At 38.3% G+C, this 144,179-nt stretch overlaps 3 protein-coding genes and 1 long non-coding RNA gene across 10 annotated transcripts; all 4 read right to left on the bottom strand.

Annotated features, from left to right (window-relative positions):
* Positions 1–2,487: 2,487 nt before the first annotated feature.
* On the bottom strand, positions 2,488–45,854 carry vps13d (vacuolar protein sorting 13 homolog D). 5 transcript variants are annotated; one of them, XM_082144332.1, is made up of 71 exons: positions 45,773–45,854; positions 45,371–45,481; positions 43,983–44,175; positions 43,818–43,895; positions 40,302–40,492; positions 39,934–40,014; positions 39,709–39,825; positions 39,518–39,622; positions 39,259–39,429; positions 38,839–38,939; positions 38,503–38,671; positions 38,252–38,353; positions 37,855–38,041; positions 37,542–37,724; positions 37,317–37,447; positions 37,132–37,198; positions 36,832–37,011; positions 36,611–36,741; positions 36,392–36,524; positions 34,063–36,288; positions 33,796–33,947; positions 32,616–33,698; positions 32,326–32,416; positions 32,105–32,231; positions 31,799–31,979; positions 30,623–30,805; positions 30,168–30,215; positions 28,879–29,029; positions 28,544–28,757; positions 28,257–28,428; positions 27,714–27,829; positions 27,417–27,629; positions 26,675–26,946; positions 25,651–25,784; positions 25,399–25,554; positions 25,131–25,320; positions 24,340–24,414; positions 24,045–24,242; positions 23,868–23,957; positions 23,228–23,368; positions 22,978–23,103; positions 21,394–21,499; positions 21,162–21,314; positions 20,838–20,973; positions 20,498–20,545; positions 20,274–20,424; positions 19,964–20,180; positions 19,623–19,870; positions 19,323–19,514; positions 19,089–19,215; positions 18,733–18,875; positions 18,311–18,441; positions 18,034–18,209; positions 17,792–17,915; positions 16,282–16,517; positions 15,998–16,100; positions 15,749–15,906; positions 15,503–15,611; positions 15,226–15,396; positions 14,981–15,085; positions 14,683–14,832; positions 14,373–14,522; positions 14,163–14,259; positions 13,936–14,084; positions 13,673–13,807; positions 13,389–13,556; positions 10,237–10,369; positions 9,907–10,099; positions 5,281–5,412; positions 4,382–4,622; positions 2,488–4,108 (listed from the first exon to the last, which is right to left on the bottom strand). In XM_082144332.1, exons 3-71 carry the CDS (start codon positions 44,077–44,079, stop codon positions 3,977–3,979), a joined length of 13,077 nt encoding a protein of 4,358 aa, XP_082000458.1. In that variant the 5' UTR covers positions 44,080–44,175; positions 45,371–45,481; positions 45,773–45,854; the 3' UTR covers positions 2,488–3,976. The 5 variants fall into 5 exon arrangements, with proteins under 5 accessions (XP_082000458.1, XP_082000459.1, XP_082000457.1 ...); XM_082144333.1 differs by having other exon boundaries at positions 45,371–45,477; positions 45,773–45,834; XM_082144331.1 differs by having other exon boundaries at positions 45,371–45,849.
* Positions 45,855–52,756: 6,902 nt separating this feature from the next.
* Positions 52,757–60,794, bottom strand: lrrc38a (leucine rich repeat containing 38a). 2 transcript variants are annotated; one of them, XM_082144384.1, is made up of 3 exons: positions 60,618–60,794; positions 58,950–60,380; positions 52,758–53,930 (listed from the first exon to the last, which is right to left on the bottom strand). In XM_082144384.1, the coding sequence occupies exons 2-3, from the start codon at positions 59,575–59,577 to the stop codon at positions 53,686–53,688; spliced, it is 873 nt and encodes a 290-aa protein (XP_082000510.1). In that variant the 5' UTR covers positions 59,578–60,380; positions 60,618–60,794; the 3' UTR covers positions 52,758–53,685. The 2 variants fall into 2 exon arrangements, with proteins under 2 accessions (XP_082000511.1, XP_082000510.1); XM_082144385.1 differs by lacking the exon at positions 60,618–60,794 and having other exon boundaries at positions 52,757–53,930; positions 58,950–59,605.
* Positions 60,795–63,424: 2,630 nt separating this feature from the next.
* ephb2a (eph receptor B2a) lies at positions 63,425–139,543 on the bottom strand. Of its 2 annotated transcripts, none has more exons than XM_082146405.1 (16): positions 139,387–139,543; positions 122,102–122,166; positions 121,066–121,750; positions 88,101–88,256; positions 85,967–86,302; positions 80,921–81,045; positions 80,495–80,657; positions 78,927–79,035; positions 78,467–78,531; positions 77,556–77,678; positions 76,986–77,233; positions 69,729–69,944; positions 69,479–69,628; positions 69,076–69,269; positions 67,686–67,841; positions 63,425–67,494 (listed from the first exon to the last, which is right to left on the bottom strand). In XM_082146405.1, exons 1-16 carry the CDS (start codon positions 139,484–139,486, stop codon positions 67,386–67,388), a joined length of 3,000 nt encoding a protein of 999 aa, XP_082002531.1. In that variant the 5' UTR covers positions 139,487–139,543; the 3' UTR covers positions 63,425–67,385. The 2 variants fall into 2 exon arrangements, with proteins under 2 accessions (XP_082002531.1, XP_082002532.1); XM_082146406.1 differs by having other exon boundaries at positions 77,556–77,669.
* LOC309481493 lies at positions 133,276–136,099 on the bottom strand. The gene is made up of 3 exons (XR_014200033.1): positions 135,420–136,099; positions 134,893–134,954; positions 133,276–134,205 (listed from the first exon to the last, which is right to left on the bottom strand). It is a non-coding gene; the product is annotated as an uncharacterized lncRNA (long non-coding RNA).
* Positions 139,544–144,179: the final 4,636 nt, after the last annotated feature.

The raw sequence follows: 144,179 nt of genomic DNA, 5'->3' as shown, positions 1-144,179 counted from the left end.
CAACAAGTCAGCAGCCTAAGCTTTCGGATGCAGCTGGCATGTCCCAAAGATTTTGGCATTTTACTGTGCGATGGAGGAGTTCTGCACCACTTATTTGGAGAGCAAGATGATGCACCACCATTTTTCCTGCATAGCCATGTGGGTACGCCTACGTTGTTACCAAAGCAACCCATGCAGATCAATTGGTAATGTCTGGATACACAAATCTTATTTGATCACTTGCCATTAATAGTTTGGACAGTCTTCCTGAAAATACCTAATTTAAGAAGAAAATCTGATTTCCCTGCAGTCTGAACATAGCCTCTGTGTTTAGAAATGTAGCTCTATTTAACTAAAAGTTGAAACTTCAAACATCAAAATTAAAAATTAAATGTTAAAGAAACAACCATGTATGAAAATTAACCGTGGCTTTATTATAGGAAAAATGAAGTAACCACGTTTTTAGGCGGATTGAATACCATTTGTATAACCACAGTTTTACTTAAAATACCATGGTTAAACTATGGTTAGTGCAGCAAAACCATGGTTAATTTCTGGTTAAACTATATTAATCGTGTTTTTGGTTTTATTTGTTGCAAAACCATGGTTAATTTTTGAAAGCCACAGATTTTAATGCCAGCTAGAGATTCTCATATTACATTCACCTTTTAAATCGATTTCGTTGACAAAATATAATTTCCCATTACAAGCAAATAATCGTCTTGCATCTCGGATAACGCGGTGCGTCAAGTTCCCGGCGGTTATATTTGGCGCGAATTAACAGATAATCAGTTGACAGCAGCATACGTCATGAACGGCAGTCTCACAAACGGAGATCTGAACAAGGGTTGAGCAAACATCGCTAAAGACTGAATGCTAAAAATTATTTAAAATTATACTTTCTCCATTACCCCCCGTTTTGATGTAGCCCACAGACATCCATCTTACTAACAGAAGGTCAGTAGAAAAACGTTGCTCTTATTAATATGAAATGTTGAAATATTTTCTGATACACAAAGACGATAGGGTGAATTGCCCTAATGTGGGACATTTTTTGCACTTTAGACTTTTGTGACATATTGCGATGTGTAACCAAAACATTAAATCCACACCCAATACCATTTTAAAACCCCCAGGATGTGTCCTAATCAAATCAAAAGAGAAAATTCAGAACCCATTCATAAGAGAAATTATAGACATATTAGTGCTCTTATTGCAAGTCGTCTGACACAATCTGCAGCTTCCTAATGTGGGACACTGAAAAATCTATGATAAAATACCACAAATCACATTGATACATGTAGAATAGTAAAGTCTTATTTTGTTTTAGATTCACTGGAGAGTAGATTTAGGGACATTCCATGCCCTGGCCAACAGTCTCAGCTGAGGGACCCCACCATCCTCAACAATCTGCCTATACTCCTCTATGGCTCCTTTCATCCTGTCCTGCCTCCACTGATTAAGTTTCTTTCTCTTATCCTTTCCCTGTTTCTAATGTTAAATCTGCATTAACAGTATTCTAATATTGCATTACAAGACTAAAACCATGTTAATAACCATGTTTGTCCCACAAACCATGCCCCACCACACATTTTTGACTCATTGAAGTACTGTCCCACATTAGGCCGATCATGCTGTCCCGGATTTGGAAACCACATTTCCTAATGTGGGACACTAGGAAATTTGATAAAAATATTAAATATATAGTTTATACACACAAAGTAACACTATTTTTTGATGGCAAACATTTCATAAGCATAATTAGGCTAAAAAGTAGCAGGATTGCTTTGTTTAAAGTCCAACTGAAATCAAAATTGACCCTATTTACTTTGTTAGCGCATATTACTAGTCTTGTGGTGAACAATTAATCCGTGCAAGTTAAAACACAGAATTTTTTTTTTGCCGTCGTAATCTTTAATCAAAGTCTGAAAAGTTACTTCCGGTCTGGAATGGCGTCCCTTCTCTGATGACGTTGGTTTGAGGACTTGGGTTGGGAAACGCTTAACCACTCCCTTCAAATCGTTAGTCTGTAATGAGCGAGAGATGGAGAGGAGGAGCGCTAGAGTAAAACCCTGCCCTCTGTTCAATATTCCGTTTTACTGGGAAATACGTCACAGCACTGAAGAAAAGTCGTTTGCAACTTCCGGTTCACGCGGACTTTAAAATGTATTTAACTCCTTAATATCAAATTTGTTAAAACTCAATGTCACTGGCCTTCGGATGGTCTTCACACAAGGTGCCTCCTGTTTGATGATTGCTCCACCCTCAAATATGATTGGACATTTGATAGGTCATGTGATTTTGATCACATGATACCACAGCTTTGTATAACCCATAGTTTCACTGTCATTCATGTATTTATGGGGGACCTACAAACACTAGACCTTAGGTGACCCACATTAGGCAGTGTCCCACATTAGGGCAATTCACCCTACTCTGGAAAGTTTTTTTCAAACCAAACAAAAAAACAGATTAAATCACAATCGTAAAACACAATAAATACAAATATTGTGTTAAACCATAACTTTTATTATTATTATGCCTTTATACATTTGCATATTACAACAAAATAAATTTACACACTATATTTACTTTGCATATTGTGCAGTTATAGAGGAAACCAGCTTTGTAGGGTTGTATACAACATGTCAGTTTTTAAATAATAGACGACTTAGAAAACACATTATAGGTGTATTGTTCATATTATCCTTAATTATACTGACCAGTGTTCTCAGAGGCACAGTCACAGATGTTAAAAATCTAAGTTTTGTTCTGATAGACCAGTATACTATTTACATAGTTAAGATAAGCGAGGAAGGTGACTCTTTAAAGAGAAAACATTTGTAGTGTCTGATCTTTGGTAACAACTTGTAACAAATTAAAATGAATCGTTTCATTCAGTGAAACAATTAATTCCAAGATAATGTTCAATTTAAAACGGTCAGTAAAATAAGAAATGTTTGAGATTGGGAAAAATTAAATAGAAGAGATTATTGTCTTTATGATGTAAAAACATTAGATGACAAAACTTTATGTTGACTGTATGACACATAAAGAGCACTAAAGGCAAGAGAATTATAATCGAATGCACTACAGAGTAGGCCTACCATCATTTTATTTGTTGAAATATGTTAAATGTGTTTCAAATGTTAAGCTTGAACTTTTAAAAGATCTTAGAAACAGAATAAAGGAGAAACTAGAAAACTGAAGAAACATCAAATTTTTCATTCAGAATTTCAATTTCATTATTTTCATTCAATTGTATATAGAAAAGACAAGTAACTGAGAAACGGAGAGGAGAAAAATATCAGACAGATGTTATTGAGGGTGGACTGCATATGGAGAGGTGGAAAAATGCAATGTCAGTAATTCCAACACTTGCACTCTCTCTCTCTATGTGTGTGTGTGTGTGTGTGTGTTAATCTTGAGTCACCGGTGAATGGTGAGAGCAGCTTAACTTCCCTATTTGTATCAGTGCAGTTCAATCATAACTTCCAACCACACATATTCAGAGCAAAATGAACTTTCCTTTAAAGGCAGTTTTGTACAGCAATCCAAGATTAATTTCATACCATATAATTAATTTAAACATTTTATATACATGGCAGATAGTCCTATTGGTGTGCCTATATATGTACATAGAGGATCTATACACAAACATATAATGTACAGTGTCAGACTAGCTGTGCACATCTAGCGACAAACACCAGTTATTTTACCAATTGTAAAACAAACAAAATTAATTCTACTTTGAAGGATTGCAAGGAACCTAAAATACTTGCATATTCAAGTGAAAATCTGTGCTTGCCAGAGCTTACAACAGCCCCTCTAGACTAGTTTGAATCACTGAACAAACCACATGCTGTGAGCATGTCCCGTACACTGGCCTAAGTGGATGATTACGCTCGGCTGATTTATTACTGTCCTTTCACAGAAACAGAAAAAAAAGGAAGTAGCTGTTGAAAAACGAGCGAGAAACACCTGCGGGTCAGTGTAGTTAAGAGTCTAATAATAAGCTATCCTCATTCTCACTGGGAGGCAGCATGAGCTGCTGTTCATAGTAAAGGCTCTTGGCATAATTGATTTCTTGTGAAATCTTGATGGCAAGGTTCTCGCTTTTCACATGGACCTATGAGAAACGACAAATGACATTTGGAATGGAATTAGAAAAATGTTCCTCGAAATGTTAATGAGATATTTACTGGTGGTCGTAATGGTCAAAATCATGTATTACCTATATTCATTATCCAGTATTGGTAAATCTCATCATATACTGTAGGCATTATTTGCTGAAAATTCACCATCAAAAGTTTCATATTCCACCATGTAGTAATATCTAGTGACTAAATACACCACCCTTATGTGAATTGTGCATGTGAACACAGAGGGATAGGTCACTTACCATAGGTTTCTGGTGTGATGGACCTGGAATGGCCACTCCGCTACTAGTGCTTTCTGCTTTCTTAGTAAGCTGTACATATACTTTCCCATGGTCCTTGGATACCAGACAATGATAGAGATCATCATATTTGACCTCTAAAAAGATTGCTTCACGATCCGCAAATTCTCCAGGCTTGAGGAAATACACCACTTTGGAGGAGATCAGCACACAGTACGTGTCTATGGGCTCCACGGCAATGAAACTACAGAAGAAAAGAGGCACACGATCAGTACACCAATGCTTTACAAAGGGCAGAAAGTATTATGTCCTGGCAATATCTGGGTTAATTCAATTTATTTTGCATAATTGTACAGCAGATGTATTATGATTCAATTCGGACCAAATTCGCTCAAGGATTCTGATGCAAATTTGTAATCTGCAATAAATTTTCCTCTGAAAAAGGATTAAGTCAAGCTTGCTTTTTAATGCATCAGAGAAGAAAAGATTAGAACATCAAATTAAACAGACAACATTAAGGCAAGTTCCAGTGTGTAAGAGAGCGCAGGACAGATCGTGCAGGACAGAGCTGCACTGAGGAGACTAATGGCCTGTGTGGCACCTCTGAGGAGAAAGGTCAGGTGGGCCAACAGGGGTCTGCTGATCTGGATGGATTAGCCTCTTTGGTGATAAATGTCTTTTCTGTCTCACTTTTTGAACAGAGAAACAAGCCCTGATGCTTCCAACCAAAGACGATCTAAAAAATGATGTTTCCCAAAGAAAACCTTCAATGTGATTCTTGAACTAGAAGAACCATTTGGAAAATGAGCTTTGTTTGTTTTTAATCCTACATTGAATAACAAAGAAAAGAAGAATTTCACAAAGCAACCTAACCTGACTTTACCGTCTGAAAGGATACTCACGATTCAGAGTGGATATTATCCGTTAAGTGAAAGAGCTGTTCTTGTCCATCTGCTTGTAGGGAGGAGAATCGAGGCAGCAGCCCCTGAGGGCCCTTACAGCAGCGCGGCTTCCTTACTCGCTGAACGCTCAGCCTGAAACACACACAAAACACACAAGGATCATTACTTACAAAACCAACAGCCTTAAGAGGGTTAACATTGGGGAATCCAAGTTGGAATAAAGCACCTTTTTACTGGAAAGACTGGACCTTTTTCCTCCCCCCCCCCCCCTCCCTCCCTCCCATTTCCCGTTAAAGAGAACAACTGAGTCTCTTGAAATAACACCTGTTGTGGCACAATCCAAAAAACTTACATACTCAGACTCCGGCCATATAATATCATTCAATTCTGTTTCACATTCAAACACACCATGTTGGTTTTAGGTGTGCAGTTCAATCGATGGTCAGGGGAATGATAGCTCCAGAGTTCTGGTGGTCCTGGCCAAAGCTGATGGGACTAGCCAGCAGCCTGCAGTGCCAATGCAAAGCTTGGGTCTCGCTTCTCCTGCAAACAACCCCTCTCTTCTCTTTGGCTGCCACTGGTGGGCCAAGTGGAATTCCTACATCTGGCTTGAATCTGGGCCAGCAGGCATTTGATTAGAGCTGATGGTTTCCAGTTGATTCACAAAGACGGCAGTGTACTGCAGCATTTCTCTGTTCTGTTTAAAGTGAAGCCCGGATGAATGCAGCTGCCTCTGTTCATCAAGAGCTCAGAATGCAAGGCGCTGGGGAAGAAAGGATAACCAAGGATGGACAAACCTGAAATCTTAAAGTGGGTCGTATTTGCAACCCGTTTTGCATTTCACATCAAGCATATAATATTGAAAACAAAAACTAAGTGACTCAATGAACTTGCTATCAACTCTACTGATGTCATGGAAAGAAGACAGCAGCACCCTGGCAAATTTTAGCATTAGCAACTAAATCAAATATTCTGAAGCGACTGGTAACTTCATTATGATATATTAAGGAGACTGCGGTGTTGTTTTTTCCTTAGAAAAGCCAGAACTTCCACATGGACTTCGCTCTCGTTTTGACAGCAAGCCACGGTTCATAATCATAACCGTAAGTCATGAGATCTGGCCCTGTGCATGACAAGACTGTAACAGACCCAGGGAGACTCTTAACCTCTCTTTCGCTCTCTCTCTCTGCAGCCTCTCCCACTGCTCTGGAGGCGATCAAGCACAATGCCCCGCACCCGATTGTGGGATTGGAACAATAGGGTTCAACTCTAGGTCAGGCACAGGGCTTGGAGCCTGGCCAGTCAGCCATCAATGGGTGCAAACAAACAGCTCTTACTTCTTGCTCCTTTCCGAGAAAGATCATGAGCAAAATGGGTTGAGGGCGGGCTGCTGTACGTAGGTGTTTAACTTGGTTCTTCACTGACATAGTGAAGCATACACCGCAAAAAGCATGCCTGCTGGAGTATAAGAAAATTAGGGCACCATCTCTGTTGTCCCAATGAAGTATTTGTCACATGTGCAGTTATAATCGAGTTGCAGCAGGTTTTTGAGTATATTTACCTCAGAAAAGCCAATCAAAACTCATTAGGCAGCTTGAAAAATGAACTCTAGAGGAGAATTTTGCTAAATATATGCACCATACTACATATTCGTTGTATTTTTACTTTACCTGTTCTTCAATATTTAATGTTTGAATAAATCTGTCGTGTTTTTATGAGATCCACCATTTAAATGTCTATATTAAAAAACAAGTAGAAACATAATTGTCATTAAAAATGTATTATTATAACATTATTTTTATAAAAACTTCCTTATGTGTAATTTAAATGCAAGTAGCCTACAAATCAGTTTTAGTTGAGTATTAGTTTTTTTCCGTGAGGAAATTTACCATGTAGTCTACCTGATAGGCTCCAAATTAATCTATATCAAATCAAATCGAAAGCTTTAATTGTGAAATTTGTGTCATGGATGAAAAGTATCTGTACACATTAGAGGTAAAAAAAATTTAAAAATTAAAATCACATGAAAAGCTTGACGTGTACAGGCAACTATATATTATCTAAGGTTATTCTATTTGTTAGGATATTGAAATAAAATCTGTTATTAAGTATGTTTAATTCATAATGTTTCCACTTTAAACCAGTATAAAATTTCATACTGGTATTGTCCATAATAACCGGTACTATAACAAGACTATAAGCAGGCTTAATTATTCTATGCCAGACTGACATAGCCTGCACAAAAAGTCAAAATACTACTTCACCTTGCTTGTCTTCCGAGGGGACTTTTTTAAAGTAATCTATTATTTTTAAAATGTAACATTAACATGACAGCAAGCCTTTAAACATTAAACGCAGCCTTTGTAAAAATGTGCTAAAAAAGGAAAACAAATAGTATTTCCAGTATCCACTAGTAGCAGCAGTATCATTTAGTCGACTAGTCTCTCACATCCCTAATATAAACACATTTGACTTGTGGTGAGACATAAAGTTTGCTCATCTGGGATGTTTAATCCTTGGCTGACTAATATTTGTTTATCTTTATGATCTTTATCTTTGGTTTACTGGGTCAATTGTGGGTCAACTGTGTAATGTATTTGTATTTAGTATGCTGATTCACAAAATGTTGAATTAGCAGGTACAGTTAAACAATAAAAAAATGCACATGCTCCTTGATTACAACAGCAAGGAAATGAACCACAGTTGTATTAATGCAGTTGTCTCGATTAAATGCCATAGAACAAGCAACTAATCTTTTACTATGAAGGAATTTGAGGTTTACCAAAACTTAGTGAAGGCAGACTGTCAAAAGGCCAACTAGATGAGGGACTTTCTTTTAATAAAGCTTGAGGTAAAAGAAAATGCATACTTTTCCCAAACTGAACTGACAGCTAAAGGTGGGGAACAGGATGCTTATTCAGTCAAGTCTGAGCCCCTACTGCTGCCCCCACCAACCCTCAGCACTTATTTGCCTTTGTTTTGAGATTGTAATTGAGCTGCCTCTGGAAGCCTGCCTGGATTGCATAGTGCAGTTGGGAATGGTGTATGTTATGTGTGTGTGCATGTGTATGTGTGTGTGTGGGGGGGTCTGGGGTCTGGGGAACTGATGTGGGAGGCTGAGTTCACTAGCAGGGCAGGAGAGCAAAACCGATTGGGTGGACACCTCCACTATTCCTGACCTCGCAATAGTCTGCTCCTCATTTACTTGTTTATTTCCTGTTTGCGGTCTGAGAGAATACATATGACACATACTCCTGACCAGCAAGAGGCAAACATATCCTGATAAATCTACAGTGACTACTGACATGGTTTGCAAGAGAATGTGCAAAATGGGGGTAACATCATGAACATATCAGACTGAAAGGGAAGAAAGCTCAACTGGGAATCGCCACATCCAGTTGTTGATGGATAGAGATTGATCCCTCAAGACAGAGAGGATGTGAAGATTTGCTGCTGAAGTACTACCTGCAAAATGTGTTATTGAGAACATGTAATAGTTGGGTCAGACTGCATCCGCTGTGACCCATGAATCCTGCACATTTTCGGTGTGAACTCTGGCTGAACTCTTGGCCGCACTGTGGCAGGCACGCTCCGAATGCCTCTCCCTTAAACTCCCCCAGCTCTACACAGCACAGTTCACCAGCAGGTCTCTTCTACGCGCGCACACACACACACACACACAGCCTCTCTCCATTCAAGGGGAATGGTGAGAGGGCCTGAAACTCATTCCTCCTTTAGTTGAAGCAGTAAAACCACAAACACTCCCGACTGCACATATACATAGGCAAATGAAGAACAAATGGCTTTACATACCAGACAGCCTGTGTAATATGACCTGGTTTTGGGCCCCCTCATAAAACCTCAGGTAGAGCTGCTGACTTTAGAGGATGAAGTGAAGGTGAGACCCTGAAGGCTGCTCTTAAAACAGTAGGCAAGTTCTTCGACCAGTTCTGGATTGTGCTTTGGATCATTAGCAGGTGTTCATTAGTGTAGAGTTTGACTAGCCACAAGCTAAACTCATCAAAAGGCAGGTGGGATTTATGGGCACATCAACAGAGAGGTCACGAAGGCTTTGCAAAGTTGTAAGAGCTATAAACATTGAACCACAGATACCCCTTTTCTACTGAAATGGTGATGGTTCCCGTGCCGAAGCCAGTGCTCAACAAGGGGATATATTCCACTGACTTCCAGCTGAACAATGATGTAACTGACTGCGTGACTACAAACAATATGCATTATGGTCTTTATGACTATTAATGTCAGTAGTTTTAAGAATTTAAAAGTAATCTGATGCAATGTTTAGTAGATGTAACATAAAATTTATAGTAAATTGATAGTAATAATATATCTAAAATATTTTTTATTTTAGACAGACTTTAAAAATTAGGTGACTGGAGGCGCTGAGCAATGTGATATTCACTGCATTGTTTCTGAAGTTTTTTTAATAACCTCTTCAGACTGATTTGTTTCTGTTTTGTTTTCCACCTTGGACACCAGCTCTGGCACCCTGCACTGGAAAAGGGCCATGAACAAGGCCATGGATATGCCATTCATCTAAAAATGTCTGTCATCCTTTTCCATAATAGAAAAAAAAAAAACCTGAATACATAATTGAGTGGAAAATACCTGTTGCTTAGGCTGGCCATTTCTCTGACAGTTTGTGCTGTTTCGGAGGCAAAATCCAAAGCTCCTGCCACAGGTTTTGTCACTGTGCCGACCAATCCCTTCCCCAGACCAGAGAAAAATCCACTGACACCCCCCTCAGTCTTCACTCCCTCCACCGTTGATGTTATCACACTGGTCAGACCGCCAATGATGCCTACACAGCAATGAATCGGCAAGTTAGGTTCAGTGGACAAATCATGGTACAGTACAATAACAATCTTATAATACTGCACAATGGTACAATAAGTGCCTTAATATTGAGCATATGAAATGCCAAATGTTTTGATGTACCATGAGCAAGACCATGAATCCCTGCCACAAGGTGCTCTCCACTGGTGGCTCCATGATAGCGAATGCACTCTCGTTCAGTCTGATGCCGATTGTCCATTGTCTTGCCCAATCCATCTGATAAGGTACCTGCAAACTGCACAGGCAGATAAACATTTAACAACAACAAAAGAAAAGTAGATTATATGTACTACAAATGAACAATTCTCATACCAGAAAGAAGCATTGCCACTTAAATGAATAAAGAAAATATTTAACTATAAAATGAAGACATTTCTATAATTATGCAGTATTAATAAGTTAATTGTACCAATAAGAAAACAAACCAAACTACATGTGGCATGAAATACATTTATACAAGAATCTTTGAATTTGTTATTCGAACATTTGTCAATACATCAGGAATTCGAACAGTTGCTGACACTGGTCTTTTCAGTTAGTGAAAACCCCCCACAGTGACCCGAAGGAGTGGACTGCCTGCATTGACCTTAAGGAGTGGACTGTCAACTTTAGGACACATCAATGACTTACTGTGGTTCCTGTCTCATTTTCAGCAAAAGTTCATGTAGCTCTTCAGCTGTTTATACTGTGGACTGCAGTCAAACAAAATCATGCAAATCAACTATTCTATTTTCCTATAAGTTCATGAGACAAATTTATTTCTAATGTCTTACGGTCACAGTCACTCAAGCTTTATTTGCAAGGGAGCCACATTCTGGGCAACCACCATGGTTCTCAAACCCTTCCACTGCTGAACTGAGGATACACGATTTTACAGATAACTGATTTTACACACCATCTCATCCAGCTGTCAGATATATCAGGCTGTAATTTGTCTAATGGGGTGGCGCTCCCCCCTCTTGGCACAGTTGACCTGACTTTGCCCAGAGTGGCCCCCCTCAGGTCCCCTGCAGGTGCCTCCTGGAAGGGAGTTTGTGTTACAGGCCCAGTGAGCTCCCTACTGCAGCCAGAGCACTTTATAAACACAGGCACATTCTGCAGAATTCAAGCAAGAGCCAGGCATGAACTTGGGATGACCCCTCCAAGCAAAGTCCCTGGTGAGTTCATCTGAAGGCCAGCTCAGATTCTCTACTCCTCCTCCTCTTCCACCTCCCTCTCTCTCACTCTCTTCCCTTTTTTTAGGCTTGGCTGTGAAATTATACCAATACATTTACCAGATATGAGTTTGCGGGAGGGAGAGGAGGATCAGAAAACTTTCAAGTTTATGGCCCCCCCACACCACCCCTTCTTGAGCCATTAGACCATCCCATCTCAAAGCAGGGCCCCTAGAGGTGAGCGGGAATGTATTCCAGTGTGTGTGAGAAAGAAGATGTAGAGGAATGAAAACCATGATGTGATTGCCAAGAAGTGGTTGAGTCTGACAGAGATGTGAAAAACTGTACAAACTGATGAAGGTAAATCCTGATCCACAGCAAGAGAGTTTAAGGCTATTCGAGACATGGAAACAGTGATGGAAAAAACAGCTTTATGCAGCAGGGGGTAACTTTGCTGGAAAATATGTCTAATGCATTGCTCAATATGAATTCAAATGTGTGTTTAAAGTATAGGTGCTATTGAAAGAAAATCTGTGGAGAAGGTTGGAGGCACAGACACACTGCAGTCAATGGAGGGTGCATTAGCTGAAATACCTATTAAAAAAGGCCCAGGCCCCCATAAAGGTAAAACTAACAACGGAGAATTCCTGATGTCTGCACATGTTCCAAAATAAATTCTGGGTGGCCACTGACATAAGTTACAAAAACTAATAGTAATCTTTGCAAATACAATAAACCTCAAGCTTTCTAGGCACTTGATCAAACCAAAGCTCTCAAATGCCTTTTATATCTTTCATTAAAGTTTTTCCACCCCAAGCGGTATGACATGGAGCCTTATACAGTTGGTGGATGATTTTGGCAAAACATTTTTATTCATGCTGCTGGAAGTTCTCCAGGGGGAGTAATAATTTGTTTATACTCATGAAATTGAATTAGTGGCAAAAAAGCAGCCAAAAGAGAAAGTTTTTATTTCCTCAAGCAAACCTAAGCATTTGTTCAGCAGTTCGGTGGGTAATGATCAAAGACCTAAACAGTTACTACAGCCAAAAGTATAGCTGAAGTCAAAGAAATGGACTTCAAATACCAACTATAATTATTCAGTATGATGAGCATATTTAAACAAACTCACCTTGGCTAAAAAGCAGCGAAGTGCGAATGTGAAAGTGCTGATTTAGACATAGTGTTGTCCCATGCTATGAGTACTTAAGACATTAGCTTGGCGAGTGTGGCTGGAAGGAAAGTAAATGAGAGCACAGAGGGAGCGGACAGAGGGAAAAGCATACAAAGCGCTGTCTGACAGTGAGCTGGCTGCCAATGAAGGACGTGGTGCGATGGCCTGTTAGACAGACATGCTGAGAGCTGGCTACAGGACATGAAGTGGAGGCTCAGGTCTGACCACACACAACTGCAACCACATACGAGTACACACATTCCCACACTGGTGCCATGAGCCAATTCCATCTGCTCAAACAAACTTCTTATAATGTTCATGAGAAAGTTACAGGGCTGATATTCAACTTTTATGCTGACAAAACTATTAAATGCCGGTGTTCCAATGATTCTGTAAACATGCAGAATCCTGCCTGTTTACACAGGGAGACCAAAACTAATAAACCTCAGTGAACCTTCACCACTTTATTGCATATTATGAGGAAAATCAGGTCAGATTGCTCTGCTGGTGAACATCATGTGCATTTGACCTTCCAATGCTGTTCCTATTCTTCTCCTGGAAATCATCAAATTACAACATGTGGCTAGTTTTAGTGTTCTGCTCAGGCAGACTGCTTGGACACTTCTTCAAAAACATTCAATAAGAAGTCTGTGAAATAAACAACTTCAGCTTCTAATTTACATTTGAACAGACCAGATCACTGAGGAAAATTCGTTCTCTTGCTTTATTTTTCGTTATGACTTGGCCTTGCACTCAGTGAATTCATGTCTTGCAGTTACAGCTCTGGTACTTTGCAGCTAAACAGATGGACTTTATCATATATTTGGGAATAGTTCAAATAACCCTGTGAAATACTTAAATGATCATGCATATCATGCAGTGTGAGATGGACTGGTGAAGTCGACAGTAAGATTGTGAAATTTTCTTACCTTGGCAGCTGAGTTGGAAACACCATGTGTAACACTGCGGATGAGCCCTCCAACGTTGCCATACTTGATGAGTTCATTCATACCCTCAGTGACGTCGTTCAGTAAGCCCATGGGGTTGCCCAGGAAGTCCACTGAGCCCAGGATCTGAGCCGCCTGACTGATAAGCTCCTACAAAAAGTCCAAGAGCTGATGAAATCACACTGCGGTGATGCAAACGCTTATACCACAATGTACAGTATGAAAATATAATGTAAACATAATTCAGAACGAAGAATGTTTATGACCTCTTTAAAGTGCTTGAGGATGTCACTGATGATCATCTCCTGTGTCTCATAGGGATGGACTCGAGTGTAGGGGTACATATTAATGATCGCATCTTCAAACCGAATGAGTGGGAACCCAAGGGTTCCCTTCAAGGCCTGTGCAGAACAATGCTTGATTATAATGCAGACAACCACATCACAGCATAACGCAAACTTTCAACAACAAAACTGCAACCAGTGAGGCACTTATAGTACTACAGTTGATTCTACTGTGGCTCTTGTACCTTGAGGTCAGGGGGCAACTTGTGAGAGGTGAAGACGCTCAGCTTGACCTGAGGGACACTGATCTTCAAGTTTTCAAAATAATAGCGCTTTGGAGTTCCTGCATCTTCGCTGGCTTTCTCATAGAGGTTCTCATCCAGCTTCTCTACCTCTGAAACACAAAATCATGTACTTAGCAGAGCATAATTAATTCCCCATTCTATACACCAGAGGGATACCCACTACGCACCTCCCTCTGTCTGACCGTAGCCAAAGAATATGAGCAGTTTCATCAAGAGCTTTTCCTCAATGATGACAGTATAGCGGCGTGCTGTGACCATCAAATGCTGCAAGGCAGAGAGTAAAATCTATAATCAAACTCCTGAAGTCAAAGGAAGATGTACAGATAAGCCTGAAGCATTTTGGTGAGAAAGTGAATCCATAAGTTCACTGCTTTCACCTTAAAAAGGTCTGTGAGCATAAGACTGCTGGGCACTTTAACAGCGTTGACCTGCAGAGCAGGACCTGAGTCCACTGTAGTACTTTCAATGGAGCCTGGAGTCACAGACAGCAAAACAGGGTGAGTGGAGCCCAGGAGCTGATTGTCCACCTGCAATAGATGAGAGAGTAAAGACATATGGTGAATGATCAGAAAAAATCTAGATAAACTAATTAGTCTCATTAATCGTCAACCATATTGTGCCATTCCTAAACCAAAGTGAGTAATTCCCAAACATTGGATGAATGCATTTAGGTCTGTGGATGCTTACCTGAATGTCTCTCACTGTAAGTTCCAGTACCTGGCTGGCAGCGGTGCGGGTGAAGTGCACATCAATGCCAGACAGGGTGGCAAACACTAGCTCTTCAGGGAGCTTATTCACCAGTGATAGACCCACTCCTTCGTCTAGATTCACCAACACCTACACACAAGGGCATAAATAGGGAGGTTTGAACTTCCAAATTCAATATTTGATAACACTATGCTAATTTGTTTTTTACTGGAAACACAATGATGGTAAAATTCCACAATCAATCAATCTGCTGGACAAACAAAAACATGTTTTTTACCTCAAGCTCCTCCTCAGGAACTTTCATCTGAGCACTCTCTTTATTCTGGTCTTCCTCAGTGCTGGGAGAGGGTCTATTCACGCGCCGTTGGTTGAAGTCACTGATCTGAAATGAGGTATGCAGCTTTTCATTATATTAGAAAGTGTGAAAGAAAGATAAGAACTGATTCCATTTCATTTGGTTTCAGATGGCATGCTATCCCAACCATGCAATTCAATAACAACGAGACAGGAGGGGTGTCTTGCCTGTAGTACTCGCGTGGGCCCATCAGGCAGGACCTGTACGGACAGTACACCTGAGCCAGGTCTCATTTTCTGGTTGATAAACTGTTGCTCTGGTGTCGGTTCCAAAACACCAGAGTCTGGTCCCAGTACCACCTCGGCACCATCATACAGGCCAGATAATCCTCCTCTTACCTAAAACAGCACATACAATATTTGAAAGAGCCACAGATTCTGTCATACTGGAAAAAAAGCAATTGAGAAGCAAAAAAATAAATTGGATGAAAGAAGAAGGACAGACCTGGACGACTAGTCTGGGCAAACCACAGGTCAACATGCCAGAGCTGAAGTGCCATGTCTGGGTGGTGCTGCGGCGGTTGTCTGGCCGTCTCAACATCAGAGGCTCATAGCTAAAAAAGAAAATGCAAGATACGTGAGAAATGACACCCACACACCATGATAATGTTTACTCTCCAGAGGGACAAGAACAAGCTTAAGATAGACAGCACAAGTTGTCCTTTGTTGTGCTGTGAAGAGTTTAAGTAACCTGTTGTCTGTCACTGCAGCCAGTCCAGCAATGTCAAGCACTAAAGATGAAGTGAGGGGTCGAGGCTGAGAAGGTTTGCTCTGTGGAGGTGATGAACCCTCATGACAGAGCATTCCTGTTCCGGTCATCCGCCAAAGTTGGGAACGCTTTCCAGGCTCCTAAACAGACAAAGAAATATGAGAACCTTTGAGAATAAACTAGAAATGGGGAAACTGGCAGATATAAGGCTGAGAAAGAATATAAGCAGACCTTTTTCTTTAGGATTACTCTCTGTGTTTTTGTCTCCACATCCAGCACCAGTTCAGCACAGCTGACCGCCCGCTTCTTCCCCACTGGCCTTTTTCCTCCATCTCTGTTATCAAATCAAAATGTCAACCTCAAGTGAATATTTACTTATATTTACAAACACCAATTTGAAGAGGTCATATTTGAGTGAGTCAGCCACTGGAAAGTTTTCTGCTTGAAATTGGTCAAATAACCAATTCCAAGGATGAGTAAACTATTTGGAAAAGAATTAAAGGTGGAGAACTCACTCTGAGAATGTAAAGGACGCAGCAATGTAGATGAAGTTCTCATAGTAGAGCTTGTTGTATTCTCTAAAGAAGTTCATGTCAGCGGTAACCTCTGAAGATCCGGCTCCCTTCACAGTGAGGGTGAGGTAGGGTTGAAGAATAGGTTCATCGCAAGCGTAGTCCAGAACTGCCCCGGCTTTTACCTCTGTGTGTAGCCGGATATCAGCCACTCCGTGTTGCCAGAACTGGATAGGCACCTGAGGTAAAGAGGACATGTGTAACCAAAGAGTTTGTGGAGATTGTGGTTCTGCAATAAGCTTTAAGACCATTTTAGAGGCCATTTACACTGCCATCATAAGATCCCAGAAGTAAATCAAAGCTATCCATCAGCTTGAATAAAACTAAATAACATGGCACAGAATTGGCAGCTGACAGTAGACCTGGGAAAACATTGAATTTGTCTCTCAATATGTTGGCAAGATCAGACCTGAAGTTTTGGTGTCAGAGATAAAAAAGAAGATGGTTGAATAAAAGCACCAGCTCACAGCGCCTTAGGGAAAGCTTTTAGAGAAGGCCTATGAGTCGAGAGGGACATATTGCCAGTGACAGTAAAGCAAAGTGCAAGCAGGAAGATCTAGGATACTTCTATCCTGGACAAGAGTGTTTGATGATGAAACGCCAAGATAAATCATTGAGAATGTTTCTAATCCCAGCACCAACAGACTTTTTATTGTTTAATATCAAGACCCACACAAAAAGAGCAGCAAAATGTCTGGCCAAAATAATTATTAGCAGATAATTTTTTTTTTTACAAAAAATCTGTTTTGATGTAGGGGCAGCACTGAGACAGAGAAGCCATCGGACATAGAGCTGCCAGGTGTGAATTCAATGCTTGACGGATGAATCGATTGCTTAAGTCAAGCCAGGGGGAGTAAAAGAGCTATTTCATGTGACAAAAGCTTTATATCCACCTATTGTAATGGCTAGAATGGTGTCTCGCTCAGTAAATTTAAAACCACCAACAGATCATATGACGGGAAAACTGGCTTTGGGGTTGGAGGAAGGTGACGGAAAACGTGCACACCTGCAAATCCCCCATTAAACCCCAGATAACAGGATGATATTAATAACAGGTAAAAAATTAAGTAAAATGTGCTTTATCTTGCTATGCCTCTTTCATGAATGTTATTGTGTCCAGAATTGAACACTGAAACGAAATAATATTGTCTTGATAAATGTCATTATTTTAGGAAGTCAGAAACAGTAAACAGAAAACAGAACCAAATGTCTCCCTATGACATTTCAGAAATTCAAGAGTAGCACCAACATTTCTTAAACAATTTAGGTTTGGGCTTGCGGTTAGTACGGCATTCTTATTCATGTGCTCCGACAAATTCTCATGGGTGACCCGGGTTCAAGTAAAGGCCAGGGCATATTCCCAACCATCTTAGTGCTACTCTTTAGTCTCAAATCTTCTGAACCATTCTACTGCCTTACAATACTTGATAATGTGTCCCCTCTGAGGACTTACCTCAGAGATGTTATCTATACGGAAGGGTGGGGGCAGCTGGTCAGTGTCACTGAATGAGATTTGATGCGTCGCTCCTTTCAAAGCAATCTCAGCACGCAGGAAGAAGCAGTTCCCTAAAGTGTCCCTATGGAACATATAATGAGAGGTATATATGTCTATGAAATCAAGAACTTTTTCCTCAGTCATTTTCTGTTCTGTTCAGCCATCTCTAGAGAGTGAGTGTATTTGGTGGCATGAGGTACCTCATGTTGATGTGGAAAGATTTAGGTTTGTTGACCTCAAAACCTCCAGACCAGGTGCAGTTGGGTACATCCATAAGACGGACACAGAGAAGCTGATCATAGTCATTTCTAGGCCAGTGGAACACCACACTGGATCCTGGCAGGGTGGAGATATATCCATCTGGATTTGCTGTACCCTACAGCAGGTCATCATAACAAACAAAACATTATCATGTATTTTTTATGATACATTAAAACATAGCACAAAGACAAACACAATGAAAACATGGACTCCCACCTTTCCTCTGACAAATTCCCTCTGCGAGAAGGCTAACTTGTGAGATGATCGATTGTCAAGTAGGTATCGTGGAGCAAAGGTCACAATGTGTGTGTCACGATAACGCCCTTTCCCCTTTCTCACATTTATTCCTATAATAAGACATTATATTCCATTATTAAATCACCTTAGCACAGGGGTGTCCAATCCTGCTTCTGGAGGGCCACTGTCCTGCCGAGTTTAATTCTAATCAAACACACCTGAACCTGCTAATCAATGTCTTTAGGATTACTAGAAACTTCCGGTCAGGAGCGTTGCGGGAAGTTGAAGCTAAACTCTTCAGGATGTTGGCCCTCCAGGAGCAGTATTAGACATCCCTGACTTAGCAGATACCACAATGCAAGAGAAACATTTCTTAAAATAGTATAAGCATTCCTTATTACCTATATTATAGATGAGTCCGGGTCTGTTGCTATGCTGGATGACTTTGAGTGCTCTCACTCCACTGCCCCCATCCAGAGAGAAACCCTGGCACCATCCTGGAACACCATCTGGGTGGATCCCTTTACCGATCCGCATGGTGCACCTGTTCAAAGAGGACAAGACTTTAGAGAGCTTTAATAAGGGGTAGTTATGCAGTTAAATTACATTTCTGCTATGTTGGATAATAAATAAATAACTCTGGCTGTGGAATTATTGCAGGTTAATTAAATTAGATAATTTATTCAAAAGCATTTGATGGGTGGGCATGGTGTGAACACACAATGTTCTTTGGTTTTTCCCCTTCTCTTGCACTCACATATTGGGTTGCTCTTTGTCAGTGTAGCAAAAGAGCAGTGGGCTCAAACTCCTGGCTAACTCATGCTCCTCAAACTGCCCAGCGGCATCCGTTTTCCCATTGTCCTGGCGGAAGATCAGAGGCAGCCCTGCGTACACAATAATCAATGAAAATATTACAGACATGGTGCAGTACAATTTAAGTCTTGAATTCAGATCATCAATCTGTAGTCAATGTTTAGATATGAAAGCATACCAGTTTTGTTGACCAGCCAGTAAGAAGCAGAGATGAGGATTTTTAATGCTCCTTGGGCTCTGAGAATAATCCGAATGGTGAGACAGAGCAGCCGTTTGTTGACATCGTATAGCCGCATACGCACCACATAATTTTGTGTACCGGGAGGGATGAGCAGCTCCTTACAAACAGGAAAGTTCTCTAGGAGCACACCTAAGAACAAACAGCATACTTGTGAATGCTTTATGTGGATTAAAAAAGCAAATGGGTAAATTTTCATGTCAAATATGTAAAAGAAATGTAGCATGTAGTCCAATTCACCTAATTCTATATTTTGTGATGTGTCTACAGCATGCAGCACTGCCTCTTTGCCCGGTTTCATGGTTCCCTTGATTGAGGTCCCTTTGATGTAGTAGTTGAGGTCACAGGGAAGGAGGTTGGCCAGCACTAGGGTGGGCAGCAGATAGATGGTGTGACCTGGTTGGCGGTAGATCTGCTTTGTACCTCCCGCCACAGTTTTGGCAGGCTGCTGTTCAGGGTAGTTCTCTTTCTTAATGACGACACAAAACCTTAAAAAAAAAAAAAAAAAAAGAACAAAACTGTTTACAACTCAAGTTTCATTCGCCTTTGATATTTTCTTTCTCCTCCCAGCCTGTTTTTACCTGAAGTTGCGTTTGAGTTGTTCATCAAAGTCTGCTGACTGGCACTCCCTCTTGCTGCTGCTGACGTCACCAGACCGCTCCACAGTAGTCCAATGGATGGGCACCTTACAGAAGAACAACCCTAAGCCTTTAGGTCTTGCCTGAAGCCTCCAAGAGGTCAGATGGAGAGGGATGGCCAAGGCCTCTCCGGGCAGGATGGGTGGCAGGACAACAGGTTCTATAGAAGGTAAACAGTTAAAATAAGATCCATAATAAATAAACACAGGTAAACCATAGCAAACAGTGTGTGTGTGGGTTTGTAGACACTTACTGTCTGGAGCCGAAGGGCTGTCTAGTCGCACTTCCATGGGAACCTCAAGACGATTCTTAACTGTGAGCGCTGACTGCACCGTAATGACCTTACGTGCACTGCCCTCCATAGTGATAGAGAAAACCACTCGAACAGGCGGCAAGGCTGAGAACTAAACAGAGATTATAGACTGTGTACAAACTCTAGGATAATTTGGTGTAATGGTATGAGGTACAAACACTTACATATACATGAGGGTGTATGATGTTGGTTCTGCTAATTGGGCTGCCAACCTAGAAAAGCCAGGTCATTAAATTTTTATGAAGCATTATTTCCATTTTTCATGAACTACTAAAAGATTTTATATCTCAAAATGATCAAATAACGAAAGAGGGAAAAAAAACTAAAACATTCACATCAAAGACCCATGAGAGAAATCCAAGACTTCAATGTAGAGAATCGCTAATATAATGCATTTATGAATTACTAATGATTTTATAGTTCGAATGAAGGTCAAAACTTCCTTCTCCACATAACGAACTACTAAATTTGCACAATTATAAAATGTTTGACCCATTAACTCACAGTGCTCGAGGGGTTGTTTCGATCAGGGGCGGCGTAGCGGAAGAACACTCCAACCTTGTCCACTGACACTGGCTTCACCTGCTCCCAGCCCACAACACGCACCAGCAGCTGGTGGAGTTTCAGCTCATGGGTGTGTCTGAGGTCAGATCACATTATCAGCAAAGAGATGAAAAGTAAAATCAATGAGGTATTGAGAAGCAAACAGTACAGCAAAAACAAGTAAGCTTTAAAGTCAAAAACATTTCAACATAGACTATCCTGTCCAACATTAGCACATTCAAAGCCTATTGGATTTGCCTTTACATAAGAGACACCCTCCGCTACCTGTGTCTCAGTTTCTCCCGGGCCTCAAACTCAAAAGGGAGCTCCTCCCCAGGCAGCACCTCTCTCCACTGGCTGATGTTGTGCGTATCATCTGTTCCAGGCCCATTCACTTCAGATATGGAGTCGGCACTACTGCTGTGAGATAGTGCCACTCTGTGGACACAGCAGAACCACCATGTATTTTCCCGAAATATAAAATATAGTTAAATACTGTAGTGTGAGCTCTTCTGACCTGGTTGGTGTGGTAGTAAGAGTAGCAAACCACATAGTGCAGCCAGTATGGTTGCGCAAGGCATAGGGCACAAACGGCTGCCTCCTCTTGGAGAGCTTCATATCCGCTGAAACATGGCATGAATATAAAATCAGCCACTCAAGATTGTGAATAATGCCAGCTATATCAGGTATTGTGCACCAAAAACATATTTTGGAGGAAAATTAGCTAGAAATGTTCCTCCTTAAGGTATGGCCCAAATCATACATTAATGGAGATGCCACAGACTATAAATGAAAATTCAGTAACAATTTCACAACACATTCATAAACTCTGTACCAAGACAGCATGATTTAAAGAAAAATATGGTATCAAACCATTTCACACAAAACATATTTAATATGCATACATGATAATGGGTTAGGGTCATGGGGTAAATCAGGGGTAAATCATGGGTTAAGGTTAGAAAAAAAAGCCCAGAGAACGATGGTATCCTAAGCTCTACGATACCAAACACAACGGCCTTCTGACTTCTCTAAAGTTGGCTACGCGTCTATGAACTGTACCTCGGGCATGAATCTGCTGCTCGAGACAAGTCAAGCTGGTAGAGCTTCTAGTTCTAAGGTAGGCAAGAGGAAGACCTGACAGCAGAGAGAAAAGGAGAAGAGAGAGACATGCTAGGAGGCTGTAGGAAGAGGAGCGGAGACGCATACGGTCAAAGAGAAGGGTAGAATGAGTAGCACACATCATGGTAGTATATGTTGCGATCTTCTCTAAAAATACAGATAGAACTAATTGTTAGTCACTCATTCAGCATGATGAGATTTACATTTAAATTTGTTGTTGATATTCTGGGTTTAAACTCTGTGAATTGTGTATTTTACAATACATTTATTTGAAGGATTAATTTTCAAACCATTCAACATTCACTTGTCTAAAGCTGAAGTGTGTGATTGTAAAGATGTTAAAAGACTATCCTGCCATCCTAGCTTTGTTCTATCCTAGCTTAAAATGCAGAAACAACTATAAGCAAATGATTTGTAGGGATGATTTCTTCCGTTTGTCAGACCAGTGACAGACATGGAGAGAGTTTGGAAATCCTGATTAAAAAAATCTGTATTTTTCAATTTAGCCTTCGAAAGTTTGAGGTCAGTAGGATATTTTTAAAAGAAATTAAACCTTTTTTTCTACAAGGATACAGTACATTCAATTAATCAGAAGTGACAGTAATTAATGACAGTAAAAGATTTCTATTACAAATAAATGCTGTTCTTTTGAACTTTCTATTCATCAAAGAATCCTCAAAAAAGTATTACGGGTTGATAATAAAAAAATAAATAAAAAAACCTTTAAAATATATTACACTTTAAAATAGAAAACAGTTATTTTAAAATAGTAATAATATTTCACATTATTACTATTTTTACTGTATTAGTTATCAAATGCATTTCTGGTGAGTATAAGAGACTTCTCTCAAAGACACTTTTGAACAGTAATCTATATTTGGTGCCTAAATTACACACTTCAGCTTTAAAAAATGCAGTATAAGATTTATTAGACAGGTATGTCACTCCAGTGCAGGTTAAGCAGAAGGCTAATACTCACTCTGGGCAAAGGAGGGGGGGTCCACTGATGACCCCATCCAAGACAGAGTGGTGGAGGGCTGTGGCGACTGCTCGTCTTCCTTGCAGTAATCTGCCAACCACGAAGTCTTGGTGGTGCTGTACTGCTCTGTGAGTCAGGACGACAGGCCCGCAGAAGGGTGTCAATATTAACATACCACTTATAAATATGGAAGCAAACAGTTAGAGAAAAGCATGGAGGCCTATGAGTGTGTTTGACCCAGACTATGTACCCAGTAAGACAGAGGTGATGTTGACATCCAGCCTCTGCTTGGCTCGTACTCCGATCTTCAGGCGAGGAGGATGGAGCCGGCCTGCCGCCTGTCGCTGCCAATCCAGGAAACACGGCCAAGGCTCGATGAATGGCTCCCAGCCTGTAGACCAGCAGAGACAAGTGTGTGTGCTTATGAATGTACACAGAAATACATAGTGTAGGGTTTACACTCCGTTCACAATTACTTCTCAACTCACTGCCTGAAAATGACCTATATGGTTTTGTTTTTTTACGTTCAACAAACGTACAATGGTCAACATCGAAAAATTCCTTAATTTAATAATGGCCTAGAATCCTCATATTTATTATGAAAACAGTTTAATATTAATATTTAATATATTTATTGGGCCAGTGTTATTTTAGTACTGTTTGTATACTATTATAGTATTTATTATTTTTATATTTTCTATTTTAATTTTAGTTTAAGTTTTAGTAATTTTGTTATGTGCTTTTGTCATTTTTAGGGCTGAGCACCGATTTTAGCACCGATGGTGCGAGGACCCTATAGGAATTGCTCTGTTTATTATTAGGTTTTGTTGTATTAAACGATTGCTACTTTAATTTATTTTTACATATAGACACGCGTGCCGAGATCTCACCTGAGAGTTCTCTGTTGTAATAATCTCCAGACAGAGTGAAACTAGCCTTGCCTTCCTGCATAGACCCAATCCTCTGGAGAACATAAAGACCTGCGATGGAAGAGAAAAGCAGCTACAGAATTGCCTGCCTACAGTATATGTGACATATGGAGTATCACAGTATGCGGTCATCCTCACGTGAGAAGGTGAGCTCTGCCAGAGGGACGTCACAGTCCAGACAGTCATCGATGAAGCAGATACACACGCTCTCGGCCTTCACTTCCACTCCAGATAGGGGATGAGCCGAGTGGCTGCTGGAGTCGGAGTCAGCTCGGCTTCGGCTCGACATGATCTCTGCATTCTCCCACAGCCATGTGGCAGCTTGGTCCAACTGACCTATAATTCAACGTACACCAATATAGACAATGCAACACACCATTCTTGGATTCACATGTGTCTTTTGCAATGTTGGTAGACTAGTGCACTGCTGTACCTCTACAGTTAATGAGTGCACGTCTGCAGTCTTCCTTCCTGAACCCAAGGTCCTGTAACCGCTTAAGCTGACCTTCTACAATGAAATATTAGTAGAAACTTCAGCAAAGCTCTTTTCTAAAAACGTCACATATTTACTTGAAGGTGTGTTCATTTTTAGGTGAACTATTCCTTTATGTCATTTCAAACCAATGGAAATCATGCACAATCTAAAATATATGGAATACAGGAGCCTAACCAAATAGTTTTTTTTTAATGATACAAAAAGTCAGCACACTGTTGCTTCCACAAAAAGATTATTGAGCTCTCCAGAACACTATAATGTGATCTTTCATGTGGCGTCTTCCTGATCAGATGAAGAGATCTACTGCTCGAAATGTCACAGTGTAGTGCTCTGATGAGCTCAATACATGGGGAGAAACAGTGCGCTGACTTTGTTTTGTATTGTTTTAAACCAATGACATGAGCAAACCAGTCTGAACGATTTGTTCATGACTCGGAAAATTGTGGATGTCAGTGTTTTCAGTGCATGATCACAACAAGGCTATTATATGCCTTCAGACTTGGAATACAGCACATGAGTCAAATTAACCACTTTTATAATACTTGTATAGAACTGTTGTTTCCATTTTGAATCCTAAAGACTCACAATCACTGCAATTGAATGGAAAAGGTAACTAGAAAAAAAAAAGGAATATAGGTTTGGAATGACATGAACGTGAGTTAATGACAATATTTTAATATTTTAAAGTATTTAAATAATAGAAATATTTTTTTAATTAGTGAACAAACCCAGTAAAGCCTCAGTCTTGAGCCTGAAGCTGTGCTTTGGGTCTGTACTGGCAGTGGATGCTGAACTCTCAGCTTCTGTGGCAGTGTCTGATGGGCCGGTGGATCCTGTGGTGGGAATGGACTTAGCTATTGCAAGGAAAAGCTGCACATCATTGTAGGAAAGACGGATATCTAGAGCAGGAAACTGGATCTGTGGGGGAAACAAAATCTTGAATTGTGCACTTCTGGCTCAATCCTGACCTGTGGTTCAATTCAACTCAGTACTGACCTCCAAGAGAGGTGGAAAGTCCGCTATGTTGAAGGCATCGAGGAGCCCTGAACTGCTCTGGTACGTTGGGCAGCCACAAAGCTCCATTTGCACATTGACAGGATCAATGATGGACAAAGCCGTTTCCTGCTCACTGCCCAGCCGACATGAGAAAACCTAAATAGGTATTAAAAATTTAAAATCAATCAATCAAAACAACGCTTTCTTTTATGTCATGGATATTGTAAAGTCACAGATGTCCAGGGCAATTACCTCAATGCCTGCTAAGCTGCCAGAGAAAGGCCTGTCCAAAAGTCGAGGCTTGTATGTCAGCACAGTAGTGCCTTTCAGAATGATAGCGTTGGTGTCCAAACATGAAGAATCTTCAACGACCACAAACTCTGTCCCTGGAGGGAAAAAAGAGACTTATTTAAGATTCCATTCTATGTAATATTTCTAATCTATCTATCTATCTATCTTTTTTAAAAACTACTAAACTAAAACTTAACCTATACACTTAAAACCTTCAAACTTAAAGCTGTTAAAACTACTTCAAATATTCTGGCTAGGCTTTCTCAAGCCAACATCAAAGTTTGTCTACAAACTGTTTAATGTAGTTTAATACTTTTATTCAGCAATGATGCATTAAATTGACATAAAAGACATTTATAATGTTACAAAAGATTTATATTTCAAATAATTGCTGTTCTTAATCTTTCTATTTATCAAAGGATTCCCAAAAAAATTCAAACATTAATCAAGGTTTCTACAAAAATATTAAGCAGCACAACTGGTTTCAATATTGATAATAATTCAAATGTTTTTTTGAGCAGGAAATCTGCATATTAGAATGATTTCTGAAGGATCATGTGACACAGAAGACTGGAGTAAGGATGTTGAAAATTCAGGATTATTGAATTTATTATTTATTAAATTTAATTATTGAATTACGGGATTATTTTAATATTGTAATAATATTATATTATATTTTTAAAGGCAAATAAATTCAGCTGAGCGTAAGAGACTTATTTAAAAAACATTAAAATAATCTTACCAAACCCAAACTTTTAAACAGTACTGTATATACTTTATTATTATAAATATTATTATTACATTTTTCTTTATAATTTGTGCTTTTATACATAATATATAGCTGCTTTTATGTTTTAGGAAGGAGGTCCTTCACAAGCAAATCAGGAGGATTCCAATTTTTCCTTGCCATCAAAAAGTCTGAAATGTCCCAATGTAATTCCTAAATCTGCCTTTAGAAAGTAACACAATATTGTTAAGATGTTACCTGTCACATTGAGTTTGACCTCCAGGTATTTATCTTGAATGACCGGCACAGTGGATCGCTTAGTGACCACGCCACTCTTAACAGTTTTGGGCATGACAGCCGCTGTGCTGCCTTGGTCACTGCTGCCACTTGGCCAGCGCTGGTGGGTAGGCGCTGCTTCTTTTTCCACAGGCATCTGCAAAAAATCCCTCACCATCTGCAGCCAATCAAAAATGAGGAAAACTCGCAGATTGTTTAAAACCACAGTGAAGCATGAGGAGTCCCGCGTAGATCTGTGAGAAAGAGAGATTTATATATCAGAGATACATTTATATATCAGTTTTCTGGGTACTCAAAGCGCTTTACATAATGGAAGGGAGGAATCTCCTCAACCACTACCAATGTGCAGCATCCACCTGGATGATGCGACGACAGCCATTGTGCCAGAACGCCCACCACACACCAGCTTACTGGTGGAGAGGAGACAGAGTGATGAAGCCAATCATATATATATATATAAGGGCCGTGCTTTTTGACAGTACAGTGTCCCCATCACTATACTGGGGCGTTAGGACCAACACAGACTAACGCCTTCACTAACGCCTCTTCCAGCAGCAACCTAGTTTTCCCAGGATGTCTCCCATCCAAGCACTGATAAGGCTCAATCCTGCTTAGCTTCAGTGGGTAACCAGTCTTGGGCTACACGGTGATAGCCGCTGACCAATGGAATGCATTTAAATGTATTTTAGTAGTGGGCCCAGACCTGTAATGTAGCTCCAGCTGCAGAGAGGCTCGGTTGGTGCCTGTCCTGGATGGCTGCAGAACGCAGTCAAACACATTGTGTTTTCCTTCTGTTGGTCCACTGCACCCAGTGAATCGAGTGTCATGGGCCAGGAGTGAATGGGACACTAGGTTCACCGATTTGGAGCTATTAGAGAAACTCTCAAACAGGAGCTTAGATTTCATAAAGTCAAACCTAGTGGGAGAGAAAGAGTAATTAAACTTTTTATCTATAAAAAAAAAGTGCAAAGAAATAAAACATTTTGAACAAATGATGTACCTGGCCAAGGAGCGGTTATGACCCGTGGATTTAGGGTTGTCTAGTAACTCCAGACTGACGTCCTTCATGTCCACCAGAAGAGACAGGGATGTGTACACATCACCACTTAACACGGTCTGCATGAATACACCTCCATTAATACACTGTCCAGGCCTACAAAGCCTGCAAATTAATTCCTTTTTTCCCCCTAATTCTTATCTTTATTTTAATAATTGCATTTTGGGGCTTTTGCCTTTATTATAGAAGACGGGACAGTCTATTGACAATTTAATTTATAAACAAATTAGCCATTCTTCAAATTGCAATTTATAACAGGGATCAGCAATATTTTTGACAGTATGGGCCATTTAAATTTTTTCTTGTTAAATCACTGTTCCACTGTTTTGAAACCCTTATTGATAGTGGTAATTTTGTATTTATATCAAGCATTGATCTAAAAGCCATAAAGTCACATGATAAACAATTGCATGTAATAAATTTGAACCATAAAACTGTTCATAATTTAAAAAAAACTAAACAGGAAAGCTGCTGTAATAAGCTTACATAGGTGCTGGGGTCTTGGAGATTGTAAGGTCTGAGGAACTCCTCCACAGGCTCTCCCAGATTGTGATCCAAGAGTCCACGGATCAGCTGATACCTCTCCAGGTCCAGGGAGCAGTGTACAGAAGACAGACTACCATGGATGGACATGTCTGGGACGGCATGACTTAGTTCCCTGAGACAATGAGAAAATGAAATGCATGTTAATAACAAAGACAAAGGAAACCTAAACTGGGAGTATTTTCGATTAAGGCAGGAAAGCTTAGGCTACATTAGGACAATTGACTGACTTGTCAAGGTTGCGCTCAACTTTCAGCTTTAGACGGCAGCGCTCCTTTAGCAGGCTCTCTCCACTTCTACGTACTGAGTAGGATGGGAAGACCAAGTCTGTTTCCAGATGCTTTCCAACACTGTCCCATGGCTCACAGGGCATCCGCTCTGCTGCAAATATGTCCATCTCCTGAAGGTCTAGAGCTATACAGTCCAGCAGACACACATGATCTTCTGTAATAAAAGGACAAGTCAATTATCACAAAAGTCTGCTTTGAGATCAGGTTCACCCTATTTATACATATTGAAAAATTTGTTTCCCACAATAAGTGCATTCCAGATTCTGGGTGCTGACCTAGACTTGAAGGCACATCTGCTTCTGGAATGCATCCAAGGCTGGGCTGGGGTTTGCCTAGGATAAATCCAGAAGCTGTGCTGGAACTTGAAGACTTTTTTTCCCTAGCCTTCTCAGTATCAGAGGCAGACTGGGCATCTTTCACTCGATCCTTCAGAAACGATTACAGTGTTAAAAAACATATATATATACAGTATAACATACCTATAAAAAAACTTATATTTCCAAAAAATGCATCCAAAACATTAATTGTTCTTTAAAAAAGCAGTATAGAAATTAGAACTGCACAATATATCGAAATTATCGAAATATCGCAAATGTATATATCACGATATGCATATCGCAACAGCTTGCAATAACTGGGGTCATGAACAAAAGACAAAGAGAAAATCACTCACTGCTCTTGGCTGAATAACTTTTGTAGCTTTAATAAGAATCAGTAGCCTATATATTTAATTCATACAGTGAAAACTAAGCAGTGTTTATTTTTACATTTGATTATTCAGTTTCTGCTGTTAAATAAACCTAATGTAGGCCTACCTGAAACCCTAAACCCTGTGGTTTACACTGATGTTAAAATAACACTTCTTATGCTACAGTAAAACACTGCTGTTCACTTTCAGAAGTTGTAGGGATGTTTTCTTGTCACAAAAAGAATGTGAAACACTTATGTAGATTATATAATTTTAAATATATTTTAAAGATAACTTAAGTTTATTTTACACACTTTAAGCATTATCGTATCGCATATTGAATATCGCATTATTTAATGAGTTATCGCATATCGCATTTTTCCTCGATATCGTGCAGCCCTAATATAAATTTTAATTGGAAAGAAGACAGAGGAAAAACAACATTATGGTCTTAAAATATAGAAATTGAAAAGATAATAGCAAAACTTTGAGCCTAGTTCAGTGTGCACTGCCGCCAAAATACTGAGTTCACCCAGAAATGATTCAAATTCATTCACAAGAAAAATAATTTATTATTAACTTTTTCTTGTCATTCCAATATAATAAAATGAGTTTATGTTCACATGGATCTTTGCCATTCAAATCACAAAAATATCAGTATATAGGTTCAGAAATGTCATAAGAATGAATAAATAATTACATCATTTTTGGGTGACAACTGTATTAAAATTTCATTGCATTTCCTACAGACTAAGCTAAAATGGAATTTACTCAATGTGAAACTGTTCTTATCGGTCATGAAAACAAGTAAAGAGAGAAGGAACACCATCTTATTACCCAATAAGAAACACACATCAGATTAGCATGCCCTGATACCTTATAATGTGAGGGATCCTTGTATGAATTAGCATGCAAAATCAAATTCTTGATTGAGAAAAAAAAAAAAAGATGAGATGAGATGATTGTTAATGTTCATAAACTGTTAATTTAGGTCTGATATTCCCACAAACTGTACACAACCACACAGGAGTTAAATTAAACCTAAATAAATGAAATTTTACTGGAAAACTGTGACCTTAACCATGCACAATAAAGAATGGGACTACATCCATGAAGCACTTTCCTCAATTCATTTTTGAAAGATACAATTTGCTATCCTCCCACCCCCTTGCTTTTCCCTTAATGAAATCATTATCATATTGCAGCAAACAGTAAAATGCTCCTTAAATGCATCCCACAGCTGCAGAGTGGCGATGTAGTGTACACTATATGGGGATGGTAGGACTCACCAGAGAGGGGAAAAAGGTATGTGCCATTGTAAGTTTCTCTACCTTATCTCTAAGAGAGAAGGTGCCATGAGAGCCAGCAGGCAGGAAACAGTTACGAACTCGGAGTTGGCCTAGGTTGGCCACTATGAGGCGTTTAGAGTGGGAGCTCTCTGGGATCAAGAGGACAGGAGCACCTGCCTCAATGTCCAGCAGCACACGAGCAGCTCGCTGTGGGCGTTCACGCACCTGTAGGGTAGAAAGTGAATTTTAAACAATCCCCTTAGGTCACTACAATGTCATGACTACCATTATATGAAAGTATACAGCATTACTTTTGTGTTCATCAAGTTCATTTCACTTTGGTTTTATATAAGAGATAGCAGTTCACTTCTAGATTCGCTTTAGCCACAAAACAGAATCGAGTGTAGTTAATTACTTAATATGATAATTAACGTCTTTATATTACCTTTATATTACCAACACACTAATGCTTATCAAGGTGACAGCTATGTTATTTTAAATTGCATATAACATTTTATTGTAAAAGCTAAAATGGTCAAATGAAGCATGTTTTTAATTTGCAAGCTAACATCTTAGCCAACTATCTTAGCACAGCACTAACTTAATAATAATAATAATAAATAAAATAAAAATCCAGATTTTGTTCAGCTTGAACAAGATTACATGATAACATGCTATGTTATCTAACAAACCCAGATTTGCCCCAAAACCTGTGAAACCTCATTGAACCTAGAGATCTGGGTATTACAACATGTTATATATAGATGCAAATATTGGAGCTTTTGTTAATGCAAAGTGTAAAAGAAAAAAGAATGCGAGCAAGACAGGATAGTGTCCTAATGGGTAACTGCTGATCAGGAGCCAGTGGTATGTAAGAAGGGATTAAGAAAGGACAGACAGCTCAGTGTCCAGCCTCATCACCAGTGTCTCCAGTTTGAAAGAAATGAGTGTTGACAACTCCTTGTTTAACTCTATCTTGTCTCTGCAGGGAAGGATTGAGGGCAGCCACAGCCAGCTGATCACTCAAATGGCAAGCGGTTATGTGAGCAGCACTGGCTGGTCTGTTTTCCCTGGCATGTATGCATCATTTACACTAGGTTGTACAGAAGCACACATGAGGAAGGGAAAAGTAAATAATTAAGGGTGCTATCTCAACATTTCAACTTATTCTGTCTAAAGGTTACCACTAAACAAACAGAATTAAAGTAGTCCACTTACTGCCTGACCCTCAACGGCAGCTCTCTGCCTGCCCAGGACATCCTGTAGCTGTGTGAAGTGTTGGATAAAGGCCACCACCTCGGCCTGGAAGCGCTGAGTATGGACATACTGTACTGAGGCCATCTGAAGAGATACCTTCATATCATATTCTCGCAGCAAGCAGGGGTCAGGTTCTCCATACCTGGAGATAGAGGCAGTGTCAAAACTAAATCAGACACACAAAATGTGAAAATGTGTAACATTAGGTTACTTGTGTAACCCTGGTTCAATATGCATTAATTAAATTAAATAAACGTGAGAAAATACTTGTGTATGTTGTAGACAAGGGCCTCTCCACCACGCGTTGTGAAACGCTCTCTGTATAGGTCCCCGTGGGGTGTCAAATCACTCAGTGACAAAGTACCCAGACTTCCTTGCAATGCTAGATCTCCATCTGAAAGTGACATATAAATTTAGCAAATGTAAATTTTCTGAAAAATTTTAACAATTTTAACGATTTTAACAAATTTCATCATACTTATACACACCAATCATTTCCATGTGTGTAAACAGTTTAGAGACACTAGCTTTAGCAAGCTCATTGGTCTTCTTCCTCAGGACCAGTGATAACGAGTGAACCTGTGAAGGAAGTACACAAGTCATTTTTAAAGATTATACAGTAGTGCAATATTCAGAAAAACTGGGCAGGCACTAATTCACCCTACACTGGCCATCATTTTTTTAATGTAGGAAAATAGATTTTGTTTTATAAATGTATTATCTAAAACATTTATTCATTTATATAATTATTATAATGTCTTGCATTATTCTACTGTACCTTTAAATCTAGCTTTGTATTGACCCTTTCCTCAATCTCTGGATACAATTCTACAAGATCGCTGAGGTCACTATTTTCCACTGAGAGTTCAGGTATAGGCTGAGGTGTGGTGGTAGGCACTTTCAACGCATGGTTATTAGCAGTAGAGCCAATGCCAAAGAAGTCTAGAATCATGACCCAGGTTTGCAGCGTGATGAGAATATCAAGGCAGTTGAAGTCCACGTCCACACTGCGGCCAATGCTGCCATACCGCGTTTTAAACTCAGGGTGCCGCCTATCAACCATTAGCACGTTTATATGTACCAAAGAGTCATCAAAGTCTGACCGTGGGTGTGGAGACGGAGTTTGGCGGGATGGGGATGGAGGAGGGGTGCTGGGGCACTCTGCAGCCTTTTTGCTCTTTCGACTGGATGCAGATGGTGTACTGGGGTGCCTCTGATAGAACTGGAAAACATTCTGTGCCTCTTCAAATTGTGCTGGAAGAGAGCGTGACATTTCTGGGTACGGAACATTGGACGTTATTGGGCACGACTGTGACAGGTATTCCTTTGGACTGAAGGTGGAGGGCTTTGGAGCCCCTCTGGATACCATGAGGTGTTTGTACTTTGATTCAGGGTTTGGCTCTAGTAGGTCTTCCATTAACAATGAGTGAAGGGCTAGTTGGATGGAGACTGAATGGGGATGATCTTTGGTGAAGTCTCCCTCCAGGTCTTGAAAGCGGAGACTGACCAACCCTTGAGATCCTTGGCTAAGGTCTCCGCTCAACTGCACTTCCAGCTCAGAGACCCGAAAGATGGCCTTCACTTCGGTAAAAGAAGGAGGCTGGAGAGGGGGGCTCTCGTTTTGCAGTGGAAGTGTTGCTGAAAAGGATGGTGACAATGAGGAGTAAGGAAAGCCGACATGAGGAGGGTCACGCGCAAAGAGTCCACCTTGCAGATCAGGGAAGCGATGCGGTTTAGTGGAAGAGGGCGTAGGAGGTGGTGGTGTAGGGGGATGACTGGGTGTTACTCGTTGATCTTCAATGAATGAGAGATTATCGAGAGTTTGAAGGACCTGCTCATACACAGACTTGCAGAGACACACCTGAGAAAAAATATGACAACTTAAAATTCTGGAATTTATATATGATAAATAAAGATAAATAAATAAAATTATGCTATGCATTTTAATAGTGCTTTACCTGGACAGCATTAACAAATCTGCCTTCCACTCTCATTAGCCCAGTGCTCTGGTAAGGTTCTTCACATGACAAAAAGGTAAAGTGTGAGTTTTCATCAGCAGGGACTTTCTCGACAGTGAGCTTGATGGTGGCATCTTTTAAAATATGAAATGCTAAAAGGAGGAAAAGACATAAAGATATTGAAATGTGCCATGAATTAACTTAACCAAATATAAATATAAAAAAAGCTTCAAAAATTCCCTACATTTTGAGAACTTAAAAACTGACCTTTTCCTCTGCTCAAATGCTCAAAGAAGTCATGCCGCGTAAATTGAGGCTCATTCAGATTAATGTTGTCACCATGAGAGGGTGAGGGTCCAGAAGTGGAGCTGCTGTTAAGTCGTGCTCCTTTCCTTAAAACCAAGTTTGTGTTGACAGAATAGAGTCTTATATTCTTCACTTCAACCTGCAGTTTCTCCCCTTCTGAGTCTTGCCCTGTAATAAAATTTTGAATTCGTATGCTCCCTAAATGTCCAACAAGCAGCTCAGGGTGACCAGGCTTTCTAGGAATAGACACAACTGGGGATTCTATACTGACATCTAGAGTCAGCTTGACCAGAAAAGAATCCAAGCCTGGGTCCTTTTCAGGAACACAGAAATCATCTTCCTCAAAAGTGTCAAATGCCCAATTACACTGACTCTGCCTCCTAGATCTTCTGTATGGGTTCTCAAAGAGAGATACCATACCACTGTACTCTGCGGTTTTCGTTGCCAACACAGTGGAGACCTTTGTAGCTGCAGTCTTCAGCATAGACCGGAAGTTGTCCTCCACTTCATTTGCTGATAAACTGAGCTCTTTCAGGAACTTTGCTGAGTGGTTATAGTGTAAAGATGCCATCTGAAGTTGAAGGGAACATTCTCCCCGAGACTTTTCCATAAAGCGGAAACTCAAAGCTTCAGAGGGAACCATGCCAGCAATGGGAAAGAATGCCACACCATCTGTGGAGGAGCTGTCTTCTACACTTCCAATACTGACCACAAACTGACTTTTGCCACCTTCCTGAGTCAAGTCTACAAGCTGAATGCATCCTAGAGAGCCATTGACATCCAATCGACTTCCCATTGAAACATTGACTTTTGTCCCATTTATACTGGCCGTTGCAATTTTCATGCCTTTCTTCTCACCTCCCAGAACAGTCCCGGTGGTAACAGTTCGCAAAAGCAGCAAGTTTAACCTGTGAATTTCAACAGTTAACTCTTTATTCTGGACATAAGTGGACTGATAGGTATCCTCGTTGTCTTCTCCATTAGGCAGTGGTGCTAGCTGTTGTGTTGGGGAGTTTTCTTCTTTGGGGAAAGACTGTTGAAGGAATTTCAGAAGCTCTACTATGGTTTCAGGGTTAAGGATGATATCCAGGTTGTTGACCTGCATGGAGGTTACCTGCAGAGAGCTGTCCAAGTTCATGGAGGGGCAGTCTGAGCTGACAAACTGGTATTCCAATTTAATGAGAGCCTCCTGGTCTCTCAGAGGAGAGCCCCGTGGAGATCCCCTGTCAAAAGCAAGATCTGGCAGTTCTGGTGATTTACTGTCTGGTGAGACAGGTGACGTGGGCTGGCTTTCGCGAAGACTTCCAGTAGGTACATCAAAACTTAGGTGTTTATGAGATGCAACAAGAAGATCAAAGTCTGAGCCATACGTCTGCAATGTGTCCACAAGGTAGAGCCCATGAACTGTGAGGGAAACCATTGCATCATAAGGCCGCTTTACGAAATGTGCATTTGTTCCAAACACTTTCAGGACAGAAATATACCGGCCCCCACTTTCAATGCCAAGTTGCATGTAATTGATATTAAACTCTACAAGGAGAAGTTTAGATTCCACAAGCATCTCTCGAGTATGTTGCTCAAGTGTCATCACACTTTTGGTAAGACATTTATCAGAACCTTGAAGCTTCCAATCACTATCTTCCCTTTGGAAGATCTTCTCATGACGAAGTGTAAGAGGGTCAGGGGATCTGAGATTCTCCCCCTTCTTGTCACCTCCATCTGCCCCTGAATTTCCCAGTCTAGCCAAGCAGCTTTTCAGGGCAGTCATCTTCTCCAGGTTGATGTGCACTTTCAGGTCTGGTAGTGTTCCTGAGAGAACAGCCCCTGGGAACTGAGGGTCGGATGTGTACCGCAGTCTTTGCTCTAGCTGCAGTAGGACATTGAATTTCTCCACCACATGAGTGGGGCCCACTTCACTCTCCTGTAGATGCTTCCAGTTGTCTTTATAGTGGCCAACCATTATCTGTAGGTCATTGAAAGACAAGGAGTACTTCTCATACAGGTTCCTGCTGATAATTTGGGCACCTTCTGGAGACTTAAGGCTGGTGATATCATGGGGCCTCTCCTGACCTTTGACGTCCACCTCTTGCTCTGGAGGTGGGGTCCCAGGAGGTGTTGCTAATGGTGTCTGAAATTCTTCATCACTCTCTCCTTCTGTCTGAGAAGTCTTGTGGTTTGTTTCATGATCTTTTGTTGGAGCAGAAATAAAACTGTCACAAGTGGCCATCAACTGCAATAAATTCAGAATGTGTGAAAAGGCTACAGAAGAAAATTTTATTTGACCAGTTACCTTGGGAATTAGTAAGAAGAATACGGCCGAGGTCTACCACAACTAGCATGGGGTCTTCAGACTGAAAATCATCCGGGAAGATGACTTGAGGGGCAGATATATCCAATTTCATAGTCCAGTGCTTACTGTTTTCCTGTGAAAGAAAACCCACAACATAATTAAAACTAAATATCTAACTGAAACTGTAACTGAATGTTATTAAATAAAGTCCTCTCTTACAATGAACTCTCCGACTAGCAGCTGATCAATGGTTTGTCTGATTTCTGCCTTGGTTTGCATCTTCAGCTTGTTGTATTGCCTCCTGGCTGTTTCAGCCACTCTCAGCTCTAACTCAGACTGATATCCAAACCCTGGAAAATGTAATGTAAACCAGAATAAACTGATATTTCACAAAAGCAATTTAAACCAATTTAAGAGGGATGCTTATCCTCAATACACACCCGAGGTGTGGACCCTTCCTTTGTAGAAAAACTCAGCCACTTTCTTGATAGCCTGAGGGTTATAAATGATATTGAGAGGACTGGTATTGACCTCCAGTCTCCTCTCAAATTTGCTCCTTATTGGATTACGTTCATAAATCATCTCAAAGACAGGAGGTGCTGATGATTCTACAACAGAGCCTGAAAAAAAAAGGTAAAATAATAATAATAATAATATATGATATATAATAATAATATTCAGCCTTCATTGACATTTATTTGTACATAGTTGTTTTCATACAGTAAATGTAGATTACTCACCTAGATTGCCTATTTTTGTGATGTTAGTCTGGCCAAAAGGTTGACTGATAGCAACAACAACCTTATCCTTAAATGAAAAAAAGTTCTATGAAATCTATAATTACACTTATATTTTGTCATAGATATTTATAGTACATGCAGGTAACAGTTCTAGGGCACCAAGTAACTTGTGGGCAAAATCATACCGGTTTTGGTGAAACAAGGAAAGGAAAGATGGTGCCCTGGGTTGTGAGATCCCGGAGAAACAGCCCGCCAAGTTTCACTGTGAGTAAAGAGGACTCAGAGCGAGGAAGAGACTCAACCCCGATCTTCACACCTGTAAAGCAAAATAAAAAACATATTCACATTAAAAATGTATCCAAGCCATTGAGACTTTATTTCAATAAAAAGTGAATATATTTATAAAAAACCTGAAAACTCCAGTTGAATGACCCCGTTTTCACTCAAATGAGGTTTAATTTTATCTTGATGGTACAGGGTGACAGCTGCTTTCTCGAGGATAAAGTCCAGTCGTGCAAAGAGATGATCCCTTCTTGTAAAGGTATTCAGTGTTTGTGAATCCTCCAAAGGATCAAAGAGATCATCTGTCTCAGCTGTTTGGAAGAGAGGAGTGTCTTGATACATGGTGCATAATAGTATAGAAATGTTCTATATAAAATTTAAAATTATATGAAATCATTATAATAAACCTCTTTTTCCAGTAAGCATAACTGGAAAACTCACCAAGAATTTCCCACTGGGCAGTGCCTGGTAAAAGGTCTTCTGGCCCTCTTTCAGAACCCCCATACCAGCCACCCCAGCCTGGGAACCAAGACTGCAGATACTGGATCATGCCCGAACTCCCACTTTTAGGTATGGAGTCTGAGGGAGAGGTGGCTGGGGTCTCGTTTATTATGGGCTCTCGTAGACTCTAAATGGATATGAGGGATGATTAAAATACAAGATGACTTAGAGTGGGATTAGATTTAACAAATGTTTAGACCATGATTACGATGATAAAATATGTTTTTTTTATATCGTTTTTTCAGTATTAGGCAACACAGTATCGCCCATGACTTTTCACTTTAACATGTTCATTTTGCCCACAAGTAGGGCACTGAAGTAAGTCATCTCAGCTTGCCTCTGCAATTTCCTCATGTTTGCGGAAGGAGACATAAACAGTTTCCCGGAGAATCTGCAGCTCCTCCAGTGTCTGTTCATCTTCAATCCTTTCCAACTCACTCTATTGATATGAGAGACACAGATTATAAAAGAATACGGGTTTTTTTCCAAACTCAAGAGCACACATACTAAGGTAGTGAGCTTTGAGACATTGAGACAATCTTAACTTTGTAATGAATGCCCTCCAACCCTCTAAGTCCATAATCTTACCTCCTCCTGTGGACTCAAAGTTTCTCCCTTAAGCCTCTGGACATACAAGCTAGTGTAGAGTTTGGCATCACGCGCCCTGTGCAGAGCAAAGTTCCAGCTTCCCTGCCTGCGCTGCTCTCTGATCTCATTCAGGTTGGCATTAATGGCAAACATCCACCACTGCCGACAGCTTCAACAATAAAGAAGAGTTATTATTCTAGAAAAATAATACCATTGTTAAACAAAAGATTTATCACATTTTAATCAACATGACCTATTTAGAGGATTCAAATCTTATATCAAAACATATTTTTACTTGTTTCTTTTTATAGGCATAGAAAAAAGAAATCTCATTACTTTCCAGAAATGTGAAGTTTAGGTCTCCACTTTCGAAAAAGAACCTCCCTTTCTCGCCGCTCCAGTTCTTTGAGGAATGCCATGATCTGTTGATACTGAACCTGTAATCAAATGTCAATCATATTGTTAGTTTACATGAAAAAAAAAAAAACTGTAAAAGTCAACAAAGGGTGGTTACACATATGGTACATTTTAAATTCACCAAACCCAGTTCAATTAAAGTCATTCAGAAAGGGCAAGCGCTTTTGGTGTTCAAACTTTAAGTGGACATTGCACTAATAAATCAAACCACAAAACGTTTTCAAGTATACACATTATACCGCCCAGGATTGCTAAGAGTGCTCAAAAAAGCTGAGAAAAAACACCCTAGAGGAAAGGTCCAAGAGATTTGGAAGATTTAAAAATATTGAAAAATGTTACCTGTGACAGACGAAGTGAGAGGGGTTCCAACTGCACTTGGCCCTCAATGCGAGGTGTATTACGAGATCGTAGTGGTTCTTTAGAGGCATTTCTCCTCAACAGCACAGAGGCACATACTGGCTCAAATATATACTGATGCTCATGGTTCTGCATACATTTACTCATCAGCTCCTGTAACAGACAATAATTGTTAAAAAAGAGTTTACAAAAAGCACTAGCCATTCTGCTATTGAACATCCTGACATTATCACAAATCTACCTGTACTTCTGTTGAGGGAAGATCTCCAAGAATGGTGCACTCTGTGTCCCAGTACACACTGAATTCACTGATTTCCAGCTTCTTCTGCCGAATAAGCTTCTGTGCCTGTATGTGAAGAGTTTACCTTTCATGTTCCAATATGTAAAGATAAAGCCACTTCATGAAAATATCAAATAATGTGGACAACTCACTGGTTCTTTGGAGCAGTTTTGTGCGGATACATTCTTGATACAAACACCAAAGGCATATGGTTTCTCAGGGTTGGAGAAATCATCTTCGAAACGTAAGTGGACACCTTGAATTTTCAACTAATAACATACAGAAAATAAAGCACATTAAAATTGAATTTCTGACATAAAATTATAACATCAACAGAGTGCAAGTAAAGAAGTAAACAAAATAATAGTGAAAATTACCTCAATATTCTCAACGATTCGAGTCACAACAGATGCTGTGGCAGAGTACCAATAAGATTCTCCCCTCTGCTCACATTCACTCTGGTGAAACATGTAAAATTTTTTTTTGTAAAGTTACATTTTTTTATAAAAAAGAACATATATTATAAACAATAATAGCATAAAACTAATTAATAGAAGGAAAAGAGACACATGCTAAATTAAACATAAATAAAAATAAAATGGGAATGCTAGGAGCCTGTCATTTCTATTAGTAAAAGGTTCAACATTTTTGGAGCAAAAATGCTTAAAAGTGATTTTATAAAAGTAGATTTATAAATAAATAAAGCCACAGGTGATTCTGCTGATATTATTTAAACGTCTTGTACCTTCCACTTGTCCTCTAGCGCCTTGAGCAGCTGTTTCTTCTGCTCTTTCTCAGCTTCTCTTTCTCGCACCTCATCATATTCCTGTGGGGGGGCAGGGCCGACAATCAGGTTCAGCTGGGACATGGAGATGACCCATGGGTCACTGTGTGGTCGATAAAAGGGGATCTGGAGAGTGATCTTCCCAATGACGCCTGAAAAACATAATATTTATAAATTACATATAAAATGTACATATACAGTGCCCTCCACAATTATTGAACCCCCTGGTAAATATGATCAAAATTGGCTGCAAAAAATAAATCTGCATCGATTATCCTTGTGATCTTTCATTCAAAAAATGTGCAAAATTCTAACCTTTCATTGAAGTAAAAGAATTGAAAGTGGGGGGAAATCACATTATGAAATAAATGTTTTTCTCCAAAACACGTTGGCCACAATTATTGAAACCCTTTTATTAAATACTTTTTGCAATTTCCTTTTGCCAAGATGAGCTCTGAGTCTTCTCCTATAATGCCTGATGAGTTTGGAGAACACCTGACAAGAGATCAGAGATCATTCCTCCACACAGAATCTCTCCAGATCCTTCAGATTCCCAGATCCATGTTGGTGCTTCTCCTCTTCAGTTCACTCCACTCATCAGGTCAGGGAACTGGGACGGTCATGGCAGAAGCTTCATTTTGTGCTCCACAACAAATTTTTGTGTTGATTTTGATGTTTGTTTTGGATCGTTGTCCTGAAGGAAGATCCAACCACGGCCCATTATAAGATTTCTAGCAGAAAGCATCAGGTTTTGATTTTTTATCTGTTGATATTTGATAGAATCCACAATGCCATGTATCTGAACAAGAAGTCCAGGACCTCCAGCAGAAAAATATGCCCACAACATTAAAGATCCAATGGTATATTAAATTGTACACATGGGGTACTTTTTATCCTTGTGTTCACCAAACCCATCTAGTGTGTTTGCTGCCAAAAAGCTCTGTTTTAGTCTCATCTGACCACAGAACCCTGTGTTGTTTGAAGATCCAGTCGTGTCTGACAATTAAATTTGCTGGAATTTGTTTTTGGATGAGCGAGGAGTTTTTTTTTTAAAGCCTCCCAAACAACATGTGGGGATGTAGGGGTTGTTTGATAATTTTTTTTTTAGGCTTTCTGACCCCCAAGACTCAACTAATCTCTGCAATTCTCCATCTGTGATCCTTGAAGAGTCTTTGGCCACTCAAACTTTCATACTCGCCATGCATTAAGACAGTATAGACACACGTCCTTTTCCTGGCAGATTCATAACATCTTTAGTTGGTTATAACTTCTTAATTATTGCCCTGATGGTCAAAATGGGGATTTTCAATTCTTTAGCTATTGTCTTACAGCCACTTTCTAGTTTGTGATGCTCAACAATCTTTTGCTACGCATCAGAACTATATTCTGTGGTTTTACTCATTGTGATGGATGATTAAGGGGATTTGGCCTTTGTGTTTCCTCATATTTAAACTCCTGTGAAACACGAAGTCATAGCTGGACAGTTTCATGTTCCTAGTCACCCTGGTGTACTAAAAAAGGTAAATATTAATGGGAATATACTTCAGAGATATTTTACTCGTAAAAAATTCTAGGGGTTTCAATAATTGTGGCCAACGTGTTTTGGAGAAAAACATTTATTTCATAATGTGATTTCCCCCCACTTTCAATTCTTTTACTTCAATGAAAAGTTAGAATTTTGCACATTTTTTGAATGAAAGATCACAAGGATAATCGATGCAGATTTATTTTTTACAGCCAATTTTGATCATATTTACCAGGGGGTTCAATAATTGTGGAGGGCACTGTACACCACCATTCAAAATGTTTTTGAAAGAAGTCTCTGATGCTCACCAAGGCTAAAAACAGTAAAATTGTGAAATATTATTTCGATTTATTATAACCATTTTCTATTTGTATTTACTTTAAAATTAAGGCTGGGTAAAATAAAATCAATTCTCATTTCTATGAACAGATTGAACAGGGTTCTTCAACATTTTTCAGAGTCATACATTTTAATTGTTTAAGTCAGATAGACAATTAAACATTTACCTGTACTTTTACCTGTACTAGTTTACTAAAAATTCACATTTTAATTTTACTGTCAGATGGACAATTAAGAATCAAATCACTGAGCATCTAAAATCTAGTGCAGATGTAATGTGTAACCAACAGCTCAACCATAACATGAATAGCAATGTACAGTGAGACCATTAAGATTCATTACTCATTAATTAAAATTTCATTACTCTTTGCACTCATTACATATTTCATTATAAGTCATTACTTATACTAATACTTGGAATATCAAAAATATTTTGATACAAATATTTTTCTATTGATCTATTAGTCTGCATTTGTACTATGCTAGTTATCACTATGTCAATTGCAAATTTTTGAGTGAATCCTGCATTTATATGTCGAAATTTTATTATCGGTCCTCTTAGCATCATAAAAAAAAACTTTTATCCAATGGATTATATATATCTTTGATGGCATGCAAAGAGCGCTCCCTTTCCAATCATTAAAAAGATGCCTCTCAGATATCAAATTCTGCCCATTTTATTATGAAACTCAAACAATAAATACTGTTTTGTTGCTATTTAATGTATTTAAGCGATTGTATACAAATCAGTTAATTTTAAAGTAATGTAGTAACAACTGACTCCCTGTAGGCTATAGTGTACAGCATTAGCTGAGAGATATGTTGAGAACATTTGCCATTTACTGTATATTTACTGCCAATGTTGAAAACGGCTGTGCTGCTTAATATTTTTTTTAGAAACCATGTTAGTTTTTTTAGGATTCTTTGATGAAAACAGCATTTATTTAAAATAGAAATCATTTGTGACATAAAAAAATGTCTCTGCTGTCACTTCTAAGCAATATAATGCATCCTTGCTGAATACAAATATTAAAATCTTACTGACACAAAACTTTTGTAACTCACTGCACAAGCTAGCCAGATAATCCCGTTTTGACAGACTGCTGTAAAAGGGTTTTCTTAATTCCCACAATTAAGATCACAAGACGCAAATAGCTAACCCTCAGATGGAATAAATGACATTAGGCTTGATGTTTGTGCAGACAGCCAATGAGTTTCATTTAGGTTTAAAGGTGCATTTACAAGTATTACACTGAAACACCTTACTTTTGACAACTACTATAAATGACAATAACACAACATTTCAGTTAGACCATCTCACAGCGGCCGCTATGCCGAGAATAAATGACCAGCAGAATACTACTATTTAGGACTTTATCTTGAAAGACATCCCTAATATCATATTATTTCGTTTATTTTTGAATAACTGATTATTTTTGTCGCTATTATTTTGTTGATAAATTAATCAAAAGGGTAGCCTATTTCCATAAGAGCACACCAAGAGGTGTAGTATAAAGTCCAGGGCTGTTATCATATCAGCCAGCAAAACCAACAAATTAGTTATTGAACCTTGACTGTTTACATTAAAGTCCAAATGCTGGAATAACACTAACCTGCTTTGACCTCAAAGGGCAGATCGAATTCTCGGAGAGCATCTTTTCTTAGTGGGAGGTTCTCCAGCTCCACTGCCCCTGGATCATTACAAAATGCATACTTCACAAAATGATACACACCACAGACAGTCAACTCTGATTAAAAATCAAAACAAATTCAAATACCTTTGAGAAGAGCAATGGAGAGCTGGTCAGTGTTAAGGTTGGTCACATATTTGCCCAGATATGTGTTGAGCACCCAGGCAACAAGTCCCTCCAACATTATAGGAGGGGAAGAGTGCCCTGGGATTAGTCAGTTAAAGTAAATCCTAGCAGGCAATGAACTTCACAGTTAGCATTCACTCCAGTCATCTGAAGTCTGAGGAGTCAAAGAAACACAAACTTGACATCTGATCTCACAACAAATGTGTAGCAGTTTTTCCTAAACCCTTTTTGAATCAAAGGCCTCACATTTTTACACAACAATACTCTAAGGCCCCATTCTTGTGGCATTTGCTATATGAAAACACACACACACACACACACACACACACACACACACACACAAAACAGTGGACATGATTAGAAAAGGATAAATGGTTTTTAAAAATAGTCACACTTGTGATCTTCACGGTCATAATAGGAAATAATGGGTGATACAAAAAATATGAAAATAAAGAGCAATTTCATGGGGATCTATCTACAAATCAGCCACAATGAAGACGTTTTTGATAAGTTCTAAACATATATACAAAACCAAATAAAAGTGAGTAATTATGTCTGGAAATAATCGTATAAGCAACTAGGGAATCCACAGCTTAATGTAATTATTATTTATCTATAGGTCTATATAGGCATCTAGTGGTTACACTATGATGTTACATACATTTTCTTTATTTCTCCCACCCATTGGCACCAATCTGCCTTGCGTGCATTTAACTACCTTTTCTATTTTATTAACTTAAACCGTATAAATTAAAAAAATAATATAAAATATGTTATCTAATATTTGTATTATTTTATGCAGACATAAAAGCAGCATACCGGTAATTTACAGGTGAATATTGTCTAGAATCAATATTACAAAAGTAAAAATATACAATTAAACTTGCATTGAAAACAAAAAATAGTGTTTTATTTCATTACAAAAAAAGCAGTGCTTATTTTGTTCAGTTACTTTTGACCCACCGAGAATCACAATTATGACCTCAAAAGATTTAATGCTTTTTTTGTCTGATTTGAAATCATCTTGTAAGTTTGCTGAGGCCCCCTAGTGGGCCCCGGACCCCTGGTTGAGAACCACTGCCCTGAACACATATCTGCAACACCAACATAAACAGACAGAAACCAATACGAGTGATTTTTCAGACTATAAGCTAGACAACTTCTACAGTTTGTACAGGATTCTGAATAAGAACCATAGGGGCTGATATAGTCGCAGTTATAATTGTTACGTTCACTGCATCATTTTCCATTCAATGAAAGTGAAAGTGAGGCTGTCATTTTGCTTAAAAACTCATGAGGGGAAGTAAACAATTACAGAATAAATTTTTTTAGGTGAACTAATAACTTACCATTGTTATGAAACATCCTGTTCCTCGGTCAACCGCTGTCTATGATCATTTCAGTCCAAATTAATTTAAGACCTCCACTATCCAAGTCAAGCAGAGTTCTTCCCTTGCTGGCTAAAGAGAAAGTAAATGATCTCCTTTATTTTTTAAAGATCCTTACATCGTAAGCCCCAGCTGACAACCACAAACACAAACAAATTACAGCATGTGACGAACAAAACAGCACAGCTCTCTGTGACTCAACGTCAGTGACACGGGCAGCGTTAGCATGAGCGCTCGTCCTTTAGCACTGCTCGACAACTTTAAAACATGACCAACAACTGGTCAGAGTGACCGGTCACAGCCCGTAGTTTAGTTCTGCATTAGTCCGAGTATCTTGCGGAATTCACCCTGATCTATAATCACCATTTGTTGTGGGTCCTCTGCGCTCATCTCTCAACTTCCAACATGTCAAACTGAATTCATGAAACGCTTCCTGAAACCCGCGACACTTCCGGTCATGTGCCAAAACAAAGCGATTTTTACGTCATTGAGAATAAATTACCGTCATGTGACATCTAGCGTTTGGAAGTCGAAATTATAATACATTATTACCGCTGGCCTATTTATCTGCAAAGGCACAAATATGGGCTCTTGAGAAATTGTATATAATAGTAAATCGCCAGGCGATATCAGATAACGTTATTCGAATCGAATATTAAGTGTGTAGTAACATGAGTTTCTATCGGTGCAGTTCCTGTTTTCCACATATGAGGGCGGCAGAGTTGCACGTGAAGATGTTTTTTGCAGGACTATTCAACTTCAACGAATTTTACAATGTAGTATATTATTTGTATTTATGCTTGTTTATTTTTAAAAGGTACCTTACATGGTTATTATATTTAATAATAATATTAAATCATCATTTATATATATCATCATTATTTTATTGGCCCATTTTTTTTTGGGGGGGGGGGGGGGGGGGGGGGTGTAATCTGCCTCATTTATCTCTGCTGATAAGCAGCGTGTTCATGCATCTCTAATTACTGAACTTCAGTACAGCTATCCCATGAATTCATTAGATCTGACAAAATGCACTAAGCGGTGTAATCCGTGCAGACCCTATATCCAGTGTAATCTCCGGCCGCACCAGGCCTTCCAGAGGTTGTAGTCCCACCTCCCCCCATACATTTCAGTGGCAAGTAGACTAAGGACTGTTTGCCATATATCTTGAGATGAAGATCATGAAATACACTACTTTTCTGCCGAGCACATAAAATAACAATAATCCCAGCACATGTGTAGCTCTGCATCCCCCTGGCTGGTCGTGTGCAACCACATAATCCCAGCCTGCCTACAATAGAATAGAGGGCCATCTGTTCAGCTCATAGCCCTTTAAAACTCCACATCTGGACAGTGGAGTGGGGGCAGTGCTCTCCCTCCTCCCCTTCCAAGGTATGTACACTTTAGGTACTAATATGTAGCCTACCTTAAGTACAAAAGGTACAAAAGTGTACCTTTTGAAATGGTACCGCCCATAAGTGACAGCTTTTGTACCCTTTTTTCTGAGTGTGTCTAAAATATAAATGTCTCTTTTGAAGGTAATGTTCTACTGAATAGACTGTATAACCTAATCTGACTTTAACGTTTATCAAAATCTAAACCAGTTGTTCTCAGTGGCTTTGATTCAGAATCAAGATTTTGCATTGGACATCAGATGGTAGTTTATGCAAAACAAATATGGCACTTTTTTTATTTGTCCAAAGTATATTTAAAAAATATGCTAAATATATGTTGTAAACTGCATGGATTAAGGAATATGTTTGTTAGACTGAAAATATATTTTCTTTAAACTTTCAATTACTAAAAAACACAAAATGTTCATGAAGAGGCAAGAAAGTACATTTCTAATTTTATAATACATTTTGAGTAAATGCAACATTTATTTTCCCCAAATATTAATATTTATGATGCAGAGAGATCGAGTCAGATGAAGAATTGAGGATGAAGTTCATTTTTATTTTCAAAAATGAATACATTAATTACAAATGAAGAGTGAATTGTTTTAATAATTTTAATAATTTAATAATTAAGTACAATGTTGAATGAAATAAATGAGAGAAAAAAGTTAAAAAACTCAGTCTAAAGGCTCGTTTACACCAATAACTATAACTAAAGATAACTATAACAATAACTATTTTAGCATCCACACCATCTTTTATATTTAGAACGATTAACAATGTTTAGAAATATTACTTTATCGTTATTATTATAGTTATCGTACTTGGTGTGAACAGGCCTTAAAGGAATAGTTCACTTCAAAATGAAAATTCTGTCATCATTTACTCACCCTCAAGTTGTTCCAAACCTGTATGAGTTTCTTTCTTCTGCTGAACACAAAGGAAGATATTTTGAAGAATGCTGGTAACCAGACAGTTGATGGATCCCATTTACTTCCATAGTAGGAAAAAATACTTGAGGATACTTGAAAAAAAGGATTTGAGAATGATCTGAGTATGATCATCTTTGCCAAAAAAGAGAAGAGAACAAGCTAAGGGAACAATAGGCCTACAAGAGAACTTACATCATCCTATACTTGTGTTTAAATCAGATAAGAAAAGGTCAAGTGGTCTATCCATTATGTCAGCCGTTGGTGTAGCAGCTTGGTCGGTGTTGACCCATTCAAATGTTACAGCTGCAAAAATAGACAAAATAGATATATACCTGTTGTGGTTTTGACACCTTCAGAACAAAGACAGCAAAGCAAGCATTTTTCAAATACCATTCCAATACCAAATACCTGGAAAAGTACCTCTCGTACATTGAACTGTCAGTTCTAAGAAACATCATTCAGTCATTGGAATGCATCCAATATCTAACAGAAAGCATAAGTAACAAAGATCTATTTCTTAAAGTATATAAACGTGAGTATACGAATAACATAATATTAGAAATGCATGTGAATTAAAAGTGGATAAACTGGAATAGAATCAAATTGGCTAAACATAGATGAACTAAATACTTGAATACATGCTGAGGTTAATACATGAGTAACTGAATTCAAAGATAGAGTTAATACAGAGAAAAATTATAAATGAATAATATGGATAATAATAGATAGATAGATAGATAGATAGATAGATAGATAGATAGATAGATAGATAGATAGATAGATAGATATTTATATAAAATCTGTTTACAGTAGTAATTTTTTGGGAATATCTCAAAAATATATATCTAAAAATATATCTACTTTATGAGATGCAAACATACTATTAACTGCATTCAAGCAACAGTGGGGATTCGGGATGCAACCTGTGCTGGTTAGCTGGTTAACTGGGCTATTGTGACAATATGTACCAAATACAGTACATTAATTAGTCAGGGTGACATATACATTGAACATTGGATTATGATAAAGATATGCAAAGAGTTTTCTCATTCCATATGTAAATTAGTATATAAAAATTATAAACTACGTGTACAATTATATCATTAGTTGTATTTTACTATCTGCATTTTGCATTGTCGTTTTTTCATGATCAGAAAAGCTAGTTGAAAACCACTGCTCCAAACCATCATAATGTAGCAAATATATATTTTACTCTTGGCAATGGATTTAGAAACCTCGAAAAATTAACAAGATGTATTCTCCCCCTTTTACCTGGTATTGACTGCTTTACTGTAATCACACTCATCATTGTAAACTAACCAGCATCGGTGTCAGCAATAGTAAAGAGGCTCAGGATGCAGGGTCATGTTGCTCTTGTTTTCATGGATCTGTAAAGGATTTCATTCTCAGGTCATAGTCCACCATTGGTTGAGTGGACAGTTGGAGGATCAGTTTCATTTGCCCTGAATGTAAAACAATCTTGGCCCCTGTTCAAGAAAACAGGCCTTGACACATACCTTCATACATGGCACATGCCTTCATGTTCATTAGACATGCTGTTCTAACCTTTGATAGGAAATAATTTATGAGTTTTAGGCCTAGTTTCACAGACAGGGTGTGCACTGGTGTGCATCTTGAGACAAACTAATGGCACTGATATATTTAAAAATATGTCAGTGCAAGTTGCATTCAGTTAAACAGCTCAAACATGCATTTTGGTATAGTCTTAAAGGGTTAACCCCTTAACTGTCACCGTCCCTCTAGCGGGACACTTGGCGCTCTTTTTTTTAATCGACTTTTTTCACATCACATATTTTAGTAGTCATCATAAATTAGGTATCATTCAAAAGCTTACGAACTCTACCCTGGAAATCCAGAGTTCTCGCGAGAGCACAAGTTGAATTTGCTCAGAGGAACAGAAGTCGGCGCTCGAATCGTTCCTTTGCAAGAAGGGCGTTTTTGCTGTTTTGCCGACCGGATACGGCAAGAGTCTAATCTACCAGTTAGCTCCGCTGGTAGCTAAGCGATAACTTGTTGTGATTGGTCGTAGTGTTATCCAATTGCGTGCAGTGAGATTTTCAAATGCATGGTGCCACCCCTCGAGCTGGCCGATTTTCATTAGTCGATGCCACACCATTAAAGGTTGTATCAGTGATTTCAGGCCCGAATTTTTTTTAGCACATTCATCTAATCTTTCCTAACGATCCGCTAGCTGCCCGCCCCATAAGCATGCCGTCAAAAAACGCGTCTCTGTAGGCAGCCTAGGCTCTGAGATCTGCACACAAAAACAATTGGTTTCTAGCCTAGAAATCTAGACGCACCCTAGCGGCAGCAAAATGTATTTTGCAGCCAGGGCAGTCTAGCAACTCTCCATTGACTTTCGAGCTGCAAAAACCTAAATTGGGTCAGGCCAATCACGTCATGTATAGAGTAGGCGGGGCGGGCTTAACATAATGACGACAGAGTTGCGACGGTTACCTGCCACTTGAAAACAAAGAATGACGGCTGCTGCTGGCGAACATCTTTCGAATCAGCTTTGTCCACGACTCTGGAGGAATTTTCTTTGAGAAAAGAGCATAGAACAGCACTTAAGTCATTCTTAAAAAAAAGGAAGATGTGTTTGTAGTTTTGCCGGCCAGATATGGCAAAAGTTGAATCTATCAACTAGCTCCGCTATTGTGAAAACGCTCTAGTTGGTTGAAGCGCTGTCCTATTGCGTGCAGAGGGAATTTGAAAGACAGCCGTTTATCCCGTCCCTCGGATTGAGCGTGTCTATGGTGAGTTGCCAGACCCAACATCTTGATGTAGGTCTGGCTTGCCAGGCTAATTGGTTTCACCAACCACTCAAAACCAAAACAAATAGTGTTCCAACCAATCACCGACAGGGGGTGGGTGTTGTGAGGTTTTGTGCTCGTGCACGGCTGCACGCGAAGTCGGAGCTGAAGAAGAAGCTGGCTCAAAACCTCACAACACCCACCCCCTGTCGGTGATTGGTTGGAACACTATTTGTTTTGGTTTTGAGTGGTTGGTGAAACCATTTGTTTTTGTGTGCAGATCAGAGCCTAGGCTGCCTACAGAGATGCATTATTTTGACGGCATTCTTATGGGGCGGGCAGCTAGCGGATCGTTAGGAAAGATTAGATGAATGTGCTAAAAAAAAATGTAAGCCTGAAATCACTGATTCAACCTTTAATCTTTCAGATTTAGGTATGGATTTCCAGGCTATACGAACTCAAAATTCATCTTGTGAAAATCGTTTTGAATTTGGACGTTGCGTTACCATGAAAATAGTACTCTAAATTAATTTAAAGGGCTCCTCCCCTGGTGGGCGGTGTCAGGTTTCATATTACAACATTTATTTATAACTACTTTATAGTCAAAACCTTGACAAAACACATATCGTTGGAAAGGTCTGAGTCTCTAGGCTCCATATTTGGTGACTGTTTTGTGAAAGAAGTAAAATTTTGACCGAAATTTAATAATTTGTTACAGGAGAATGCATAAAAAAAATCAATGGAATGTGGGTGACACCCGGTGGCTAAACAAAATATCATAGGAACTTACATTTTAGTGATATCAACTTCCAATTTGGAACACAACTTGATTTTATAGTAAAAATTATTTTGTAGAAAAAAAATGGAAGACAATGGGTGCCGTCAACTGTCTGGTTACCAACATTCTTCAAAATATCTTCTTTTGTGTTCAACCGAAGAAAGAAATTCATATAGGTTTGGAACAAATTGATTGATTTTTGGTTTAACTATAATGCTGCGCATTCATATTTATTTTTAATAATAATAATTATTCATATTTATTTTTGTTATTTCTCTTCTAAAGAATGGCCATCCAAATCATACTAAGGAAAGGAGTAAACAGTAGGGATTAACACAGGAATATTATTTCATAATGTTAGTACAACCACGGAAGATGGGCATGCTATAAATCAAGGCAATTTTGAGGAGAGGAACTGAGAAATGGCAAGGGACAGGAGGAGACATGATTAGTCAAATATTCAAAACCCATCCTCAGTAGCGGTGTCTGAATTCAACTCAACTGGCCCACAGACACGTAACCATAGCAACAAGAAGATCTGGATGTTGGAGAATCATAGCCTTATTTTGACAAATTCTTCCCTCTGTCTCATTCAACTTTTCGCCTAGAAAATGAGTTGGGAGAAATGAGCACATAGTATGTTTTCCATTCTCTCTCATCTCCATCTCGAGGGGTGATCGTGGAGTCTATAGCTCTCTGTCGTCGGTTTCATTTATGACGCTGCAGTAAAACTCAAACGTCACTGTTGCTCAGTCATGGATAGCTGACATCAACAGCAAATATATTAAGCTTGATTTTAGAAGCTTTCATCAAGAGAAAAAAAGCATCCCCCAGCAACCTAAAAAACGAAATTGTATGTGCAGTAGAAGCCAAATGAGATTACATAAAGGAACTGCATTTGCTCCATTGTTTGCTTTGCACTTTGAAAGCTTCCAGGGCTTTCTGGGTCAAAGGAAAAGGAGGAATGATATATCATGTCATTGGTTGCACCTGCAGGAACTTGCTGTTATTTTGGTGGCAGAAAGCAGGACTGCTTCGGCTTCAGACAATATGAAGAGAAGATTTTATAGAAAATAATTATTTGAGCTAAAAAAAAAAAGTGTATAATGAAATGTAATATTATAGTCTCTGTTTTGGTCTGTGTGCTGGGACTCTTAGTTTGAAGTTCTTTCTGTTATGTTTTGCCTAGTTTCCCTTTTCCTGTTTAGTTTGTTTGCTTGGTTGTCATGGTGATTCATTGTTTCATTGATTCGTCTCTCACCTGTTCCTCATCATCTGTGTATTTAAACCCTAGTTATCTTCTGTCCATGGTCTTGTGTTGAAGTTTTGTGCTGGTGCGTATCTCTGTATGGTTCCTGGTGTTTATTAAATGTAAGTTAATCGTCCTACCGTGTCAAGCCAGCGTGTGACTACATATGAAAATAATTTACCTCAAGATTTACTCACCAGATACATAATTTCTTCATACCATTAGAATTAAGTTATCAGAATTGGGGTCAGGTATATATGCAAAAAAAAAAAAAAAAAAAGATTAAGACATGATATTAATCATTTCAAACACTTTGGCGTCAATGTTTATTTAGTCATAACATAGAGTAAAAAAGGAAAGAATTGACTAGACAGAATTGACATAAAATGAAAGACAAAAAGTTCCCTTTTAATTTAGCCTTTAAAATACCTTGATTACTTGATATATCATTTTGACCCATTGTAACTACTATATTAAGAGTATGCATGACATTTATGAAGTTGTTGTAGGTTACAGACAACAGCCAAACATGTCTTACAATATTTATAATGGTGTTTTGAACCCTTCTCTTGAAAAACATTTACATTACAATATGCTCATTTTATGTTAATTCTTTGGTGATAAGTGCCATTATGGTTTATGAAAAAGGGCTTACAGTATGGCTCACTGGGATTGTGTGCAATGCCTTCTGTACTTTAAAGTGCAAGTAGCTAAACCTCACTACAACAGAGCAAGATACATGTACATAATACCAAAAATAACTCATGTAGAAAATACTAACTCGCACATCTCATAAAAAGACCATTGTTGCTGTCTAATGTCAAAATATAATGCTGATTACTTTTGAATACAGGGGCATGAGACAGTGGTTTTCATAAACTGCATGTTCAGGAACAGTTTTAGTCTTAAGGCTCAATTCAATCATTGGTGTTCAAGTATAAAAATATGATGCTTCTTGCAAGCAACACGGATGAAGGTTGTGAATCACGAGATGCGAGACAGCAGCCTCACCTTAGTTGCACGAGGCCTAATTCAGGGTTCTTTTGTCATGGAAATAAGGTGAGTCACCCCTTTATCCAATCCCTTGGCTTCCTATCTGTTGAATTATGGGTAATTTGTAACTTCCATTCTGTCCAGTAAGTCCCCTCATTCCTCTGTCTCCTCTTCATCTGTCCTTTTGGATTTGAGTCGCTGGAAACAGTGGATAGTGGAAGCCAAAAAGAAACTGGCAATAATGGCTACCACTGAAATACAAATTCCAGAAAAAATCACTATAAGATAATCAGTGAGAGTCAGCAATCCCCGACACTCCCGGAAACTGTCCTCAGAAAGCTCAATGAGTGACACCTGCCGCCCGTCCACTGGAAGAGAGCACTCCATACCCTCTAACCCTGTAAAAGAGACAGATGAAGAGGGGAAAAAATTATTGTGGAAAATACATAGTTTCTGAAAATAAAAAATGTGGTGTTTTTATATTTTTATTCCACTTCACTTTAGATAAATAGATACATACACAGATACATACATGAACATTATTAATGCTCCCCGCCCCAGCCCAGACCTGAATGTCTTCTAACATTGTATACAGTTTAGTAACGAACATGATGCAGGACAACAACTGACTTCAGATGCTGCTTAAAAAAAAGCACACTCCAGATAAAAAATACACAATGTAGCCTTAAAAGTTTGTAATAAATTCTACGTTGAACCAAAATACTTCTTTCTAAAGTTACTTTTTGTAATGTCTTTCAATGCTTTTCTCACCTAACATGTATGACTTAATTTCACAGCCAAAATTGATGTGCGATTAATTAGATTACAATTTTTAATTGCTTGACAGCCCTAATACACACACACACACACACACACACACACACACAAACACACACGTCTTTCCATAGACGTAATGATTTTTAAACTATACAAACTGTAAATTATATCCCCTTACACTAACCCTACCCTTAAATACCCACCACACACAACTTTCTGCATTTTTACATTTTCAAAAAACATCACTTTGTATGATTTATAAGCTGTTTTCCTCATGGGGACAAAAAAAATTGTGGATTAAATTATGGATATTGACATCTTTGTGGGGACATTTTGTCCCCATAATGTAGGGTTTACCAGGCCCCCTACACACGTAAGCTTAGTTTTTTGTTTTTTTGTTATTGTGTTATTTTTGTGTTATTGGACTAGGGAGGAAGTTTAGAATTATAAAATATACAGTATATTTTCATAGTACACATTACTTAAAATGAATGTAATTTCTCATTATATGACAGCTTCAAAAGAAATGCCTTGGAAAAAAAAGGTACATTGAATCTTTAGGTGAAGAGTCAATGGAACATCTAGTTTGGTCTCGCATGACGAGTGTTCAGTTTCCGGACTTGTGTGAGTTTCCGAACCAGCTCACATGTCAGGTCACGAATGTCACAAGCATCCTTAGCTGCACAATATCATGCACAAACATTATGGAAGTTTGAACAAAGCACCATGTTTTGTCATTTTTTAAAATCTCAACCATCCATTACATATTATGATCGAATGAAAGCCAATTTGCACGAAAATGTACAAACATTTCAGGTATACTGTGAAAATTCAGCTTTGCATCACAGGAATAAATTATTGTTAAAAATATATTAAATTGAGATTTTAATATTAAATATTAATATATATATATTATAAAATATGAATATCAAATTTTTATATTTCAAAATATAACTGTTTTACAGTATTTTGATCAAATAAACGCAGTCTTAGTGAGCATTTATTCTTAAAAAAATATTTAATGAACTTTTGAATGTTGTGTATCGAAAGAAAGTTCAGCTGTTTTTAAACTTATTCTTTAATTTTACTGCCCGTTTCAATTTATATTTCCCATATAAAACCCCATTTCATTTCTCTTTGTTCAGCTCTTTAGTGCCATTTGATGGTCACATATTCAGACAGTGTATGCTTCAAAGGATAATAAATGAGCAAGTGGACTTCATTAACACACACACACACACACACACACACACACACACACACACACACACACACACACACACACACACACACACACACACACACACACACACACACACACACAAACTCAAGGCTATATATCCAGCTGAACGTGTAATAACACATAACAGTATTTCATTTAAGTGCTTTTATGATGGGTAAGCTACACGATTGAGGTTGTTTTCCAAATTCATGCTTGGTTTGCACTGGAACACAAAGTGTTCAAATCTGTTGCTCTAAGGCCTCTGCAAATGATCTAAATAAAAATATAAAAATCTTAATATCATTACTAATGCCAAATCTTTGTTCCCACTCAAATATAGTATAGCCTACACATGATCTATAGGAAATAAGACTACATAAATATAATGTTACAGAAAAAAACATATTATGATATAATCAGTACATACAGAAATATTCCCTATACTGTAGCATGGTGGTATTATTATTTGGAAAGGTTTGTATCTAGCAGAAACACGGTTGCAAATATGACTCAGAAAACTCCCATTACATAACGGCATGATAAGAAGTGAGATGGGATGCTTTCCAATCCCCCCCTCCCCTCCCCTCCCCTTATGGGAAACATTTGTGAAATTTTCCTTGTTGGTTTGTATTTGGATTTTCACAGAGGGAGTTTTAATCTCCTTTCAGCCGTGTGATCAGCGGACACCAGATGACAGATTTAAAGCGGAACATCGCCTACGTAATACAGCCACGCTGACAGACAGACACAACAGAGCGGCAGAGCTCCACAGCTCCATCTCTCCTTTAATTGCGTTCATGCTCAAAGCCCCTTGTGATTCTGTGTAGCTCTTTAGGAGCATATTATTCTTTAGGAGAGAGAGAGAGAGAGAAAAAATGATTTTTTTTTATTAAAATAAAAGAAACACCATTCTCAGTAATAACCGTCCATGTCATAATACAATGCCACCATGTTTGTGCATGTCATTGGCCAAAGTCAGTCGACATCATCATCAAACGTGTGAGGCAGTAAGTGTGGATGAGTCACTCCATCCAGAAGGGGTTTTCCACATGCAGAGGATTCAGTGACCTCAGCCTCCTTTGTTGAGTCTGTCACGTGGCTGTTTGCCCATCTCTAAGAGCTCATCTGACGTTTCATCATGCTAGAGCTTCAGTGTTTTACACTGGAGATCCCCAAAGCGAAAATCACAAATGACTAACACGCACATGCTTTTACCCATTTAGAAAATCCTCACATCAGCCACAAGCTCAGTCAGCCGACTAGTGTCGTATTGCCTGCTGTCACCACATATGTGTAACGAGAGCCATGTTCTTGTGTTCGCAACAATGAAATGAATCAAAGCTTCACCTCTGGTGTGTTATAAAGCTGAATATATGAATCTCATTATCATTAGGTTTCTCCGTTCAGATTACACTGAATTAATTCAATACATTTGATTAGTGTGCTCAAAATCCTAGGCTACATGAGCCTGACAAATTCCATGCTTTTTTGCTATAACGGTGCATGTGTTATCTTGTGGTAAATACATGACTTGTTCACTTCATTGTGGTGATATATGATGTGGTAACCTCTCAGGCTCTGTCTGTTGACCTTTGAGGGTTGTTTAAAGAGTTGTGTGTGTGCCTGTCACATATGTGGATGTCACTACACACACTTTGCTTACATTTTAGTGGAAATCTTAGTTCTTGCTCTTGATTATCCACCTGAATATCAAATTACCAGGCAACTGAAAGTGTGCCCGAGGTGTGCTATCATCAGTATCAGATTCAATGTTGGGTTGAATAATGGATGTGACGTGTTCATCCATACCCAAGTGCAAGAATTACAACACTGTAAGGGAGTTTAAACTAGACTATCTAAATTAAAGACTACATTATGGTGGATTCTGATGTATTTAAAGGACTGTCATTTTTGTTAGAATTACAATAAAAAATGATATAATTTTTTCCTGCAGTCGAACCCCCCAGCATTTATAGCATTATGTAGCTACTTAACACCACGGTTATGGGTTTAATTGTCAAGAAATGCATGAACTGATAAAATGTATACCTTGAATGCAATGTCAATTTCAGTAAAAGTGTCTGCCAAATGTATGCATATAAATATATAATATCTGGACTGTTTAAAACAGCTCGGCACATTTTAATCAATATAGACTCCTCTGGTTTTTCTCTGCACTTGTTCATCAATACAAAATGTAATTACACAATTTAAATGAACATAAATGGTAAGACAAGATTACTTAAGGATATTGTAAATACTGTACATTCTTTGAAGAAAAGAACCCTCAAGAAATATTCATTAAATATTTAGTTTTTTTAAACCAAAATAAAATATTTTTAATTTAAAGTAGCATGCATAAGGATTTAAAGCAATAGTAAACTCAAAGTTAATACCCAAGACAGTTAACATTGTTAATGACTTGTTAAGAATCTGCAAATGTGTCGTTCATAAAAGAGTGTGCAAGGTCAATAGACTGCAAACATTTGTGAATGGGTGAAAAGTTATTGTTTACAAATAGAACTGAGTTAATATCATTACTTTGAAAATGAACTGCTTTATTAGTTACAACCATAAAAATGTAAAAACAATATAGTCATATATGATCTCAGACTCTTGCTTCAAATCATAAGCTACAGAATTATTCAAATAAATAGTCTGAATATTAAGCAAATCTTTCCCTAAATATGGAGGTTAATCCTATCAGGAAGATTCACATCTATGAGGATAACTATGATTTAAGAAAGTAACATTTCTCAAATGTTTATAATATTTGGTTAAGTTTCCAACAGTATACAATATATAATGTATGTGTGACCAAAACCCAAACAATTTTTTTTTATATTGACAAGTTTGTAACATGCAACTTAATGTTAGTGTCTCTTAAACAGACACAGGGGGAGAAAAGTGACCTGTGCTTCTAAGGGACAGTGAGGACCATGCATTCATATTTGATGTAGCTGTCTTGACCTTAAACTTAGACTAGTGGTAAGTGACCTAATGACCAATGGATAGTGTATACAAGAGGGTACAGTTCCCTAATTTTTTTCCTTTAGTTACTCAAATTAACGTCAACCAAGAGAACAAGACATGAGATCAAAATTAGGGAACATGTTGTGTGGCATATGTTTCATGAATTATGCACAAGAATATTTTGCATATTCTAGTGATCACCTAAAGTGTGTCTCTATCCCAAACAAAATCAGTTCATCCACATGTATGACCTAGTCAGAAAATAGATATTCTCACTTCTCACCCTTAGTGTTATTGACCATTTGAATCTTCCACAGGTGAACCACCACACACTGTGAAGGGTTCAAGTGATTGAAAAGGTTTCTAGTGTTTATAGGAAAAAATAGTATGACATTATTTCATGCAGATGGATGCAGATCACGAAAGCAAGATTTAAGAAGCTTACCAGTTGGAAGCTTGTGACGATTTTCTAACAGCCACAGGAAGAGTTTGGCAAAGTTGCAATTGCATACCCAGGGGTTCCCTTCCAGGCGTATCATCCGCAAGGAAGGCAACTGGCTCAACACCCCGACGTCCAGGCCAGAGAGGGCATTCCTCTCCAGTTCGAGCTCTCGTAAGGAGGTGAGGCCGAAGAAGGCGTCCTGGCTGATCATATTCAAATACGGATTGTTCCCCAGCCGTAGCTTTATCAGACTACGGGACTCCCCAAAAGTTCCAGAGGGTATCTCAGTCAAGTTGTTGCTCCCCAGGTCTAGATAGACCAGTCTGGAGGATGTACTCAGAGTCCCAGGCTCCAGGCTCGTTAGGGAGTTATTTCTCAGATCCAGGTAGACCAAATCACTGTAGAGAACCAGGAAATCAGAAGGGATCCAGGAAATCCAGTTGTCAGACAGAAGGAGTCTCCGTATGTCCAAAGGGATAGAGTCTGGAAGACGGGTGAGTCCTTGACCTGTGCAGTCCACGGTGTGATGGTCCGGACACAAGCAGCTAGATGGGCAGTTATACCCCCAAGTTAACAAGGTAGAGGATAGCAAGGCAAGGAAAGGCTGAAGCCAATGAACACATGAGAACATTGTCAAGAGGGTGCGAGGTGAGGGGGAGATCGGGGGGGATTAAGTGAGGGAGGTCTGGAGAGGGGTAGAGGAGAGGGGATGGGGTAAAGGGTCAGGGGGCAAGATACTAGGAAAGGGGACAGGGGCGCATCTGAAGATGACAGGAGTCAGGGTTGTCGCGAAGGCATCTTTCCTTGTCTCCTAGATTGCAATCTACCAAGGCTTGAGCAGCAGCAAGTGGCTACAAAGACACGGAGCTCTGTTTTCCAGGAGATCATGTAGCAGGCAGTGTGGGTCGTGTGGCAGCCCGCTGGCTCTGAGCTTGAAAGGGGAGGAGAGACAGCGATCGAGAGAATGTGTGGAAGAGAGAGAGAGCGCGCGATGTGAGGGATTAGCAAAGAGGTAAATAGAGACGAGTGAACTAGAGACTGCGAAGCGCTGGGGGCATGGAGAGGGGAGGGGAATGTGACGACGGAAGGGGAGGTGTAGACCACTCAGTTTACCCACAGTCAGAAGGGAATTCTGGTTCTTTAATTCAAATGTACACTATGTGCTGATTTGTATCTTGGTCCATTCGCTTCTGCTCTTGATTGAGAGACATTTGAACTGTGGTGCCCATAACACATTTGACCCAAGGCTGTGGTCTTCTTCCATCCTGGATAAACAGCTAATGACTTGTTGGCAACAGTTTAATCACGTTCGGTTTCTTTTTGTTATTGTCCTTTGATTCAGTCTGCGTAGTGTCTTATTTCATATTCTGTCTCCATTGCCATGGTGATGCATGTGACGATTAACATGGAGCTGTGCGCATACAGATTACTGCCCTGAAAGTGAGAGATGGTGTGAATAACTGTGTGAACCTCAATGGAGAACATCATTGCCTTCTATTGCATGCTACAAATCAGAAATCGCATGCAAACCTTCTGACTTCGTCACAGCTGCAGACTTCAATCACATTTGTTTATATCCGGAATGTAATGGCTGTCCTAAAAATCTCAAAGCTTTCAAAACACCCACATTTTACATGAATCAAGGTGAAAACAAAAAGATTTGGACAGTACCTCTTCTCCAGTGCGTTCATGAAAGCGGTCATTACTCATCGCTTTTCCAGCTGCTGTTGTTTATTTTTGTCGCTCAGTGTTCTTAATTCATGTTTACTCCTGTGCTGCTGTAAATCTCCAGGCAAACAGAACACATGCTGTGACCACAGACAGCTTTCCTCTTACATCACATGCACTGGAGAATGGCATGGCACAGCCCAATGGAATTACACAATACTCCCATAGGTCATATTGTAACCTTAACCTTTCTGGCAGGCATCAACGGAAAAAAAATGACTTGCCTTTGACCTTTTTTATGTGACACATCTTTGAAAAATATCAACTAGTCTGAAATGTTACTTCCTCCGGTGTCCCTGTAAAAGAAACAAATGTCAGGTTCATTAGTGAAAAGGAAGGTACAGTAGGTTCAGGATATCTTCTCAGTAGGGATTTTGGAAGTGTCAGAAAAGCCGTGCAGATATTCCTTTCACAATTAACGTCTAGCATATGAATAAATTATAAATACCATGAGCAACATACTGTGTGACACAGTTGGCTTTTGGATGGGACACAACGGGAAAGGACACAATGCTACTGTGATCAAAAAAATTTACTCTCATGCAAGACAATAAAATGACTATAAATCTGTTTGCCTTGCTTTGGCAGAGCTGATTCAGTCTCATTTTACAGAACCCAACTATCAATCGTCAAGGAGGGTGCATGACCGGGCTTAGTGGAGAAGATCATCCAGCTTGGATTCTCTCACCAGGGTCTTTAAAGAGAAAGATGAGATAATCCAATATACACATTCACACACGCAAAGAAGACTGCATGCCAGCGGCCCCAAAAAGAGCACCTGTCAGCCTCGGCTGAGGACATGGCGACACACTTTTCTTCCAGGTGCATTCTGGGCTCTCACTCCACATGATCCTTACCAACATACCCAAGAGCAAGATACTATCACCCCCGCTGAACCTTGCAATGTTGAGACAACTGGCCACAAAATAAATAATAGTCTGAGTCAGAAAAAAGCACCAATAGTCACAAAATATGAATGTCTCGGAAAATAGGACACCCACTTGAATGCACAGCATCGACGTCCTAACTACAAGGGATCAACGAATCTGGGCCATATCATTAAAGCACTTTCAATCACAACAGCACTGACAAATTCAATTTATGTTGATATAAGTGCACCGTGGTATATGTAAAATAACATGACCACGTATTTAGTACAGATTACAGGATTACTGGATTAATATTTCATTGTACTTTTGGTGTGGTTTGTGGTGGCTAATTCCATGGGATTAAATAAACACTGTTTTCACTGCAGCCAACAAGGTGATACTACACTTATCAGATGGGCCTGGCACAGTTTGATCATGTTTCAAAGATTGGCCATTGATGCGTCTTGACCCCTATTTGTCATGACTGCGAGTGCAAGTGTCCAGTAAGCCACTTAAAACATTTAGAATCACTAGCATCACCAAATGGAGTTAAAAAATAAAGGTTTCCAGGACACTCCCAATGTCTACCATCTGTTGGATACTAGTCACAAATCACCTGCAAAAAAGAATGAACAATAGCCAAAAATGGCCAACTATGGTCTGAATTCAGGCTCCACAAGCGTATTCCCTATCTCTCTTTCACTCATACACACTCACACATACAGAGAGAGAGAGAGAGAGAGAGAGAGAGAGAGAGAGAGAGAGAGAGAGAGAGAGAGAGAGAGAGAGAGAGAGAGAGAGAGTATTGATAGCTCAAACATTTGTTCAGCATCTGGTCATTAAAACAAGATTGGGAAGCACAAGTCTTCAGTTTCACTGGCAGAGCAGGTCAAATGCCATTGGCTTTTGAGGGATGAGTTTAAATGCCAGCAGAAAACACTTTCCAAATGAACTGCACGGAAATTAAAAGATATAGGGGAAAAAACATGACAAGTTAGTTGCATTTCAAGACATAATAAGATATCTGAGCAACATGCCATATCAGAAGCACATTATTCCAAGAGAAATATGCAGATGGTACTTTGGACAAAAAGCCATCTAACAAAGTTAAGAAATAAATTCAAAAACATTAATCCTGGACAGCATGACATTAAACATTCAGATGATATGATCTGATGAAATATTAAACATTTTGTTATCTCCAGTATTTGTACTGCTAAATATGCCTACAAAATACTTCTCAAAAGCACGTCAACATACCTTGATCTTATTTTGCAGCCTATAGCTCCCTCTGGTGGGCAGGAGAAGAACAAAATCCACAACACAATCACGAATAAATCATTTAGACACATTTTTTTTAAGAGCACAATTACCACATGACTCATTTCACTGACCCTTGCTCCATTTTATTGAAGAAAAACATAACGGGTCACAAATGTTCTTTCATAGAAAATAAACCAATAGCAATACTACAAATTTTTCAACTGTAACATCATTCACATGTACAATTTATACAAAATCCAGAGCCTCCTGCTTCACTCACAGTGGTCATGGTGGACAGTACAATGTGTGTGTGAGTGTGTGTGTGTGAGCACGTGTATGACACATTAATACCAATGAAAGTGTGTGCATACTATTGTATTGTATGCGTGTACATGGCATAATCCACAGTCATATATTCACAAAGAAATGTATCTTTTATCGAATAGAGGATAAAAAAAAAAAAAGATATACATGAAGGTATTTTCTAATATATTAACATATGTACATTCTTTTCATACAACCTTTCCAATTCTGTTCTCAAGTTATGGTAATGACATATTTAAAGAAAAGAAAAAAAAACACAATGACAGTCCACTGAGCCTGAAAAAAAAAAAAAAATTTAATTCCCTTTATGAAGTTGATGCCTGGAGCTTCAATGAATGGATAAAATTCATTCATACACCCAAAAGGAGAATAATAAATGGTTTCGCAATAAGAATTAATGCACTTTACAAAACATTGCACCTTCAGTTTTAGATTTTACATATAGAAGGTTGCCCAACAAAAATACATGAGATTCAGATAATGAACAAGAGTATCTCTATATATGTGAAAAGTGTTTAGACGTGGAAGACCAGTGAACAAGTTGATAGGAAGCACATTCAATTTAAAAGAGAGGGTGTCAAAGTGTCAACTCAACAACTATTTTGGGATACAAAGGTGCCGAGCTCCGGGAAGAGCAACAGATTAGAAACGTTAACTGCTTATTAACCAACACTGTATATACTGAAAACAACAAACAAGCAAGCATGTATTTTGCAAAGTATTTTACAATAATGATGATTATGTTGTGATGTTTAATGTGTAAAGCATGTCAGATGAAAAACAAATCTGTCCAAGCATGGTCAGTGAAGCCTTTTCACTTACGCCAAGCTCATACTGTCAAAATGACCTTTGACACAAACATTTTTTGACAGTATGAGAAGAACTTAATACTGTTTCATGTGGACAGCAAAACTTCTACGAATACGGTACAAAACAAGGCCTGGAAATGAACGGGACAGGACAAATCACAATTTTAAGAGGAGACAGGGACATTTAAAGTGTTGGAAACCAGCTACTGTCTGTCGTTCATGCAAATTTTATGTTAGATAATAGTTTTTCAAACATCTAACAGTTCTTACAACAAAAAAGAATTAGAGCTTCTAATGCTTTAAGGTAACTGGACACCAAACTGTACCCTATTTGTGAAGTGTCAGTATGTATAGAGTTGTGGTCATTATTGCCACCCATGGTAAATATGATTAAAGGAGGCTGTGAAAATAAATCTGCATTGTTTATCCTTTTGATCTGTCATTAAAAAACAAAACAAAATCTAACCTTTCATTGACATAAAACTGAATGGTGGGGGTGGTGCCAGTAGAATAAATGGCCACAATTATTGGTATACCTAGAAAATCTTATGAGTATAATATATCTGAAGTATATTCTCCTTCATATTTACAATAATATATTATTGTATATTATATTTAGTATAAATATACGGAAACTTAAAGGCCAAATTCCATCATCCATCACAATAAGTAAAACCAAAGAATATAGTTCTGATGTGCAGCTAAATATTGTTGAGCTTCACAAAATAGAAAATGGCTGTAAGAAAATGGCTAAAGCATTGAAAATTCCCATTTCCACCATCAGAGCAATAATTAAGAAGTTCCAATCAGTATCTATACCATCTATACCATATATACCAAGGATCACAGCTGGAGAATTGCAGAAAATACTTGAGTCTTGAGGTCAAACAGCACCTAAAATCACCACATGTTGTTTGGGAGGGTTTCAAGAAAAATCCTCTGCTCTCATCCAAATGCAAACTCCATCACACTCAGTTGTCAGACACGACTGGAACTTCAAACAGAACCGGGGTCTATGTTCAGGTGAAACAAAAGAAAAAAAAAAAAGTTTTTTGGCAGCAAACCCACCAGATGGGTTTGGTGCAAACAGGGATAAAAAATTACCCCATGTCCGAGGTTAAATATACCACTGGATCTTTAATGTTGTGGGCCTATTTTTTTGCTGGAGGTCCTGGACATCTTGTTCAGATACATGGCATCATGATTCTATCAAATACTGGACCAACAGATACAAAAATTAAAACCTGACGGCCTCTGCTAGAAATCTTATAATGGGCCGTGGTTGGATCTTCCATCAGGACAATGATTCAAAACAAACATCAAAATCAACTCAAAAATGGGTCAATGAGCACAAAATTAAGGTTCTGCCATGGCCATCGCAGTCCCCTAACCTGAATCCTACAATAAACTGAAGAGAACAGTGTAATGTATCAAAATAGACTCGGGAATTTGGAGGATCTGGAGCAGAGATGGGCAACATTTTGTCCTGGAGTGTCGCTGTCATGCAGAGTTTAGCTCCAACCCTAATCAAACACACCTGAGCAAGCTAATCAATGTCTTCAGGATTACTAAGGCTAAAGGCAGGCGAGTTTATATCAGGGTTTGAGCTAAACTCTGCAGGACAGCGGCTCTCCAGGATTGACGTTGCCTATCCTGACCTGGCTCTCCAGGACCTGGACTGGGCCTGGAGGAATAGTCTCTGATCTCTTGTCAGGTGTTCTCCAAACTCATCAGGTATTATAGGTGAAAACTCAGAGCTGTTATATTGGCAAAAGGAGGTTGCTAAAAGTATTGAATAAAATGGTGCCATTAATTGTGTGCCAAAAAGCATTTATTTCATAATGAGAATTTCCCCCATTTTAAAAAGTTTTTCTTCGATGAAAGATTTGATTTTTGTGATAAAAAAAAAAAAAAAAAGGTCAAAAGGATTACCAATGTAGATTTGTTTTCAACATATTTATCAAGGGTGCCAATAATTCTGACCACGACTGAATAGATATGCTATTTATACACAAATAATTATGTGTGTATGTATGCATATACATAAATATAAGAAATAATCTAAATATCAACAGGAAAATGTAGCGGTAGAAACTTTTTTCAAAACATGAAATCTGAAAGAAATAAAAAACACCAAGTGACAGATATAATTGGGACAGAAAATAAACATTTCAATTCAGCCTGCACTTCTATTCAATTCTGTTGGCAGGCTCTGTGAGGAAATCAGCAATTGAAGTGCCTCCGATATGTTACAAAAACATCTGCAGTACAACAAACACTGGTGCATGATTATATGGTTAAGTGGAAAGTAATGGTGTTATAAAGTATAAAACAAATAAATAAAACTCATGAAGAAAATAAAAAAATATTCATCACATGACTTTAAAAAAAAACAATATCACACTGAACCAGTATTGGTTGCTTTGTCTACTATTAACATAGTTGAATTTCTATAATAGTCCTCATATTGGCAAGTGCTGCCAGCTCAAGATCCATCTCATGGATAATTCCTCATCATACATGAGTATCACACATGTATAATTGTTTCTCCTTTTTTCTTGCTATTAGTCCAAAGTCTATTTTAGATTGACAACCAGACAACATATCATAGCTGGTGAATATGGATGAGAACCAAACCATATCAAAGAGTAAAGGGTAACATACTGTATATATGATCAAAATCTAATTTTAGCTCATCTAATTAGATTGCAGATTTACCCACAGAACTAACAGCCAAAATAAACTTCAGAAAATAAGATGTGATAGTGGCTACATTTACATGCATAAACAACCTTTTCTTCCCTTTTATTCTGCATATGGAAACATTCTGATTAAAGTTATACCCAATATGACAGTATCATGATAAAGATGACTGCATGAGATTCTTATAAAGAACTGTCTATTCTTCTAATTCTATTTGAATTTTAATAGTATAATGGGTGCACTTTATAAAATATATAAAAGTTGAGCTGCTTAGGTTAAGGTGACTATGCCAGAACTTTACATACACAAGTATTTTTTAGTTTTTTGGATATACGTCACAACAGGGAAGAAAAGACTATCGCAACTTCCATTTCATGCTGACTTTAAACGCCTATGAAATAACAGATATACTAACATTTGAAAAGACATGAGGCTTTCATGTGGCTTATTTGAAATACTGCAAAGTCACAGATAACACAGGAACATAAACTTGCACGTAAATGCAGCCAGAATTACATTTATGGATAGTTTTGGCCATTGGAAAGACTTCAGCTTGCCTTCAGTGTGCTGGTGCTGTATTGAGACCATAGAGGTCTTGTGGTGATTTGTTCTTGATCATCCCCGGAGAAAGTGACTACTGCTGGGCTCTGGACACAGGGCTTGCTGAAGTGGGGCGTCTTTCTGCGAGGAGGTCCGCAGGGGTCTGGTGTGCACAGGCTGGTCCCGTCCTCCACTCCTAAGAATCAAACCTCCACTGACTGTATCTGGTTCATTTGGGCGCGCATCATCTGCACACTGTTGAGAATCTTCTTCTGGTGGCCGGCTAGTATGACTCCGACCTTCAGAATATCTCTGCGAAGACAGAGAGAAAATGTCTGTAAGAGACATAAACTGCATAATATCATCATAAGCAGATAAGGCTATCAATCAAATTTTCAGAAATACTGTAGGTTTCCGGTGGCTACAACATCTGGTCCTGTAACTTAGTAAAGAAAATGATCCATATGAATCCAGTAAGCTTTATGGAAGATAGTAAAACATACTCCATAGTCATTTGAGACACCGCTTCAAAGGTAGTGAGGTCTTCATTTGCAAAGTTCTCCTTGTACTGGCCCATTTTAATGGCGTCCAGCCATTCATCTACTGTGCTGAAGCTGGAGAAGTCTGGTGTGCTGCGGTCCAGCAGAGGTAGATGTACGCTGTAAAACACAAACAGATTCAACATCACTAGGATAGGAACATGTATAACGTGTATTTAAAAAAAAAGAGTATTCTGCTAAATTAGAAATGAAATATCTCAGACCATTTGACCTAGTTGAAGGAATTAAAAATGACACACTACAAATCAGAATTCATAATAACATGTACTACCGTTAAAAATCTGTAAGAAGTCTAAGATTTTGTAATGTTTTTGAAAGAAATCTCCTCTGTTCACCAAGGCTGTATTTATTTGATTAAAAAATAAAATGTAATTTATTCCTGTGATGGCAAAGCTGAATTTTCAGCATCATTACTCCAGTCTTCAGTGTCACATGATCCTTCAGAAATCATCATAATATGCTTATCCTGTGCTCAAGAAACATTTATTATTATGTTAAAAACAGTTGTGCTGCTTAATATTTTTTGTGGATTCGTGTATTGTAGTAAATATATGCAGTCATTTTGTTTTGTTTTTTTTGTCCATGTGGTCCAGTACAGTATTGCAACTTGACATGTCTAAAACATACACTCTAAAGCTCCAAAAAGCTCTAAACAAGCTCTGTTGAACTGTACACATACTATACACTGAATTCTGAAAAGTCTTGCTCTGTAATGTTTTTTTTTTTTTCATGGGTGCTTTGGTGTGCATACATTTGTTAATCATATGTACCCCTTATATCATTGGGTTATTAGGTGTCCTTTCGGAGTCTCCAAGTGTCTTTTTTTTAAAGACACCTACATTTACCTTAAAAAAAGCTTGCAGAAAATACAGTTTTGTAAGAATCATCCTTCAATCCTTCAATCATCCTTCAATACTTTGCTGGATATAGCAAATGATGACAAAATAAACACGTTAAACATGATACCCTTTTGATGACAAATTAAACATTTTAATCTATTGACAGCCCTAGTCTAAACTTAACTTAAAATGAATTTAATAAATAGAAAATAAACTTATATAAATATAAGTTTATAAACTTATATATAAAATATAAAAAAGCATCTCTTTAAGATGCAAATGAGGCAAAATTCACTTCAAAATCCAGGAATTTAAAACTAGATGGCGATTTTTCTGAATTCTAATTATAAAGTTCAGACTAATGCCAGTGCTAAGAATACTGAATTGTTATCATTGTTTTCTTTTTCTTTTTACACAGACTAATGAATTGAATTCAATGCTCAGTGCTTGCTGACCCCTTCAAGCCTGGGTTGACCCAAAATAAAATCTCATACCCTGAAGAGAGAGGGGTGGTAGCCTTCAGGCTGCCAGGATTACGAATCATCTTATCCAGAGTGTTTACGATCTGACTGAATTTCGGACGGTTGTTTCTATCCTTTTGCCAGCAGTCCAACATTAGTTGGTGCAGTGCATTTGGACAGTCCATCGGAGGAGGTAACCTATAATCCTGCTCGATTGCATTTATAACCTGAGGGGATGGGAGCAAAAATGACTGATTAAAGAACACATCAGAAACCTCATAAAATCATACTAAACTAAACATGTTCTTGAATGCACTTGCAGATATTGTTTCATGACATTCTTTGTCCACTAGGTGACATCCTTATCCAGCTCTTTATGAATGTACAGTAGATTGATGAACAATGACCATGTAATCATATAGAATTGATTCCATACATCTTGATTGCTCATGTCCCAGTACGGTCGCTCTCCATAGGACATGACCTCCCACATTACGATCCCATAGCTCCACACATCACTTGAGGATGTGAACTTCCTGTATTGAATGGCCTCGGGAGCAGTCCATCGTATTGGAATTTTCCCTCCCTGTGTGGACACTGAATTTAGTTAGGTACTGAACACATAATGCATTAGCATGAAATATTAAGTCATATCAGGCCATATGACCCACTGAACACACACTCACCAGGGCACTTGTGTATGTAGGATCTGACGTGTCGTCTTCCAGAAAGCGAGAAAGCCCAAAATCAGATACTTTGCAGACTAGATTGCTGTTAACCAGTATGTTGCGGGCAGCCAGATCGCGATGTACGTAGTTCATGTCACAGAGGTATTTCATGCCAGCTGCAATGCCACGCAACATGCCGACCAACTGAATCACAGTGAACTGGCCATCATTTTGCTAAGAGGACATACAGAGAATACAAAAGTATATCAAATATATTAAAATACTATTAAAAGGAAGTGTATAAGGATACACATATATTTCTTCTGTACATTAAGAAAGGAAGGCATTTCTAGCATTATAAAATCAGTCTTTCTAGCAAAACATCTTTGTTCTGTGAGCTTGTGTCACAATCTTGTGGAAAAACATCTAAAACTTAGTCCAGCTGTGCCTCTATGCAAACACATCTGGGTCCTGCCCAATGGGATCCTGGGTCAGCTAAAATCAGCAAAAGGACAAATGCCGTCACACACTGTGAGATAAAAAGAGCTGAACTGAATAGATTTTTGGAAAATGTGGCCAAAAATATTAGTAAAAAATAAATAATTTGATTCCATAAATCTAAATGTACAGAATTAAAAAACAAATGTGGCTTGTAAATAATTAAGATAAGGAGAAAAAAATGTTGTGTGATTATATTGCAGGTATTTTTTTATTATTATTTTTAATTAAATGACACATGCTGCTCAAAAGTTGCACTCACATTTATAAAAAAAATTTCATAGAAAAAAAAGAAAAGAAAACAAATACAACACTGTTGAAAAGTTTGGGGTCAGTAAGGTTTTTCACTTTTTAATAATACGTTTAATTTAGCTGAAAAACATCAAATTGATCAAAAGTGACAGTGAAGCCATTTATAATGTTACAAAAGATTTCTATTCCAAATTGCACTTGAGCACCAAATCAGCATATTACCGGTTTCCTACACATTTTCCATTTCAAAATTCCATACTTTTCCAGACTCAAATTTCCAAACCTCTCTTTAGATTTTCAGAGCATATTCAAAGTGCCCCTATTATGCTTTTTCGAATATTCCCTTTCATGCAATGTGTAATGCAGCTATCTGAAAAGTTCTGAAGACGAAAGAGCACGCGATAAATAAAGTTATTGTTTCTCAAAAGAAAGAATCGACACTGAACAGCCTAAACGAGTCATCAGGAATTTGAATCCCACTTCCGTGACGGCTTCATGTCACTGGGTAACACATTTGCCTAATGCCCACCTATGTTCTACGTTGTCCACCCGTGAACAACTTGCCCCACCCTCAAACACTGAAGCTGGTTCGTGTTGTGTATGTCGAGAAGACGCTGTTTTCTACTCTGCAAAAGCAAATTCTCTTAGTAAACACTTCTAAAGGATGAGGATGTGAAGAGTCTGGTTAAACTTACCACAGCGATACAACAGCAATACAACCTTTTGACGAATGCTTCTCAAATCTCCATGAAGTCTAAATGAGGTTTACAAAACGCTCCATGTCCATTAAAGATGGGACAGTACCCACTTTATCAGTAAGTATGATTATTTATTAATGTATATATTTTCTACTGCGTGTTCTTCTAGCGTATCATTGAGAAACGTCCTGCTCAAGTAGTGCTTGCGATGGAGATTCGGGTTGAATAACTAGTTCTTCCAATGTTTCATTATCGGATTCGAGCTCGGACTGATACAGTAACATTTTCTTTACAGTGTGTACAATCGCTAAAGGGCGTAATATGGGCATTTAGCTTCTGACAAGCACTGTAAGGTGTAGACCAATCACAGCAGACTGGTCTGTCTGGCCAATCAGAGCAAATTGGCACAAAAAACAAACAGATTTTGTGTGATACTGCATCCACACCACTAGGTGTCAAAATTTTACATACAAAATTTAAGTGCACTTTTAGGGTACGTTTACACGACAACGAAATGCTTAAAACGGAGAAGTTTTTCATTTGAGTTTTCCGCGTACAGACGACACCATAGTCAAAACGATCCCCATTCACACGGATCCGCAAAAAATACTAAAAATGCTGTATTCTGCTGCCAGGCCGTTAGATGGCGATGAAACACTATAGACTGAACATGTAATATGCATGTGCATGACGTCATCATCTTCAGAGATTCGCATTTTTTTGCTGTTTACACAGAGACCGTTTCACTTTGAAACGCCTCGGTTACGACTGTAACCTCGGTTCCCTGAAGAGGGAACGAGCGTTGCGTCGAAAACTGACGCTATGGGAACGCTTTGCGTGATGACGTCTTGAAGCACATGTAAAATCAGTCCAATGGTGTGGCGGAACGTCAGAGGCGGGTGACGTCACGTACCAGGAAACTATAAAAGCCGGCCCAAAACAGAAAACGAAAGCTTCGTAAAAGTCTGAAGTCGAGCTGACAGGCATGAAGGAGATATGGCAGGGCGACGCAACGCTCGTTCCCTCTTCAGGGAACCGAGGTTACAGTCGTAACCGAGGCGTTCCCTTTCAAGGGAACTCCCGTTGCGTCGAAAACTGACGCTATGGGAACGTCTATACCAACGCCTCCATAGCTACAAATGTCTGTCCTGTGTGTAATCATGTGAGCAGCACTAAGAAGACAAAACATGAGACCCTGGAGTAGAGTCTAAATCCAGAGAGTAGAACCTGACGAAGGTGTGCGGTGAGGACCAGCCTGCCGCATCACAGACGTCCTGTAACGATACTCCTGATATAAGGGCCTTAGAGGCCGCCATACTCCTAGTAGAGAGCGACCGGACAGCCAAAGGAGAAGGCTGTCCAGCCGCCTCATAAGCCAGTGAGATAGTCTCAACCACCCACTTGCTCATCCTTTGCTTAGACACTGGACCTCCCTTGTTAGGGGAGCAAAAGTCACTTTTACGCCACAGGGCAGCTCTGTGGACATACGCGTCTAACGCCCGAACAGGGCAAAGCAAATTATTCGCCTCCTGGTCCGATTTCGAAAGGGAGGAGGACCTCCAAGTGCCACGAGGGAAACGAGATACCAAAGGGTCTTTCCCCACAGACATTCCACCCAAAGGACTGTGGTAAGCACCTACGGCCGCCACATAAACCTTTAAAGTGGACGGGGTCAGACCTGCAGTGAACCGGTCCTGCAGGAACTCCAGAACTGTACCAATTGGGCAGTTGACTGGATCCAACCGACGGTCACTACACAAAGAGGTGAATACTCTTCAGTTCAGGGCATAAAGTTTCCTCGTGGAGGGAGCTTGGACTGTAGAATGGTCTCAACAACCTCAGTTGAGAGACCTGACTCTATGAGCTGGGCCCCCTCAGAGGCCAAGCCCACAGGTTCCACAGTTCTGGGCGGGGGTGAAATATTGAGCCCCCTGCTTGGGACAGAAGGTCCCTCCTGACGGGTAGCTCCAGAGGATGCCCGTCGAGGAGGGACACAAGATCGGGAAACCATACTCTGCCCGGCCAGCGCGGGGCTATAAAAAGCAGGCAAACCCGGTCCCTGCGAACTCTTTCCAGAACTCCCGGGAGCAGAGCAACTGGGGGAAAGGCGTACAGACGTAGCCTCGGCCACGTCTGTACCATAGCATCCAGTCCCAGAGGAGCTGGATGCGTGAAGGAGAACCAAAGTGGACAGTGAGACGCTCTCGAGACGCAAACAGATCCACTTATAATTTCCATATCAGCTCCACCACCTCGGGGGTGGAGCCACCATTCCCCGGGCCTCGGCCCCTGTCTCGACAGAGTGTCTGCTCCTATATTCTGGACCCCGGGGATGTAGGCTGCCTTGAGTGACAGCAACTTCCCCTGGGACCACAAGAGGATATGGCATGCCAGCGCAAACCCCCTTGATATAGGCGACTACCGACGTGTTGTCCGTATGTACTACACATGGTGTCCCCTGAGACCTGTGATAAAGCTCCTCAGAGCCCGGAAGACAGCTAACATCTCTAGGCTATAGAATGCCAGGAACGATGATGGTCTTCCCACAGACCTTGAGATGAGCGACCCACAGGATCGCTCCCCAACCCGTGAGGGAAGCATCCGTCGTTAGCAGTTTGCGACGACAAGGAGCTCCCAGCACTGGGCCCTGGGACAGGAACCAAGGTTTCTTCCACATAACCAAGGCACGTAGGCATCACCGCGTGACCTTGATTGTGCGAAATGGGTTGCCCCTCGGGGAAAAACCCTCTGGTCCTGAGCCACCACTGCAGGGGCCTCATGTGCAGCAGTCCAAAAGGTATCCCGTTGGAAGCTGCTGCCATGAAACCCAACAGTCTCTGGAACTGTTTGACAGTGAGTAGCTGGCCTAGCTTTACACTTCTCACAGCTGCCAGGATGGAATCGAAGCGTGGCGATGAAAGGCGCGCCTGCATCGACACTGAATCCCAAACCACGCCTAAAAAAGTGGTCCTCTAAAATGGAGAAAGCACACTCTTCTTGGCGTTCAGCCGTAACCCCAACTCTTTCATATGGGCGAGAACAACATCTCGATGTTGAACCGCCATCTAATGCGACTGAGCTAAAATCAACCAATCGTCGATGTAGTTCGTGATGCGAATACCCCGGAGGCGCAGAGGCGCCAGAGCTGCATCCACGCATTTGGTGAAAGTGCGGGGTGATAAAGCCAGGCCGAATGGAAGAACTCGATATTGGTATGCTTTGCCCCCGAAAGCAAACCTCAGGAACTTCCAATGACACGGACGGATGGAATATGCGTCCTTGAGGTCTATCGTGACAAACCAGTCCTCGGACCTGATCTGTGGCACGATTTGTCTCAAGGTTAACATTTTGAACTTGAGCTGCATGGCTGACTCGTACAGAACTCGAAGATCTAAAATGGGACGCAATCCCCCGTCCTTTTTTGGAACTATGAAGTACCGGCTGTAAAACCCGGTTTCCCTGTTGGAGGGGGGTACATATTCTATGGCCCCTTTCTCTAACAGAGTGTTTACTTCATGTTCCACAACCAGAACCTGCTCGGGGCCCACCACTGTGGGCAGGACCCCCATAAACCGCGGTGGGCGTTAATAGAATTGTATCTAATACCCTTTTTCCACGGTCTGCAGGACCCAACGAGAAACATTTGACAGTAGCTTCCACGCTGTCAAATATTCTACTAGAGGTACCAGTCTCTCGAGACTGGTTTCTGGATTTTGTTGCTGTTGAGTAGTCGGTTCGTCGCCCTGTAACGGCGCACCGGCAGGGAACGACCAAACAGACTGCTCCAGCACCCTCCTCAGAGGGGGCGGGCATCCCGAGGCCACTACGTTTCCGGGTGGACCTTGAGATATGTGCTCGCCGGAGACCGCTGCGCCCTGTAACACCAGAGGTGGCAGGGTTGGCAGAACGGTCCCCTGAGGGCACCGAAGAGAGACGGGCACCGTGAAAAGAGGTGTTAACCGCTCTGCTTCGTGGGGACTACCCTCATTTGTCCTGAGCCCTCAGACATCAGGACTTTTCCCCAGCAGCCTTCTTGGCGGTAATAACGGTCCGCAGATCCGTTTTACCCCTCGAAGACTGCTGGGTTTGAGAGCGCCCTCCGTGTCCCCGAGATTTTTGTGGGGGAGCACGGGAGGAAACGCTCTGTTTCTGAGTGGCGCGGTGCTCAGCGCTCTTTTTAGACTGCTCCCGCTCAGCAGCCTCATAGAAAGAACGGCGGGGGAGAAGATTCTGAAGTGCAGCTGCCTGTTTTGAAGCTTCTTGTGACTTCGCTACAGCACTATTAACTGCGTCTCCAAATAACCCTTGCGTGGATACTGGTGCATCTAAAAGAACATGTTTCTCTTTGTCCTTTATGTCACTTAAGTTGAGCCACAGATGCCTCTCAGTGGCCACCAGGGCTGCCATAGAGCGGCCGATGGATTTAGCCGTCTCCTTGGTGGCCCTGAGAGACAAATCTGTGGCTCTACGCAGTTCAGACACCGTATCAGCACTAATACCCCCGCCATCCTCAGAATCACCCAATAACTCAGCCTGGTAAGCCTGCACTATGGACATTGTATGTAAACACGCTGCAGCTTGACCGGCGGCGGCATAAGCTTTATGAACCAGGGAAGATGTAACTTTTACTGGCTTGGATGGAAGTGCAGGAGCCTTCAGAGAAGATGCCGTTGCTGGAGAGAGATAGCTCGCGAGCGTCTCTTCCACCCTCGGCATCTCCCCATAACCATGCTCTTTATAATTGTGAATGGATGAATAGTGTGATGTTTGTGCAGTATACACTCGATATGACACTGGTTTCCCCCACGATCTCGACACCTCAGTGTGGAGATCGGGGAAAAACGGAAGGCTTCTGCACTGAGGCTGTGCACGAGATGGCAGGAAACGTTCGTCGAGCTTGCTTTTCGAACGAGCGCCCTGCCTATCTTCTGGCCACTCAATAGATAATCGCTCGACAGCTCTAGTGATAACATCAAGCAATTTTTCAAACGCATGATACTGAGGTGGCGAATCCTCAGACTCAGCGTCAATACTAACAACGTCCAACTCCTCAGAGCTGGACAATTGCAGTATTGGTGCCTCCATCGGGGGGGAAGAAACCGCAACGCGTGCTTCCACACCCTGATGAGGGGCACTGGATCTATCAGAAGGAGGCTGAGATAAAGCAGAGCCCGTCTCAACATCCACTGATAGATCCATTTGCGAACCCCAGGTCTGTGATTGCCGCCGTGCCTCGGCAGCGGCGGGACCAGAGCCCTGGGGAACGCGATCGGGATCGGATCACGATCGCGGGATCGCGATCGTGAACCGAGCCAAGCGGGATCGGAGCGAACGCAATGGAAGCGCGTCGCAATGCACACAGTCACCACCCTCGAGTGCTGACTGGGCATGCTCCTCACCCAAACAAACAACACAAAGAGTGTGAGTATCACCTCCCGTTAAATAACGCGGGCAGGGATGGACACACACTCTAAACTGCTGCTTGCTCGCCATACTGAATATATATATGTGATATAGACAGACAACACCAAATATACAGACAGATTTCACACAGAGCGCAACTGAAGACTCAGAAAGCTTTCGTTTTCTGTTTTGGGCCGGCTTTTATAGTTTCCTGGTACGTGACGTCACCCGCCTCTGACGTTCCGCCACACCATTGGACTGATTTTACATGTGCTTCAAGACGTCATCACGCAAAGCGTTCCCATAGCGTCAGTTTTCGACGCAACGGGAGTTCCCTTGAAAGGGAACCCGTTTTCAAAAGTTTGCGTTTTCAGGCATCCAAAATGTTTTTTTTTTGGTTGAAAACAGTGTCGTGAAGACTTACCCGAAGGAAGGAGTCCAGTGATCCGTTCTCCATGAATTCAGTGATGATCATTACTGGAGTGCTTTTGGTCACCACTCCCTCCAGGTGGATGATGTTGGGATGGTCAAACTGCCCCATGATGCTGGCTTCGCTCAGGAAGTCCCGCCGCTGCTTCTCAGTGTAGCCTGATTTCAGAGTCTTGATGGCCACCAAAATCTCCCTCTTCCCAGGAAGCCTGAGATTACCGCTACACACCTCTCCAAACTCACCTAGACAGTTAACCCATATATAGACCAGTTGATTACACCTCAGGAAATTTAACATAAAATTCAATTAGATGAATATAATTAAATTAGTATCCTGGTTTACTAAAACTTTGTTGCTCCTTTAACAATAATTAAAGGTGTGAACACATCAAGAGCTCCAGGCTTTTTGCCAGATTGTAGCTGCTTTCTAATTAATGGTTGATTTGCTTATATGCATTCGACTAACTAGATGAGATGCAAAGATGTTGGTTAGACTGCAAATCAGCACTCTATGCAATTCAGGCATATTAAAATATTCCTAATTGATGTGAACAGTGACATTCACCTGCACCAATGACTTGCTCGATTTTCACACAGGTCACGTCTATTTCTTTGGCAAACTCGCGCACTGCCTCATTGGGATCCTCATATGTGAAAGGATCAATGTAGATCTTCATTCCTGGAGACACTTAGAAAGAGAAACAGGAGCTGCAGCAGCAGATGCAGATGCAACAGAAATATATGGCCTATATTGTAATAATTATATTTCAATGATTCTTGATAGATGGGGTGGGACAAACATAATTTGGCTTAACATTTCTACTTTAAAATCAGATCACCAAAATGTCAACAGAAATGCATAATTTATTTGTATCTTCTTATTTTAGCGTAATTACAACACAACATGTATATATTATATTATTATTATATTATGTGCATGTTTTCACACTGTCACAAAATTGTATATACATTTTAGAATCTATATATACATATATTTTTTTCCCACTGCTGTAGCCTGTTTTGTTCCATATCTCAAGAATCATTGATGTATAGTTAAATTATTTAAATAATTAAATTAAATGTGATAATATTATAATAAACATCAATGCAACATAACACTGGTTTAAAGCTAAACAATAAAGTGGGAGCATGCAAGCACTTCTAAGAGAGGACATAAAGCACAAATTAATTATGGTTTCTGTATGTATATGCTGAGTCAACTAGCTTAAGTGCACATTTTACCATCACCATATGGACCCATTCCAATACACTGCAGTTCATAAAGTGGCATTGTGTGGTAAAGATCTTCAAATTGTAAGTAAAGTTGTGCTGTGGTTTCAATGTTTATGTGTGCTGTGCAGTTGAAGTTCTGCTGTTTTCATTTAATGATCTGAGTCTTGTTTAAAAAAAAAAAAATCAAGTAAATATTATGAGCATAAATGAAATATTCCATATATGTCTGAATGGTTTACTCACTGTGGCCGCTGGTGTAATGCTGAATCTTGTCAGTGATTTCAGACTCTGTCCTGTCACTGCCTCTCCTGATGAGACCCACACAGGAAGAGGAAGTCAGAAGAAAAACTTTCAAGCACTTTGAAGCTCTTTCTCAGTTTATAAGAGAAAGAGGAAATAAAACATCTGTTCAGTTTTAATTGATTCCAGATCGTGAGTTTTATTTAACGCCATGTCAGCATCTAAGGCTATTTTCATGGCAAAAAATCAATTACAAAAATACAAATATCATATAAATACAATAAAACCAAGCAAACACAACAAGTCATATTATAATGTGTTTTTTTATTTTTTATTAACATATGATAAAAAATCCAAAACCTTTTCAGGCATAATCTTACTAAATAAGTCCTTAAGTGAAATAACTTCATAAAAGAGCATTCTACTTGTATTATATCCAGATCATGATTACCAACAGACTCACCGATTACAGACGATAATGAGCACAACCACAGCGATGAGAAACACAACACCAGCAGCAGCAGAGCCGATAATGAGGGGCAGTTTCTCCCGCAGGCTGGAGTTATACTCGTCTTCAGATGTACACACAAAATCAGATCAGTTAGGCAGAGTTTTCAATCACAAAAGCCTATAACATTTTAATTTTTTTTTATAAAACAGACCTGCAGGAAACATTATAATTTCTCATTCTTTAACCAAGTACAAATGTGGTTTTCCCATATTTTAAATATGAACATTAACATTTGAAATGTAGGGGTACTAATCTAAATGTTGGCAAAGAATCAAGATACACATACAAAATATTTGGGCTCTGTAAGATAAAAAAATTAAATTAAAATTAAAACAAGTCTCTTATGCTCACCAAAGCTGCATTTATTTGATCAAAAATTCAGCAAAAACTGTGATATTTTGAAATAATATAACAAAATAGAAACTTTTCTATTTTAAAATGTAATTTTCAGCAGCCACATGGTCCTTCAGAAAACCTACTAATATGCTGATTTGCTGCTCATGAAACTTTTCTTATTATTCATGTTGAAAACAGATGTGCTGCTTAATATAGTTGAGGAAAATCTGAGAAATTTTTTTCTGGATTCTTTGATTATTAGAATTTTTTTTTTTTGTAACAATGTAAATGTCATGCAAAATTTGATCAGTTTAATGCATCCTTGCTTATAAAAAAATAAAAAATAAAATATTTTACTGAGCCCAACCTTGCAATGGTAGTGTATATTTTTGCTGCCACGTTTTATATCACAGTGTTGTTGAATTCTTGATTCTGATTAGCTGTCAAACATTCTTAAAGGTGCAGCATGCAATCTCCCAGAATTGTTGTTGAACACTGTTGATATTTGAAATCAACCCAAACAAACCCAGCCTCTCTCTTCATTGCTCCGCCTCCAAAATTCATGAACACTTTACAGCCTGCATCATAACCCTTCATTTTCCAGTGATATTCCACTGAGATTTTCTCTTTTGTATGGTCTCTCATCTCTCTTTCAACAGTCTTTCTTCAAATCTCCCTCTTGCTCACTCTCTCTCCTCATACTCCCATTAATACTGATTGGCAACAAGGTCCGACAACTTTACAACAGCATTTTTGAAAAATAGCTTACTGCACCTTTAAGCTGTTAAATCATCTTCAACGATCGTCCTGGCGCCAGCTCTGGACATGCCACAGAATCTTCTAATGCCCACGAAACAAATAAATGTGTTCCCAAGTAGAAAAGTGCTCCCTGCTGTCAAATGTTTCCATTTTCGTCAGATTAGTATTGGAAATAAACAGCATGCTGCGACGGCTTGGCCACTGGCTCATGATTCTGGCTTTGCCATAGGGACATGGATCTAAAATTGTCTTCCAACTGACTACGGTTAATGTCATTTCAGAGACAGGAAAGCAGTATTTGCCAGACTGTGGCACCTTATTAACTATTGACAATTTAATTGACTTGAATATACATAATCAGACTACTATTTAGGAAGGTAAAACAGCAAAATGTTTAGTTTCAAAAACCTGTTAAAGTCAAATACCTTCAGTCATTGTTTGGAAGAACATCTTCCCACTGAAACGTCCAAAGCCCGCCACTGTTCGGGCCCGTACCTGGAACACGTAGATGGTCCCCTGCTTCAGGCCACGGATAACTGCTGTATTAGTCTGACTCCGCAGCAGAGAGGAGTTCGACTCAGCCGTATACTAGATTTAGACCAAAGATCAGAGATCATCATAAAATAAAAGCCATACAGAAACCTACATTAACATTTAGAATTATAAAATGGTGCATATTTTTGCAAGTCAATAGATCTAACAATATAAATGAACTAAATTAATTTAAGCTTGTACAAGAACAGAACAAATACATCCCCAAGTAATTGTTTATTGCTTTAAAGTTCACCTCAGTTTAGTTTATTGAATGTTTTATTTTTTGAGAGAAGAGGATCATGTTCAGTACTTATTACCTTCTCGTAATATTGCAGCTCATAGTCCAGAATGACCCCATTGGGCTGGTCTGGCTGGGACCAGGACAATGTGATACTGTCCACAGCTCGGCTGACCTGATGCATAATTGACACAGCAGATGGAGCTGTAGAGAGGATGATGAAACAAAGGAAACAAATGAGAAATATATATAGCTGGATACATAAAGTGTAGGAGTTCATCTGAAAATCTTTTCATGAAAAATTAGCTCATAATAAAGAGTGGTTCTCAATCCTGACAGTGTTTCGATCACCACAGAGGATCGCAGCCAAACCAAGGACACTCTATAACTTTAATGACTTTCATTAAGAACATTAAAATTGATACACTCTATGATTTTGAATAGATCATTAAGAAAGTTTCTTAGATTTTTCATGATTACTTTTAATGAACGATTATGTTCGATATGTTTTATACAATGTTTGGGGTCAGCAAGATTTTTTCTAAAATAAATACCAAATAAATACTATAGCAAGGACGCATTGAAACGATCAAAATTGACAGTAAATATTTTTCTAATGTTACAAAAAAATTCAACTTTAGATAAATGCTGCTATTTTTAACTTTCTATTCAAAACGCTTAAAAAATAAAAACAGTTTCCTCAGATACATTAAGCAGCATCTGTTTTCAACATTGATAATAAGAAGAAATGTTCCTTGAGCAGCAAATCAGCATATTAGAATGATTTCTGAAGGATCATGTGACACTGAAGACTGTAATGATGCTGAAAATTCAGAATAAATTACATTTAAAAATTATGTACATTAAAATGGAAAAGTTAAATTGTACTTCAAAATTGTAAATATTTTAAATTGTAATAATATTTCACAATTGTACTGTTTTTACTGTATTTTTTAATCAAATAAAAATGCAGCCTTGCTGAGACTCCTTTAAAAAAAAAAATTAAGAGATCAATTCAACCCTACATCTTTGAATGGTTGTGTATATCTTCTCAACAGAACCCCTGGAGTTCACTATTTTTGACATCTGGAATGCGCTGCAACAGCATTTCTCCCTAAGCACAACACCATATCCAACAAAGATCAGCTATACTGTCTATAGTTCTGGAGCTGGAGCTCACATGCTAACTGGCCTCTGCGTAGCATTCACAGTTCCCTGGCACCCGTGCCGTTTTGGATATAGAGGAGCCATTATATCAACTGCAGCTTCAGACTGACTACTAACTGGAAAGAAAGACTCTGGAAGCCCATGTAACACTTCATTATCATTTACAAGCCTTAAGAAGCAAAAAGACAAGCGTGAAAGCTGGCAAACACTATGGCTGTTGATAAAACTGCACTCATGGTTTAAAGATCAAACAAATCACAGTGCCTTAAAGCCAAGCGATGCCTTGTACATGAAGTTTGCTCCTGGCATGCTTGCTTGGGTGTGTAGGGAGGAAAATTATTTTGTTTATATGCCAAATACTTATTCCCCAGACTTGCGTGATAAAATATAATAGGTAAGACAATATCTCAGCGTTTTAAGACCATTGATTTTAATCATTTTCAAAATAAATTGGTCAAATAAATCACACTGATACTCTTTCACATGTGCCATCTCTGTATAATGATAGCTGTTGAGCCCAAAGAAAGATGTTTTATACATTTTATTTACAGTTGGTATAAAGTTGATGGTTGATTACTCTGAGAGTTCGAGGCCTCAGGTTGTTATGCGTTCTCTGTTGCCGATCAGAGCTAAGGAATATTAAGCTCACAATGTTGTGTAAAAAATATGTCTTGTGCTATTTAGTTTCTCTGTAAACTTCGATCCTGAGCTTTGATTAAGTGTTTTTCCATGCGCTGGTTTCGATGGGCAGAACAGGCTCTGTGTCTTGATTTACTGCGCTGAATGGTGGGATGGTGTGTGAGGAGGATGGGATTGTTGAGAAGTTGAGCGTGCCGTTGTGTATTTTGGAGAGATTCATCTAAACAACACTAGGAAAGAAAGATGTGATTAGACTAGAACTCTAAATAGGAAGACGAACCATTTCAAACAATCACAAAATTCAATTCCTCAGACGCATGTAACTTTTTCACCCCCATAATTTGTAAATAAGCTGATGACAGGACTGCAATTTGGGTCATTATTAAAGACAAGCCAGTCAAATTGTCATCATTTACTCACCCTCACATATTTTGAAACCAGCATGACTTTCTTCAGTGAAATACAATTTTTTATTTATTTTTTTATGGATTGTTCAAGCTGCTCATTTTCATACAAAGAAAGTGAATGGTGAACACATGATCCTTCAGAAATCATTCTAATATGTTGATTTGCTGCTCAAGAAACATTTGGTAACACTTCATAATAAGATTTTATCAGTTCAAAGGTTGTTCATGTTTTCTTATTATTATGAATGTTGAAAACAGTCATGCTGCTTAATATTTTTATTTGTAAACTTGAATTTTTTTATGGGAATCTTTGATTAATAGAAAGTTAAAAATAACAGAATTTACTTGAAATACAATCATTTGTAACAATGTAAAAGTCTTTCCTCACTTTTGATCAATTTGATGCGTCCTTGCTGAATAACAGTATTAATTTCTTTAAAAACATTTTTCTTTACTGACCCTAACCTTTAGAAGAGTAATAAATATAAACTCCTTGGACCACAATGACAACAACAACAACAAAAATGCTATTATCCTTTAAATCTTGTTTATTCTCAGCACCCATGGTTTATTTAACTCTACAATATTTCAAAGGAAATGCCGTTTCTAAAGTTGAAGAAACCCAGAGCGTCTGGAGAGAATCCCCCACAGGTATGTGGCAATAAAATAGAGCAAGTCATAATATATGAAAATAAGTTCTCTCGTTTTGATGAGGTGATCGGTTTTCCAAAGAGTCTGCAGTAAGTGGTACTTCATCATTCCGCTGCTCTCTTTGACTGCAATTTATGAGAAATACAAGTAGTACTCTCTCAGTGAAAAACATAAATTCATATGTCCTTGCGGTATTCTGGAGGAGAATAAGAGGAACCGATTACGAGCATTTCCATCTGAAATGGATCTCAGAATCATTATTTTTTCCACAAGAATTTCCACTGTGGCAACTGACAAAGTCATTTACTTGTTGATCGCAGCTTAAAACAATGTAGACTTGAACACATTAATGGGAATACCTAGCCAAATGTTTCCAAAATGGAGGTTCTTATGGTATCAAGAAACGTCTGTATATATATATATATATTCTTGAAATTCCTTCCCTTAGGCTTAAATATCCAAAATCAAAACAAAAGAAGAAGAAATAGAAATAATAATAATAATAATTTCCTTTTACTGTTTTATTTATTTCTAGGACCCTTCCTAACTTGATTCACATTTCATGCATTTTATAAAAACCATTAGCTTGTACTGTAAGTTTGTCTGAGAAACATTATTAATAAATCCCTGAGCGTGGGAGGACGTTTATAGTTCCTGAGTGCAGTGTAAACCCGTGGCTGTTGAGCTCACGCTTAGGCTCTGGTTGAGCAGCCGGTCCTGGTATTGTCCCCTCTCTCTGTGTTTTGGGGACGCGGGTGGTGTGAGGTGGATTTTTGTCTTTTAATGGCAGCAGTGAAGCAGTAATGTGGACTGACAGGCACACCGGTGGAGCCCCAGCCTCCAGTGATAGGGCCAGCGAGTTCACTGCAGCACAGCCGGGGGCACGGCTCTCATTAAAACGCTCTATTAAACACTATTATGTTCCTTTTGAACTGGCTCTTTTTGACTGACAATTAAAATCCCTGTACAGAGCAATATGATGAGTGTTGTGGACTAGCTTTCAGTCCTCTGATAAAATTGAAGGAACATGAGAAACCTGATCAGGTGAAGATAAAAAGATGCAAACACATCAGTTTCATGATGAAGTCCTCTAATACTCAAAGCAGCAGGGAAAAACTAAAAACTGGGCAACATGAATAGTGAGACTCACAGAGATACTAGTGTGTGACTACAGTCTGGTGATGTGCAATACAACATATTTACTAAATCAGCAGGGATCTAGAGATGACACTAGACCAATGTAGATCAAAAGATCATTTTGGATCAATAGCTCAGGGATTTTCCAATTTGTATCTGAGGACCCTCAGGGGGCTGAAAGAGGGGTTTGACAGGGGTCAGTAGAAAGATAAAAAAAATTAAAAAAGTATAAAAAAAGTTTTTAAAAAAATTAACATTTACCAATATTTGATAGTAAATATATCAAATATATTATATGGAATTTTGCGCATATTTATACAAATATATAGTACACATTTATATATAGTATGCATTATATATAATATAATATATATATATATATATATATATATATATATATATATATATTCAATATATTAAAATATATGTATATTTATATACACATCTGATATATGCATATTTTTAAATTAATTTTAATAACATTTTACAAATATATATAATATATAGTGTAATAAAATAGCAATAATGATATTATTATTTATTAAATATATTGTTTTAAACATTTATAATATTTATTAATAATATAAAATATAAATAGGTCTTTGCACATTTAAATATTTAGCTACTTTAATATTTACTTTTACTACTACTATTATTACTGTTATTTTACAATCATTTTTTGGAGGTCGATGGCATCGAACCTTACTATTCAGCTTCAGTTAAGTCCAGTCTGACCCATTCCTGCTACATAGTCTGTCTACTATTGCTTTCCTGTAGCTCAAACAGTGTCGCGCTTGCAACGCCAAGGTCATGGGTTTGATTCCCAGGGAAAGCAAGAACTGATAAGAATGTAAATGTGTACCTTGAAATGCAATGCAAGTCGCTTTGGATAAAAGCGTCTGGCAAATGCGTAAATGTAAATGTACTAAAGCTGCTGCCTGCCGCTGCTCAGTGTATTTTATCCATAAACTTACTTCCAAAAAAGCAAAATAGTAGGAAAAAAAGCAAAATAAAAGCTCCTGAAATTCAAGGTCAAATTCAGCCCACAGCAAGTTGAAAGCATTTAGACTATGAACATCATCTGCGATGTCTCAAACTGTAACCGGAGTTTACTGCTGTCTTACCAGCCTGGTTTGTGGTGATGTTGACAGCGGTGAACTGAGGCGAGGAGGGACTCTGGTCAGACACTCCATTCACAGCCTGGATCTCAAAAGTGTACTGCGTGTGGGCCAGCAGGTCACTGATATGGACCCGTGGATCGGTCAGGCCAAGTTGGCGAGGCACGAACTGCACGTTGTCACCGCAGCGAGTGCATGACCCTCGACCCGAACCGCAGCTCTTGCAGATGATGTTGTAGACCACATCCTGCCGACCTCCGCTCTCCTTCGGCGGATCCCACTCCAGCCGCAGGGAGGTCTCGTTCACGCTAGAAATCACTCTATGGGGCGCAGACGGAACCGCTGTGGAAAGAGAAACACACTGCCTCATCAGCAGGTCCGTGTCTTATCGGGACATGAGTTTAATTAAACACAAGCCTAGGAATTCTTGGATTATGTGGTGTAATGTGCAGGAAAAAGTATGTGAACCCTTTGAATTTGTCTTTGAAATTTGATCTGATCACCAAGTCTCAACAATAGCCTAGCTAAAGTCCCCCTACATTAGGCCTATGTGATGTAAAGTAACTTTACATGTCCTGTCCCATGGTTTTTTCCCCTCATAGTCTGCTGGGTTGCTGACTTAAGCACATTCTAACGGCTTCGTCTTGTGTCTTTATGATCTGATTTTCCCTTATTCACAAGCCTATTATCATCGCTCCTTTAAAAAAGAAACTGGATCAAAGTAATCTCCGCTTTCTAACAAGCCACATTAATGTAACAATTTCATAATGGGTAATGACAAGAGATAAAAAGAGAAGTGGTTCATTGTAATGTAAAACAAGAGTTAAAGAGAAGAATGTTCTCCTCCCTCTATTCTGGACACAGTGCAGCAGTTCAGACTACTGACAGCGTAGAGCACTACTCCACTATTCACACCGGCTCACCCTTCCCAAAAGAACAGAGCATTATGCAAATCTCGACGGGTCAATCTCGCTGCTCGGTGAGTTACAGCAACGAATGAATGTTCAGTGAGTTACGCACACATTTTCATTTGCTGCACTTAACTGAAGCTTTAAATAGGGCAACCGCACACAAAAATGAAAAGACAAAAGACTGCCTATAAGCTCAAGCAAGTCTCCTGTGCTGAAGTTATTTTTCTGAGTAGAGATGTCAAAATGACCGGTACTGTGTGAATGAAGTTGATACTAAAATAAAGTAGTATTTTGCAATAGCAGTCTTTTTACAGTATAAACCCAATTCAGTACTCGAGGGCTGTCGGGTTGATTAAAAGCATAAAACTGCTTTTAAATCTGCTCATATGTGTACTTGAACCAGCGCAATATGTCTTGCAAATGCAATGTAAACTGTAGCTTAATAAACCTGCCACTGTCTATTATATCATTAATATATATCAAATGGCAATTTGATTATTTTTAAAATAATAACAATAATTACAACAACAATAATAATAATTGTTATTATTATTATTATATGTAATTACATTATTATATAAGCATTATATATAATAATTATTATAAATAACACTATTGTTGTTAATTTTAATAAACAACAACAACAATAATGATCTTTATTACTTGATATGCACCAATAATTAAATTCTGCCTGACAAGTCAACAATTATTTTTATCTTATAGATAATCAATAAATGACAGCTATTAAAATTAATATATATAAAATAAAACACTAAAAACTCAAATCAATCCATTTAGATGCTACAACTGAATCACAACATACAGTATGAAAAATTTATATTTATTTTGTTTTATTATATTATTGTTATTAAATTACTATTTTTAAATTATTAACTTCAACTGAAAGTTAGATGATAGCAAAAGTAAACAAACAAAAAAAAACAACAACAGGAAACGAGCAGCACATTTAAATATGAAATGATAATGATATATAAAAATATTTAAAAAAATCTGTAATATTGGTCAATACTTATATATTTTTTTTAAATCTGTAATATTGGCCAGTAACCAATATGGTATACTGATATATCAGGCATCCTTATTTATTACCATCTGTACTCTGAAAATCCTATTTCTGAGTGCTTTGTAGATCAAAGCCTGTCTGATTCTCCAAAAAGAGAGTCAAAATCACTGTAAATGACATAAAATAGCATAAGAGAATGACATACTGGTGCAAGGCATCTGTAGAGGGTCAGAGTCGGTACGGTAGTATCCACTGCGGCAGACACAATTGGTGGCACCCTCGTTGGTGGTGCGGCTGTTGATGGGACACTGGAGACATTTCTGATCCCCTTGAGAGGCTTTAAAGGATCCAGATGGACAGGCTGCATTAAGAAAGGTAGAGAAAGTTTACTATAGTGAATAGCAAATCGGAATAAACAAGTAAATAATTTAGGGATTGAAGTTCATTTTAGTTCCTTTGAAGATCTATCACACATACATAATATCTGGAGCTCACATTAATGTCTCCCCACGAGCACATTTTCTTATAAACCAGCCATCTTTATATTTCTGTTTGGAATCGAAGAGAAAAATAGGAAGGAAGTGAAAGCCCTCATAATGCCGTCTGATGGGCCTCCAGTGCAGTTTTGAAGCTTTATCTCGCACTGATAATCTTTTGTTTGGCACACAAAGAGCCGAATGGCACTCGGATATATCTGTGGAACAAACTAACAAAGACCTTGTTAAATCACAGCACAGCTTTTCCCTGCTGACTAGTCTTCACTGTAAACAAAATGCAAATGCGCTTGTGCTATTCAGAACTAATTATTTTTTAAATTAAGAATTTAATTACGTTTTTTGAAAGCTTTCTTTTAATAAGGTCTGAACTGGATATTTAGGCAATGGTTATTCTTCAACTGGTTCAGCAAGAATCTGTGTTGCCGAAAAGAGACGTTTACATGATAATGCATATACTTTACAATTCACAAACAGACCAACTCTTAAACTTTAAAGTCCCACCATTGAAATAAAAAAATAACAATAGTAGAGGAATAACAGCAGTTTCAAAAGATCATATCATATAATATTTGTAGTGTATTATATTGATGTTGTATTTATTTTAAACCTTTAATTTATCTTCCAGGGCATCTCAGTCTATAATCAACTTTTATTATATATTCAGTTTCCCCACTTTCTGAACAGAATCAAATGCAAACAACATTTTACAATACTTTCCTTCTGATTTTAATATTTACATGTGAATTTACAGTAACAAGTTAAATTATTTAATGAAATATTTTGGTAAACAAATTATTCACCACACTGAAATCAAAAACCATAAAATGTAATTACACGTGTGTTTTATGGGCATAACTCCAGCTTGTTAGCTAATGTGACAAGCTGCCTGCATTGAGAGTATGACGGGGAGCAGCAGATAGTGTGTGAAGTTATTGTTATGACAACCATACATGCCAACTGATTTGCTGAAAGTATTATTTGCTGCTCAAGAAACACCACTTATTAACACTTATTAATACCAGTGTTGAAAACACCTGTGCTGCTTAATACTTTTGTGGAAACTATGATACCTGTAAAAAAATTAAATAATCCAGGATTCTTTGAAGAATAGAAAGTTCATCAGCGTAATAACAGTAAATGACAGATTTTACATTTTTGAGTGAACTATCCCTTTATAAGTCATTGATCCTATAGCAGCTGAAACTGTGACATACTGTAGGCCTATTTAGATTTTTAATGAAGTTGGGACATACTAGGCCTACCTCATGAAACTGGGACTCTTGGGTGAATCAGAGCGTTAACACATTCATAATTTAGAATATACTGTAAGTCCCCCTGTAGTCAATAATTGTATCCCTTAAAACTCATCTTTGATCACCAAAATTATATATTTAATGTTTTTTTTCTTATAAAATAGATATATTTTAATGCCTTAAAATAGCTTGAATATAACCCTACACCCTTGCCTCATTTAGTATACGCGGGTCTATGAATATGCAAATTATCCCCGCCTCCACTCACTCACACCAGCTCAGAGATCCACTCGTTGACAATCACACATTGACGTGATTGGTTACAAGGTAGTTTATGATGTCAGAAACACCAGTGATTTCAAACCGCGTTTGAGACTGTCTTTGGTTCACTGCAGTTTTAAGGAGAAAATACTCAGCAATGGTGTTGACTTATGAATTTGCACATGGTTTGTCTAAGCATATCAAAAACACCACATAGACATATAAACATCAAAAGCTTGATTTTTCACCACAGGGGGACTTTAAAAACAAAACCTACACCATCCTGTCAAGTGACTGCAGAGAATGATATGTTAAAGTCATGCAGTGTTTTGACTAAATCAAAACTCGCACATTTTCCCACAGACAGCAAGACAGACAGCATCCTTTATTTGCTCACAGCAAATTAGTCAACAGCTGCCTCATCTGCCCCTCGGCCAAAATCACCTCCACGCTCACAATAATACAAGCGTTTGTACCACACAGAAATAGCCCACTGACTCCGGTTGGAAATAAATCAAAGATTGAGGGTAGATGTAATATGAGTCACATATCATCTGCAGGTGCAAAGCAATCAACACTTACAAAGAGCAAAGTGTGTTCTAGGAAGTACAATGAAACTCATTCTATTAGCCTAATACCCCAAATGGCTTTGACAGTAAAACATTACTCTTGGCTGGCGCTCTCAGCCTATGATTGATGACAGAACATTCTCTTTCTGCCAGAAGGAATATAAGGCTTACACGCTCACACATCACAGTGAGTTAGAGCGGTGGACGTGGTGAATGAGGTGTTGGTTACAGTTGAATGAGGCAGAGTGGGTGTGAGTGACAGTGTACAGGAGTGGAATTAAATCTGTGGTACCACAGGGCTCCACAATAGAGATTGTGCTGTGCGAGAGGGAGAATGACAGAAGAACAATATCCTACGACATATTAGATGTGTGTGCCGAGTGTACTGTACATGACTAGAGTGTTTAAGTAGGCGCTAATGGAATTCTGGGAGAAATTGATTAAAGACCTTTGTGGCAGCGCACATTTTTTATAATCTTACAGATCTGTTTATCTTCATTCCTGTGAATTGTTGTGCTCTTTTATTATGAGGCAGATTTTACAACAGGGAAATCACTATAAATACTTCATAACCTTGGTATAACAGTTTATCCTTTGGTGAAATACATTTCCATGCTTCTTAAACACAAACGTACTTATTTAAAGGTGTGTAATTTTCTCAATGTTAAAGGGGTCATATAATAGTACATGCACTTTTACAAGTTGATTGTACTGAAATGTGTGTTGCCAGTGCCTGTACACAACCATCATAAAATGATAGAAATCCATCCAGTGTTTTTTTTAAAATCTTCTTATACGTTTCCCCCCATCTCAAATCAAGCTGTTCGATATTGTGACGTCACAAAATCGACGCCCCTCCCACAATTGCTGATTGACAAGAGCGTTTCAACACAGACCCGCCCTTGCTCGTGAGCGAGCTGTCAATCATAGCCCGCGCGGACCGGCGCGGTCATTGTTGATAGCTGGAACACTGTCTGTCTATGAGCAGAATGGTGGTGTTCTGTTCTTCGGTGCAATAACGAACACAGCAGTCATATTGATGTTCCTAAATCCGAACCGCTGAAGACGCAGTGGCTGAGTTTTTTTTCGAAGGGAATATTACTCACGATCAACGTCAATGCTTTCATGTTTGCGAGCGTGAATCATTTCACACACCAGACTGCTTTATAAACTAGGTCAGTATAAAGCTGTTTTTGCTAAGAAGCTGCTCCTGAAAAAAGGATTGGTACCAACTATTCGTGTTCCTGCTGCACCTCCAGGAGAACTGAAGTGAGTGTAACGTTTTATTAATATTAATATTTAGCCTATATTAATCTTTGCAAATCGCTTGCACGCTTCACGAATGCGGCTATTTTTACACTCGGGTACATTACGGCATGTTTTCTATGTACGACGTTCTCAATATAATTCATAATCCCACGTTTATAATGAACAACGCATTATGGTTATTGTGTTATTATTACAAACGGTGTCCGCACAGAACAGAGGGGCGGGGTGAGCAAAGCTCATTATCATTTAAAGACACATGCACTCAAACGGCGTGCTGAAAACAGAGCTGTATTTGACCAGGTAAAATGAATGTTTTCTTACAATACTAATGAGAATTTTTAATTAAGGTATATTACAAACTTTTAATTTAGACCCTAAAGAATCATATTAGCTTGTACAAAAATGGCATTGTATGACCCCTTTAAAATACTTTCTACCATGTCTTCTTAAGGTGAGACACTACAGGTGAATAGGGTAAAATTTTTAACTAGCAGACATCACCATGAAACTTTCCCAGTTGATTACCTACATTGAGATGAGAAAAAAATGTATTACAAGATTTCTGTAATTTAATGTTTAAATATGCAAATTAGGCTATATCTAATTAAATATGCGCTAATTTGCATATCTATAAAAAAAAACGAAATCTGAGTATTGGATAAAGCCAGGTTAAAAAAATTATTTTCATTGTGTTCACATATTAGATTGGAAAAAAATCACAGAGGGATTTATGGATATCTACTTTTGCTATCCTGTAAATCAGAATATACTGTCAATAGCCTTAAAAAAAAGATTTTCGCCATGTTTTTTGGAATAAAATGTTATATAAATCAGGATAGGAATAATATATTTACAAATCCCTCAGTAAATGTCTTCATAATATAACTAGGTACAAGACTGGAAAGTTTGGTGTATATAGAGGTGCTACTGAAGTGGAGATTTCGGACTTGGAGTATGAGAGAAAAGTCATTTTGAGAAAACAGGCTTTAAAGATTTATCATCAGCCAATGAGATTGCGCATTCAGCCCTTTTACTTTCACGATTGGTTGCTGATAAAAAGGAAATGACCATATTTGGATCCGACAGGATTGTACAGGAGAGAGAGAGAGCTTTCTAACGGTGATTGTAATGACAGGGAGCAGACAGCGATCGCGGAGCAGAGGGAGGATTAAGAACGCCAACTTTTGTTGAATTTACGAGAAATCTACAGACGCAAACAGACAAAGGGTAGTAAAATAAAGACCTAAATGTGTATTTCGGACTTTTTTTCACCACAAGTCTGAAAGAAGACATGTTATTGAAGACAAATATCCAAACATCTCAAAATTGACCAGTAAAAAAAAAAAAAAACGATGTTTTTGCCTGCCGTGTCTCGCCTTAAATACCGAGACAATCGGTTTATGCTGGGAATCCAGACTTGTTTGAGAATCCAAACCAGCCCAATCTAGCTCAACCAATGGCGTGAGTTTGGGGTGGGACTATCCGTTTAGCAGACAAATGGAAGATGAGGTTAGTGTTCGCAATAACAATTATTATTTTTTTTTTTACAATTCCATTTGCAGATGCCATTACTGGTTGTTTTAGGGTGGTGGTGACTGATTTAGTGAACATTTTCACCTGATTATGTCACGTTTTGTTTTATGTCAGTCATGTTTCATGTCTTTGTCATGTGATTCCCTGTTAGTCATGTGATCCTGCCATGTGTTATGTGTTGTCATGTTGTCATTGGTTCAATGTTTCATTGTTCACAGGTGTCCCTTGCCTAGTCATTATTTATTTATTTTATTTTTATTAGTTTATTTGTCAGGGACAATGTACAAAATACATTAATCTTACGAAAAGATGTTTTGTACCAGAGTTAGCAAAGACTATTTTCCATCTGAAGTCCCCGGGCAGATGCACAATATATAAACATTAAATAAAAATAAAAAACTAATCAAAAAACCATAACAGCCTAATATATATACAACATAGTCAAAAACATTTACTTCAATATTACATTTGTAGACTTTAAATGTACTGATGCTGACACAACTGGTTATCGAGGATGTAATTCTTTACGTTTCGAGAGAAATTATTCCGATCTACAGATAATTTCAGACTATCTGGGAGTTGATTCCATTGTTTAATGGTTTTATATGAAAAGGCTGTCTGTGCAAAGGCGGAGGATCTTTTCGGGATAGCACAATTTCTGTGAGCAGTGGAGCGGGATGTTCGGTTTGTTTGTTCAGAGTAAAGTTTTATGACTTTTTTCATTGAGGGTGGAGCAATATTATTAGCAATTTTAAAAACAGTTCTTAAATTTGTATATCGAATTAAAGAATCAAAACTTAATATTTTATATTTACTGAGAATATTACAGTGATGATAGCGAGGGCCTTTTCTGTCAAGCACCTTTAAGGCCTGATTATAGACCGATCTGAGCGGTTTGAGTGTGGTCTCGTTGGCCTGAGACCAACAGGACAAACAATAGGTGATGTGTGGAGAGATCATGGCATTAAAATACATAAAAGATGCTTCTGTTGTCAAACTATTCCTAATGTGTCTAAAGATGGAGATATTATATTTAATAGAATTGCACATTCTTTTAATATGTTTTTTTTTTTATTTTTTTTTATTTTTTTTTTATGTTTTTTATTAGTCTTGTGTATTTAAGCCCTCATGTTTGCCATGTGTTTTTGTGAAGTATTATTTCACTGTTACCATTATTGGTAAGCTTCATGTTCATGTTCAAGTTCATGTTCATGCCACGCCTTTGTTTTACGTTTGATCACATTTTGGAAATAAAGCTGCATTTGGGTTCTCATCTTAATTTGCCTATAGTGGACTTCATAACATTAAAGATTCATGTGGGTGAACTGAATCAAAAGATACATTTCATTGATTTGTTATGTGAGCCTTAAGATGGAGTTATATTTACAGTTGCTTTGTGAAATGTTGCGGGCAAAATCCAGTCATTTCAATAGGTGTCCGCACAATCGGGAATGTCATGTAAAATATTTCCCCATGCTGATTTTGCATCGGGTTCAAGTTTTTGATGGAAATTTGCCACAATTACCAACAGAATGCTTGTTTTGAAAGAGACTTCTATGTGAATGACAGTTCAAACATCACTCTTTTTTTGCAGATATCGCACTAAAATTGCACTAATGTGACCACACCTTCACTAGGTTACAACCTGTATGTGATGACTTTTTGAGTCTTATTGAGTCATTAAATAAATGATTCACTCAACAGAATTGTTCAAAAACACAGTCATTTGCATAATAAAAAAAAAAAAAGAAATAAACTTCGTATTAAAAAAGATGGTTATATGGTTTTAGCTACAAAAAAAAGTCAAAATAAATTGATCATGGGTTTCAGAAACATCCTTGCATCATTTTAACTGTGTACCAGCAGTTATTCTTTTTAATTTTTCCACCCAAGATTGACTCATTTTTCGTACTGAATGAACAACATGCCCTCTTTCATTCAAACACTATTGGTCAGCAGCTTCTCATTCACAAATGGCATGTCCCAGTTTGAGTCTTGTTTAGACTTGAAATGCCAACTCATTCATGAACAACACATCCTAATTTGTTCATTTCATTTACTAATGAGATGTTCTAGTTTGTTCAGTGTTTCCACTTAGAGACTCAAATCACAGACTCATTTAGTGTATTCCGTCAGTAGGTCCAACCAATGGAATGGTCCTTTACAGTCCGGACTCGAAAGCTACTGGCTTGTGCAAAAACCACCAAAGTAGCAACATGCTTCAAAAGGGAGTTACTTATGAGTCAGTGCATGACGACTGAATGAGAACGATTCATTTACTTAAAAAGATTCATTCAAAAACACAGAAACATTGCTAATTCTGTAACTCAATTGACAACAAATGTCTTCAAAACTTGACAACTAAAGACACAGCTAAATGCCACTGAATTGCATGTAAAATGTATTTTGAAGGTTTTATGGTAAAGGCTTTTTGCATCTCCATAATGAATCAAGCTTACACTATATGACTCCATCTGCACATACTTTGTCGCTTCATAAACAAGCTGCTCAGCTAAAAAACCACAGCGGTTGAGAGTAAGGAAATTAAATCCGCAGAAGAGAAAAAGGTCAATTCTTCCTCAGACAATGCAGAGACTGACATCACGGGCCTTTTTCATTGACAGACATAATTTCATGCGGGAAGATATGGTTGCAGTCTTTTGTAAGCCCTCTCCAACAATTTTCTTGGCCAACTTGAGGCCACAGATGTGTCTGTAACCCTACTTGGCAAAGCAGGAGGTTGGAGAGGCATTAATATCCATTAGAGGTGCCGTGTCAACCTGCTGAACTCATCTCAGGATTCACACGGGAGTTCACTTGTTTAATGGGGGTGAAGGACTGAACTCATCTGTGCTATACTGCCTGTCATCTCCATATCAAGGTGAATGAAAAATTTAAGGAGTTACTATGGTAATGAGCCTCTTCTTTGAGCATGTTTCACAAAGCCTTCAAAGGAAGTAGCATCATTTGTTTTTGAGGATTTTACCTTCCAGTGAAGCACAAATTTTGCTATAATATACGACAGATGACTCAGTCCTCTACTTCAATTTGCCAAGAACGCCCAAATATGATGACCCCATTTTTTTTAAATAGTAATAATAATACAAATATATATGTAGGCTACATTTAGTGTTCGAAAGTTCAGGGTCGGTAAGGTTTTTTAAATATTTTTTGAAGAATCACTTATGGCTGCAATTATTTGTTAAAAAAAATCAGTGAAAAAAACACTAATAATGCTAAATATTGTGATTTTTTTATTTGAATACATTTTAAACTAATTTATTCCTGTGATGGCAAAGCTGAATTTTTAGCATCATTACTCCAGTTTTCAGTGTCACATGATCCTTCAAAAATCATTCTGATGTGCTAATTTGGTGCTCAAGGAACATTTCTTATTTTCAATGTTGAAAACAGTTGTGCTGCTTAATAATTTAGTGAAAACTGGAAAAAAAAAAGTATGACATTTGTATTTTTCATATTTACGGTCACTTTTGATCAATTTAATGCATCCTTGCTAAATAACATTTTTTTTTTTTTAAATCTTACTGACCCCAAACTTTTAAACAGTAGTGTATTTTCATTAGACACCTTGGTACACATATTAAAACATACTGTCACATTGTATTTGTTCATGTTGACAGTCAAAAATACATTTAAATATTTTCCATGGCCCCCCAGAACCATCTTTACTGTCACACTGTCACTGTACAGGAACCTGAAATATGACCACAGTGAAAACACAGTCAGAAACGGACAGCATGTGATGAACCGGCGCGGAGCGACTACCCAGAGCAGAACTGTCAGTAAACACAACAATGAAGAGCTCATCTCAAGAATGTATAAACAATCTCCACAGTGAGCCTCCACTGATGCCTGTAGAAGTGTGTTAACACTTTGTAGGAAGGAATATACCAAAAATGTATTCACCCACTAATATCATCAATTTGCACATGCCGTTTCAGTTGTTGCACCAATACAGTAAATTAATTATGAAAAAGTAACAGTGCAAACGTGCCCAAAAACTTGATTAAAACATTTTTTATATCAAAACACCACATTTTGCAGGACAGTTCTAGGCACTTATTTGCAGAAGCATCTCAATTGGCTCTTCCAAAAAAATGTGCAAGGTCTACACTTCATGCCTGGATATATGCCCAGTTATGATGCTCTTCTACATTAATGATCATCATTTGATGAATTACTGCTGTCCAGATCAATAGAAACTGCACACTAACATTTATTTTAAACAAAGTTCTGTGCAGGGCTCGCAAAATTTCAAAATTGCTGGTAGCCCTCCGGGCAGGCACTCTTCAGATTTTGGTAGCCCGAAATGAATTTTACCAGCCCAGATAAAAAGACAATTTTCAATGTAGAAAATTGGTTAGGAGTCAAAACAATGAATCACAAAACAAAATATCAACAAATATGCATCTGGTTCTAACTGAATTGAAATGTGTGTGACAATGGAACATGAATCAGTCATGTCTGTGGCTCAGCCCCCAATGAGGGTATGATAATTTTTTTTTTTTAAAGTAACACTTTAGTTTAGGGTCTAATACTCACTTATACTCAGTCAGGGTGGTTCGGGGGCACCCCCGAGAAAATTTTGATTTCTCTGATCTACATATATGTGCATTTTAAGATGTTTTGAAGGCCAAAAAAAATGGATAACAATAGCTTTAAAACCATGTAAGTGGGCAGCTGATTATTTTTCTCTCCTCATCAGCGTCACACTCCTATTCTCTTTGTCTTCCCCTCCTAAAGCTGAGCTTTGACTGATATAGGCTTTTCATTTTTGTCTGTCAGTGAAGTAAACAAAGGGTCATCTGATTTATGAATCATTTTCTCAGACGCATTAATTTACTGAAAGCTACTGGGAAAGCTAGGTAGCCTAAGTTTATTAAATTCATTCACAGTATACACATTCATTATTGATCTTATTCCTAATACAGGGCCGTAGACAGGGCTTTATAATCAAAGAGGTCCTACATTTAAGGTTATTAGTGGGTTACATTTTTTTTTTTTTATATATATATATGTCCATTTCAAGACATTTTAAGGCCAAAAAAGGATATTGAAATAGCTTTAAAACAACGTCAGTGGGCAGTAGATTATTTGTCAATACCTGCTCTCACTTATCCATCACTCTTTCTTTTTCTCTCAGTCTCCTCATCTTGCCCTGTCTCTTCCCCTCCTAAAGCTGAACTTAATTTACTGAAGGCTACAAATTGTATATTAATTCTCAACATGTACACATTCATTATTAATCTTGTGCCCAACATGAAAACGGCTTTGTTAATGCTCTGTTAATGTCCCCTCACAATGACAGCAAACTAATTATTAGTCACGTTACATAGGCCTATTTTCAGTTCAAAATGGCGAAATTCGACAAAAGTATATTCGTTTGTCTGATCATTTTTGTCATTCGTTTCACATTTATGACCTAAAAAAAACCTGTCAAATATGAAATGTTTAGTTTAGCTACTTACATCTTATCTCGCACTTGACCGTAAACTGAAGCGAGTCGCTCTCTGCTCAAATTCGCGCTCAGAAGCTTCTGTGTATATAAAGCCCGCCTACTTTGATTTGATTGGTCATCTCAAATATTCTGACATTGACAGACCAATGAGACTCAGATGAACACACGAACACACACACCCTGTCCTCTGTTTCTGACGTGTGCTCTGCTCGGCGCTGCTGCGGATTGAAGATGAAGAACGCGCTGAATCTGATTAGAACAAGACTGAAGCGAACAGTATTTCAGATAGCCCGTCGGGCAGGCCGGTTATGCATTTTGGTAGCCCGAATGGAAAACAATATAGCCCCGGGACGTCGGGCAGGCGATTTTGCGAGCCCTGCTGTGGGTGGCAATAGCAAAGCATTCATTTAACCAGGCAAATTATTTTTGTGCTGCTGACTTTTGTGAATACAGCTATTATTAAAGCTACAATATGTAAAAAAGAATTCGCAGCTAGGGGTCGCTAAGCTCTAACAATAACAAAGGCGTAGGTTGATGATGCAGTGATAAGCGGAATGATGGGACTTGCTGTCATGCCGATGGATCTAATAATGTTTTTTAACATGACTGTGGTATGAAGCAGGGGGCGATTGCTAATAAGAGACAGATATCAGCGCCACACGCGAGTCCCGCGGATATAAAGGAATGAGGACATTTAATTCTACTGAACTACCCGCAAGTGCTGAATTACTATATTCACACAGGTCATTTTTTTTCAACGGATTGAACTTGTGAGGTAACGTTACACTATCATACTAAACAGCATTTGAGTGTATTGAAAGTTATAATGTTATTCTATGTTAGTTTGTTTGCTATATGAGACTAGCAGTAAGCTAGATCAACATTAGAATAACATACTGATCATATTCTAATATTTCATCATGTTGAGCAGAGCTATATAACATTGATTTGTTTTATGTACATTTGCTCACCTGTCTAATAAAGTACATGCAAGAGCGGCGTCCCTGTCAAGTCGTGACTCGTGAAGTTCTGTCAAGTCCAAGTTAGTCACGGACGTAGAGCTCTCAGCATCTCGAAAACGCCACACTGATATTGATCCTCGTTTTGGTTCGCCTTTTGTCCCAAAGTCTGCTTGCCATGGTCCATAATGTTTGAACGAAACAACAACAGCGTGCCGCTAGACATTACAGACTACGCAGTTGTCCATGTCTGTCGCCATGGTTACTATGGTAGAACAAGCGGAAACCAGGGATAACGCGGCAATTACGTCAATGACAGGCCACTTTTTAAAATTGTGAATTTCTCTGAATTTACAAATTCTTGGAAACATTTAGGATAATGGAAGTACACAATTGAAATAAATAACACTGTGCAAGTGGTTTTTGGATATTTCGATACAAAATTCTTACATATTGTACCTTTAAGTGAATTAACACCTTAATGTTGAGTTACCTTGCATTTTTTGCCTTATTTTCAAATTTTCTTATTTCTTTTCTTATTTCTAAAAAAAAAGCAAAACCAAAACAAGACACATTTACTTGAGAAGCAAAACTGCGTAAGATGAGATCTGTTTTTAGAGAATATATTTTAAGTAAAAAAAAAAATCTTTTTAAAGATGTTTAGATATTTTACTGAAAAAGTAAATGTATTTGTACACTGTAAAAAGTGATCAGTTGACTTAAAAAAAACAGTGAGGAAACCCGTTGCCTTAAAATTCTTAAGTAAATAAACTTGCGTAATAAAGTTATTGAGGAATTGTCAAGTTCACATAACTTAATTTTTTCAATTATGCTTGGTTTATTTACTTAAAGGTATAGCGGAGGATCTTTCCAAATTTTAGATAAGACCCGCCCTCACCACTTTTTGAAAAGTTTGATTGATTCACCAGAATGATTGACAATTAGGAGACCAATAGTTTAGACTACCCACCAGGAAGTAAAACATCCTCCGCTATACCTTTAATTTGCTTCATTTTAAGGCAACGGGTTTCCTCACTTATTTTAAGTTAAGTCAACTTTTACAGTATAGCGTGAGAAGTTAATATCTGATATTCTATGTTTGGTCTAGAAATTTACAAGTGCATATGTCTAACATATGTCCAACAGCATATGTCTTCATAAAATGTCAAGAAGAACAGCTTGAGCAAGTTCTTAAAAACTAAGCACACTAATGCACTTAGGACTCCTTAAAATACTGAAGTCACTGAAGTCTTGTATTGTTACAGAAAAATGACGACAGCTGTACCATGTACTAGTTCAAGCTAACATCTTGTTTTCATCCTCAGACAAGGTCATTAATTCCCACCGATGTGTGAGGGAACTCTCCCAGACTTTCATCACCATGGCTGAGTGCAACAGAAGATTCAGATTAATCTTGAATTCTTACGAAATGGCCAGGATTACCCAGCAGGACAGGACGGAGCCTGGGAGGCACAGGAATCCTACCCCCCTATGCCCAACATGGCTGAGCAGAACACAAGCTAGAAGTGTAATCTGAAGGGCGGCTGGCCAAGAACAAATGCAAGAGATCTGAACATAAACCACAAGAATAAAGCAGAGGAAGCTCTATAGAGTATAGTCAATAACAGATTCTTTCATGCCTTTATCATCACTAATGTCTGGAATCTGAATAATTATGGGCCACAGCCAGACTGAGTTGAAGGACATTTCGGGTGTACTGTACAGAAAGAAGAAAACAACCCTTTAAAATACTGACAGGCTCATTTAAATAACAAAAACTTTTTTTGTGTGTGTGTGTCTATGAAAAATATGTTCTGGCCACAACATTAAACACTCACTAGCTTACTACTTGTCAAGGTAAATGTCAAGGTAATCTCATTAGTAATTAATAATTATTTGTACGTAAAGTGTTCTACAACACATGCAGAGAGACAGAGAGAGAAAGAGATCACATTTACATTTTTATATATATATATATATATATAAACATACACAGACATACACTACCATTCAGTTCCGTGAGTTCCGTGAGCACTTAACCTTATAGAAAAAAAAATAAAAAAATAAAATCCTTTCCCTTTGAAACATCACTTATCAGGCTTATGCTACTCTGAATAATACCTGAACTTCGTATTTTGAGCACTTCCTGCGTTGTTGTTGCTTTTGCCTCTTTATGATGACTCGCTGAACTTAGTCCTAATTTGTAAGTCGCTTTGGATAAGGGCGTCTGCTAAATGACTAAATGTAAATGTAAATGTAAATTCAAAAGATTGTGGCCAGTAAGGTTTTTTTATAATTTTAAAAAAATATATTTTGAAAGTCTCTTATGCTCACCAAGGCTGCAGTTTTTTAAATAAAAAAGTAATATTGTGAAATAGTATTACAATTTAAAATAACTGCTTTCTTTTTAAAATATTTCAAAATGTAATGTATTCCTCTGAATTTTCAGGAGCCATTACTATAGTCTTCAGAAATCATTTTAATATGCTGATTTGTTGCTAAAGAAACATTTTTTGAAAACATTTGTGATAGAAAGGTCAAAAGAACAGCAAAATTATTTGGCAAGAATAGGCAAACTCCAGCATATAATTAAATAAGGTTGTTGTTTTTTTTGCATAGAAAAACTAAAAGCTCACAGGAAATAAAGCATTCACTGTGTGTTTGGGATTGTTATCATGTTGGAAAATACACATTTGATCTCCAAACAGATCCTCCAGAGTTGGCTACATTGTGTTCAGCAGGATTCCCATGTATTGGTCCAAGTGCCAGCGACTTTGTAGATCCTTCCAACACCTGCTGCAGACAAGCGTCCCTACCATTATGCTCCCTGCTTAATGTCATGCATGCATTTGGTTTTAAAACACTCAGTCGTCTCCTACGGACATACCCAATGCTAGGTTGTTAAAATTAGACTTGTCGGACTGCAGAACATGGCTCCAATCTTCCAACACTCCAGTCCTTACTATATTTTCTCTTTTTTTGTAGTATATAATGGTTTCTATACTGGTACACAACCTCTCAATCCAGCCTCTTTTAGCTGTTGGCTTACAGTTTAAGATGAAATTGGAGGTATCATTCAAGTCTTTAGAAGCTGTTTTAAGGTGGTCCCACATTCAGATGATTTTCAAAGTTCTGTCAAAATGCTCTAGTCTTCCATGACCAGCCATTGCACTTTATATTCTGCATTGTAATGTTCTTGAAATATTTCTGTGGACACTGTGACCTTTGGAGCAATATCCAAATCCCATTGACCAGATTTAGCCATTTTAACAATCCTCCTTGGTTGCAGAGGACATCCCCTTCCATCTAGCCATTTCTGCTATAACCCACAAAATAACATCCAATTATATAGCTAATACCTGCCACATAGTGATTATTGAATTCTAGGCTGGAAATAATGAGTGTAAGCTTTGTATGACCACTTGGCCTAAAATGACGGCAGTATGTTTCATTGCATTATGACAAATGATACAATTAAAACATGGAAAGTGTACAATTTCACAACATGCATATAATGTATAATGCATAAAATACGTACATTAATAATGTGAATACCAATGCAATCAGGCTGGAAATAAAGAGAAAACAACCACATTCTATGAAATACAGCATATTCTGTCTGTGCTTTAATAAGCATCATGAGAGGAGGACTCTCCCAACTAGCACCTGATATCCACAGACAAAAACAGACCTCAATTGCTTCATTGTGACTGCAGTACAGGAGCACTCAGAAGTGTCAGTGTGGATTGATTTTTCTTTGTGAGCTTTATTTTTTCATCCAATTTACGCAATTGTGTGCACATCAGCTCTTTGCATGTGTCACTGATAAATGTAGCATCTAGTGAGACCAAAAAGCTTTCAGGCTGGCTCCAAGGTTTGTTACCTCCCTGAATATTGATTTTAGTCGCACTATTCCTGTACAGAGCTCTACTATACTACAAATTAGGGATGTGCCTGAAGCCGAATACTATGTTCGGAAAGGAAACAACACATCCTAGGGAGCCCCTAAAGGGACATGTTGATGGGGGAAAAAATCTGAAATGGAAGGGGGAAAAAAATATTTCAATGCTTTTGCGGTCTCACGTAATTATGTAGTTGGGTAATCACTGTATATAATTTGCGGGCATCAGGGAGTCTCTATCAATTGCGGGGTATTGAAATTGCTTTTGAATGCTCGCTCGGTTTTTACTTTCCAATTCACAATCACGCGTACTCCGCAGGGAACGGCGGTACTGACCACACATTTTACTAAATATTTGTCAGTGCCACTCAGGATCTGTTGTGCACCAAATCCTCCGACATCGCCCTGTCAGTCATCTTTCCTTACTATCTTCACGTGATACGGGAAATCTGATGTACTGTAATGTAACCGACTACCGCAGCAAGCCTAACCATGTCCTTTTATGGGCTCCATAGAATGGGTTTTTCATTTTCTGTGCCTTTCCGAATTCAGATTTAGACTCCGGGCACATCCCTACTACAAACGCTAAAACATATTTACATTCCGACGGCCCAGTACTACTGAAAAGAGAAAAAAAGAAAACCCTTAACACACCCAGTTTACCTGCAAAGCTATTCCCCTCAGAGAGTGATTTTGTTTTATTCATTCATAGTATTTGGTGTTAATATTTCAGTGCTCACAGACGCCTAAGCCTCTGCTCTCCAGGGAGCTTTTTTCTGCTGACTGCCTCCATTGTGCCGTGACTGACAGTCCAAATGTATTCGTTTCATTTGCAGTTGTAAATATTAATGGTGTCAGCTCCATCTGCTAACCTCTACCTGAGACAAAGACCCCCATGTTCATAGAACAAGCTCTTTTATGTGACGTTATGACACCCAGACCAGATCTTATTGTGTGGTGTCAACTTCATGCATTTAAAGATGCTCTGTGTTCCTTTTGTGAGGGTGTCAACTAGGGATGGGTATCGTTAAGGTTTTAACGGTATTACTACTCTTACCGATACTCCTTATCGATCCGGTACTTTAACGGTATTCTTATCGGTTCTTTTTGTTATATTAAAAAAAGGGGGAAAAATAATTTAGAACATAATTAATATTGCTTTATATTTTGAAATGTAAAATAAATATCTATAGCAAAAGAAAAAGCAATGCTTTAACAAAACAAATAAAACATGTATGTTATGCAGAAGGGTGCAGGCTTTTGTGTTTTATATAGACAGACAGGACGCCAAAAACAAAGTACAAACACATGGTCAAAAAAAAAAAAAAAAGTATACAATAAAACAAATATACAAATTATATACCCAGTGCTTTAATTTCAGTAATGTCTACTGACATTACTGTTCAGGAGTAATATGGGTTAAAAAGACATCTAAGTCAGATGTAAAATAACACTGCATAGTTTATCATAGATAGATTAAAGCTTATATCATTCAAGAGCTGTGACTGATTTTCTCTTTGCCTTTTGTTGTTTGATTCACATTAATGGAGCAATCGTCAGCAGGATTATTAGACTGCTGCCTCTTTAAGACCAAATGCAGATCTAATCATTATTAAGCCTCATATTTTCTCCCAACTATTTACGCCGATTTAAGACATAAACTGTATTTAAGTGAATAAACTGTTTAAGTGAATCTCCAAGACGGCCATTTTGACATATTTGTGTATTTGATCGTTTAGATGCGCACACGAAGCCCAAAATATACGTTGCTTGTCTCGTTGCGGTGTGTTTCGGAGCGTGCGCCGCATTTTGGAACAGCGTCTATTGCGTCAATTTTGGTACTTTTAATAGCCTTTTATTATCAAACGTGTCCCGCAGTTTAGCAAAAGTATAGACTACATTTTACAACAATCACCGATCGTGCAGATTCTGACGGTCCTTTTGGGTTTTAGGGAGAAATGACAGCGCATCGCTCTGTGAAGGGAAGGAAGTTGCGCTGGAGAGAATGTGGCTTAGTTATTCGTTTTTAATGGTTACACCTCAAATATCTTCTTTTTTATAATCATTGGAAGCCAAAACCTAAATCTAAAATAAAATTAGTTTAATATCAAAGATCTAAAGTGTAACCTTTTGAATGTTCTGTCCTCATCGTCACTCATTAAGCAGGGCTGTTGTGTTGCGCGCGCCGTGGCTTTGCGTGAAAGATCGCTCGCTCTCGCTCTCTCTCTCTCTCTCACACACACACACACACACACACACACACACACACACACACACTCTCTCTCTCTCTCTTTAGCAAAAATGCATCACAGACAAATGGTTCAATATATATTCGCAAGAAAATAATTTCTTAATAGCAATAATAAATAGCACGTGTAGGCTACTTTCATAATTTCTCCAGTACCGACAGCAGAACCGATAACGTCCGAGCTTAACGATCCAGCGGTCTTTCAAAATTCAGCACCGGGGCCCGTTTAATACCGGGTTTCGGTACCCATCCCTAGTGTCAACTGTATCTGAATGTGTCATTCAGTGGCACTGCTGGGGACAGAACTAGCAGAAGACACACAGCAGTAGCGAACAATGAAGATGATCCGACAGCAGCGAGGGTTTCAGATAGGGCATTTCAATCTCAGATCTTCAGTATGGATTGTAAGCGTTCAGACGATGATTCAGAGGCTTGATAAATAACTTATCCAAATGACAAAGGTAAATATGCTTCACACAAGTAAACAGCTTTATCTAAACAAGGTTCTGGAGTGATAAATCAATTCAGGATGGTTGCACACTACACCTCCTAATTGTTTGCAACAAGTCAATAATGAAAATCTTGTCCTTTGCCTACACTAAAAGACAGCAAGTTGTTAAATATACATTAATCAAAGCAATGTGCTTCCCCTTGGGTCAGCATGCAAAGTGAAGTGACAAATATTTGTGTTTTTTAAGTGGAGAAGCAGTCCTTGCTCAGCCAAGAAGTACAGAAAACCTCTCTGAAGGACGTTGGAAGGAGACGTTTGCCTTGTAACTTTTTCATGGCCTATTTTTAGAGCTACAGATCTATGGTCTTTGGTCAGCGTTATATTAAAAGCGCTGTTGCTATGTGGCATTGTTTATATTGCAAGTATGCTAGGTGTATTCAAATAGGCCACGAAACAACTGTATGAAACATATGCTGTAGCATGTTTTATGATGCATGTCAATCAGACAGGGTCATAACCACCATAGACACTTGAGATTGAGGGCCAATTAATATGGGTTTTTCAGTGCCTGTTTCTTAAAGTTTGTATTCCACTCTGCAACTTAGACCTTAAAACATTTCCCTAAAACTATATTACATTGAATTCATACATATTTAGTGTTGTTTCCCCCCGTATGCCCTTCAAAAAGTCTGTTGTTAATATCAAACTGTGGCAAAAACAAGCTAAGTTAGTTTAAAAGAAAAAAAAAAATGAAAAAGTCCAATTATCATACACTTTTCTAAGTAGCCACGGGTAAGAGCAAACTATATAATTTTCTTGTCTTGTTCACTACATTTTCTCCCTAAATAATCATCACTAAATGTCAACCACCCACACACAATGTGAACTACATAAGGCTGGAACTTATGCTAATGACTTTACTCAATAGGTTCAGTAAGCTGAAGTTTGATTTAACAATATATCCTTTTTTTGGTCATTTTTATGTTGCTGGTTGAGAAGATAAGGTGAAGTGAGAGGAAAAATGGATAAAATCCATTTCAACAGCCACTGGCTGAGTTTGGGATCCAGCCCCATTTCACAGCTGCACAACAGAGACCTTGCATGCCCCATTTCTCTGTGCACTCCACAAGGGACTTTTGTCACTCATTTAAGCAGGTGTACCAATGTGACGAAGATGGGCAGCCATGTTTTGAGCACCATTTACATCCCCATGTAGGTCATTTAGCTGCGATTTGACACACTGGAGGCCTGTGGGTGCTTCTCAATATCCCTCCTCGTCTCCTCTCTCTCCTCCGTCCTCCATCCTATGACCCGGAAACCGATCGAGCTCAGCCATCTTGAAGGACATCTCAATTATCTAATTGCACCGCGGAGTGAGGAGGCTTCCTGAGGAGTCTTTCTGAGGAGTCATAACCGAGGATACACAGGTGTATCCTTTGCGGAAGAGTTTTATCGACTAAACGTGACGTATAAATTCTCTTCCCCCTTCACATCTTTCACAATCATTTTAATTTATACTTTACCTTTGCAGTGTAAATAAACCACACATCTCACATATTTCAACAGGGCATCTTGCTTTATTATTATTTATTATGAATTTATTAAAGGTGCATTAAGCAACTTTTCATGTTAAAAATACCCGTTTTCTAACCCATACATGCTTAAACAATTGCCTGATGGGCTGAATGAGCCCTTCTCTGATCACTGAGATTGTCTCTATAATCCTGTAAAGTAAAATAAATAAGAGGGATTCGGGCCGGAATTTTAGACTGGGCGTGACGTCATGCGTGTTCACGGCACGCTCACATAGCTATGTCTGGCACGTTTGTGTATTCGCCGGCATTCTCCGTAGAAGATGGATTGTAAGAGACCTGCTTGTAGTTCATTTCAAACACCAACGCAAACTCCACGCAAGATAAAAAAAAGAAAACTTGTCTCTAGTGCAACCAAAAGGGCAAAATTGGACTCAGACAGGCGTCGGAATAAGACGAGAGTAAACATAGGGACAGCAGTTGAAAAGTATTGACACATTTCACATAAATGTTCATCAGTGTGTATTGTCCCTGGCAAAATATCTACTAAATAAATCTGCACTACATGTAGTTTAATGATTTGCTATTCGATTAAAACAGTTCAAATATCTTGAGTGTGATATAAAATGCTGATATATAAGTTAGATAATTAGAAACAAATTTTGAGCAAATTACCAGTGTTAATTTTGACAGCAAATTTTGATTTAGTTTTAGTCATAGTCTTTTGACTAAAATGCCATTTAGTTTTAGTCATATTTTAGTCATCTGAATTGTTTTAGTTTTAGTCTAGTTTTAGTCGACGACATACAATAAGATTTTAGTCGACTAAATCTGCAGTAGATTTAGTCGACTAAAATATAATGGGTTTCAATTTAAATGCATTTATTTGGAATTTCTCTACAATTTCCAAACCCCGGAGAAAACATATATTAACCTGCTAATATGAATGATTTTAAAGTTTGAACGTGCAATACAGATACAGATTTAACTAAAATTAAATAAAACCACTTTTCCTAAAGTAGAAGTCTTTTTTTCAATGAATGATATATGAATTCTTTATAACTACGTGCATACATCATTCTCTATTCTTTCAAGCAGACATATTTATTTGTATGAATTAAATATAATTAATCCTTATTAAAGCTATTAACGAGCAGTGAATGCTTTTCTCTTTTTCTTTTGTTGCTTGATCAACATTAAGGACACAGACCGCATTAGGTTTATTACCCACTGTCACTTTAAGACATCGGATCATGTCCAATGGCATGCGGATCCAGAATTGCACTGATGCACATAGATACACTCACAACTGTTTAAGACATAACCGACATCATTTACGTGAATACTCTCCAAAACGGACATTTAGACATAATATTTGTGTGTATTTGTCCATTCAGACACGAAAGATAGCTCAATTCTGTACTCGCGCGCTGTATAGGCTAGTGTCTATGTGAATGGCTGCACGCTTCGGGTCGGGTGTGTGCGCACAGAAAACCGTACCGAATATAGCTCTTTTTTTGCGTCGTCACTCTTATTCAGATCTTCATGTCTGCTCTACTCATTCTCCCAGACGTTTACATGTTTTAACGTTTTATGAGACATGCAGCGCATGCGAACTCGTGTGCCGCTGGGTAGATCACGTTACAGTACAATTGTGCGCATCTACCACAAATGCAGGACATCAGACTGGATCGCTTCCCAAATCGTCACTATCTAACATTTTCGTCTAGTTTTTATTCGTTGACGAAAATGTCAATAGATTTTCGTCATAGTTTTTGTCATTCAAAACTAGTTTTTATTTAGTTATCGTCTCGTTTTCGTCTGTGAAAAAATGGCGTTGACGAAAATAATGACTAATAACAGATAATTAACACTGCAAATTACTGCTTAATTAGGATGTATTGCTATTGGAATATGCTACTTAGCAGATCAATAAAACAGGCTAAACCCCCGCAAATCTTCGGCGGATTAGCCTGTTTGGCTTTTATGGTAACGTCATAGTGGTCCCTCTGGTCCCTGCCTGTTTTGTTTGTTTCTTTGTTGGTCTGTCACGTACTGCTCCGAGACGAGGGTTAAGATCCAAACACAGCTTTATTGTGGGTAATCCAGAGGCGTAATCCAGTGTACAGGCAAAAGGTCAAAACACAGGTAGGCAGTCCAAACAAACAAAACAGGCAGGGAGCAGAGGCAAAAGAGTAATCCAGGGAACAGGGAAAGAAATCCAAATAAACCAAAAGACAAGAAACCAGGGAAAACGCTCGGAATTGCAGTGTAACACTTAAACAAGACTTCGCGGTGAGTGAATGAATATGGTATAAATAGACTGAGACTAACAGGATGATGAGACACAGGTGAATACAATCAGTGAATGAGGTACAGGTGAATGTGATCAGTGATGATGAGTCCGGGCAGTGAGTTATGGGAAATGTAGTTTGTGAGTGATAATAGTCTTATGTGGAGTGCCCTCTGGTGGCTCTCAAGGGCACTCCAGCTGGTGATCGTTACAACTGTCCCTGAAAAACAGTTTAATTTGTATCATTGTATATTATACGTGTCCTATTGTGTGTAACTTGCTTAATTTGTTCTTAAAAATTACTATATTGTGTGTGTGTGTGTGAGAATATATATATGTATCGTGAAATTCTCATATTGTGAAATACGATTTTTGTCCGATCGCCCATACCCCTAATATGGGCCTACATAAAAAGGGAACAAAAACACCCTCCTAGTTGACATTTTTTGCTTGGCCAGTGAAGCGCTTTCTTTCATGGTGATGTGTGAGGAGGAGAGGCACTGACAGTCCTCGTTTCCGTGACATTGCCTGGCCGCTGGAGTCTGATGGATGAGCACTGGACTCCTGAAGGGCCTTTGATCAATGAGCCCCTTATCGATGACAACAGGACACCTGCTTCCCATCAAAGAGATGAGGGCCAGGCAGCTCCGGTGTGGACATCCAGCTCTCAGCATTGATTAACCCCATGCTCCAATGAAGCCTCATCTTTTATCTCCATACATGTTTCCTTTCTCTCAGAAGGAAAGAGAAGTGATTGTGGACAATCTGTACTCGCTTATAACAATACATTTAGTATTCGTACCAATTGGTATACCCCACAAAAGCACTTGTCAAAAAATTACATTTATGGCAATGTTTTGACTTTGATGCAACAAGGAACACACTAAACTTCAGATTTGCCCTTATCATAAGTCTTATCATAACGTCTTTAGACACAAAGGTCAGCTCAAAAACAGTCCGCTTCAATGCACAGTCCAATACACGCAAAGCACTTCTGCCTCGAAAGCCTTTAAACAAACCATGTTGAATGCTGACATAAGCTAATGAAAAACCAGAAAGTGACATACCAAAAAAATTAGCAAGACACAAGGCACTTTCATTCAGTTGCATCATACAAATCGTACAATATTTTAACTAAATAAGCTCAGATATGGCATGATTATGCATTTGAACTATGAAAAACTATTATATAACCTAAAATTAACCTATTCATTATTTGGGATGTGCGCAAAAACTAATTTCATTAACGTTTACAGAAACTTTGCCACGACTAGTCTAAACCTATTAATATTAACGTTACTATAATGTTTTTAAAAAATTACATTTATTTTCAGAGTGTCAGCAGGCCCTGTTTGGTACTATATTCATGAAAAGTGCCATATCTTTAGGAGGCCTTCGCACAGGGTGTGAAGTCATGGAAATCACACTTCAATAATACCTGCAAGAAGCGTATAATTGCAGCACTTTCACGTTGAACATAACAGTATAAGTATTACTTAGGAAAAGTCAGAATGCATGTAGTCAAGACTTGAAATTCAGGGTTTATATTTAAAATAAATGGAATATCAGAGCGGATCGGTTTTTCACAGCAAGGAGAAAGATCAAAGAGCTGATGCAAGTCTGGCCTGGTAGGACAATCAATAACAATTATCATCAGAAGCATAACTACTCATCCAGCTCTAGTTGCAAGTCAGTTGCTCTTCTGACTTGAAACTTGTGATTCTGCATCTCAGAAGCTGCAGTGTCTATCACAGAAAAACCAAAATGACATGAAAACATGAAATCTCACCACACAATAAAAACGTAACCATCTTATTATCATCGGTTGCATTCTCAGCTAAACAAAAAAGGCAGTGAAGGTCTCCCCACCGGTCAACATGTTAATATCAATGTTTTGTGAGATGTGGAATGAGGAGGAAATCCAAACAAATCCTCAATAATCCATTGAATGACAGAAAACAAAAAGCTGCAGATTAATGGCCCGGCCTTGCATGACCACTTAACCTTCTTCAGAAGCCTGAGGGCAATTTGTCATTGTGCAACTAAAATATGCAGATATTGTGTGCATATGTGGGGTTTGCAATGTATACTGTGCTTTTCTTCTGCACAGACATATAGAAAACTGATTTGATTTCTGTATAGCCTGACTGCAGTCTTTTTACATTCAGTGCTGCGGTGAAACAAATTGAAATACATCCTGTGTCACAGGAACAAATAAGGTTGCAGACGACCTCCCTGCAGCAATGTGCTGCTGAGATTGGATTAGAGAGCTGTACCTGATAAAGTCAGTCCAGGAGACAGGCTCCAGCACCCTTCTTTACTGCCATGCCGAATAACACGGTTCATCTTGGGACTTTCCAGACCCCACATCCACAGTGAAGTCTCACTGCCATATATAATTACATCCAGACACATACAATACCCTTTGTCACAGTGAATGTGTCAAATGCCTGATATTCTAGAACCATTTCTAATGTGAGGACATTGAAGCAGCATAAGTGATCTATTGTACTGTTCTCGCTATAGGGCTGGGTGTTGATATCGATTTCTCTTTTCGATTCACTTTTGTTATTTTTAACTAAAACTTTTTCTATATCATAATTTTAAAATAAGGCTAAAATAACATAAAAATATAAAAATTAGAGATGAAAACTTTAACTTAAATGAGAAATGTTGCCTAGGCACCTACAGTAACTGGCATCTTTCTTTAAGTTGAAGTAAAATAGCTGAAACTGAAATAAAAATAAAAGCTCAATAAAAATAATACATTAAATTACAAAAACTTAAGCTAAAATGACATCATCATTTAAATAATACTAAAATAACACAGGCTTGATTTAAAACTTATTTGATTGATTTGGTTATATTTCAGTTAAAATGTCCATTTTGCTTTACATAAGATATATTCTCAGCAAAATGTGCCAATGCACAATTATACAGGGCAGAGTTTCAAACTTTTTTTGAACAAGGGATGAGCGGAGCACAACCTAAAGTTGTAACAGCTACGCACTTGGTTTAAAAGTTTCCACACATGCTAGCATGACAAAACTTAATATTTATTTACAAGTTGCTATTACATCACTATATATAGAGAAAAATACTCAATTTAACCATAGCTAAAGTAAAATTTCAGACATGAAAAGTGAGACGTAAAAAAATACATGATAATCGTAATCAAATTAAATCGTGAGACCTGTGAGGATTCACACCCGTAGTCTCACGGGAGTGCAGGTCTCTACTACATATTGGTCACACTGTATGCTCCTGATTCACTACAAAGAACCGCCTCATAAGAGTCATTTGAAGAGTCATTTGTTCGTGAATCATCCTAGACTGGTCACACTGTATGCATCTGATTCACACATAAAACGCCTCATATAAGAGTCATTTGTTTGAGAATCTATTGTTTTGCTGGTTGTACTGTATGCTCTTGATTCACTAAAGACTAATAAGAGTTATTTGTTTTAATCAAAATACACCAGAAAAGCCAGTTATCCAACAAATGAAACTTATAATTAACCAAAAAAATTATAATTCCCATCCATAGCTCTCTGTATATGTTAGAAAATAACTACAGTCATAAAGGTTGAGGAAACTGAGGAAGAGACAGACACTGTGACCCCCATGTGCAAAAAAAAAAAAAACAGTGTGTTGGTAAATTATGATCTATAGTGGCCATCTGAACACATTATCCAGCTAGTAAACACTTTAAAATAGCGGCAGCATTGCACAAAGGTCACCAAGCGGCCCTCAACAGTGACTGTGAAAGATTAAAAGATAGATACAACATTCCAGTGGACACTCATTGCAGGACTTAGTGGATCTAACTCTTCAGATACATGACATTTACATAATAAAGAATATACAGCCTTGATTAACTGTAAGCTTTTAGCTTTGAGGTTACTCCAATAAATCAAAAATTGAGGTTTAGGCCTAAGGTACTCCCTAGATAATAAAATATCATATTCAAAGATAACAAGATAACAAAAACATTACTTCTAATTGAAAGGTCAACAAACGCACATTGTGGCTGTCCGTGGAGGAATGTATTGATTGGCCATAGCACAATATAAGCAAAAACAGCCGACATTCATCTTGTTTCAAGACACAGGCGGGTTTGGCTTGAGGGATTGGCCACAGTCCAGCTCCATACAGTAGAGGTAATTCATCTGCTGCCAACATTTATTTATAATTTATAATCATTAAACGTTAAAACAAGCAGAAACTGTACAATGAGGTCTATGTAATTACTTATGAAATGCAATCTAGAAGGCCAGTCAATAATATCCATCACAAACCACATCTGAATGACAGCGAGAGGGCTGAAGAACATCTCGAGAGAAGCACAGAGAGGGTAAGAAGGTCAGTTGGATTAACTGAATTAGTGCTACCACTAAAATTACTTGAGGTGTGGGTGAGTCTCAGTTCTTGGCTGTGGAGAGGAGAGGCGTTCCTGGCACAAGACATATGTAAATTCTATTTCACAAGCTGTTCCTGTACTTTCTTTCATAAGGATGGTTAGTCATGTTTCAATATGGTAAATAGGCCTATAAAACAGGACTCAACAAAAAGAATGACCCGATGGCCCAGGGCTTGTGTGAGAGAGTTTTGGGTCAGTATAATTTATAGTTATTCTTTCCCCAAAAATCTAACACATTTTTTAATAGTATTTGTTTGTTTTTGGTAAAAAAAAAAAAAAGGAATTTATTAGTGCTGTCAATTGATTAAAAAAGTTCATTAAATAAAAGCTATAAATTTGAACATTTATTAGGCTTTAAAAAATAGATAACTTTTAATTTAAGTGAACTTCAAACAATCTTCACAAAAAACCCTTGTAATAAATGTCACCTGTGCCCTTCAATATATTGCTCCATTTTTTCTATTGGCCCAGTCAGACCAGTTCAGATTTTTACCCGTCCTGTCAAAATGCAATTTTGCGGTTTTGGTTTTTTTGACCCATTTAACCTTGTAAACAGTGCTTTAAGATTTAAGGTAGGTCTAACAGGTAGGATATACAGTGGGTACGGAAAGTATTCAGACCCCCTTATAGGAGACATATCATGCTTTTAAATCGTTCCTTTTTACATATAAATCATACATTTGTAGTCTATATAAAGCGGAACTGCAATGCTTGGGTCTGAATTCCTCATTATTATAGCTCCACAGGCCCCTTTTCTACCCCTTTTCTGATGTGCGTCTGAGAGCAACTCGTTTTGGTGCGGTCTCTTTAAATACAATTGAGACACTTCATACCCCGCCCCCTCTCCAGTTTGCAGAGGTGACACTCGGTTCAACTCCACCCCGTTCGGCCATTTTTGTAGTTTGATAGCAGAGATACGATTATCTAGCGGCACAGGAACGTTTTATTCACACGTTATTAACAAAATGTCAACAACGGAAGACTTGTCCAGCCAGCCTTACATGTTCGAGCCAGAGTCGGAGCCGGAGCGAGATGAAAATGAAGACGACGAACCTGCAGAACAACGTCTTCATATGGATGTATGTATCGCAATGGTGTGTTACTGTATTTACACATGAATCTTTGGTCTTCCGACCTTTTACCACCGTGTCGATTTATTTTGATTAATATGTGCGAGGGAGAGAGAGCAAGACAGCGTCTAGTTTGGAGACGGTGAAGTCTTGTTTACACTTTCGCTTGGCTCCGAAGAGAGAGAGTGCGCGCGACCGTGTCTCTCTCTCTGCTCGTTCTTTCAATTAAACATGCGCCCTGTCACAAGCGCGGCTGTTCATCTACATTAGACGGTGTAATGAAGCGTGTGGGTCACTACATCCAACAACCGAACATTTTAACTTACCCTCTCGTAACTTCTGCATCCTTTAGCTTGGACTACAAAATGGCAGCGAGAAATAAAAATGGCGGATTGCTCGAAGTGGTGGGCCGGAAGTCAATGTCCTTATTTGGCAGTTCCGCTGCAAATACTGTGACGTAATAGTTCAAAAAACGTCATAGAGAACAGAAAAATCGGAACAGGTTGAAAAATATGACCAAAACAGAATATACAGATATCAACGAAGCACCTGAAGAGAATAATTTCAATTTTTCTGTACTTCTAAACACTCCAAATATACAACAAAATGCATTTAAGGGCTAAAAAAGTGGATTTAGCATGATACGTCCCCTTTCAATTTTTCACTCTTTGTTATATTGCAGCCATTTGCTAAAATCATTTAAGTTCATTTTTTTTCCTCATTATTGTACACACAGCACCCCATATTGACAGAAAAACACAGACATTGTTGACATTTTTGCACATTTATTAAAAAAGAAAAACTGAAATATCACATGGTCCTAAGTATTCAGACCCTTTGCTCAGTATTTAGTAGAAGCACCCTTTTGATCTAATACAGCCATGAGTCTTTTTGGGAAAGATGCAACAAGTTTTTCACACCTGGATTTGGGTATCCTCTGCCATTCCTCCTTGCAGATCCTCTCCAGTTCTGTCAGGTTGGATGGTAAACGTTGGTGGACAGCCATTTTCAGGTCTCTCCAGAGATGTTCAATTGGGTTTAAGTCAGGGCTCTGGCTGGGCCATTCATTCAGAGCACTCTGGAGAAGGTTTTCGTCCAGGATATCCCTGTACTTGGCCGCATTCATCTTTCCCTCGATTGCAACCAGTCGTCCTGTCCCTGCAGCTGAAAAACACCCCCACAGCATGATGCTGCCACCACCATGCTTCACTGTTGAGACTGTATTGGACAGGTGATGAGCAGTGCCTGGTTTTCTCCACACATACCGCTTAGAATTAAGGCCAAGCACTTCAGGTGTGCTTTCATGTCTTGCACTGAGGAGAGGCTTCCGTCTGGCCAACTTTCTCCCATCTCCCGACTGCATCTCTGGAGCTCAGCCACAGTGATCTTTGGGTTCTTCTTTACCTCTCTCACCAAGGCTCTTCTCCCCCGATAGCTCAGTTTGGCCGGACGGAAGGGTTCTGGTCGTCCCAAACGTCTTCCATTTAAGGATTATGGAGGCCACTGTGCTCTTAGGAACCTTAAGTACAGCAGAAATATTTTTGTAACCTTGGCCAGATCTGTGCCTTGCCACAATTCTGTCTCTGAGCTCTTCAGGCAGTTCCTTTGACCTCATGATTCTCATTTGCTCTGACAAGCACTGTGAGCTGTAAGGCCTTATATAGAGCTTTCCTAATCAAGTCCAATCAGTATAATCAAACACAGCTGGACTCAAATGAAGGTGTAGAACCATCTCAAGGATGATCAGAAGAAATGGACAGCACCTGAGTTAAATATATGAGTGTCACAGCAAAGGGTCTGAATACTTAGGACCATGTGATATTTCAGTTTTTCTTTTTTAATAAATGAGCAAAAATGTCAACAATTCTGTGTTTTTCTGTCAATATGGGGTGCTGTGTGTACAATAATGAGGAAAAAAATTAACTTAAATGATTTTAGCAAATGGCTGCAATATAACAAAGAGTGAAAAATGTAAGGGGGTCTGAATACTTTCCGTACCCACTGTATACAGAAATGTATCAAACACTTCACAGTCTTCACTGCATAAATTATAAATTAAATATAGATTAATCCTTATTAAAGCTACAAAGGTTATTCAGTCAAGAGCAGTGAGTGTGATTTTCCCTACTGGCTTAAGTCAGCAGACAAAAATCCTTATTGTTGAGCAAATTCAGTAAAGATGTATTTATTTATTTTTTGTTATTTAGCTTATTTCATAAAATGTTTTATTTAGTTTAATTTAAAACCAATTATATTAAAAAAATATTTAACAACAAGTTATTTGATTACTGTGGTGGGGCCATTCAAAATATCAGCAAGAAAAGTAAACCTACTGTGCGGATTTAAAAAACACACCGCCACTGAGATGAAATCACTCACAAAGTGCCTTTGAAGTTGCATTGACCGGAAGCATGCAGTGCTGTGCCATTGTACCAGTATAACATTACAGTATAAGAGAATTACATGTCAAGCCTGCTATCAATTCGACCATTATGTCTCTACTTGGCTTTAATGAGTATAGCTACTGAATATTTCCTTTAGAGACAGAAAATGGAACTCATAAATCCATTTGTCTACATGCAGCCCTTGGTTAACAACCACAGGGGGATTCATTAGTTGTGCTTGATTTCTGAATGGACTCGCCAGGGAGAGCAGCGTCTAAGCGTCCACACAGCTCCCCCTGCACACTCCAAATTAGTCAATTAGGAGTGTCATTAAAGTGGTGGCAGCGAGGAGGATTAACACCAGGGGAAATAAAAGAGATGGTCTGGCTTGTGCTCGCCCAGGATATTGCCGATTTCCATCCATCAGCTGCTCCAGATGGGGGGATATTAGTAATTTAGATTCTGTCAACGGTACCCAGGAGAACCCTGCCAAAATCATTCCCTCTTTGCTGCCCTGCTCTCCTTGAATGTAATCATATCTGCCGAGTGCTGAGAGAGGGTGAAAAAAAACACCTTTTTTTCTACCCAAATCCCTCTATTCATTCCAACCTATCAAGGCAGCATTACAACTGACTGGAGGATTTCTATTCATTACGGCTCCCTTGTTCTCACAGACAGAGAGCTACTTCCTTGTCGAGTAATGCTATAAAAACAAAATCTCATGTTATAAAAACAGTTTTAAGGGTCAGTGCTTGTGTGTGCATGAGCGTGTGTGGATTTAGCTTGAAATAACAATGCTTGTAACCAAAGAAATCCTCTGCACATGGATAGAAACAGGCAGGAGGACACAATGTCTTTCAACTAGCTTTCATAAGGATCAGGTCAGTGAATGTTTTGTACCTGCAGGGCAGCTCTCAATAGTAAGACTCTGTGACGTGTGTGTGTGTGTGTGTGTGTGTGTGTGTGGGTGTGCATGCGCATTCAGGAAGGACATTAGGTCCTCCTTTTCCGTCATTGGATAAAATAATAATCAAAAAAACACTAATACAAAGATTATGCAAGCTTTTTCATAATTTGGCAATGTATCTGTATTTCATGGTGCTTTATGTGGGTGCAGAAATCTGAGGCTGAAGCTGAGGCTATTCATTATTTATTTATCATTGCTGGCATCCAGCACTGTAAAAAATGTTTTGTCAGGCTACCTAAAAATGTAGTGTGTCATGTGGTAACATCTAAATCAACGTGACAACATCCCGTCACACAGACGAAAGTTATTTTTAAGGGTCAAATCTACTAGAAATTGCTCATTTAAGTAACAACAGTTTTACTTTTTAGTGAGCCATTAAAACCAGACAAAGATGAGAATGACAACCTTTAAAGAAGAGTTTAAATAAAACATTTTTTTTAAAGGGATTATTAATTACTCAACCTAATGTGGTTTCAAACTCTCAAATTTTAATTCTATCTATTCTAGACAAAATGTTTTGTAAAATATATACATTTTCTTATATTTTATGTACTGTCAAGCCCAAAAAAAGTACATAAAAATACTATAAAGCACCATAAAGTCTGTAGTACGACTTAATATCTTCTGGGTCCGGATTCACAAAGCATAAAGAAAAAATATCTTCTTACCTGCTATTTTCTTCAAAATTTTTAACTTAAGAATATTTTTTTCTAAAAATATATATATATATAAAAAATATCATCTCTTAAACGTACAGTACGGAATTTTTCGCCACTAGGGGTCGCTAACCTATTTACAATAACAAAGGCGTAGTTTGATGACGCAACATTTGCTAAGAATTATGGATCTTGTCGTCAACGTCAAGCCGACCGATCTAATCTATGGATCTAATAATGTTTATGGATAACTGAATACATCGATGCTTTTATCATGACTGTGATATGAAGCAGTTCGGGATTGCTAAGAGACAGCTATCAGCTATCATATAAGGAATATGGACATTTCATTCTACCAAACTAACGTTACACGCGAGTGCAGAATTACTACTCACAGTCACAGGTCAGTTTATTAGACAAATTAAACTTGTGAGGTAACGCAGCGTTGTTTCACTTGGTCTAACATTACACTATCACACTAAACTGCATTTGAATGTGTTGAAATGTATGTGTTAGTTTGTCTGTATGAGACTAGCAGTAAGCTAGATCAACATTAGAATAACATACAGATCATATTCTAACATTTCATCATGTTGAGCTATATAACATTGATTAGTTTTATGTAAATGTGCTCACCTGTTTAATAAAGTACATGTAGAAGCGGTCGAAGTCTCGGACGTGGAGCTCTTGTTTATATACTGTCTATGGGAGCTCTAGGCATCTCGAAAACACCGCGCTGATATTGATTCTCGTTTTAGTTCTCCTTTTGTATCCAAAGTCTCCTTGCCATGGTCCATAATGTTTGAACGAAACAACAACAGCGTGCAAATAGACATTGCGAACTACAGTCAGTCGCTTTGGTTACTATCAGAGGGCTCTGGTTCATAGCTCTGGTTGCCATGGCAGTGCGAGCGGAAACCAGGGACAACGCGGATATGACGCCATTGACGGCGACAAAACGGAAATAAAGAAACGGGACGTTTCTCGAATTAAATTACAAATTTCTCCTGGTTTGAAAGTTGTTGGAAACAGTCGGGATAATGTAAGTACACAACAAAAAAATATATATAACATAGACACATATAGTGATTTTTGCTATTTTTAAAGCAAAAAAGTTACATAATGTGGCTTTAAGAATCTTCTTATCTTTTTTCCTTTTCTTTTCTTTACTTTTTTCAATGTTTATTCTGGAGACAAAACTTAAGAATTTGAATTATTGAACAGAATGTAAAAAAAAATTTGATGTCAAGTGCTAACCTTCCGTCAAGCCAATAGTGCATGAATGATTTTTACATAAAAAATATGTGGCCTTTGATGTCTTTTTCACCTGCGAATCTTCAGCAAGAGCCACCAAACAATAATTTTTCTGTAATTTTCTAATTCTGTAAAATACCTAATAAGCAATACTGAATAAGCAACAAAACTCACCTTTACACACAGTCTCGTTGTCCAAAGACTCGTACCCGGCCTTGCACACGCAACGCCCGATAGGTACCAGCCACTCCCCATCTCCATTGCAGTACAGTTTAATGGGTACATCCACTTCCTCTCCATTAGGTACACAAGTGCCTCGGGCGGACACCAGAGAGGTGCTCTCCGCCCCTGACAAGGTTTCCTGAAAGATGGCCCCATTCCGAATAATTCGGGGGCATTTGCGATAGAAAACCTTTACAGCGATGAGTGACATGCAGGCTCCATAATCCTGAAAGGCCAAGTAGAAGCCATTACGGGACACCGGCCCAAAGCTGCGTACTTCCGTGTTGATCTTCATCATACCGACGCCCAGGTCCACCTGGGAGAAACTCTCATCGGCAGCAATGGTGTCCACCTTGACCCAAGGGTTCTCCATCCAGGCGGGATACACCTTGGTGGCTACATCAGAGTCTGATTCGAAGTAATACAGATTAAAAGTCTCCTTGCAAGAGCCAGGGACTTTCGGGATGCTGCTGCAGTCTCGCACGGAGAACTTCATCTCCACGTGGATCCGCTGGGCACCCTGCCGCCGGATGTATTTGGTGCGCACCCAGTTATTCTGGCTGGCGTCGAAGACATTGCACACTTGGTAGGTGCGGATGGTGTTCATGTTCTCGTCGTAGCCACTCACCTCTTCCCACTGGAACCAAAGAACAGATAATAATGTTTGAATAAGCAATGTGTGCGGCTAATAGTAAAAGGATGTTTTTTTTCTAGCTTTTTGAATATTTATGAAACATTCGATTCTGGTTTCACACCATTACAGAAACATTATGACATCTAAGGTAAAAATGTGCAGAAGTGAGACAAACTATGCAGTTTGTCTCACTTCTGCACATTTTTACCTTAGATGTTGGATTGCATTAAAAAGAATCTAATTTGGAATTCTTTCAACTTCTATTTCGGTACCACATGAGACAAGCTGAATTTGTGCACTGAATTATTCAGTTGTGCTAGGTCTGATCATCTAAATTATTTCAATGAGACTCACCCCCAATGATGGATATATCATCCAGCCCAGCTCTGCCGTTGCCGTCGTGGAGTCCATCAACACATCTGAAAAGAAATGCATACCAAAAACCTGTAAGTTTAAAATGCTCTAAGAGCCCATTACCGCACGTTCAAGCATTTGTAAGGTCATTGTTCTTCAAGTCTCTTAACAGTAATTATGATGCATAATGGATAGCTTTTCTGAATGTTAAATGAAGGATGACTCACACTGTGAGATGCAGAATAACAGTTGCCCATTTCACAGCAGTAATAGCTCGCTATTTCTGACTCTTATTGTTAATCAAATGTTACAAATGGCTATTACTAGATTGGAAGGTGTCATCCATCACAGATGATAGATCACATCATGTTCTAACATCTGCTTCCCTTCACATCTAGTTCGTAATTGCCCTAGATGACAGAGAGTGCCTTTCTATTCAATATGGCAAGTAGGACAAAATAGTTTAGAAATATGACTCTGATCTGACATTTTCAATTATGTAGCTGGGAACAAGTGGTTTCTGCATATTGCCAGAATCAGTCAAATGAAACCCTAGGGTTTTTTTGTGCAAAAGATTTGTTGTACTGCTTTGGAGTTGACCTAAGAAGGCAAAATGCAAATGTACAAATTAACAAATGCACTGATATTAAAAGTCTGCAACCACTAAGCAGAGAATTATTTTCACCTTATGGCTAAAATAAGATGAGTCAATACTAAAATAGCTTGTCAAAAAAAAAAAAAAAAAAAGTGAATTTAGGTACAGGTATCTCAACATTATTATGTACAATTTGAAAAATGTATATTCATTTTGAAATTCAAATGTACATTTTGCCTAAAAATGACTTAATCTAAATTTAAAGATTAAAAAATGTAAAGCAAACATATTTCTTATATCAAGTGAAAACCAATAATAAAAAACTACCACTTCTTGACAAATAAAGTTACCCATCCCTCCCTGCACATATAAGGGCTAAATCCAAGTATGGGGAAAAAAACACTCCGATTTCCAATTGAAACAGGAATTTAGGGCTGGACATCACTAGTGTTGTTCCTTTTCTTTTACATGGCGACATGGAAGCTTTAGTTAAAGTTACATCAGAGTCATGATTTGCTACTTGTTAGTTGGAGCTGGAGGTAGGTGGTATTGGGGGGCTGGACACTCATTTCTGAGGGCTTTTTATAGGACAAAAATCTTTTTTTAAGCATTAAGGACTCGCACACTTGCATACAGACAGCCTCAAAGCTAACAAATAAGAACTAAGTCGTAAAACCACACTTCATGTGAACATCCCGCAAGCCAATTAGTGAAATATTCAGAATGGAGACAGGAATGTTTTCCCCCCAAAAAATATCTAGAAAAATTTGAGTACAACCATCTGTCCAAGGCAGTAGTATGTATAGCTGTTTATTTCTTATGTACAGTATAAAAGAAATGTGATTGAGCACTTTTCATGTCTTGAGGGAGGATCACATATGGGGGTCCCGCCAGGTAATATGGGCCCCAGTCACGGCAACATTAACACATCCAGTGTGACACACAGACTCCCGGTGGCATTTATGAATCGGGATTTGGCAAGTGGCAAGAGGACTTCCTGAGATCGAAGCCAGAAGCCCCGTGACACACAATCCTGGGATCCCTGTTAAACACTAGCTCGATACAGCCTCAGCCATTAAGTGTCTCATTTATATTTCAGCAGCTTCTGCAGCTCAGGGGCAACCAAAGATATTTCTCCCAGGAACAGCACCATCGCTGTGTGTTTAGGTCAGTGAATGTGAGAATATGATGAGGCTGGGAGGAAAATACAAGAGGAAACAAACAATCCTCTTAGACTTTATAAGCTCATGGGTCAAACAAAACAAAAAAAAGCACAAAACATGATTACTAATATAGCGTCATGCATTCAAGTAAAATATCCCTGCAATAAAATCATGAAAACCAGTAAATTACAACTGTCTGTCTGTGCATTGAAAGAAAAAGTTGTAGCATTTCCCAGTACTTGGTGCACAGTTTAATCAAACCCCCACTCCATCTGTCCAGGCATTCATGCAATCTCTCTCCCTCTCTCTCTCTAAATATTTTAATGAAAAGTAGGGCAGCGGGAGCCCAAGTCCAGTACATATAATCCTTACAGGCTGCGCTACACTCTGTATGCCACACTGGATTAATCCCACGGGAAACATGGCGAGTCTTCACTGGATTTTAGGTCAGCGTGCCAAGGCACAACTTTCAGTCCCACATTTTTTATTTATTCATTTCATCACCCAGTTTGAACATGCTGAGCCATGCCAATGTGGTGAACAGAAGCACGCACCCCACATCCACAAAAGCTCATCGATCTCACACAAAATCACTGTCTTTGTGACCTTATGCTATCCATACTAAAGATTTTTTTTTAAATTCTTCAAATGGAGATGAATACACCTCAAAATACCCATAAATAAATGGCACAACATCATAGCAAGTAGGGAGGATTAAGTAATGTTGATTAAACGAACCAACATGATAAACATATTATCCTCCCTCTTGACGTTACTACTAGCGAGCCACAATATCAACAGTGAAATTTTAAGTGGATAAACTGGTACGGTAACACTGTTAGATGAAGTGATGTTTACTGAGCCTGCTCAGAGGCTGAGAAGATGAATACTTGAAATATTATTTTCTCTTGTGATGGTGCTCTTGAGAAACTATGAGCTAGACTTAATGTTTTTTATGGCTGCAATGTTCCTTTGCATTTCCATACTGAAATGACTGTATTTTTGCCTGTGAAAATACGCAGAACAATGGTAAATGTGACAACACATTTAGCAGTTTAAATCAGACTCACAAAGGCAGTGAATCGAACTGTTCTCTTACTGAATCAAGAACCATTTTTTGATTACGCCGATTCAAAATGAACTGGGAACCGTTAATGTGATGACTGTCAATGTCTTCTGTCTGTCTTTTTGCAAAAGTGTAACTAAAAGATATATTTAGATTTATAACATACACATTACATTTGCGAATTTAAATAAATCAAATAAATATTAACAAAAATATTATTGGCTATTGTTTGCAATATGAGGATGAACCAACTGAAATGTACTTATTTTAGAGACAAACATAAATCGACAGACAATTTATTTCATTTATTTTCCCAGAATATGGCTGAAATATTCTATTATATATATATTCTAGTATTATTGTACTTTTTTTTTTTTTTTTTTTTCAGAATCATGATATAGGCCTACATTCTCATTTCATGATGATTTTATTGTCCTGATCTCCAACGTTAGTTTTGTCTGTTTTATCCAGATGGAAGCACAAAGATTGCCCTTGAAACATACTGAAAAATTCATGTAGAGTTAATTAAAATCAAGCTTTGATCATACACGATATGCAAAAACAACCCCTCAAAAACTATGCAGATCCTTAAAGTATTACATTCCATTATATCAAATATCGCCAACACGCACACATGAACGCTTGCAACACTGACATTATATATATATTGCTTGTCATGTTACTGACAATGGGATCCATAAGTCTGAGACCACTTTAAAAAGGTGTGAGTCAAAATCTGATTTTAACCTGAAAATAAATTGGGGGGATTGAGGGATGTTCTGACTTAAAATTAATAAGAGATATAGAAGCTTCTAGCTTGATCATCCCTAATCAAATAAATGTTACATTGATCATGAGACTCTTTCGTACAGATGGTCAGATGTTCTTCCATTGAAGCAAAAGCTGCTCTTTGGATCATGAGGATCTACACAAACTTGTGGAGTTCATGTAGCTGCTGCTGTAATAATAATAAAAAAAACGTAAACATGATTATGCAACTGAAAAAGCATGTACTGTACACACCAGTACATGATGGATTCAAACAGTGTCGAATGTAATAGATATTCTAACTGATCAATAGCTTGAGCCTGCATGTCCTAGAATGAGCTGCTATGACACAATGTGAACGTGTGAACTAGTGTTAGGACACGCTCAGAATTTAGCATCCAGAAAGACGACGGAGTGCATTGATCCTCTGTGCTCCAGATCTGTCAGTCAACCTGTGGGTGGGATGCTAAAACATTCACTAGACCACGGGGACCGCCGCAGTGTGTCTGACTGTGTAAATTCACAATTCATCTTCAAAAGAACAATAGCACCAGTCTGCACCCAATGACAAGTCTGACATATAAAAGGAAGGAAATGGTTTTGTAATTTCACAGTATACTTAAAGGGATAGTTCACCCAAAAACAAATATTGTGTTGAAATCTTCTTATTCTTTATATTTTCATTATAAATATATATTATATTTAAATACAATTTTCAGGAGGTGAACTATGCCTTTAAAGGGTTAGTTCACCCTAAAATGAAAATGATGTCATTAAAGGTAGGGTAGGCAATTTTCAGAGCAGCTAGCAATAGCGAGCTAGTTTTGAAAGCATGAGATTCCACCTTCCCATCAGAGTGTCTCCAAAGCCACGCCTTCTTCAAAACACATTCATGAACGCACAGCAGAGTTAGCAAAGTGTCACGTGACGAGAGACGGTGTTAAAGGTGGAGTAAGTGATATTTGTTACTGTTTGAAAGTTGGTCAGACCGACACAACAAAAAACGTGTAGCCAATCAGCAGTAGGGGGCGTATAACGGTGGAGGAGAGAGAACGAGCAAGAGGGAGATTTGAAGACTGTAGAAAGAGAGATGGCTGGGAGACATTACAAAAGAGAAAACCTCATAAGAATATCACTGTAAAATGAAGGGTTATGATCAGGAAAGAGCTTTTAATTAATATTAATTTCACATTAATATTAGAAAAGCTTTTCTGTGCTGGAGAGAGCTACGCGGGTTGGCCTGAAAACAGACGCTGAGGTTCGAGAGCGACTCAGAGCAATGAAGAGAGGGGTGTGTTTATTTGGGTTGATTTCAAATATCAACAATGTTCAGCAATGACTTTGAGAAATAACATACTGCACCTTTAAACTACCTCATGCACATAACATTACAATAATAATAAACATAAACAACAAAGAGCACAGATCTGTACTACATGACTGCTGCAGATTCATTTCGGCGTTGATAGTGTTGCCATTAAAACGCATAAATTGTCATGGGTTTCCATCTCTTCCAAATTACAGTTATGTTGTATATGCAGCACAAGCTTGTTTTGGTTCAGGAGGAACTGTAAAAGGTGGCTGCTGTTTGCGCCGCTCGGGTGACTGATTTCTGTCTAACTCTTCATAGCATTAAACGCAACATACGTTGACAGGCAGGTAGAACATTCTATCTGCATTCGGAACGAATGTGAAGAGACTTTCAACCAGCATAACAAAAAAATGCTTCTGGATCAAATCACCTACCCTGCCTTTAATTACTCACCCTCAAGTTGTTCCAAAGCCATAAGACTTTCATTCATCTTCAGAACATATTAAGATATTTTTAAATAATTAGTATTTTATTTCTGTCTCTCCATTGACAGCTATGTAACAATCACTTTGATGCTTCAAAAGTTCACAAAGAGATTGTAAAACTAATTCATATGAATTGAGCGGTTCAGTCCAAATTTTCTAAAGAGCCACGGTTATTTTATATGATGAGCAGATTTAATTTAGGTTTTTATTCACATATAAACATTCATCAATGCATATATCAGTTATGGTAAACGGAAGCTCAAGCATGTTCGCTTGACATGCGAGAACCAATGAGGTTCATTCCCATGAATGACAACCTGTGTTACGCAGCACGTTTGAGCTTCTGCAAGAACCAATGAGGTTCATTCTCGTGTTACACAGCATGTTTGAGCTTCAGCGAGAACCAGTGAGGTTCATTCTCGTGTTACACAGCATGTTTGAGCTTCAGCGAGAACCAATGAGGTTCATTCTCGTGTTACGCAGCATGTTTGAGCTTCTGCAAGAACCAATGAGGTTCATTCTCGTGTTACGCAGCACGGTTGAGCTTCAGCAAGAACCAATGAGGTTCATTCTCGTGTTACGCAGCACATTTGAGCTTCAGCGAGAACCAATGAGGTTCATTCTCGTGTTACACAGCATGTTTGAGCTTCTGCAAGAACCAATGAGGTTCATTCTCGTGTTACGCAGCACGGTTGAGCTTCAGCAAGAACCAATGAGGTTCATTCTCGTGTTACGCAGCACATTTGAGCTTTAGCGAGAACCAATGAGGTTCATTCTCGTGTTATGCAGCACTTTTGAGCTTCAGCAAGAACCAATGAGGTTAATTCTCGTGTTACGCAGCACGTTTGAGCTTCAGCGAGAACCAATGAGGTTCATTCTCGTGTTACGCAGCACGTTTGAGCTTCAGCGAGAACCAGTGAGGTTAATTCTCGTGTGTTACACAGCATGTTTGAGCTTCAGCGAGAACTAGTGAGGTTCATTCTCGTGTTACGCAGCACGTTTGAGCTTCTGTGAGAACCAATGAGTTGTCATTTGATCTCATGCGAGTGACAGATTGTCCTGCCCTTGTGCCAGTAAACACATCATTAAAGAAGAGAAGGATGTTGTTTTGATTAAAGATTATGAGGGCACATTAAATAAAAAATAATAATGTCATGCATAGATAAATCATTAATAATAAATACTGCAATATTCCATAAAACAAAAAAAAGGATAGTCCATTTTTATATCATGGTGACTTTAAGAAATCAAGCAAGCATTTTCCTCCTAAATCCTTTGTTGGATGCACAATTGGGATTTGCTGACCTACAAAAGCTATTGATGAAAGATGTCTGTGGCAGCGGCAGTAAAGCATGCGCTGTGGTCCAACAAGAGATTTGTCTCACTCTGTTATGTCAGGATTTCGAGCAGACATCAGGGGAACGTTTTGCCCATAAACCCCTCCACATATCTCAGCTGTGTGACTGTCTAACATTTGCAGACAGGAGCCAAATGTGATGGCAATGAATGAGCAGTGGGTCAGTGGAGCAGCCTGCTCACAGTTTACAGACCCAACACTAATCCCCTGCTTTCCCAATTTACAACTCTCATCTCCATGGCGATGTGGGCCAAGAGCCGAAAAAGCACCCTGAAGCAGACCACTCTGAGTCTGAACACTCGCATTTGGAGGCCAAAATTATCCACACATGCCAATGACGAGACAATTTACATGCCATGGAGGTATACATTTTGCAGTATTACTTAGAAAAATTGATTTTTATCCCTGCAATGATGAGATTATTTGTAACAAACAGCACAGGTTGTTGTGTTACCCGAGAAGAGTCCGTTTACATTTCTCTGTGATCTTGATCTGCATTTCGTTTTGGATGCATATTAATGCGTTGTACATTACACATATTTGATCAGAAAGATTTCTGTATAATAAAATGTTTGTATATGAACATGATTGTCACTGAATAAAGAGAACAGAGGTCATGATAGATTTAGTTTTAGCAGACGGTCGATTAGCGAGGATTAGATTATCATTCTTACAATCCTGCACATGTAATTTTGCAGTGTTCAATGAAGTTACAGGCTAACTGCCAAGTTTAATTTACAGGGCAACCCTGTATATGAGCTTTTTGAAGTTCAATATTTTATGTCAGCTCTCTGTGGAATAAGGGTAGCCTGGCAAGCCAGACCTACATCAAGATGTTAGGTCTGGAAACTCACCATAGACACGCTCACTCCGAGGGACGGGATAAACGGCTGTCTTTCAAATTCCCTCTGCACGCAATAGGACAGCGCTTCAACCAACCAGAGCGTTTTCCCAACAGCGAAGCTTAGTTGATAGATTCAACTTTTGCCATATCTGGCCGGCAAAACGACGAACACATCTTCCTTTTTTTAAGAATGACTTAAGTGCCGTTCTTTGCTCTTTTCTCAAAGAAAAACTTAACTCCAAGTCCTCCAGAGTCGCGGCCAAAGCCGATTCGAAAGACCGTTGTTCTCCATCAGCAACTGCCGTCATTCTGTTTTCAAGTGGCAGCCGTCGCAACTCTGTCGTCATATGTTAAGCCCGCCCCCGCCTACTCTATACACGATGTGATTGGCCTGACCCAATTTAGGTTTTTGCAGCTAGAAGGTCTATTGAGAGTTGCTAGACCCACCTGGCTGCGAAATACATTTTGCTGCCGCTAGGGTGCGTCTAGATTTCTAGGCTAGAATAAGGGCACTTCTGCTCTGACGACAAAATCACTGCATATTGACTGCATCTGACTTCTGTTACTATTGAGGATATTATGATTATGCAATATCAGCTCATTATGGGATGTCCATTCATAATCATTTCTTGCTTGCTTTGGGACATTCAATGCATGGAAATTAAGGGAGAAAACAATTAAGTTTACACAAATCAAAATTATACATTGAACACTGTCCTGATGCAAATTCTCTCCATTTAGAAAGATTACTTGATTCATCTTAAAATCAAGTAACAAAAACAGAACAAAGTTGAAAATGATTCCACACGGTTCCAGTTGAGAAGATTTTGACTTAAGACTGATGATCACTCAACAATCCATTTGCAAATCAAATCCTCGGTGGATATCAAGTAAATTAGCAGCTTCAGGCTATGAGAGCAAATTAACTTTTCATCTGATTTTTAATCACTTTGAAATAGAGATTCTTTAGCTCCGGGATCTCTCTTCTCTTTTCATTAAGTTCACTTCGGAATGCATAGCTTCTGGGTCAATACAATTTATATCGAGATTCTTTTTCGAAAAAGAAAATATCAGTTTAGCAGCACAGTCCATTAGACACCTGTGAGCAGTGACTGAGCCAGGTTTTAATCCTATTAAGTTCAGGGGCTGAATTATTTTGCACTTACAGCACTGTACTGGCATAAAAACATTTACTTTTTCAGTAGTAGCAAGATGAATGACTTTCCATCTTGGGTGGTATACAGACCAGACTGGTGTGAAATGCTTAATGCACCATATGATCCAATATATCTTTCATAAAAACAAGCACAAACAAAATGGTCCACAATATATCTTCATCAAATAAGTAACAATTAGGGGTGTAACGATACCCTCATGTCACGATTCGAAACATATCAAGATACTGAACTCACAATACGATATTATTGCGATACTCCAAGACATAAAGTAAAAGCCGGTTAACAAAAAATGTATTGTTGATTAAAATGCTAAATTTGATATTACATTGTGGGTGTAAATGAAAAGGCTTGGACTTGTGCTGATAACCCACAGCACAGGACAATGGTGACACCAGAATAAAAATATTCATGATTCTGAAGCTGAAAATACAGAATTATTTTAAACGAATTGGGCTTGAACTGTCACTGACTATATATATTTAAAATAATGTAGGCCACTTTTGACATTTGGCATTATCAGGACCCAAATATTTATTATCAAAAATAAATAAATAAAGTAAGTCATGTTTTTGACCCAACTGTGTGTGCACAACTTTGGAGAGAATATGATCCTGTCCTTGTGCTACTTATTTCCTCATCCTGAACATCAAAAACTTTCATAAAGTGGAAGGATTGCTACTTTAAACTCTTTTCTACTTTCTCCCATGCACTGACCACTGTACTCTGCTTGTGCTCTCCATTTAAAAAATGAACCATGTCTGCCCACGCATATGTGGTAGTTAGAGAGCTATTGCTCCTCGATAACAGCTGACACGATGACATTTTGTTAGATGAGATCCTGAGTGTTTACACATACAAATTTGTTTTGTACCCTCATTCCTGCACTCAAAAATAGCATGGATTTAAATCAATATGACAGCGCATCAAACTGGCCAATAATTAACATTAAGAGGACAAACCATTTCACCTCTTTTTATTCAAAATGATCACTCAACAAGACAGAGAGACAGATGGAAAATTAAATGGTCAAGCAGATGGCAAGTCCCTCTTGGATACCTGATAATTTCACCATTTTGACCCTCTCAAAAGCCTTTGGACAAAATCTTGTCATTTCATGAGAGGCCATATGGAAACAACTCCCAGTTTCACATCACTCATTTATTCATTGATTCAGAGACTGTCTGTCTGTCGTTCTGCAAAGCTGACGGGCCACAGAGCCGACTGTGTCTGGCACGAATGAAATTGGTCAGGTTTGCCGTGCTTATGTAAAGGCTCGGAAAGATGTCGCAGATGCCAGAGGCAGGTCTTGCTCCTAATAAAAGGACCGGGGAGTGCAGCAAGTACAGAGGTCTGCATGACAAACGTCACATGGACCCTGCGCGCATACATGTCACGTGATCGAACGATTGAAAACAAGATTCCAGGATTCACGGCTGCTGTTTTTGTATGGAAACAAAAAAGTCCCACATCTAAAAGGGCCAATGACATAAGTGGGAAAAAATCTTACATTTAAAAAAAGACTTTTTGTGTTAATATTTCATATAGCTTTGAAAAACGTTTATATTACTTGCAAAGAAAAGTGTATAAAAATTGATGTAAACCATGTGATGTAACATATAAAAAGTAAATAACATTTCACCTACTCCAGAGATGGGCAACTGGCAGCCCGCAATATATTTAACGGCCCGCTAAACCTATTATATTCTGCTCAATTTCAATACATTTGCTTTCAGATTAGGATGTTAACCCAAACCAGGAGAGGTTGTTTGTTCCTGCCGATAACCTTATTAATTACAGCGTGAGAGTAGTAGGATAGGTTTTCCAGTCATGATGTAATAAAAACTGAAAAGTTTTTCCCTCGCATTTTTTGCATGCAGACGACAACATAGTCAAAACAATACCTGTTCACACGGATCCACGAAAATGACAAAATTGATGAGTATTATGATTGTATTATGCATGCCAGACCAGTATGTGGCGATGACACTTTGTAAAGAAACTCTACGCGCTTATACACTGTAAAAATAAAAGGTGCCTGGAGGAACCTTTTGGGGTTCTTCACTTTGCCACACCGGCGGAACCGTCTGTAGATCCTCTAGGCACCCTTTAAAAAGGGGCGGTTCTCTGAAGAACCACACAGGTTTCCTGAGGAACTCTTATATTAGGCACTGTGTGGAACCACTTTGGGTGCCTCCAGGAACCAATTTATTTATTTTTTTAATATTTAATTTCATGTTGTTACTACTACTTTGACTTCTATTATAATAAACAAATTGAAACAAATACAAAATAAGAATTGTTTATTACATATTTGATATTCATTTTTATACATACACTTCCATGCACATGGGAAAAAAAGCTTAAAGATTAAAATCAATGAATACACAAAAAAATAGTATAATACGCAACATAAATAATCAACCATGTATATACAATAGATAAACAAGAAAATACATCTCAACAAAATGCATGGAAACACATATGTTCCACGAAATAAATTAACATTTAAATTGACTAATTAAAAATGTCCATTTTCACTTAACTTTAAAACATTTGTGTTTCAGTCCGATGGTAAGTCTGACATCACTGTTTCCAAGTCCAAAAGCTCTATCAGATGCCAAAAACAAACAAACAGTGCTGAAAATTATGATCCTAACCTTTATCTCTATACCGAAATCTCAGATGGTTAGTTATTCAGCTATTTTGAATGATAAAATGTTCAAGTCTGGGATGCCGTTAGACTGGAGACTGTAATGTACACTATGGCTTTTGAAAAGCTTAAATGTGTGACTTGAATCAACAGTGTTCATAAATGGTTGAGTATTCTCATGAAACAAGATAGAGGAAGTAGAAGTAGAGGTTTCGACCCGGAAACAGTATTAAGGTGCAGTAAAATGATCTGTTGTTCTGTGAATGTTCACTGGTGAATTCCAGTAATTTCAATAAGAATTTACATGGTCAGCAATTTCGTTTGTGGTCAAAAATGTCACTATGGGACCAAGTTGGTGTGAGGTACTTAACGAGTTAGAAAAGTGAAAAGGTACAGCAGATTCGGTTTCCGTTTGTTTTTCCTCTGTTCTGGTGGATGGTCCAGGCACTTCAGTGATTTTCAGGTCTACAGGAGGATTTTTATTCTTGTTCAAACTTGTATTCAGCTTACCGAGATCCCTGAAAAGTACAAAATGTACTGTTAGTAAGGTTATTAAAGTGATGATAGTTGTGAAATTTAAATAATTTCCTCAGCCTTGGGACGTTCCAAACCTGTTTGACTTTCTGTCTGTGGAACCCAAAAGCAGATCTCAGGCAAAATGCAACCCCAGTCACCATTCAATTTCCCTGCATGAAACACAAGCAGAAAAAAAAAAAGTGTAAATCATTCATGAAACCATTCTTATGTACACTTGTCTAGTTCAATTCAATGCAACAGTTTATGTAAAAATGGTTAAGCTCCAAAAATGTCCCAGAAAAGTTCACAACTCATATGTTATAATGCAGTGGATCTCAACTCCAGTCCTCGGGACCTGTTGCTCTGCACATTTTGTATGTCTCTCTTATCTGACACACTCAGTTCACTTCATGGAGTCTCTCCTAATGAGCTGATGATCTGGTTCAGGTGTGTTAAATAAGGGAGACAAACAAAATGTGCAGAGCAGCGGGTCCCGAGGACTGGAGTTGAGAACCACTGTTATAATGGGTTGTGTTGTAAGTCTTCTGAAGCCATATAATAACTTTTTCCTTTTTTTTTTTTTTTTTCAAAAAAGACTAAACTTGAATAAAATGTCTTATTCAAATGCAAATGATAAAGATATAAGAAAAAATGCATAGCATTATTTGTGAACCAAACCTTGTGATATTATTTTTCTGAGTAACATGAATGAGATTTGAGAGCATGAGGGAATTTTCATGAGCATTTTCAGAGAATAACTGATTAAAAAAACACAAGTACACAGTCAAACAATACAATTTCACACAGAGAAAGTTCATAGTAATAAAGTACTTGCATGTGGTGTATAGGTAACTTACTGTAATTCAATGTTGCCTCAGAAATGTTCAGATTATTTTAGAAATGTAGCCTAATGGTTGTTCTGGGGAAACAAAAGAACAAAGCTGATTATTCACAACATAATATTTATTGACCAGTAAATGGCTTTAAAATGGTATCTGAGAGAATGAGGGCATCTGTAAAGTAAAGTTAGGCTAAACAAAAACAGACCAAACTATATTAACCTGCTTTTGTTATTCATAACAAACGCCAATGACGACAGCAGCAATCAGATAAATTAGTTAAGCTATATCAGCAATTTGTACAGAATATGTTGAATTGAATGACTAAATCAATCTAAGACAATAAGTCAATAATTTGCATTTGTTCATTAGATCAACGTAGTTAGCATCGCGGCTAAAACCTTCATATCAAATACTGTGCAATAAACGAGTGGTAAACACTGTAAAAACGTAGTAATGTATAATAAATTTAGTTTATATATGTGTGTGTGTTTGAATATATAGTGAGTACACTGTATTTATATTTATTTGGCGAGTTTACAAACCTTGTAACGGAGAGCTGAACAAACGGCGGAAGCTTTCATGTGGAGAGCCGTTACTTTCAAACCCGATGATGACGTCGATCAGCTGAGCTTTGTTGCGCGCGAGCAGCGCGAGCATCACTGAAGTGACGACAGCAGAGCAGCAGTTTCGTGACAGAATTAAACTTCTCTCCTCCTGGTTCTTCTTCTTCATATTATTAATATTATTATTATTTAGTGTTGTTGTTTAAGGTTTAAATTACTTAATAAAATAGGCCTATACTAAATAAATGTAAGCTACCCAGGTGAAAAAGATGTAGGCTACTGTTAAATGTATTAAAAATGCATTAAAGTATATTTGTATTGTAGGTCTACTAAAAACACACTCAAGTACATTTTTAATACATTTAATAGTATGTATTTTTCACCTGGGTATGTATACTGAATCAAATTTAGGTAGCCTATAATAATAATAACAATAATAATAGGATAATAATAATCTTATTCTGGCCTCACTGAACCATTGGGTTCCTCCAGATGCTGGCTTTAACATAAGAGATCTTCCAGGAACCACTTAAATGTTAAAAGATCTTCCAATAACCCTTTTATCGCATTCAAGTTCCTCTATTTTCCCCCAAAGCACTTCGAGGTCTCATGGTAATGAAAAGGTGACTCCAGAACCTCTGAACTAAATACAAAGTGCTTAAAGGATCCCAAAAGTTCCAGCAAGAACCTCAAAGATTGTCAATGCTCCTCCAGTAACCCTACTATAGGAGAAAGAGCTTTGAGGCTCCTAAATTACATTTTTAAGTTCCTTGAGTATCCGACAGGATATTTGAGGCTCCTTTAGTTTTTACAGTGTAGACTGAACACGTAATACACGTGTGCATGACGTCACAGTTTTCACAAATGAGCGTTTTTGTTGTTTACAATACGACAATAACGGTATGGTTTTCAAAAACTTGCATTTTGAAACTCATTTTCAAAAGTTTGTGTTTTCAGGCCCCCAAAACGCTGTTGTCATGTAAATGAATGACAAAAAAAATAAAAAATAAAAATAATTATTTTGTTGTAACCTGTGTCGTGTAAACAGCCCCTGAGACAAGCCTTTTTGATTGTGGGAATGTTGTCTGAACTGAATGATATGTGTTTGGGAGGTGCTCTGGTATGGAAATTATGCACTGAATTGTTATGTTCTTATATTTAGCTATTGTTAAATAATAATGTTATTTTCATTCATGATAATGTGTGGATTTTGGTAATAACATTTGGAACTAGGCTATTTTTTGAGTAAGCAATTTTGAACTGTTCTCTGAGGGTGGGTTAAGAATGTTCTGTCAATGCAACTGAGATGTTTACATTTGCTGACCAACTGTCTATGAAGTTTCCATTTGAATTTGCATAATTCAGTTTGCATAATTTGCCCTCGACATTAACACATCCCTGCCCTACACTTTGCATATTTTTTTTACTAGTTATTTTAAATGTCAATATAGTTTTTATTTTTTATTTCAGTTTTAGTGATTTAAATTCATCAAGTTAAACTAAATTAAAATGTGAAATGTTTCCTCGGCATCAAACAATAAAAAATATTTTTTTTTTTTTTTTTTATGCAGGTATAACAAAAATGTATGTACTTTATTTTAGTTAGCGTTTATTTTATTTCCAGTTACTGAATTTTTTTAAAATGTTTTTAGTTTATATAATAACTCTGGTAGGGAGTAACATCAAATGACATTTTGCAACCTGGACGAACCTTGAAGATGAGTTTAAAAAAAACAATATCATTAAAAAAAAAACTGTATGTGTAAATATACAGTATGGGTCAGAATCAGATTCACTCGTACATTCTGTGAAAATTACAAATAGTGTATTTCTGACAAAACAAACAGCCACTGATGCATTGCTACTTTAATTTATTCACACTACTTTCTCAAAAGCTTAGGGGGTCGGCTTTCCCAGCACAGTTCTGTCATTATCTTGCAACATGATTGAAAGAACAAAACAGAACAGGAGCTTAAGTGGCAGTCCAGCCATGTATTTTCTTCACATTACAGAAAATAATTTACTCGCTGCCGCTGGGCAAATGAAGAACCCAACAATCAAAATTGAAACAGGACTGATTCATTAGATTAGTCAAAGCGGGGTCTAATTTACAGACATCCTCACTTACTTGAGGAAATTTCCGTGACCTTATTCGCAACTTGAGTCATGTGTGTCTCAATGCTGTAAACAATTATAATACTGCTCTGCTCTGAGGTGTAATGAATGAGCTTTTACTCCTCACATACATCACAGACCAGACCAAACCAACAGAAATGGACGGTGTGATTTCAGGCTATGGCTAAGCTTCATGTATGCATTGTTTATAGTATCACTATAAACAGATGGTTTATCATCAGAATAAAATACTAGACAAAGCAAAACCCTCATCTGATGTTCCGCAGAGAAATTTCCATATATTAGGTAATAAATAACAATGAATAACTACACTCTTAAAAATTAAGATTCTTTATTGCCATCTTTGGCAACCTTTAACAACCTCCATGGATGACTTAACAACATGTACTTACTGTATAGGGTTAGGGAAGCATTAGGGTTTGGTTGAGGGATAGTTGAGTGTAATTATGCATAATTTACTGTTATTACTATGGTAAGTACATGTAGCCTAACATATGTTGGTTATTTACCTTATAATGAAGGTTATTTAGATTATTAAAATATTCTTCAGGCTAAAGAAATTGATTCTTTTTAGAACTGATACCTGAAAGGTTCTTTGAGGAACCAAAAAATGGATTTTCTTTGGCACTGCAGTAAAAACTCTGTTTTGGAACCTTTCGTTTTAATATAATAGTATAAAATAAGACTAATCAAGAATAAGATGATGATATCATCAATGAAATCATGCTCAAAACTGTAATGTTTCTCCTCCCATGTCCTGTTGCAACAGGTCCATCATACCAACAAGGAGCAACTCCAGGATATAATGGGCAGGAAGAACTTTAAGAAGCACATTGATTCACTCTATCTAACACAATATTTCTAATGAGAATCTAAATTTCTAAGAGGACATCTGCAGACATAATTTTGTCCCTTTTTTTCGAAATATATTAAAGACAGACTTCACTATCTTGGAGTTTAAAAAGAGATCCTTGCAGCTCTCCTGAAGGTTTCAAGTGATGATGAGGTGCTGATGCAGATTTGAGACAATGGCCCACGTGTACAGACTGGAGCATGACAGACAAAAATGTAATATATTGCTTGGTAAAATACTAAAGGTAAAGGTTTCAACACTACTCCATTCTTCTCAAAACCCAAAGACAGTATTTTGGGGCACCTACTTCCATTTGTACATGTAATAAATGAAAAAGCTCACTAGGTTTGAGCCTACACATTTTCAAATGTTATTGAAGATGTATAATTCTCTGAGACAGACAGATAATCGATAAAGCAGCTTAAAGAGACATAATTTACACCCTTGTGTTGTTACACTTTCTTTTTTCTGTGGAACACAAAAGAAGATGCAGAATGAGCCTCAGTCACCATTCACTTTCATTGGAAAAGGGTGCAATGAAAGTGAATGGAACAGACTGCCTAACATCATCTTTTGTGTTACACAGAAAAGAAAAAAGTCATGCAGATTTGGAACATGAGGGAGAGTAAATGATGAAAGAATTTTCATTTTTGGATGAACAATCGCTTTAACTTTTTCTCTGATTGAACAGTTTGTATAGATTGTAAACGGAGTATAACAGTTGACCAAAGGAAAGCCATTTCAACTAATTTACATCCACAGACAGTTGCAGTGCACCTGTTTTCGGTGCACTTTACTAAAAACGGAAGACTTTAACTGACTGTAAAACACCAACATCATAGCGCCTTTCTTTAAATAATGATCATCTTAATTTGATCAATATCGCCAGTGTGATGTAGCGTAAAAAGTAACAGACATTTCAAAGCACACACGCTTGACACAGACACATGCTCTTACCTTCAACAGCCCACACAATCCGTATTATCCATAACAAACGAATTATATCCATAATTGCCGTAAATTTGGGCATTTTACTGTAAAGACCCAAAATATTCATTGAAAACTTGTCCGGCAGGCCATCTGTGAACACACTAAGAATACAAGCTCTCGAATAAACCCCATCGGTCTGGAAGAACTAAGGCAAGTTTGGACGAAACCAATGAAACGCAGACGAGGGGCGGGAATGTGTGGATGACAAGAGTGATGCTCAGCAAACGTGAAAATCATTGCTGTCTGACTGCAAGATAATAATAATAACAACAATAATAATGGATTATTATCATCATCGTTTTTATGAAAGCTAATTTACTTTTATTTTAAGTTATTAATATTGGCCTAATAGATCAATTAATTATACTATAAATTGTGTTTGTTATCAAACAAAATTCTAAAAATGTAACAAATTATCTCTGAAACAAATTCATTTAAACATTTTAAAATCTATACCGTGATTTTAAAATTTGATTTTTTTTTTATGTAGGCATATTTGTTGTTATCTTTTCCCATGTCTGTTAGCAACTGTTCTAACTGGGTAATAGGCTATATCCATAATGTCAGCCATTTAAAACTGGTTTCGGAAGTCACGAAAAAGGCTCTGTGGAAGCACTTAAATTGTATAAATAAATAGCATTCTTCTTTTGGAGACACAAGCCAAGTAATTTGCCCGGCATTCACTTTTTTTGATCAATGACAATTTATGTCCTACCAACAGCGCTCCCTGGAGTTTGTTCCGTTTAGGTGCGGATGCGGTGGTATGTTGGGGGGAGGGAGGTAAAATAGGCTGATGCATGTGATCATCATCTATCAAATAGCTCTCTAATCCTTAGCGTCACTTGCAGTTTTATCGTTTTGAAGATTACAAAACTGACAGATCACACAAGGGGCTGGTGTGAAGAAGTCAAACGGCCTCGTTTCTCAACACCACTGCTCGTGATCTTTGACTCCCATGTGAGAAGAACCCAACTTCAGCCCTCATACATGGATTCATTTATTCACTGAGATATATTCCCAGTGACTTTAAAAAATAAAATGTAAGGTCCTGAATAGTGGAGCTATTAGCGCACATGCACAGTTACATTTAAAAAATAAGTAAAAATGTTGTTTTTTTACAACATTTATTTATATATATTTAAAAAAAAAATCATCTGTAAAAAAACAAGTAAAAACATGAGTAAAATAAATACAGTCATTTTTATTAAATAGCCTGGACTATTACATGGAAATTTGCTTGTATCTAAAAACATACAACTGAAGAGGAAATACATAATGACTCATTAAAAATAGAGCATGATTATACAAATTTCTGTAAAAAAACAAAAAACAAAAAAACATTCCAAACGGCATACAACAGAGCAAGAGCAAGAGCAAGAGCAAGAGCAAGAGCGAGAGAGGGATAGACCACCGGAAAGGGAGAGACGGGGAGAGAGAGAGGGTGGGAGAGAGGGAGGAAATAGAGCAGAAGAATATGGAACTGACATAAATGATTCTAGGATAATTCAGCCTCAAGATGAGTGAGGACTGCAAAACGGCAGACTAGAGAATCCAGGGGTCGTTTCCATGGAAACCTTTGCCCAGGGAGATTGGCGACCCTCCTGTCTACTAATGCTAGCAGAGCGAAGATTGTAGGTCACATATGGCACCAACAAACCAATCAGGTCTAATCTGTCTTGACTTGTGGGTCATGAATTGAACCATGAAACTGGTTTTTACTCTGGCTCATATCACTAATTGTGCGTGTGTGTATATATATATATATATATATATATATATATATATATATATATATATATATATATACACACACACACGCACAGTCAGTGATATGAGCCAGAGTAAAAAACTGTTTCATGGTTCAATTTATATATATATATATATATATATATATGCATACATTATTTATTTATTTTTTATACACCACACACCTCCGACCTCCCACACACTCATTATATATTTATTTATAAATCATTCAATAAATACATTATTTCATTGTATGTATGATAATAATAATACAAATGTATATAAAGTTCTGCATGATGAATACATTCAGATCACTGTTTTCATCAGTAACTCGGCACTGAAGTCTGAAACTAAACAAGCTCAAAGAAGATCAGCGACCCTCAAAGAGTGTCTTGCTGAACTCTACGGCGAGAGCACAGACCACAAAATACTCTCTTTTGTGAGAGTAGAAACAAACATGACACCCCACTGTGCCATTTTGATGGCTTCTGATACTAACACGCACTGATACGGGTCTGCCTTTCTTATCCTGCTGCTCTAAATTGGAAAAATTGACCTTGCTAACAGAGGTGACTCAAATTTGCTCTCTTTGACATTTCCAGGACTTAGCAGAGTTTTCTGTTCAGATGAACGAGGCCTGGAAGACGAACAAATATTTCATGAGTAATTTAATATCTGGAGCATGCGCATGGTCCTCTGTGAATTAGGCTCTGAAAATAGTAGGATGGTATCAGTTGACAGCACCCCAAGTCTTCAAGATTGGGGAAAGTCATGAAGGCGTGGCCTCAAAGAAAAGAAACAGAATAAGTAAATATAATAATGACAGTAATATAATGGTCTGGGTACCAAACATAAACTGTTACCCCATCCCACACTACAGTTAGGTGTCACACAATTGATTTTGTCAGGTATAATTAACAGCTTGATATGTTTATGTTATTAGATATGGGATTGTGTGGGCCCAATAAAACCAGCATGGAGCAGTCACAGCTTGTGCAGACAGGCTGATGGTATTGATCTCACTATCGGTTTAGACATGGAGCCCGAGGGAAAGGGAAAGCTCTCTGGCTTGCTTCAAAATCAGGAGGAAAAGATCAAATAGGATAAGTAGTTGAGTCAAGCAAACAGCCACCAGTCAATAATTCTCTTTTTATGGCACTGATATCCACTTCATGCATGATTCATTACTGAACTGGCTTCCAGGCACATAAACAATGCAGTTAATCTGATATTGTGTCAACAAGCTGATTAAATTACTTTTATAGAGGCCTATGCTTTCCCCCCCTTTTTGTGCAAATATTTTTTTAGAATCATCATTCTAACTGCTGAGAGTTGCCCTCTGATCTCTGATGTAATGTAGAAACATGCATTTTTCTGTAAAGCTGCTTAGAAATGATAGGTATATTGTGATAAACGCTAGACAAATAAATGTAAATTTGAATCGAAAATTAAATTAGAGATTGGGGGGGGGGGGACAACAGAAACAGATAATACAGTATACTTGCTGCCCTCTTGTGACAACTGTTATACAAAATAATGTTCAGCAATTAAAATCACACTGGATATCGTGGTCCCTTTTGCATGTAGCTTTTAAAATGTTTTTAAAATAAATAATATGTGAAATATAGGCCAATATAAAACTAGGCTACTTCCTCAAAATATAATAAATAACAATCTTTCATACAAACCCAGTGTTTCTCAAACTGTTTCTGCCATTCCCCACTTTGGAGGTAGGGAAGGGTTCCCGAGCCACACCTGTCCCCAATCGCTCCAACAAAATGGTAATAAACTACGCTTTAATTTTAACTGTTAAAATTTACCGGTATTTTATTAACATCACATTTTAAAAACATAAAATCAAATAACAGCATTAAAAACTTTCAAATAGAGAAAATGAAAGTGTAATTATATTATCACTTTGCATGAAATAAGACTTTGTCCAAAAGTAAATAGTAATAATAATGCAATTGTATTTGCATTTTGACTCTGATAACATCAAATTCAGAACAAAAAAACTTGACAAAAAAATTATAATAATCTTATTCACTATTTTTTTTTTTTCAAGGCGACCATTATTTAGAACATTTCACTTTATTGTTTCCATGGTGACGCGTCATTGCTTGTCACATGACACACCGCGCTGAATGACTGATGATCTGCTTTTATTTCCTTTTTCTTTCAAAATATTCACAAATTTGTTAGCTATAGCATGAAATATCTGATATTCCGGTTGTCAAATATGTGCAAGTGGATGTGTTTTGTTGTTTAAACACCTTTATAACGATAGCGTTAGTTGAGCTATATGCGCGACGGGCGCCGCCATGTTAGTTTTGTGCCACAGTTTAGAGAATCGGATCTGTTGGATTTACAACACGTGAATTAATCCACTTCTCCCGACATACATGAAAGTAAGTGGCCGGTGGACTGGGATAAGAATATAGTAAACTTTAAAGTTACTTACACAATGTGTATCTGATATGAATAAAACGTGTCGTCTAATTATAATGGAAAGGATTATCATTGCTGCTTCCATAGACATAGGCCTATGTGTATTTTCCAAACTCTAAATGTACTGTTTTTTTAGTACTTATGTGAATTTAAATGTCTGAAACCTAAAATAAACATTACCTGGTTGAAAACACTGAATAGTTGTGATGACAAGGGCTCAGCGCCAGCCAGCGAGCGAAAGCACAGTTGATTACGTGATGCACTGACCGTTCTAATCACACACACTGGTTTGATACTACGCTCCAGGGCCCGGTTTTTCAAAAGGTTTAATCCGGATAAATTGATCCGGATTTAGTAATCCTTTTTTTTTTTTTGCGATCCGTGATCACGTAATCCAGCTTACTTTTGAGCCAGTTTTTCAAAGCAACATCGGATTGGATCAATCTGATCCGGATAGGAACTTTTCAGGATCACCAAATCCTGTTTACTAGAGCCATGAAATGTAAACAGAAAAAAAAAACAAGCAATACATTGACACTAGGAACCGAGATACTTTCAACTTTCTG

Source organism: Leuciscus leuciscus, assembly GCF_965113295.1.
Source record: "Leuciscus leuciscus genome assembly, chromosome: 18".
Lineage (NCBI taxonomy): Eukaryota > Metazoa > Chordata > Actinopteri > Cypriniformes > Leuciscidae > Leuciscus > Leuciscus leuciscus.
This window is presented reverse-complemented; position numbering and strand designations above follow the sequence as displayed.

Excerpts from the sequence above, each read along its gene's own strand:
- ephb2a (XM_082146405.1), bottom strand. The coding sequence starts at position 139,486 with ATGAATATTTTGGGTCTTTACAGTAAAATGCCCAAATTTACGGCAATT. Across the intron at positions 81,046-85,966 it reads CATCACCACAAACCAGGCTG|CTCCATCTGCTGTGTCAATT; the intron begins GTAAGACAGCAG and ends TCCTCTCTACAG. Across the intron at positions 79,036-80,494 it reads CTTCCAAACAATGACTGAAG|ACGAGTATAACTCCAGCCTG; the intron begins GTATTTGACTTT and ends GTACATCTGAAG.
- lrrc38a (XM_082144384.1), bottom strand. The coding sequence starts at position 59,577 with ATGTTCTCATGTGTTCATTGGCTTCAGCCTTTCCTTGCCTTGCTATCC. Across the intron at positions 53,931-58,949 it reads TCGTCACAAGCTTCCAACTG|GGTTAGAGGGTATGGAGTGC; the intron begins GTAAGCTTCTTA and ends TCTCTTTTACAG.
- vps13d (XM_082144332.1), bottom strand. The coding sequence starts at position 44,079 with ATGTTGGAGGGACTTGTTGCCTGGGTGCTCAACACATATCTGGGCAAA. Across the intron at positions 31,980-32,104 it reads CTTGTCTACAACATACACAA|GTATGGAGAACCTGACCCCT; the intron begins GTATTTTCTCAC and ends CTCTATCTCCAG. Across the intron at positions 25,321-25,398 it reads ACTTTCCACCTCTCTTGGAG|ATCCAGTTTCCTGCTCTAGA; the intron begins GTCAGTACTGAG and ends TTTCCCCCACAG.